At 50.5% G+C, this 138804-nt stretch overlaps 30 protein-coding genes across 30 annotated transcripts; 18 read left to right on the forward strand and 12 right to left on the reverse strand.

Moving 5' to 3' along the window:
* Window positions 1–2533: 2533 nt before the first annotated feature.
* LRP88_00082 (uncharacterized protein) lies at window positions 2534–3565 on the forward strand (the record flags this gene model as incomplete). Its single annotated transcript, XM_083236802.1, has 2 exons — window positions 2534–3069; window positions 3118–3565. 2 exons carry the CDS (start codon window positions 2534–2536, stop codon window positions 3563–3565), a joined length of 984 nt encoding a protein of 327 aa, XP_083107419.1.
* A 6817-nt stretch (window positions 3566–10382) lies between these two features.
* LRP88_00083 (uncharacterized protein) lies at window positions 10383–11111 on the forward strand (the record flags this gene model as incomplete). Its single annotated transcript, XM_083236803.1, has 1 exon — window positions 10383–11111. One exon carries the CDS (start codon window positions 10383–10385, stop codon window positions 11109–11111), a length of 729 nt encoding a protein of 242 aa, XP_083107420.1.
* Window positions 11112–11978: 867 nt separating this feature from the next.
* LRP88_00084 (uncharacterized protein) lies at window positions 11979–14365 on the forward strand (the record flags this gene model as incomplete). The annotated part of the gene is made up of 4 exons (XM_083236804.1): window positions 11979–12089; window positions 12142–13111; window positions 13290–13860; window positions 13942–14365. 4 exons carry the CDS (start codon window positions 11979–11981, stop codon window positions 14363–14365), a joined length of 2076 nt encoding a protein of 691 aa, XP_083107421.1.
* Window positions 14366–14840: 475 nt separating this feature from the next.
* LRP88_00085 (uncharacterized protein) lies at window positions 14841–17330 on the forward strand (the record flags this gene model as incomplete). The annotated part of the gene is made up of 2 exons (XM_083236805.1): window positions 14841–15214; window positions 15536–17330. 2 exons carry the CDS (start codon window positions 14841–14843, stop codon window positions 17328–17330), a joined length of 2169 nt encoding a protein of 722 aa, XP_083107422.1.
* A 1599-nt stretch (window positions 17331–18929) lies between these two features.
* LRP88_00086 (uncharacterized protein) lies at window positions 18930–19363 on the reverse strand (the record flags this gene model as incomplete). The annotated part of the gene is made up of 4 exons (XM_083236806.1): window positions 18930–18978; window positions 19031–19068; window positions 19122–19276; window positions 19330–19363. 4 exons carry the CDS (start codon window positions 19361–19363, stop codon window positions 18930–18932), a joined length of 276 nt encoding a protein of 91 aa, XP_083107423.1.
* A 5863-nt stretch (window positions 19364–25226) lies between these two features.
* Window positions 25227–27247, forward strand: LRP88_00087 (uncharacterized protein; the record flags this gene model as incomplete). Its single annotated transcript, XM_083236807.1, has 2 exons — window positions 25227–26037; window positions 26382–27247. 2 exons carry the CDS (start codon window positions 25227–25229, stop codon window positions 27245–27247), a joined length of 1677 nt encoding a protein of 558 aa, XP_083107424.1.
* Window positions 27248–30798: 3551 nt separating this feature from the next.
* LRP88_00088 (uncharacterized protein) lies at window positions 30799–32184 on the forward strand (the record flags this gene model as incomplete). The annotated part of the gene is made up of 1 exon (XM_083236808.1): window positions 30799–32184. The coding sequence occupies one exon, from the start codon at window positions 30799–30801 to the stop codon at window positions 32182–32184; it is 1386 nt and encodes a 461-aa protein (XP_083107425.1).
* Window positions 32185–34732: 2548 nt separating this feature from the next.
* LRP88_00089 (uncharacterized protein) lies at window positions 34733–35474 on the reverse strand (the record flags this gene model as incomplete). Its single annotated transcript, XM_083236809.1, has 3 exons — window positions 34733–34748; window positions 34810–34891; window positions 34949–35474. 3 exons carry the CDS (start codon window positions 35472–35474, stop codon window positions 34733–34735), a joined length of 624 nt encoding a protein of 207 aa, XP_083107426.1.
* Window positions 35475–39338: 3864 nt separating this feature from the next.
* Window positions 39339–39980, forward strand: LRP88_00090 (uncharacterized protein; the record flags this gene model as incomplete). Its single annotated transcript, XM_083236810.1, has 1 exon — window positions 39339–39980. One exon carries the CDS (start codon window positions 39339–39341, stop codon window positions 39978–39980), a length of 642 nt encoding a protein of 213 aa, XP_083107427.1.
* A 3385-nt stretch (window positions 39981–43365) lies between these two features.
* LRP88_00091 (uncharacterized protein) lies at window positions 43366–46116 on the reverse strand (the record flags this gene model as incomplete). Its single annotated transcript, XM_083236811.1, has 4 exons — window positions 43366–44256; window positions 44520–45574; window positions 45629–45914; window positions 46015–46116. 4 exons carry the CDS (start codon window positions 46114–46116, stop codon window positions 43366–43368), a joined length of 2334 nt encoding a protein of 777 aa, XP_083107428.1.
* Window positions 46117–49668: 3552 nt separating this feature from the next.
* Window positions 49669–50377, reverse strand: LRP88_00092 (uncharacterized protein; the record flags this gene model as incomplete). Its single annotated transcript, XM_083236812.1, has 2 exons — window positions 49669–50141; window positions 50197–50377. 2 exons carry the CDS (start codon window positions 50375–50377, stop codon window positions 49669–49671), a joined length of 654 nt encoding a protein of 217 aa, XP_083107429.1.
* Window positions 50378–55601: 5224 nt separating this feature from the next.
* Window positions 55602–56491, forward strand: LRP88_00093 (uncharacterized protein; the record flags this gene model as incomplete). Its single annotated transcript, XM_083236813.1, has 2 exons — window positions 55602–55686; window positions 55854–56491. 2 exons carry the CDS (start codon window positions 55602–55604, stop codon window positions 56489–56491), a joined length of 723 nt encoding a protein of 240 aa, XP_083107430.1.
* Window positions 56492–61869: 5378 nt separating this feature from the next.
* LRP88_00094 (uncharacterized protein) lies at window positions 61870–62565 on the forward strand (the record flags this gene model as incomplete). Its single annotated transcript, XM_083236814.1, has 2 exons — window positions 61870–62338; window positions 62405–62565. 2 exons carry the CDS (start codon window positions 61870–61872, stop codon window positions 62563–62565), a joined length of 630 nt encoding a protein of 209 aa, XP_083107431.1.
* Window positions 62566–63257: 692 nt separating this feature from the next.
* Window positions 63258–63974, forward strand: LRP88_00095 (uncharacterized protein; the record flags this gene model as incomplete). The annotated part of the gene is made up of 2 exons (XM_083236815.1): window positions 63258–63848; window positions 63900–63974. The coding sequence occupies 2 exons, from the start codon at window positions 63258–63260 to the stop codon at window positions 63972–63974; spliced, it is 666 nt and encodes a 221-aa protein (XP_083107432.1).
* Window positions 63975–64803: 829 nt separating this feature from the next.
* Window positions 64804–66204, reverse strand: LRP88_00096 (uncharacterized protein; the record flags this gene model as incomplete). The annotated part of the gene is made up of 4 exons (XM_083236816.1): window positions 64804–65313; window positions 65367–65726; window positions 65905–66072; window positions 66136–66204. The coding sequence occupies 4 exons, from the start codon at window positions 66202–66204 to the stop codon at window positions 64804–64806; spliced, it is 1107 nt and encodes a 368-aa protein (XP_083107433.1).
* A 2658-nt stretch (window positions 66205–68862) lies between these two features.
* On the reverse strand, window positions 68863–70114 carry LRP88_00097 (uncharacterized protein; the record flags this gene model as incomplete). Its single annotated transcript, XM_083236817.1, has 3 exons — window positions 68863–68981; window positions 69033–69430; window positions 69510–70114. 3 exons carry the CDS (start codon window positions 70112–70114, stop codon window positions 68863–68865), a joined length of 1122 nt encoding a protein of 373 aa, XP_083107434.1.
* Window positions 70115–72901: 2787 nt separating this feature from the next.
* On the forward strand, window positions 72902–77710 carry LRP88_00098 (uncharacterized protein; the record flags this gene model as incomplete). Its single annotated transcript, XM_083236818.1, has 3 exons — window positions 72902–73400; window positions 73622–77602; window positions 77655–77710. 3 exons carry the CDS (start codon window positions 72902–72904, stop codon window positions 77708–77710), a joined length of 4536 nt encoding a protein of 1511 aa, XP_083107435.1.
* Window positions 77711–79247: 1537 nt separating this feature from the next.
* LRP88_00099 (uncharacterized protein) lies at window positions 79248–80694 on the forward strand (the record flags this gene model as incomplete). The annotated part of the gene is made up of 5 exons (XM_083236819.1): window positions 79248–79440; window positions 79500–79744; window positions 79798–80045; window positions 80106–80502; window positions 80554–80694. 5 exons carry the CDS (start codon window positions 79248–79250, stop codon window positions 80692–80694), a joined length of 1224 nt encoding a protein of 407 aa, XP_083107436.1.
* A 4418-nt stretch (window positions 80695–85112) lies between these two features.
* LRP88_00100 (uncharacterized protein) lies at window positions 85113–86421 on the reverse strand (the record flags this gene model as incomplete). The annotated part of the gene is made up of 2 exons (XM_083236820.1): window positions 85113–85889; window positions 85942–86421. The coding sequence occupies 2 exons, from the start codon at window positions 86419–86421 to the stop codon at window positions 85113–85115; spliced, it is 1257 nt and encodes a 418-aa protein (XP_083107437.1).
* Window positions 86422–90822: 4401 nt separating this feature from the next.
* On the forward strand, window positions 90823–93078 carry LRP88_00101 (uncharacterized protein; the record flags this gene model as incomplete). The annotated part of the gene is made up of 3 exons (XM_083236821.1): window positions 90823–90897; window positions 90980–92911; window positions 93067–93078. 3 exons carry the CDS (start codon window positions 90823–90825, stop codon window positions 93076–93078), a joined length of 2019 nt encoding a protein of 672 aa, XP_083107438.1.
* Window positions 93079–98697: 5619 nt separating this feature from the next.
* Window positions 98698–99283, reverse strand: LRP88_00102 (uncharacterized protein; the record flags this gene model as incomplete). Its single annotated transcript, XM_083236822.1, has 2 exons — window positions 98698–98993; window positions 99046–99283. 2 exons carry the CDS (start codon window positions 99281–99283, stop codon window positions 98698–98700), a joined length of 534 nt encoding a protein of 177 aa, XP_083107439.1.
* A 4753-nt stretch (window positions 99284–104036) lies between these two features.
* Window positions 104037–105050, reverse strand: LRP88_00103 (FAD-binding oxidoreductase; the record flags this gene model as incomplete). The annotated part of the gene is made up of 1 exon (XM_083236823.1): window positions 104037–105050. One exon carries the CDS (start codon window positions 105048–105050, stop codon window positions 104037–104039), a length of 1014 nt encoding a protein of 337 aa, XP_083107440.1.
* A 4430-nt stretch (window positions 105051–109480) lies between these two features.
* Window positions 109481–111057, reverse strand: LRP88_00104 (S-adenosyl-L-methionine-dependent methyltransferase; the record flags this gene model as incomplete). The annotated part of the gene is made up of 9 exons (XM_083236824.1): window positions 109481–109514; window positions 109571–109742; window positions 109803–110065; window positions 110123–110260; window positions 110314–110374; window positions 110427–110549; window positions 110602–110620; window positions 110904–110948; window positions 111004–111057. The coding sequence occupies 9 exons, from the start codon at window positions 111055–111057 to the stop codon at window positions 109481–109483; spliced, it is 909 nt and encodes a 302-aa protein (XP_083107441.1).
* Window positions 111058–111614: 557 nt separating this feature from the next.
* LRP88_00105 (S-adenosyl-L-methionine-dependent methyltransferase) lies at window positions 111615–112376 on the reverse strand (the record flags this gene model as incomplete). Its single annotated transcript, XM_083236825.1, has 1 exon — window positions 111615–112376. The coding sequence occupies one exon, from the start codon at window positions 112374–112376 to the stop codon at window positions 111615–111617; it is 762 nt and encodes a 253-aa protein (XP_083107442.1).
* Window positions 112377–114825: 2449 nt separating this feature from the next.
* Window positions 114826–117094, forward strand: LRP88_00106 (GAG-pre-integrase domain-containing protein; the record flags this gene model as incomplete). Its single annotated transcript, XM_083236826.1, has 3 exons — window positions 114826–115935; window positions 116029–117013; window positions 117063–117094. 3 exons carry the CDS (start codon window positions 114826–114828, stop codon window positions 117092–117094), a joined length of 2127 nt encoding a protein of 708 aa, XP_083107443.1.
* A 2674-nt stretch (window positions 117095–119768) lies between these two features.
* LRP88_00107 (uncharacterized protein) lies at window positions 119769–120596 on the reverse strand (the record flags this gene model as incomplete). Its single annotated transcript, XM_083236827.1, has 6 exons — window positions 119769–119861; window positions 119924–119999; window positions 120056–120193; window positions 120246–120431; window positions 120485–120535; window positions 120586–120596. 6 exons carry the CDS (start codon window positions 120594–120596, stop codon window positions 119769–119771), a joined length of 555 nt encoding a protein of 184 aa, XP_083107444.1.
* Window positions 120597–125386: 4790 nt separating this feature from the next.
* On the forward strand, window positions 125387–126283 carry LRP88_00108 (uncharacterized protein; the record flags this gene model as incomplete). The annotated part of the gene is made up of 1 exon (XM_083236828.1): window positions 125387–126283. One exon carries the CDS (start codon window positions 125387–125389, stop codon window positions 126281–126283), a length of 897 nt encoding a protein of 298 aa, XP_083107445.1.
* A 108-nt stretch (window positions 126284–126391) lies between these two features.
* LRP88_00109 (uncharacterized protein) lies at window positions 126392–129039 on the forward strand (the record flags this gene model as incomplete). The annotated part of the gene is made up of 2 exons (XM_083236829.1): window positions 126392–128969; window positions 129035–129039. 2 exons carry the CDS (start codon window positions 126392–126394, stop codon window positions 129037–129039), a joined length of 2583 nt encoding a protein of 860 aa, XP_083107446.1.
* Window positions 129040–132139: 3100 nt separating this feature from the next.
* Window positions 132140–134116, forward strand: LRP88_00110 (uncharacterized protein; the record flags this gene model as incomplete). The annotated part of the gene is made up of 1 exon (XM_083236830.1): window positions 132140–134116. The coding sequence occupies one exon, from the start codon at window positions 132140–132142 to the stop codon at window positions 134114–134116; it is 1977 nt and encodes a 658-aa protein (XP_083107447.1).
* Window positions 134117–134524: 408 nt separating this feature from the next.
* LRP88_00111 (uncharacterized protein) lies at window positions 134525–137762 on the forward strand (the record flags this gene model as incomplete). Its single annotated transcript, XM_083236831.1, has 2 exons — window positions 134525–137512; window positions 137724–137762. The coding sequence occupies 2 exons, from the start codon at window positions 134525–134527 to the stop codon at window positions 137760–137762; spliced, it is 3027 nt and encodes a 1008-aa protein (XP_083107448.1).
* Window positions 137763–138804: the final 1042 nt, after the last annotated feature.

The raw sequence follows: 138804 nt of genomic DNA on the forward strand, positions 1-138804 counted from the left end.
GTTCGTGTTTACCGCTTCCATATATCGCACCTCACTAACCAGCTAGGGCTTAGTGCTATGATCTTTGAGTTAGAAACCCGAGGTTGACGGCGACGACATTTGGGGAATGCCCATGTCAATCTTGGGAGGTACGACGTCGAGTCACTCCCAACGCCGCGCTCGATGGGACTCGACACGGGGGTGCCTCTTCGCGGACCAAGTGGGCCAGGTCTCGTAGCTGCCATGGGGTTCCCTCTTGTATGGCCACCATAGTTCCTGTGCGGAACCCAAAAGTGCTCGCCTGGATAGCTTCTCAGTGTAATTACACCCTGGGGCCCCCAGTACAACCCCTCCCCCCCTCTTCTCCGTTCTCGAGACCCTGCCAAAGACCGGTCCATTCGGAAAAAATGTACGCGAGGAGCTACGATCTCAAGATTGCCCTGTCCTCCTGCCCGAGGCGGTTCGAATCATCCAAGAGAACGGCTTCTGGCTGAAACTCGAGGCTGCGATCGCGGTACTAAAGCCCGTGAATGAATTTCAACACGCTTCCGAGGTTGATGGGGCGGGGATCGCACACGTTATAAATCGCTGGCTGCAAATCAAAAGTAAATGGGCTGAGATGAGAGAGGCTGACCAGTTCCCTGATATTCCGTGGGTCGATGTTGACGCCATATTCAAAGCCCGGCTTGATAAGCAAACGTACGACATCCATTGGATCGCCGATCCCCTCCGGCCAGACACAACCAGCCCAAATTCGAAGCTGCCGCCTAGCGTCTTCGCGCGCGTGCAAGAGTATTTGGAGAAACAGCTGAAGAACGACGACGAATGTCGCCGTGCCCTTTCTGAATTCACACACTTCCAAATACGTACAGGCGGCCTAGGGGACTTGTTTAATAAGCGCAGCGCTATGTACGACGATGGTAATGGCGTGGCAGTGCCTCCTCAACCAGTGTTCGATTCTTGCTAGAGCAGCTATAAAGATAATGAGCACGCTTACGAACTCGGTACCCTCAGAAAGAAGTTTCTCTGCTATTAGTTTCATACGCACGAAGGCTCGGAATCGCCTTACGCCCATGCACGCTGATATGTAGGCCTTCATTTTCATGAACGACCGCGTGTTGGATCGCTTTAAGGATCATAAGTACGCCCATAAAAGGCTCTGGGTGGATCTTGAGGAGAAGGACTGGCTAGAACTCGAAGATTCACACCTGGAGATATTTGTGAATGCGTAGGGCAAGAAGGTCTGGATGGATAGCGCGATGGTGTCTACCAATGAAGATTGTGGGCGGGAAGGTGTATTACAGTTAACGGGTGACGTATTGGGGGTTGGCACTGAGGTGGGAACAGAGGTTTGAGGCTAGAATGGCAGAGGACGAGGACGGCGAGAAGGCTGCTAAGTTACCAGTATTACCAGAAAGGGAAGGGGGAAGTTTGTATGGCACAACTTTGTACGCACAACTTTTCTGTACGTACGTACCGCGGCTAAAATATAGTACGTACGTACGTACGTGTATAGGAAATTGCATCACTAAATACACGATCTAGAAATCCATTTATAAACTGCTGAGATAGTTGTTATACAATCTAACGCTGTTGTTGACACACGACTGAAAGAAATAATCCATGTCATCAGGCCCAGGCTCCCATATTGATTCGAGGTCAATCAACACGATTCTATCCCCCGTGATCAGAAGATTATCAAGTTTGATATCATCGTACATGACTCCCCTGGCGCGCAACGCGTCAAAGGCGACGCTGGCCCGGTCCTGAAAGTCCACAAGTGGCAAAGGGTCTTTCTGGTTGAATGGTTCAACTCCATTCACTTTGGAGAGAATCAAAGCCCGAGTGCCCTCGCAACGGCCTTCGCCGTGGAAAAACGGTATCGTGGATCCTTGTAGGTCCTGTAGCCTCTCATACATGCGCTTCTCGTTGTCGAATTCGTCATCCCAGCCCAGCTTCAGTTTTTTCAGGATCAGGCTTGTTGGTAAGAGCCAGCTGGGGCATAGAGGTCTAACCAGGCTCTGAAGTATTGAAGGGAGTCGCAAGAGAAGCCGACTCGCTGCTCGGATGAATGGGCTGCGCTGGAGAGTGAGGTGAAGCACATGGGGATGTCTATGGTCGTTGTAATGTCCGATGGCTGTCAATTGGCTATGGCCAAAACCGAACTGATCAAGGAAAGATGAGTGATGTGACTCTTGGTAAATCGAGAAACAGCTTACGTTGATTTTACGAGAGCTAGAGTCATATTCGTCCATCACGAGCGACGATGGTGCGGGCAAGGTGGTAACTGAGGGATTGATGCACGTTGGCAATTAGGGGTGGCCAGAGAGTTTTCCCGTGAATCATTGGTGGGATCACATGACAGAGATCGGCATGCAAATTAGTCCGAGATGTTAGCCAGCATCCCCCGCTGCTGCCTAACGAATGCCTAACGAAACGTGCAAACAGGTGAATAAGACCCCTGCAATTAAATCGAAACCATTCAACGCTTTATTATTTTTGTTCCACAGAGCTCTGTAGAGCGCTACGGATTATCGGATTATTTGTTAGAATCATGTCTTCCACAGTCTTTGACCTCCTCAACCAGCATCCAACGAATCCCGTGAAAGTTACGGGCTTCCAATCAACGAGCAACAAGTTGTGGACGAAATCGTACCCTGCCATCACCAAGCTCAACGTCCACACCACTGTCCAGGGACCAGGCCATGTCGTGGCCAGCTACGACGCCGCTTTTCTAGAACCGTATGACGATGATAATGAGCGGCTTCAAACAGGCGCGTATCCCCCCAATTACAGAGAGTGGAGACTCAGCTCGGAGGAAGATGGCATCCAGTGGTTCCATACAGAGGTCTCTAACATCGTCCTCGCGGCATTTGGAGAGTATCCAACCATGCTCCAAGTGTCGCATGAGAAGCCACTCTCCGATATCAAGTTCGACCAAACAGTTGATGTTGCCTACTCAGTCAAGCACAATGGCAAGAGGAAGCATGTGACTATCGGAGAGTTCAAGAGAGGTCTGATTCTGCCCGATCAATGGCAGGATGGCAAGCTTTCTGGAGGCCAGAAGAGCTTTTCTCAAGAACTCAGAGCGTTAGTAACCATTCTCTGCATCTCTGCACTGACTAAGGAGTGGATTAGATACGCATACATCTATTCGTGCCCCCAGATTTTCTGCTTTGACCATGAAACTTTTCTGCTGTTACAGTTCAGGGCAACTTCGAAGTCTGGTATCAAAGACCCAAATTGCGAGGTAGACTGCTGGGTTATTCCTCGAGAGAACCCTGGTGGCTCTACCTTGAGGGAGGCCTTGTATAAGCTCTTGGTGCAGGGCTTTCGGAGATGCCAAGGTGAATTTCCTTTGGGGGCGGACCTTTACGGGTATCAGCCCTCTCTTCGCGAGTTCTACAATGGACGTCCGCTTTGGAAGATCAACCAGATGCTTTATTGGGAGCCTTGGGGCCATCGCCGTGTCGTGGATGCGTCACAGGGCGCATTCTACTGGACGGATGAGAACGGATCTAATGCCGCAACGGACGTAAACGGCAACGCGGTATGGGACACTGAGGCGTTCTGGACTGTGGATTAGCAGGTTGAGCAGCATAACCGAGTCGATGGGGGTCTATACGACCAGCGCAGCCAATGCTGGAGCATAGACAAAGCCGCCGGCCTCGCAACAGGTCACCGCGTCAGCTTTGGCCCAGTCACCTATGAAGTGAGTTCGCAGTAGAGATGCACACAGAGCCAGTCCGCCCGGTTGCAGGGAGATGTTCAGGACGTGGCGAAACTCGACGCCCGGGCGCGGAAAGTCGGGCACCACGCGTACCATATATATAGGACATGCGAATCGGGCTCCCCCCAGGCTTGAGTCCTGGGGGACTGGATGGAATTCGCGCGGGTAGTCGACAGAGGCATTTTATTTTGTCAAAATTCAACCACAACGATGCATCTAGCGATATGTGTATAAAACGATAGAGAAGAAAGCAATTGATTGATCAATATCTATAGAGTCATTTTTTATTTTATCGTTGGCTAACAGACACGCAAAAGAAAGCATCTAACTCGGTGTCGAGACGAAAGCATGGTCTGAGCTCAGAGGCTGCTTACGAAATATCGTTACACCCTGGTCGCTTGGCCTAGACCTCAAACCAATGAAAGGAGGGCTTGGACCGGACGGTATCCTTGTTTGCTCCACAGTGATTTCCTGAAACAGCTAGCTGAACTGAGTATGAACAGGGGCAGTTCGATATACTGATGACTTTAGCTAATGATAGCATGGCTTGGACTGGACGGTATCCTACTACTACTACCAAGTATTCAAGTCGGGAACGCGACCCATTCCCGCTTCTGCGCCAATCACCTATCCCCAACCATCCTTGTCTACTACCACCTCGGGAATGGGGCCCGTTTTCCTTAGCGAGACTAATCTAGCCAATCATCATTCTGTTCAAGTCCAGAGTAGGCATAGGAGCCATCGCGGCAGTTAGGTAGACCCCGCAAGGGAGCAAGGGGTCCTTACCTATGCCCTCCTCCCCTTTTCTCTATCTCCTGAGTGCGTGCGGACCTCCTCCACTGTGGTAACGATGAGGGGGTATGGCCAATTAAAATGTGCGAAATAAAAGGTACAAAATTCCCATGCTAAATTAGGTGGTGATAGAAGTCCCAGCAATATTTGCTTTGACATATCGCAACATCACAGATACGGCATCCGAAGGTGGTCTGACTACGCACCTTGGGCCGCTTCCTCCCCTTTTTTTCCTCATTGCCGCTGACCTCCGTAAGAGGGCTCCATTCCGAGGCGTTTGTTCTCAGCTGCCCCTGCCGACACCCTTGACAGGCTAGGCAGTCTGATTTGGCATGACGGTTGATAAAATTGATCTCCCGGTCCACGTGTTTACGCTGTAATTCGGCATCCTGTAGATCACGCTCGTCTCCTGCTCGGTAAAGCTGCCTTGCCTGACTATCATGGCCGTAGGCGTTGAATAATTCGTTATAAATGCACTCTCGCCACTGCCTGTGATTCGTGTATCTCTTCCACTTTGGCTGCCCGTGAAGTTGAGCAACATAGCTGTTAACAAGGGCCACATCAAGGAGGAAGGTCCAGGCTAGTGCCTGCCACGGGCCCCGGCGGAGGGCATGATCATACTTATAATATGACCTCAGCTGATCACCACGGTCAACATGGTTCATCTCGTCGTTGTAAGCAGCAGCCACTGTCGGTATGTTGATCATTTTGACAGCTTCGTTCCTAAAAAAACGGCGTATCGGCTTGGCCTCTGACTTCTTGGATGACGGCTTCTTCCTCTGTCGGATAACACGCTCATCGTCGGCGCCGGTAAACACGGTAGATAAGAATAACACAAGCTTAGTGTCCTTCCAAGCGATTTGGTTAACCTGTGGTTACAGCACGAAGGCGAATTAGTAGGGGATTCTCAGCCAAAAGTATCTGAAGTCAATACCTGGTTGTCAGGGGTTGGTATCGCCTTGACGGCATTAAATTCGTACATTTTTTTGACCTTGCCGTCATCGTTCTTATCCCTGACTAATTCCTCGTGGATGCCACTATTCGCACGAGCTGTGCCAGTGGCCCCGTAGCCCTGCTTGCGCAGGTTGCGGAAGAGAGGCGGGGACGAGAAGAGGTTATCGACGAAGACGTGATATGTCGATTTTGGCAGTGTTTTTGTAAGGCCAATAACGACGGCTTGGGTCGAATTCACTGCTTCACCATCGTCTTCTATATCAGGGGCTTCCTCTGCGGCCTTGGCTGAGACCTTCCTTCTTTTCCTAGACCGGGCTTGTGAGGGTTGTGAGGGTTGTGAGGGTTGTGAGGGTTGTGATGATAATATCTGCGTTGAAATTTCAACGCCAACGGCGCCATGTTCTGCATCTTTGATATGCCATAGCCAGTGAATAAAGAAGCCCAGCTGGGCTATGACCCAAATCTTGAAGCCCATAGGGTCGGGCTTGCTTTTGATAGTCGTGATAGCGTCGCTTCTGCCCGTATAGCGGATTATGCACTCATCGATAGCTAGGTGGGACCCAGGCCGGAACAGCTGCATGGATACGGCTTGTATATGCTTAGACCACTCTTTAACGCCTTGGAATACTTTCGGAAGTGGTGTAGTCTCGTCAACTTGGGTGTAGTTAAAGGGGCGAAGGTGCCTGTGGATAAGCTGAAAGTTATCGTATGAGATAAACTTAACAAATGAGTGCTTAGCGCGTTGAATACCGGGCTTAGGGCTCTCCTAATAGCTTCGTATCTTCTTTTCCTTATGCACTCCCATATAAATAAGCACTGCAATCATCGTCATCACCTCTGAAGCCGTTAGACCTTCCCATTTGTGGGGTTTTGAAGTTCGCTTCATTTCGGTTTTCTAGCTGTCGATCTAGCCGTTCAATTTCAGCCACGAGACCCAGCTTCTCGTATAGACGACCCATTTTTCAATAAGGGATATAGGGAGGAAAAGTTAGAATAGCTTTAGAGGCGTTGGAGGCAGGGTGTTGATATGAAATTTACGTGTTTCCACTTAGAAGGGCTCGAAGCTCGTGCCTTGGTCCTCTTCGGCCGGAAAAACCGCGGCCCGGGTTGAATCATTGGGCCAAATGCGATGGCTATGCCGTTCATCGAGAAAGCTCGTGTCATCATAGGGGGTGATGACCTGTATCTCGTCTAGAATTAGAGGGGAGCTCATTGATGAGATCAAAATAATTTAATAGTGTTTAGGGTGTGAAATGGCATTAATTTCTTGTTGCATTAAACTTTTCGTACCCCTCACGTACTTCCGAGGTGACCGAGATAAGTGGGGCAAGTGACTTTGCGGAGGTCCGCACGCACTCAGGAGATACGTACATATGCAACTATGATGGATGACTAATATTCCTCCTCAACCCGGCCATTTTCCAACTACAACTGATCAATTGAATTCAACTTCAATCGGGTCGCAATGCCGCAATTATGGTTTTTTGTCGCTGGAAATTAATGCCTGACCTATCCTCTATCTAATGAATCGGTGCATGTAGTTGAAATGCATTTTACGGGATAAAACTTATGGGTGCGGCGATTCCGTTTGGGTTAAATGGAATCGCTTCATCTGTTCATTAGCGCCGTTTTTTTTAGTATGGGAATTTAAATGGAATCGCTAGCGATTCCGCCGCGCAGCTAGGATAGGATAGGCATAGTAGCGACTGATGCTCGCCGACGAGCGCAGCAATACACCTATAGAGGCATAGTAGCGACTTGTAAGAAAAGTGTGGCCCGGGTTGGACCGCCCAGCTTTGCCTTGAGATTGGTCCTAAGTTGGGCCAAGTTTCTGCTGGATAAAGTCATTTGTTCCGACAGACAAAGCATGTTGAGGCTTAAGAGAGTTAGCGGGTGATAAGTGATGGGGTTGATTCAAGGCCTCCAATTGTGATTCCGCTATGGAGAAGGAAAAAATTGCGAAGAGGTGGGCGGCAAGAGTCAATATGCAGCAGGGATGAGCGTCGATCTAGGGCTGTGAGAGGGGACGCAACATCGCGACCTTTTGCCTTTTTGGGTACAATGCAGGGAGGGCAGCTGTTCGAAAGAGGAAGTTGGCAATGAGTCCCTCGGACAATGTGCCTTGAATTGATCCTTCCAGCGGTCAATTCGATGCAATGATTCGATCAGCGGTCATATCAGGTACAGCCAGGGGGGCAGAATATGTCTCAAAAGGGCAAGCCATTTCTTACCAACTGATGATGACTGCGTCTTACCGGCGCGAGAGGGCAAGTGTCGCAGGCTGAGCATGGTCTCAACGAGCCTCAGGAGCAATAGCCCTCAGTCATCAAGCTGGGTGCTTTAAGTGGAATGTGTGGGATGAATTACCCCACACAGAAGCTAGAATCAATCAACTCACTGCCGCTGCTCATTCGTTATGGCCTGACTTTCAGGCCCTTTAGCACACAAAAGTGCGACAGATGAGCTTGCCCCTGAGTTGACCGCGAAATCCTGATTAGGCTAGTGCGTGACCGCCAAAACCAAATGAAGTTAGTGTGTGACCGCTAAATTCTGGTTGGCTCAAGATTTTAGCACTAAGTCCAGAATAGGCTAGTGTGCTGACCGCGAAACTCAAAACGGCAATTTTGACTGACCGCATCGTTTCGCACACAAGGCACATCGCGAGGTGTAGAATGATCGTCTGCTATGGGGTAGTGATCATTAGTATCAAACGGAGCGAGAGCAAAGTCCGAGGTCAAGGTCGTCGAAGAGGCCGAAGAGCTCGAATTAATTCGTCTCTAGTCGCTTGTTGCCTGTTGTGCGTCGTCACCTTGATGGAAACGAACAGGCAAGGTCGGATCGTTCTGTGGAGAACATGGATTATCCTGGGCAGAACACTGGTTTTCTGAATCAATCCAGTTTGAAAAAAGGGCATTATCCTGGGGTTGGGCAGTCTATGGAATCCTTGACGAATGTTGACGGGCTCGATAGGCTCGGACGCGGAGTCGTGTGAGGTCACGTTCCGACAAGGCTGGGTCTCTTCGTGGACGACCCACTGTTGCTTGCACCTCTTCGTCTGCATCCGAAAGACCCGACACGGCGGTAGCTGCCGTCTCGGATGACCCTTGCATTAACGGTTCTCCCGCGCTTGTTGAATCAGCGACGGCTTCAAACGCACCGCTCGTTCGTCTTATATCTCTCGGAGAACGCGTCACTGGAGGGCCCAATGACGCAGCTGTGGGGGGACATAATCGTGGAGGAGTATAGTTGCTGACAGAGCAATCTCGAAAAGTAGAGGTCTCTGGTAGGAGGTGCCGAATACTGGCCGACGAGGTGGCAGGATGGCCTCGATGGGAGTGCTCATGTGGACGATCTAACAAGATGCGGGACCGTGAGTTTGATAGCAGGTAGAGGTATCTTGGATTGGTAAGTCCAACTCACGGCTGGTAACCTCGTCCTCCACGTCATGGACCTGGCTCACTAGCCGGATGGTTTCATGGCTATCAACTTCCCGGAGTTGTCGCGCTTGACCCTGCCGACGCAACTGTTGACGCCGTTTTCTACCACGATCCCGTTCTTTCTGCTTCTTGGACTCGACCGAAACCGATGGAGGCGGCATGATCTCAGGGCGCGAAGGATCTCGAGAGGATACGGCAGAACAAATCGCATGCTTCCGGCGGTGTTTTGGTCATCTTCACTTTTGATCTCCCTCTACGTGTCGGTGCGACGCGTATTCTACAATATATCTGGTAAAGGGGCGAGGTTAATTTCGAGACTCAATACATAATTGGATGGGCTGACAGGGTTGAGAAACGATTACTGGCTTCGGAGGGACGGAAGCGCTTGTTGAGAGTTTGCGAGCTGATGGGGAAAAACCAAATAAGAGCTCAACCCGGCACTTGCTATCTCAGCGCCGCCAGGTAAAATATAGCGATCTAGGGTAGGTGCAAAGAATAATCGCGACAAGCGATCGCGGTGGAAAAGTAAACCCGGCGACGAAGGATACATGGTAACCTCTTAATGAACCAAGCGGCCCCTCAAAATCATATGTATTGCATCTTGAATTCATGCTATGTAGGGTGATAAAGTCTAGGTTGTGCGCAATACAATGATGTCTGCTACTATCCGGTCGTTCAGTCTCGACAGTGCTTGCTTGACTACTCGCTCGGCCAGTTCTATGGGCAAAACGAAACTTACCCTTGTTTAAGACATCGTTGTGGAGCCTACCAGGATACCATCCGGTCCAAGCCATGCTATCATTGGCTAAAGTCATCAGTATATCGAACTGCCCCTGTTCATACTCAGTTCAGCTAGCTGTTTCAGGAAATCACTGTGGAGCAAACAAGGATACCGTCCGGTCCAAGCCCTCCTTTCATTGGTTTGAGGTCTAGGCCAAGCGACCAGGGTGTAACGATATTTCGTAAGCCGCCTCTGAGCTCAGACCATGCTTTCGTCTCGACACCGAGTTAGATGCTTTCTTTTGCGTGTCTGTTAGCCAATGATAAAATAAAAAATGACTCTATAGAAATTGATCAATCAATTGCTTTCTTCTCTATCGTTTTATACACATATCGCTAGATGCATCGTTGTGGTTGAATTTTGACAAAATAAAACGCCTCTGTCGACTACCCGCGCGAATTCCATCGAGTCCCCCAAGACTCAAGCCTGGGGGGAGCCCGATTCGCATGTCCTATGTCCTATATGTCAAGCACGGCTCGCGTCAGTGGCTGTGCTTCACTGAAATGTGGCGCGAATTTACGATAAGATAACCACGCTGTGGCGCTGAGGAAGCCTCGCGTCATCAACAGGATGCACAAGCTACTCACTCTTTCATCAACACACTCTGGCCCGCGAAGGCACCGCAACACGACGAAATCAATTCAAACCTCGATGACGGGCTTACGACACTAGCCGGCCAAAGCTAGGGGCATCTGGGAATTCCGCCGCGATGAACTCGCCGCCCAGCTCCGCCGAAAAAGCCCCCCTTCACCACGATCTTTCTGACCAACACTTTGTCACATATCTGACCCGAGGCCTGGAAGAAGTGGTCAAAGAACGAGACGAAGCGACTCCGGAGCCGAAATTCGGCAGCGACGAGTTCGAGGAGAACCATCGATATTCCTGCGAGCAATTACACAAGCATTTCCGTCCCCGACAACTCGAATGGTATCGATCGCGCGTCAACGAGCCTGAGTACTGGGAGCGTGAAGCCAGACACTACAAGGATGCAGTGATTGAGAAGCTCTTGAACAAGGCCCCCGAACAGTCTGCACGAGGCGCTGTCACTCCGACAACAGCAGAGGGCTGGCAGGAGATCGTTGGCTTCTACCAGGACATCCTACGAAATCTCGGCTTATCTACCCAAGACATAATGCGCCTTCGACTCTCCATCGACTCGCAAAACTACTGGAAGACCGAAGAAGAGCTGCTTGAGCCACTGTCGAAGCTACAAGAATACCGGTTGATGGAACAATGGAGGAAGGAGGCGGAGCGAAAGAACCGTCGATTGAGCAAGAGAGTGCCCGCGCCGCGACCGATCAGGCCCGAGGCTGCACAGTCTACAACATATGATCCAGTTTCGGCTCGAACGAGATCTAAAAGCAGAGGCGCAACGCAGGCCGGCGTGTCGAAGCGCAATTTGCGGAGCAGTATGAGACCCGACGTTAAACCGTCGTGACGGAGAGCGGCGCGCGTCAGCATCAATTCTTATTGGCCATATCCCCGCTCGCTCTTTTGGTCAACTTGAGCGAATTCAAGCTGAGGACTGCAACTGGCGTCACCCTCAGATCGACCATTTCGCCGCGTCTTGCGCCGTTGAGATCCTGTTGTAGCCATGGACAGAACCCAGACTCCCGGCCTCGCAGACGTTGTCTTGTTTCTTGGGCACTTTACTGGCGTCGAGGACATTGTCTCACTGTCAGACAACAAGCGATACCAATTCATCCCGCCTACAACTGGCATACGGTGGAAAGGAGATAAGCCCAGAGAAAAACATACTGGCGCCATACTCTGCCTGACATTTGGAGAGCATCTTTTCTCCCCGGAAGGCTAGGTAATAGGCCCATCCCCAGACTCTGATGTCTGTGATCTCCAGCTCGCCAAGAATAACCAGACGGGCATCAGTAGACGACACTTTCGCATCGACACAGCCCCAAAGACTCGCCTCCCCAGACTGACCGTTCTATCCGCCACGGGTACTATCCGCCTCCTAGATGGTGGCCGTTCCGTCTCTCTCGTGCCAGGAAAGTCGATAGAAATATCCCGCATGGTTACCATTGATCTTGGGGCTGTCAGCTTCCGAGCATGGCGTCCGGAGTTGACCGCTGCCGAAAAAAGAAGATATAATGAAAAGGGACTGAACTGGAGCAAGGAAGTCGTTGCCGCTGTACCGAGGTACTTGCCTCAGCTAAACAGCCAACCTGAAACCGTCACCTCCAACATCCGTTATGGGAAAAACAATGCCGTATATGTGAACGAGGGGGGTGTCGAAGCCAGAGGTATGACTGCTTCTGTGATGTGTGTTAGAGAACGGAAATCGGGTTCAATGTTTGGCGCCAAAGAGCCATACTTTAAGGCCAGTGATGATTTCGGCAAAGTGAGAAGCCGCTGGGAGGACCTGAGGAGGGAGTTTGACAACGTTGTCAAGTTAGACCATGTGAGTAAGCTGACCAAGTTGAGTAACTCGAGTCTGATCCTATTATCCCCAGCCACACATCGTCAAAGCTATTGAGCTGGTGATGGCTGAAGATGAAAAGAATCCCCCATGGCTCATTATGGAATATATTCCCCAGAGCTTATCACCCAAAGATCTTGACCAAAAGGCCATTCCTATCATCTTGACCCACGTCAGTAGTGCATTGGCATACATGCACGCCAACCGTATCACACATCGTGATGTTAAACCAGACAACATTCTACTCCAGGACTCTGAACCGTTAGTTGCCAAGCTAGCTGACTTTGGCACCGCGAGACACAACATACGTGAATACATGGACACCTTCGCCGGGACTCGAATCTATATGGCGCCTGAATTTTTCGAGCGGCCATTGCAGTATACCAACAAAGTCGATCTATTCTCTCTTGGTCTAGTTGCTTTGCAGTGTCTAACGAAGTGGGATCCCCAATCAGACGAAGCATGGGCTTCTGGATCGTTGGATCGCCGTGGACATGAGCAGTGGATGCGCGATGTGATTATTCCATGCGTTGCTGATGCGCCGTCCGTGTTCCAAGCATGGCTGACTGGGATGTTGCGCAAACGACCTAAACAACGATGGCCGGCTGACAAGGCTTTGAGTTACTTGTGGCAAACTCGAGATGGCCTTGAACAACACGGGCCTCGCCTCGAGGATGACGTCATAGAACGTGGCCCCTCAGAAGAAACCCATGCTCAAAAACGTGAACGGATCGCGCCTAACAGCAAGAAGCGGCCGGCCTCAACGTTGAGTGAAAACAGCTCTGGTCTTCGGCGTGGTCGAGACCGGCCAACTCGACTCTCCCCAGCCGATTTGCAGGGTAAATCTGCCAGCCCTCAGCCTGGAGGTTCATCGTTCGTAATGCCGTCGTCACCCTACTCGGCCCCCACGCCACATGATCAGAAAGAGGGTTCTGATGAACCTGATGAACCTGATGAGTCCGCGTATGAAGATGATGCGGATCTGGAGGATGATTGGGGAGAAAGTCACGATGAAGCTGAGGATTTTGCTTGAAGGTCTCGGATGTCGACTGAATCATCGCTTCCAAGAGGAAGCGGATCTTTCATTCTTCTCTTATGATCGCTATCATGTATGCTTGTAGTATAAATGCAATGGATCTCTGCCAGGATCTCTGCCACAAGGATCATGTGTCGTATGGCCAGGACGACGACTAGTCCTCAGAGATCAGGATGACCCAGAGCTCGACAACGTCTTCATATTAGCCACTAAGTCCTTAGACCTCCTTTTCATTATTCTACCAGATACCATCCCCCTCTACAACAGGATCAAACACTGCGGTGACATTAAGTACGGAATCCAAACTATCTGTGCCGTTGGCCATAAAATTGCCAAGGAGAGGGGCCAGGACCAGTACTTCGCCAATATCGCCCTGAAGTTCAACCTGAAACTAGGCGGAAACAACCAACTACTCGATAAACAACGCTTTGGTATAATCAACGAGGACAAGACCACGGTTGTCGGCATTGACGTCACACACCCGTCTCCTGGGTCTAGTTCTCGCGCGCCAAGCATCGCCGGGATGGTTGCCAGCGTGGATAGGTGGCTAGGCCAGTGGCCAGCAGTTCTCCGGGTCCAGGCCGGCACTCGCCAGGAAATGGTCACGGACCTATCAGACATGCTTAAATCACGCCTCCAGCTGTGGAAAACCAAAGGATGCCACCAGTCCCTGCCTGAGAATATCCTGGTATACCGTGACGGGGTCTCCGAGGGTCAGTATGACAAAGTCGTCAACGAAGAACTTCCGCGGCTGCGCAAGGCATGTACGGAGGTGTATCCGGCCTCTGACTAGAAAAGGGGCCTCCCACATTTCACCATCGTCATTGTCGGTAAGCGTCACCACACGCGATTTTACCCGATAAAGGAAACCGACGCCGACCGGTCCGGCAACCCGAAGCCCGGCACCATCGTCGACCGGGGTGTCACGGAGGCGTGTAGCTGGGACTTCTTCCTCCAAGAGCATGTGGCCATCCAGGGCATCGCGCGTCCGGGGCACTACGTTGTCGTGCTCGATGAGATCTTCCGTGCTCGCTATGCCAAGACGCTGCCGCCGGGGTTCAACAACGTGGCGGATGTGCTTGAGGACCTGACGCAGAGCTTGTGCTATGTGTATGGGCGTACGACCAAGGCAGCCAGTCTGTGTACGCCTGCTTACTATGCTGATATTGTCTGTGAGAGGGCTAGGTGCTATCTGAGTGGTATGTTTGACACGCCGACATAATCCGCGGAGCCGTCGTCGGCTGGAAGTCAGACGGGGGGTTTTCAAGTTGGGAATAAAGATGTGAGGATTCATGAGAAGTTAAAGGATACCATGTTTTACATTTGATATCTTGAATGTGCTGGGATTTTGAAGTTCCCAGAACTTGAGGAGTAGTTGTCCTGGGTATCATCGTCGTCGTCGGATGGCGGAGCGGCGGCCCAAGCGTCGTGACTGGAGACCCCCCACAACCCTTGAAAACGTTTCTCCCCTTTTTTTTTATCCTGAACAGCCTGTATTCGACACCCTCTTTTCAAACAAAGGTTTAAATTTAGTGCATTGCAGGGGTGTCAGTTTCATGCCCCAGTGATCCCTGGTCCCATTGGTGCCCGCTTTGATGCCTATCCTTATCGCGCAAATTCTCCCTCGTTAGAAGAAACAAACCGAACCAAAATTCCTTCTTACTTCTACTGCCACTTAGGCAACCGATCGTAAAGCAATGAACCCCTTCACTCTCTACCGGGATGACAGATCATCCGACCCCGAGTACAGAGCGACCATCGAGAGCGTCGAAGCGTCCATTGCTCGGCCGCCATGCGAGTGCGTCGACTGCCAGAACGGATTCTACACTGTCAAGGAACAATGTAGCCCAGGCTTGTCCTACCGCCGCAGGCTTTCTGATAAAGAAGCGGAGCGCAGTGTGCTCTCGGCCGTGGAGGATATCCATCGTCGGCGAACCTCACTTACAGAACGTATCGATGTCTTTGGCGATGTCTTGCTGAGCAGGTGGAAAAAGCGAAGCAAAGCAAAGCGGGAGGCCCTGTTAAAGGAAGCAGCTCCGGAGCTCGAGGAGGACCAGTGGCTTCTTCCGCGGTATAGTTACCTGCGCGAAAGGCTTTATACACACGCGAGAAGCCCAACTCGGAGACATCAACTCCTGTTGCCATGGCTGAACGTGCAAGTCATGAAGACCAACCCTGCAGTCCTTTTTGCTCTGCTTCACTATAGGACCGCCTATTCTCCCCAGGACTGGGCGGCGTTCGACAGTAGGCAGCTCACTCTCGGCTGAGCAGCTGGATTCTTTGACGTCGACTTCTCGGCCAAATGTGTTATCATGTATGGACATCAATATGGATCACTAGTCGACTGGGAAGAAAAGGCCGCCCATCGAGCTGATACTCTTGGATTTCCCAGGGCCATGCTGGTTCTTGAAGCGCAGGCGTACCTTATGGAGGTTCTCTGCAGTATGGTGGAAAGGATCCTCGACGGTGTAGACCCCTCACAACCCCCTCGAGTTGAGAAGTGGCGAGACCTTGTCAGCCACGAAGCTTTTCGAGAGACAGGTGTGGTAGAGTTCTGGTCTCCCTACACGAACCAGGCCTTCTCACAACCGCCAGAACTCGACAGCAACTACCTGCTCACGCTCGCCAAGACTCGACTGGATGAAACGGGAGATCATCTCTGGTACCTGCAGTGCGATGCTGCATACATGAGGAGACATCTGAAGACCATGTTCGCAACTGAGATCTTCAAGAAGGCCTCGGAACCCCAAAAAGCTGTGCTGCTTGCCCAGCGCATTCGCACTGAAATCCTGAATCACCATTGGTGGCGATGGATTGAAATGGAGTGCAGGCATGTGGACGCGGTGCACAAGAGATTCCGCGACAACATATATCCCGGCACACCTTTGCCGATCCGTTATGACAAAGCTCTCGGTGCCCTTGAGCTTCTCCTTGTCAACCAGGTCATATACAGGGCAAGTCGCCTGAAGGAACTACTACCATTTGTTCCGGGCCTTCAGAAACACTGGAATCTCGAGCCTGAAGCGAACTTGCCCAATACAATTGGCTTCCTGAAACGAGAGGCGTCTGCAAACACACAGGAGGCGCTCACCGAGGACCCCCTTGACTGGTGTCTAGTTCAGTTGCAAGCAAAGCCTGACAACCAAAGGGCCTTTGATCATGCGATGCTCTTCGCAATGCTGCAGGATCATCTGTTCAGCAACCCGTCTGAGAGGAAAAGGCTTGACGAAGTCATCTACCAGACACTCTCGGACCTCTCAACCTGCCATGAAATGCTTCTGGCCGTCCGTTTCCACAGGCCACAGAATGCAGCGAGAACAGTGCAGGAAGTGAGAGCCACAGAAGACAGGGAGTCTTGGAAGCCGCGACATTCCGAAAGTTACAAAGAGGACCTTGGCCTTCTCGAACGCATCGGGACGTCGCTTATTAGGGATTTCTACCTTGCAAAGCCACCAACAGGTCCGAAAAATGCTGATTGGCTTGCGCGGTCTCGGGTGCTCCGCACTGCCCTCGAGAAGTTCTGGGAATCGATAAGAGGAACCGTCAGAGAGGAATTTGGCGGTTCTGCTTTCAGTCTACCAGAGGTCGACAGTCTTCTTGAAGTCGTTTCAGCGAATCTAAGTGCAGAGTATCTGCAGCAGGAACAACGGGCGGAGGCTGAGATCCTCGCCGCTATCCGCAGAGTAGATGAGCCACAGGCCGTTGCCGGTTTCTTCTACGAGGCTGAACCCAGACCAGTGTCGTCAACGATTGTTACGCGCCGAGAAAAGGCTAAAACACGGGGAGGGCAAGGGACCTCTGCCAGTGATGCCATAGAGCTACGAGACAATGCCCCAAGTGCTCACAGAGAACCCACCGAGTTGACCAAAGGTACCGCCATTGAAGTAACGAGGCAATCGTTGGGGGTCTTTCAGCTCATGTTCCCCGACAAGAATGACGTTGTTAAGGACGTGTTGTGGGATCGATTTGTTAACGCCATGATTGATGCGGGATTTACTGCGAGGAACAACAGCGGCTCGGCAGTGGCGTTTAAGCAGTTGTCCGGGGAGGGAGGCAGGATCGTCTTCCACAAGCCACACCCTGTTGACAAGATCGATCCAGTTCTGTTACGGATCATGGGCAAGAGAATGGCAAGGCGGTTTGGGTGGAGGCGGGAGCTTTTTGTTTTGTGCGACGAGACCACCTGAGCTACATCTATCGATCTTGGGGAGTCTCAGAATCGATCATCCTCTGGCCTTCGTAGTACCTGCAAGACCCCCTAAGTATCGAGGCACCGCATTGACAACGAGGTTCAGCCCGGACCCCTCAGCTTGGTCTTTGTAAAGACACTCAGCAGTGGACAGATTGGAAGATGATTAAGGTCCGGGAAAATTATTCAGACATTGCGTCTCTGCTTGCAAGGGGTGCTAATGCTTCAGTTGTCAATCACAGAGCCGTGTCCGCCATCGACGTCGCGGTCCTTAGCTAGCTTCGCCGGTCTCATCAGGCCAGTTGTCAACAGCAGCGCCGATTTCACAGCCCAGACAGAATCCGGAGTGACAGCATTACACTACGCCGTTCTAGGCGAGATCCTCGAAAGGGTTACGGCAATCCTGGACAACGGCGCTGACTAACACGGCGATGGTATGGTGCGACTGGCAGATCTTCTGCGCATAGTAGTTACCAGTGGGTCTTCTACCAAAGATTATCAAAATACTGCTCGGGTCTAGGAGCGGACGCTTCTTTGGGGAATATTCTTTGGGGAATGATGATGGAGACTGTGTCACATTTTACGAGGGATTTTGACTGTGTGTTGAAGCTCTTAATTTCTAACTGAATGAGTGACCAAAGTTGGTCTGTTTTATCCTTCCTTGGTTAGGGTCGTATTTGTCAGTTGTGATGTAGTGTTCCCGACGATCTGATTCATCCAAGTCTGATACCATAGGCCACACAGCCCGTGTGTCAGAGCGGCCATAATGATATGATGTGACAGCATGTGTGCGATTCCTCCACATGTCAATGAAAATTTCGATTGTCTACTATCTACTCACTTTGTATAGGTAATGAAGTCCCAATACTGATACCACCTACATATACCAAGCGACTGCCCATACAGATTGTAGCCGTGTACATCGCTAGAGAATTCTATCCGCCCACAATTCCTAAGCTTCAGGCTTCCTCCCATAAACTGAACGACTAATAGAATATCAATACGCTGAGAACAAAAACAAGGTGATAGAGAATACATTGATCAATAGGCATGGATACTAAGATTATTCAAATCTTTCCTAACATCAACCAAGAAAACACCAACCTCCTCAAGAGCCCAACCAAGGTGTCTTGTGAACAAAGCCATTGAAAGCCCCTCAAGAGAGTCCTATGTGTTCACATTGCTCCAAGCTCCAAGCTCCTTAAATCTTTTATCCTTAGGCCAATAGTTTGTCGACCATTTGAATGGCGTCTCCTCAATATCAACGAACCCAACATCAACCATAATGTGTCGGAGTTGACAAGTCTCTATGAAAGGACGTCCACGCTTCTAGGATGCTTTGACCAAATGATCACCCCATTTCCAAAGAGCATGATCTTGCGTACGAGTGTTGTCGTCTGATTACAAATTTACATCGATGTCCTAGAGCTCAACGTAACCACCCAGAGTAAGATTCCTCATCAAGTCAAGACTAACCAACTCATTCATCAAACGATGAAACAACTCACTTGAACATCTTATGTAAATACTCGGGCCAAGTCTTGACTGAGGCGTTCATCATTCTGCTGTGAATATAGTTAAAAGGCAGAGAGTAAGTCTAGTCCTCGTCAACATCGTCGATCTCGAACTTCAGATTCGGGGGCACGCTGCTTGAGTTTGAGCTATCATCCGTCTTTCATGTTGGAACTCATTTCTTACGATTCCGGTTGGGTAGGAGACAGATCGACCCCTATCATCTATGCAGATTGTTAGCCTTGGTCGCTCTTTGCTCTGAGATACTTCCTTTCACCCCAGTCTCGGGATGCTCGTCAGCAAAGTCGATCGCCCAAATGCCTGTACCGGTACCCAGGTCGAGAACCCGGCCGGTCTTGAATTTGGGAAGCTTCGGCGGGGAGAGACCAAGCTTGTCATCAAAAGTCAGGAGGAACAGATTATGCTGCAAGTCTGAAAAGATCAAGTGTAAGAATCTCGGACAGTGGAGGAGCTTTCTATCTTACCTAGTCTGTTGTTTTCTGTTTCGTCATTGGGCATGTAGTATTCTACAGCAGGCAAGAAAGGCAGTGAGCTCCAAAATCTTATAAGGGACAAAAAACACGCAACCTACTTCCGTCCTTGTACGCGTGGTATGTTCTCCCGTTTTCGAGTCGATAATTGAGAATGGAGCTGGCCACGCTAGCAGTTGATGACGCGTTGTCCTGTGTCGTGGTTTGTATCAGCTATTGTGTTTCTCCCCCCAGCACAGTAGGGTAGGTAAGATGCCATCCATATATCATCTCCAACCGTCGAGTCCACTTCTTCGTCAACCTTGATTGAGGGTTAGTTCTGTTCGTATCGTTCAGATTCCTGGAGGAGAGGGTGTACATCAATATGTATGATAGGCTCTGCACCGGTTATCGCCATTTCGCCAAGTCTGAAACAGCTTCAGTTGTGCGCGATGAGGTCTGACGATTTCCTCCCGCAAACAGCGCTTTACTGTAAGTAAACGAGCATTGGGTTTGGAAAATACAAATTCCAAGCGACACCACGCCGTCTTTCGTTCTCTCTGAGGTTGCCTGATTGAGATGAGATAAGAAGCTTAAACTTGGCTCCCCACCACTGTTAGGCCAAAGCATCACGGCCATCATCTAGCACCGCACGATAAGCCCTTGGATTCTTCAGTGGCTGACTGGGTCGCCTTATTGCGAGAAGAAATGTTGCAGTGGAGCCGGGACGTGCTTCCGGGCTCTATGACGGGGGTTTGGCCGGGAGGGGAAGGGGCGGGATGGCAAGCCAATTAAGCTGCGCTAAATGGGGGGACACATCTTTCTCACCTAAATTATGCGGGGTACTTCGTACTTTGTCACCGACCAAAAGCTTATATGCCACAAAAGAGCAGCGCGGCTAAACTTCGCTAATTTTGCGCGCCAACCATATTAAGAAATATAACGCTCAGCTCAAAAGTTGCACTATTCCATAACAGGAAATGAAACGCTCGACCGATTGTCAACGCGACGCGGTAGCAATAGTTCTAAAAAAATAATAGAAGTGTTTTTCTATATTCTTTAGACAGACAATCATACATTAAGACTACATTTCAGCCTAAGAATTGGTTGTGGTCTTGGAACCCTAAGTGCTGATTCCCCCCTGTACTCCCAGTCCCTCAGCCACTCAGCCACCCAGCCACTTACTGACCCATGTTTGCTCAATCTTCTTTGCTGTTTTCAAAACACTCCCCTGATAAACATCTAGCCCTCGTAGGTGGTCTCTCTGGGATCACCAGCGGCGCTTGTGACGGCCTGTCATATTGAGTAAAGCATGCGTGCTATGCGTTGAATGCTGCCCACTTGTCACCACGCTCTCTAGCCCTGCTCTTGGGTCAGACTGGGCCTATCCACCATCACGGCTCACAATTCTGGGGCGCGCCTTTCCCGCCCAGGTCTATCACTGTTCGCCTCATGTGAATGAAAATTCAGTTGAATATGTAAGTGATGGGTGCTCAGTTCCCTTGGTATTGCTAACAGCCACTGGAGGCCAAGCCAAATATCGCTCCGCCCGCGTGGGCCAGATAAAAGAGCCCTCACCTCTCGACGAGCCGTCGCCAAGGACCGCGTCATCGAATCCCCCTCCACCGACCAGGACAGCCCCGCCATCGCAGACCCTCCCAATGGTCAGGAGAGTCTCGTTATCGATCCATACTCCTCTGGCGATGCGAGCCCTAGCGTCGGATCGTTTCCGATTTCCCGTCTTCCAGAGGAGATCAAGCGCATGATTATAGAGGAGGCTAGCCCCGAAAGCGTGGTCAGCCTGGCACTTTCATCGCGTGGTTGGCATGATCTTATCATTGATTTTATTCACATGAAACGACCTCCATCCCTTCTAAAGCTGCAAACTTTGTATCGTATACGCGTGGATGATGACGCTATCATCGAGCTTCTATCAGACGCCTTTTGGGAGGACTTGACGACGATAAGCGTGTGCCGTTTGACTTGGACACCCGACAAGAAGTTTTCCTACGTCCAGCTTTCCCCATTTCATCTGGCTGCAGCCAAAGGCAACAAGAAAATGGTTGCCTTCTTCATCGATAAGCATTGTGATATCGGCTCTTGGCATTACCCTTGTAGTGTTCCTGAATACGTCGTCAGAGCGGGGAACCTTGAAATGTTAGACTTTCTCATCGAGAAGGGCCTTCCTGAAGCACGCTCTGATTATCTGGTCTCAGTCGCCGCGGCTGCTGGGCATGACAAGATTGTGGATCGACTCCTTGAACTCAACCCTGGTCTGCTTGCCAAATGGGGTGGATGGAACGTGGAAACACAAATAACTCCTTTGATGGCGGCCATGAGCTCAACCGACGCCGTTCGGAGAAAAATGGTGCCTCATCTACTATCGAAGGGGGCTGTCTTTACGGGGTGGGATATCCAGTGGGCATGCCGGCATGGTTTTGAAGATCGTCTAATCGCCGCTCAGTGGGGAAATTTCAACTGCGACCGCCGTACTGAAGACGCGAAAGGGGCCATTATGCAGCGATTCACGTCTCTTTGCCAGACGGAAGGTGACCAGGGGCCCATCATAGAATTCATCGACTCTATCTGTCACCCGAACGCAGAGTGTGACCCGATACAAGCGGCCGAATGCCTTGACGCTGCTGCAGCTTTCCTGGGGAAGGAGGGGGCCTTTCCATGGCGCGCATACAAAAACATGCAGGAAACCACGTTCAATATGGTCGCGCGCCGTTGTCAACCTGGCGATGTTGACCGCATGTTCGAGTGTATGCCCCATATACTGAGCATAGTACATGTCTTGCTCGAACGATACCCAGAAAAGTTCGAGCCAGATGTATTTCCATCCATGATCCTGGAACTCATTCAGAATATCGTGGCCAGAGATTTGTCATTGGATCTGGATGGTTGTCAGACGCTGCTGCAGAACACCCCGATGAAGAATAACTGGAACGAGAAATCTAGGCATGAGAACTCCTTCCGGTAAGCTACGAAGGGTTTTCTATTTGCATCATCCGGGAGGAATATCTCCTACTTTCCCAATACGGGGAGCACAAGGCTCTAGTTGATCTTCATCTTTGTTTCGTTGTTACTTGAGAACATTGTCGAGATAGGTTTTAATGACAGATTCTGCCTTGGATTCGCGATTAAACAGAAAACGTAAACAGAGCCTGCCTTGATTTCACTTGCCACTTTGTCTTGACAGCTCTTAGGCTTGTAGTGACCCAAAAGAAATGCAAGCTCTGTCGCCAGTGGACCCAAAGTTTGAGGATTCATCATCGTTGACTTGGGCAATATTAATCCAGGGACAGGCTGTGCCAGAGAGGTAGTCACCTCGCCGAGAGTTAATTTTAATCATCTTGGCTTTGGTGCCATGACATACCGCGGGCGGAGAGACCCGGCAGAACGATGATTAAGGCAGGACCCTCCGATCTGCTGATGGCTGGGATGTGGATACTAAGTGAGGAGCTGTGCTCCTCTCAGATATATGTAACTCAGACCTTTTAAGAACACATCATCTTCCACTCCTGCAATATTGTCTCATCAAGCACCACGGCGTACAGTAGTAGTAGGGCACCAAGCCGCATAGGACGGTCAGTCCTGCAGTCGGGTAATTCCGCGAGTGAGACAAGAATATCGCGACGAGCATCTTTGAGGATCGTTTCCCAGCCTGTGCGCCGCATCCAGTTGGTCTGGAGGGCAGAAGAGGTCGGTACCTCACCCATAGGCAGTCTCTGATGGCCGCTCTGCTGATTCTCCAGACGGGCATATTCTTCTGCAAACAGTTTTTGGGCAAGTTGTTTGACAGGGTCAGAACTGGCCTGCAGAAGGACGCTGCTAGGTACAAATCCGCCGCCAAAGTGGCTATCAGCGCTAACGAGCCATGGCCTTTTGGTGTTATTAAACGTCCAGCTCTGGAACAAAACACCTTGCTGGATATGACCTCGCAGCCGGTGCTGCCGGGTTTGCTTTCCGGTTGCGAGCTCTAACTTGTCGTGGTGTTTGGTCCTGAGATATTCGCCCAGAACCTTCTCGCTAGCGGAGCGAAGACCACACTGTTTACAGGAGGAGGCCACATGCACCGTAAGGTAAGGGTGAGGCCGTGATCCATCGGACCTAGGGGCTAAGGCGTCTGGATCTGGGAGATTCAACGATAGGAGGGGCTTGAGACCATGCCGCGCAGACCTAGCAATGCCGTGCTTCTTGCCTGGATGCTCAGATGCACGTTTGGGACTGAGAGCAGAGCCCCACTTGGTAGATACGATGGCTGCTTCCGGCAGGTTTTAATAAAGACTGAGCCTCTCGAGCTTCTGCAGCTTTGCCAGGGGTAGAGTGGGATAGCTATGTTGCTCTTGTTGGACATTCCCATTCTCGTCGTTAGAGAAGCGGGCCATTTCGACTAGACGTATATGGCAGATGGAGCAAATAAGTGGAAGCTAAAGAGACATTATATGTGGAGAGGATAGGTATGTGAATATAGTAGATGATAATGAATGTTGCTGTTTAGTTCTTGACCAGCGAAGGCAATAAATTCAACAGGGTTCAGACGACGGAAACGCGACGCGTTTCGCGTTTTGGGTTTTCTACTTTTATTGGCGCTCTATGAGAAACGCAGTGCGTTTCTAGAGGGGGAAATACGGGGCGGAAATTCTAGACGGTGGTTGGTCAGAAACGGGAAACGCAATGCGTTTCTGGCGTGCATTCTTGAGTATGGTGAGAGCTCCCTGGGGGATTATATCCCATGCGATTCCATCTAGGACTTTGTGATGTGACCCTGAAGTGAGGGGGAAGTTTCCAATTATTCCAACACTATCTAGTGTCTCAGTTGAAGATCTCGGCTTAGTCGACGCGACTTCGGAGCCGTTTGCTTCGTCGTAGCTGGAAATCTCGCGGTTGTGTTTTTGCACGTCTTTTCCTTTTACACGTCTGTTTCCCATTCAAATCGGGGCTCTCAAGGTCGGTCAAGTCATGCTGTGAAATTTCTATCACCGCGGATGCAGTTGTCGCGTCATCATTAATCGCGGGTCGTTTGTCTGCTTTGCCTATAGCATATGTGAGATACTGGTCTAGACAGCCAACGGGAGACATACGGATGTAGGGCTCTTTGGGGCACGATTCGTAGCCCATTGAAGGTATTAAAATACCAAGCAATTCATTCCATGAGCAGGATTCTTCCATGAAAGATTCGATGACATTGACTATTGCTGGCGAGATGTCATCGTCGTTCGCAAGGCAGCGTTTGAAGTCTAGCCATTGCGACAGAAGCGCTTTTTTCGTCTCTTCCACATTTTCCACAGCTTTTCTCTCAAAGTCGGAAATGTCCACGACATCTTGCATTGCTTGCGTAACACATCTGGATAATGTGCCGTTGTCTAGAAACTGGTGCATCGAGCGGTTCACTGTTGCTTTCAGCTTTGTTTCGATCTCTTCTTTGCACTCCTGAGCTTCGTGTTGTTTTAGTCCAAGCCGTTGGGCATCCAGCTTGGTTGAGGTATCATGGTAGTTCATTTTCGGCTGTCGAGCAGGTTAATGTTTGAACGAAATCATATCCTGGGCAATCGCCTGACGATATCGATATCTCTAGATGTCTCGGATCAACGATGATCCCGCTGGGCCCCACTGTTCCTTTTCGCCTCTGCATTTTCGTTATAAGCGCGCGCCTAGACAAAATTAAGCAATCCTCCACGAAGAGTACTCAGTTGTGCTATGATTGGGCGTGAGCTCATTCTTAGCGGCGGCAGCTCAAACATGGCGCTTCTTAGTGTTTCGAATTGAGGACTCAGACAAGGCCCGGCCAGCATGAAGCTACCATCCCGTCCTTATAAAGAGCCACAAATCACAATTCGGCATTGGAGATAGTCGCAGATTAAACATCGCCACCCACCGAAGGAAAACAGGACAGAAAAAACTATATCATGCTCTTCTCTACCTCTACCACCCCTCCGCCTTTCGAAATTCATGAAGATGGATCGGCTCAGTCCCCTGAACAGCTCGATACGGCCGGGCTTACCCTAAACCAGACCGCTCCCGGCGATACACTTTCGACGTTGGTGCAGTCCAATAACGATGGCGATCTACTACGGCTTGCGTCAAAGTTGAACAAGCTCTCTCTGGATTCTTCGTCTAAGATGCATCGTTGTCGTACCGCCATTTTTGTCATGGGCACCGTGTCCGGCACTACCCCCCCCTTTCACGGCGATGGCTCCAACGCCGATGAAGCACACTGGCTCCGATTCATTCATCAAACATCAGAGAAGCCTAGCTTCCGCTGGCGGTGTGGTTTATCATCGATCGAAGGCGTCTATCATCCTAATGCTGACGGCATCCAATTTCACAACGCGGGACACCGAGCGTTGGAGTTCACTCTGATTCCAGGTGGGAGGGGGTTCAAATCTGGTCCGCAAGCGATTGACCCCGAAGGATACGCTGACCTGCATTGCGGATTCTGGAAGCTATCAGTACCGGATCAGCCAGACCAGCCCGAGATCGGTGTGTGCATCTTCCCCCGGCGCGGCCCACCGAATTGGAACGAGAGAGGGAGGAAAAGGAGAAACTTCTACCACGAGCTCGACTTGGTACGCGCTTCGAAGCGTCTGCGCCGTTCCGCACGCAACGGTGGGACCCTGCCTTCTCGTGCTTTGGACTTTTCGGCAGCCAGTGCAAAGATCGGTGCAGTAACTACTGCCGTGGAACCGTCTTCTGGTCTTGCTACGGAGTTCACTTTTCGTAAGGGAGTGTGGCCGATCGCGTCCACCAGTCCTGCGCATCGGTCGACTACGGATGATATTTTCGCACTGAGTGGAACTGGACCAGTTCGCATACACTCCCGACCCCACGATCTCGTTGCTGTTAGGATCCTGGACCCCACCCCACGGATGCGGACAAAAAGCTCAACCTTGCCATGTAAGCCACAACTAAATCTGATGCACTTCGCCAGGCAGTGGGAGAGGGAAACCACGTTCTCACGAAAGACAGACACAGGCCATGTAGGTGCTTATAAGCCTTTTGTTGCGCTCTTGAACTGATGCGAATTGTTGTGTAGCCTTTCATAACCCGCATTCTGGGTTCAGATGCCCATTATTGGCTCTTCTACATGGACGGCCAGCCAACCCTCCTTTCTGAAAGAGACCGAGACGATTATTTCACTGGCAGCTATGACAGCGGAGTTCACCTTTTGTTCGATATAGCTTCCGCTCTTACGTATCTGCATGCCAACTTCCGTAAACCACACTTTGGCGTGTCGTCGAGCAACATATTCCGCAATCGCCACAATCGCTATACTCTTGCCGGTTTTCAGATTGAGCCACCTCAGGATTTAATCGCGCAGTGGGCTAGACCTGGTATGTATCGATACTGCCCCCCTGAATATCGAGAGGAAGGATCGGGCCCCAAAGGGGATGTGTATGGCCTGGCCATCGTCGCATGCTACTGTGCCAGGATGATCCCGTTACCGGAATCCTGCAAAGGACGAGGCGTATCTGATGACGCTGATGGCCTTTCATATACCGACGTAATTGAGTCGTTTAGAGAAGTCAACGAAGCGCTGCGAAAGAAATATGACGAGTTGCTGGGAAGTAAGAAAGCGCTGATGGTTGAGAAGCTGCGGATAGAGAATAGACTACTGAGAGGGAAGGAACCGCTGGTGAGGGAGAAGCTTAGAGAGAAGCTCCGGAAGCAAAAGGACCTGATAAAGCTCCTGAAGGGACAGGACCTGGTAAAGCTTCTGATGCAAAAGAACCTGATACAGCTCCTGATGCAAAAGTATCTGATAGACATGGACCTGTCGCTAATCGAGGGCAAGATACGGCCTGTTGAGCTCCTGAGAAGAGCTCTGACGAATGTTCCCGAAAAGCGGCCCTCGTCTGGAGAAGTTTTGGCCCTTGCCGCCGAGGCGTTTCCGGAGCATGCCGCTGAGCGTCTTACGTACCCCTTGTAACATACATCTTTCTTGGTGAACATATACTGCATGTAACATACCTGGAGCGGAACGACCTTGGGGGCTTGAACCATTGTATCGCTTACCCGTTATTCTGAGACATGGCTAGAATGTCATCGTGAGACCTGCTAGTGACTGTGGTGACCTGACGGCAACCCTCACAGTGCTCGTCAAAGACAGTACCTTGTTGTTTGTATTGCGCAGGCATTCTGAGTGAGCACAGTGGCTAAACCTGATTCTAAAGTCTGAGACGGGGATTCTTTTCGTGTTTCTGTCTCTAAATGACTTTATCTAGGCCTTGCCCTCTAATCTTAGGGCTTACCATCCACAACCGCCCTTTCGCCAGCCCCACCCTCTCGCCACGCAAAGAAAAAAAAACATCACCAAAACTCGTCAACTTCACTTAACGTACACGATAAGCGAACCGGACAAACAAGCGAACCGGACAAAAATCCCTCATTCTACATGAACACTATCTAATCAATTGATTCTCAACCAAATTATATACCTCAATCTCATAAAGAGGCTCAAATGCTTCTTGCTCTTCGGGCCTGCTAGGAAGACCCAAAATTAAGTTTTCGACGAGCTGCAAAGATCTATCCCTTGAGCTGTGGAAAACAATCGTTACATCACACTGCTCACATCCCCAAATTGACTGGCACCTTCTTTTGTTGTAGCTCACCGGCACCAAAGGCTTCCTTGCACTTCTTGACCTTGGCTGCCCTAATTGAAGCCCTTTGCAAGCAAGGCAGTCTGATTTTTTACCTCTTCAGAATTGCTTATGTTGTGCCACGGGCGTAAATTCGTCTCCGGCTTGAAAAGTCCGCCTTGACTGGCTCTGTGGATGGAAGGCCTTGAAGACCGCGTTATAGAGGCATTCCCTCCACTTCTTCTGGCTTGTATAACGCTCCCAAGCCGGCTCCCCGTGCAGCTGTAAGAGGAAGCTATTCACTAGGACAATATCCAGTAAGAAGGTCCAGGCAATGGCCTGCCAAGCGCCCCGGCGGATAGGATGATCATAGCCTAGATATGACCTCCTTTGGTCGCCTCGGTCAACATGATTCATTTCGTCGTTATAGGAAGCGGCAATAGTAGGGATCGATATAAGCTTGGCCGGCTCACCACTAAAAAAGCGCTATATTGGCCGTGCCATTGGTGTATTCGTTAAGGGTCTCTTCTTCCAACGATCACACCTCTCATCGCTAGTAAAGACGGTTGAAAGGAGCAATACGAGAGCATTATCCTTCCAAGCGATCTGGTTGACCTATAGAAGAGGAAGATAAGTTATTGGCCGAATTGTTAGGAAGAGTGTCGAATCTTCCTACCTGATTATCGGTCGTTGGGATACCACAATTAGGCCGGGCTGTGCCGGTTGCACCGTGGCCGTGGTGACGAAGGGAGCGGAAGAGGTCTGGCGACGAGAAGAGGTTATCCACAAAGACGTGATATGTCGACTGCGGCAATAGGTTAGTAAGGGCAACAACGATGCTTTGGGTCGATTTCAACGCCATGATCTTATCCACAGCTTCTGTGATGACGTGGATAACTTCCTTGACCTCGTCAACCTCACCAGGGGCCCCCCGTTGGATACCTCTTCCCTTGCCTTTCCTCTTCCCTCGTTGTAATGGTGGTTTCTTCCTCTCAACGCCAACTGAGCCTTATTTGGCGCCAGGTTGGTGCCAAACCCACCTCAAGAAGAGGCCCAGCCGGGCAGCTATCCAGACTTTGAAGCCTGTGTCGATAGGCTTATTGGGGACGTATGTAACTTGCTTATTCCTTCCGGTATATCGGATCATGCCCTCGTCTACGGCAAGATGTGAGCCCGGATCACAAAGCTCTATTGTCGCGAGTTGAATATGTTGAGACCACCGCTCAACGCACTGGAAGACGAAAGGAAAATCGTGATCGTCAGTGAATTTTGTGTGATCAAAGAGCCGGAGATGATGATGAAGGAGCTGAAATCGGTCATAAGTCATGAACTTAATGATCGAGTGTTCAGGCCGCTGATCCCCTAGCTGAGAGGTCTTCCAATGGTCTTCGACTGATATTTCGCCGTGGACTCCTATGTAAGTAAGGATCCAAAGCCATATATATAGCTCTGCAGCCATAGTTGGCTTCCATGCGCGGAGGCGGGACTTTTCTGTTGTTTCGTGCTCTTGGCTATCAACAACGCCGCTCTGGAGTAGGCGATTGACCCGGTCATTAGTGTATTTGACCCCGCTATTGACTAGAGAAATAGGTATAAAGTGTTGGAAAAGGGACAGCGGGTTCTGGGGCAGCTGCTTGATAATAAGCTCTCGTCATGGCACTTGAAAGGGTTAGAAATCGAAGCCTCGGTGTTCGGCAGGCAGAAAAGCCGGTCGGCGGGTGCTATCACCCGCATGCTCTTGAAGGCTATTATCTTCATTGATAAAGCTGCTGTCCTCATACGCGTTGAGAGCCTCCGCCGAGATCTCTATAGGTACCGATTGGGAAGTCATTGATCAATCCGGATAAATTTCTATGAGGATGTAGTTGGAATCAATCGATGACGCATCATAAGGTTGCCCTCATGTACCTCTTAGAAGTTGGGGCGTATGTGGGGCTCGGTACGGCCGGGAGGTTTTCCAGGAACAGATGCTTATCGATACACCTGTGTGTGTGGGAGGAATGAATCGCCGGATTAGAACACACAAGTTTGATGGCGCGTGTTTGATGGCGCGTGATAGTTGGCAGCCTCCTCCGCCTATGGTAATCCCATGGTGATCGGCGGTCTGCAGCCCCAGACTCACCGACTTGACCATGACACACTTGACAGGCGCTTCCATGACTCGGCAAATACTGCAGGAGAGCGAGTCAGAGAGAATGTTAGTAGCATTTGTCGATTTACCGAGGCGATAAGATCGGTAGAAGTCCGTTGTTAGATGATTGGTCGATGGCGGCGGCTGGGGAGCCAATGAGTGCGTGAGTGTGTCCAGTGTGGGCCGTGTGGTTGGGCTTCAACTAGCCCATGATACTGACTCGCTAATGAGGCAGGACCAAACGTACCGTACAGTATCGGCTCAACACATTGAGTAGCGTCGATGGGGTAAAAGACCCTTGCTAGCCTCTTTTCTCCAAGCCTTTATTGGCCGTCCTGGAACTATATCCAACGAAAGAGCTTCAAACGTATCCACTGACGCTACTCGATGTATTGAGTCGATACGATACAGGCGGTTATGTGTCACGTAGCGCCTAGCCCTCTGATTGGCCGAGCACAGCCCCCTTTGTGGACCAATTGGTCGTAGAAAAAGGCCGACTACCTTTACAGAAAAAGAAGGCTCTTTATTATTGTCGTAGACATCGTTGCTCCTGCTGCAATCGATGCCCTTTCCACTCAGCGTACTGTACGATGTGAAATTCTTGTATCTTTTTCGTTCAATGTCGGCTTTGAACCTCAAGATGCCCACAAAACGTTGCAGCACCCGGGCCAAACCTTCGAAAGGCCGGAAGATAGGTCTGAGCGCGGAATTGCTGCTTAAATTGCCTGACGGTCAGTGTCTGTCAGACTCTATCGCGGAGGCGATGCTGCCATGCCTCGTACTGTCGCTCACGCCTTCCCAGATATCAAGTATTGCATAGTCAACTTTCTCAATGGAACCGCGAAACCCAGAACCGTTGCTATCTACCAGCCCGATAAGGTCTGGGACTGCTGCCAGGCTTGCAGAGACCGGGACAAAAGGCGGCGGAACACGAACAAGGCGGAGAGGTGGTCGCCCTGGACCCTTACGCAAGTGTCGAAGGAGTTTAACAGGCACTGGCGGCCTTTCTACTGCAGTCGTACGGCACACGACATTTGCGCGCCGCAGCTGAAGGATTACTTGACCACATTTTTCCATGGGCGAGGAAGGCACATGGTGCCTGTCGAGCGTCGGGGTTCCCCGGTGAACTATGCACGTGTTTATCTTACTGCCGAGACTCTTGCCCGGATCTCGATGCATGAGTTACACGAGGCCGGAAGAGCATTTAGCCGGTGCAAGTCGAAGCTCGGTTCCCGTGTCGGGAAAGATGGATGGGGCGAACGAAAAGAGGGCAGGAAGGAGAGAAGTCTCTGGAATTCTGTCTACAGACGGCTGAACACTCTCTTCCTCAATGGCTCGCTGAAGGTGCTGTGTCCCGACGCCGGCAAGATCGAAGGTTTATTCATGGATCGGCACAGGAACATTCGTCTGCACCCGACGCCCCAGTACCTGTCATTGTGCCCGGACCTGGACCCAGATATCCGCAATGCGCTCTATGACCTGTGGAGCTCTGTGTCCGTTGGATCCATTCAGTTACTGGTTGTCCCCCCGCGTGACGGTGGGGAGGGCATTCAACAATACGAAAACGAGGACCACTGTAAACTGACACACCCGTTTTGGAAAAAAGATCCACATAGAAGTCATATCCGTTCTGTGTGCTACGCCAAGCCGAACTATCAGGGTGGCCTTTCATTCGTCGTGAAACCCCATGAATATGTCTTGCCTGAGGGATATAGCTTGAAGGAAATTGGCATCAACGAACAAAACATACTCAAGGCGGGGGGTGCAGCCGTATATGTGGAGCTAGTTTCTGCCGAAGACGATGAGTTTAATATCCGATGTGAGGGCCCGCTCGACTTCTTTTACGACCAGGCAGACGAGGACTTTACAATGCTCGATGCCGACACCGACACTGCTATGACTGATGCACCGGAAGCTAGTCGGGCTGCCGATAGCGTCGACAACGGTGACGACATGGAAATGAGTGACAACGACGAAGAGGACGATAGCGAAAGCGGTGACGACTGCGGCGCTGCGCTGGGCACGCCGTTGGACCACGAAGAACAGGACGGCACGGCTTTGATTCTTCTGCTGGCAGAGGACATGGAGACTCCACTAGCGGAGCTGATGAAAAGAGTGTATGGCGTAACGATGGAGAAGCCTTTGGAAACTCCTTGAGCTCACTGCTTGCGCTCTCTTATGTACTAAATAAAATGTCTTATCTTCTGCATATTGTCCTCCGTACTAACCCTCCAACCTACCACGTGCATGGGCCGGCTATGACTAAATCTATCAGACTGTCATGCAAGCGATGCAGATGCCGAGATCCCACAGATCTGGCCTTCCTCTCCACCAAGGGCGAGCCGCTCTCGCGAGGGATAGGCGGCAGCGGGCCAGGGTGGCGCGTCCTTCGGAACCTAGCGAATGGCAGGCGCGTCACATCGCCCTTAGCAGAGGATCCTTGTCCCGGCTTGTTTTTCCCTAACCTTGAACACTACCAATCTATTCAGTGTAAAAGATTCCAAGGTTGGAAAGGGGAGGGGGATGAGAGAACAACAGCGCTGAGTCAGGATCTTGAACTACCATGTGGCACAATCTACAACTTTGACTACTCGTAGTCTGTGTTGTTGGTAGGATTCAGCGTTAGCCGGAGCCTGTCTTGCTTGGTAGTTCCCGCACCTGACCTCCAGCCCGAACGAATTCGAGGATTTCCTCAAGCTGACGCGGTTGTACGAGGACATCTGCCCCCGGAAGCCGAACTGGTCCTACACTCTCTATCTCCTAAAGTTGCCTATCAAACAGTATAAAACACTTATAGACCTAATAATAAACTAGTAGAGGTAATAGTTGTAGATAACCTTACTTATAAAAAGCAGAGTTAGTTTAAAGATAAGTATTAAAGCTAGCTTTTTATTTAAAATACATATTAGTATTAGCTATTTAAAGAGGTAAGAGCTATTTAAAAAAGCACTTAGCTTATTATTTAAATACTATATTACCTTACGCGTTTATAGCCTTATTATATTATATATATTTCTTTTTTCCATTCTCTGAGATATAAAAGGGTAACTTATATGAACTAAGAGTTTAATAATATTAATAACGTGTTTGATAAGCGAGTGCAACAAACAAGCGAGTGCAACAGCATACTGTGCACCTAAAAATAGCTAATTTTAAATTTCTAAAAACCGGTATAAAATAGCTATAAACTTAAAAAGACTACTTTTATAAACCTAACTAAATATAAAATATAAAAATGATTTTTTTAGAGTTTTAAAAAATTCCCTATATAGAGAAATAGCTATTTATACAGTGCGAATATACCTTTTTTTAAAACCATCTTATAAAGAAATTTTTTAAAATTCTATAAAAATTATATTATATATATAATATTTTAATAAAATAGACTTTTAAATTTTAACTTACTAAGATTTAAATAGAATTTTTAAGAACTTTTTAGAATTATTTTAATATTAGGTATAAATTTCACTATAGGGTAATTTGTTGCACTCGTTTGTTTGTTGCACTCGCTATACATATACGTTAACTTAAAGATATTAGGCTTAAATTTTATTATTATAACTTAAATGGCAGGCTATCTGTGCTGGTTAACCCAGCAACTGGCGTCGTGTTTTTTCTTTCTTTATCCGTTGTTTAGGGTAACTTATTCACCCGTCTTGTGATCATTGCCCTCCGCAAAGTGGGGCAGAAAATCACTTCTACCATAATTGATATTGTCATTGACTACTGGACTCAGCAGCTCTCAACCTCCCAGAGTCAACGGCGCGAAACATCGTGATCTGCCTAGACAGCCTAGCAGCTGCCATCTGCCTCCGTGGCACCCCATCCGACTCCACCTCAAGGCGACCACAGGCTGACTCCCCCACCGACTGCATCAACCTCGCAATAGGCGAGACCATCAGAATTCGTTGACCCTGACGTCTTCGCAAGGTATCTCGGTGTAGCAGAGTAGGTATTTGAGTCGTGTTGCTTGCTTTTGGTGGTCCTCTGCTGCAAAGTCCGCTTCGCGTCATTGCGCACCTTTTCAGCGATGTTCTTCAAGAGCTTCCTGTGAGCTTCTCGAGCTTCCGCATCGCCCTCGTTAGAGATTTCCGGTAAACGCCAATTTGGGTACAGATTCAGATGTGAAGGCCGAACTTGAATCTGGCTCTGTGAGTGCGAGCCGAAGTAATAGTGGCATAAGCGACAGGTTGGCTTGCTGGCGCCGATGTATTGCCATTGCCGCCAAAATCTATCTGGCCTTGTAATTCCGTTCTTGGTGAGGTAGTGATGAATGAGAACTTCTGCGTGTACGATTGGCCTGAAAGTTCTCTTCAAGAGTTGAATTTGGATAGTCTTATCCAGACCCATCCTGCGGAGATCCTCGGCATCCTGCATAAGCTCTGGCATCTTTACTTTCTCGAAAGCCTCCATGTGTTGAACAATGGCGACAGCTGTCAGGTCCGACTGTACAATGGGCTTGGATATACGAGTACTAGATGGTAGTGAGGTGATCGTAAAGTCCTGGAATAGTAGCGGCCAGGCTGTTGCTGCACAAACAATGAAGCTCGCAGCTTGACGGTAGGAATGCCAACGGCCGAGATAATGTTTTAGCTCGCACCACGGCTCAGACTTGAGGAACTCGCTGCCCCTGGCTTTCGTCCTGATGGCCTTCTTGATCCCTGTCATTGCTAGCTGGGCATTATGGATCAGGTTGATCAGCCTTTCACAGTCTCTCAGTGCTAGGGTAAAATTAGTCTTGGTATGTATAAAGTATGTCGATAGGAGGGGGGAGACTTGCACTTTATTTCCTCCTGCTCGCGTATGTTGTTGACCGAGAAGTTGCATTTCTCTCTGAGCTTTTGGAGTTCACTCTTCAAGGTCTCTGTTCATCGTTGGAGTCAGTGTCATGTAGTGGGCGTTGCTATATACTATGTCATACCATCTTCGGACTGTCGCCGTTCGTGGTCTTCCAGACAAAGGCCTAAAGCCTTATCGAGTCCGTCCTTGTATTCGGTTATTCGGGACATGTTGAAAGCTAATATCATCCAGAGTACTCTCTTCTCGAGGGCATCGGAGCTAAGATTTTGGGGGTTCTGCCCAGCCAACTGTAGTAAGTTCGTTACGAATCTCGTGGTAGCCCTAGTCTCCTCTTCGTCCTTCCTGTTCGCTGCAAACACGAATTCGGGTCCACTCGTCCCTTCGAGAATCGTCATGGCGGTGACTGAATTCCCACCTCGTTCATTGTCACAGACCTGGGCGAGCTTATTTATAAGCACGCGAAAGGCTTCGGAGTCGGACTGCAGATTGTCAAAGTCGACTATAGCATGGCTTTCTGGTTCTTCTCGGGTCAGGTTGCAGCTTTGAATCATTGCATACTCGAGAACGATTGGCTCGTAGAGAAGTCTACGCTCGAAGGGATCGAGACCAGCATAGTATTGGAACTCCGAAGTCTGGACTACCGCCATTCTTGATGATGCGTGATGATGCTGTCATGGGAGAACTTCTGCCTGGTAGCTTGATGTAGCATTAGCCGAGCTATAGTGATGAAATGCCTGGAGTGAAGATAGTTAAGCAGATTGCTACCAGGGTTCCTAAGGCAATTTAATACTTCGTACTAGGCCGGCATCATCATCGGTGATGCTTTATGACACAATCGTGAGTAATATGGCTGGGGAACTAAGACCCGAAAAAGACTTTTGCCACCGCATCGGTATTCCTCGTCCGATTAACCAGGAGCTATTAAAGCCCACCAGAAAGCCCCGACTTGCTAACATCAGCTTCGGATACCAGGCTAGTATGAGCTTCCATATCCACTCGAGTAGTAAACGTCGAGCGTATTTACCACAAGAAGTTGACAAGATACAGCAATCATTGAGGAAGACTCTTGACAACAGATGCTCACTAAAAAGCTAATTCGGGAAGCTAAGCCGCGCCGCCGGAACACAGTTGCGTCATTCGAGTCGTGGTTTACATACCCTTCCCCCCACGCCAATGACACCTTGACCCTGGAAGTATAACTATCTTCATATGCCCCCGCACTGCTGGTCCGGATTACTTTTAACCAAGAAGTCCAAAGGGCGCGTCTTGCGCTTTTGAAGTTCGCCGCTTGCGCTCAAGCACTGAGCTTACAGCCAGGTACACACGACAACCATCAAAGGTGGAGAAAGCATCGCTTTTTGCTGCTTTGAAACAAATACATTAGCTGATGAGTCCCAGAAACACACTCAATCATGGAGCCAGTACCGGAAACAGCTTTTAGGCCGCATGCCTTGAACCCAACTCTCCTGAATAACGCTGGAGGGATTGTAACCGAGACACCTGGGATGCCACGACATGGGGACCTTATCACTGCCAACTCCCTCTCCCTAGACCATACAGTCAACCCGGCTCTCCTACACGCTACGACTTCCACCGACACTGTCACTGCCAACCATTCTAGTTGCTTGAAGGCATAGTCTTCTCGTAGCTCGCATGCTAGCAGTCAGGAAAACGATAACTGGAGGATGCTTACGAAGGGTTGCGAAAATGTCACTGCTGAAGTTAAAGCGAAGAGTCCCGGAGATGTTATCAACGCGCTTGAACCATCTAGGCGTGACATAGAGTCTACTCAAGCTCTGGGACAGCATTTGCTGACCCACGCAGTCACTCCGCGAAAACGTATAAGACATGCCAGGGGGCCCAATGGGGAGTATTGTTGTTCCTGGCTGGCGTGCTCTCGGACCTTTCTAACAAGCAAAAAGCTGAGGTAAGCGCCCATCTCTCGATTACCGACAGTCGAACTATGGGTTAGTTAGTTAATGGGTTCCGCAACATTCACATCCGCACAATACATAAGCCCCGGACGCTTTGTATAGCAGGATGTGGACAGATATTTGGGGACAAGAAGCCCATGCTCCGGCACGTCAGGGTCCACCATCGGCAGTTCCTGCCCACCCTAGACGCGTTCAAATGCTCCATCTCGGAGTGCAAGAGAGAGTTCACCCGCCCTGATAACCTTAAGCGTCACATTGAGGAAGTGCATACCAAGCAAAGACGGAGGAGGAGATGATCATAGGTGGACAAGGCTCTCCCAGCGTTGCAGAAGATGGGAGAGACTGAGACGTTACATATCGACCTCTGGGAACGAAATTTTTGCAGTCATCAGGATCATGTGACTAACTAATTTATACTATGCGACTCTTATCAGGTCCTCTGTTGTAGACCTTAGAGCTGCTATTTATTACCAATACCAACGCGGCTCGTCGTCGGTCTGTAAGCCCAAACATCCGCCAGTGCCTCTGGTCGTAGACAGTACACCAATTGATGTTCCCGTGCCATCGGATGCACACGTTGAGAAAGTGGCTCACTCCACGAGTGGTAGAATTACAACGACTGTGGTCATAGCTCGATGGATAATGCTGGACATGGGCCGTGCTGTAGCATTGGTATATCGTAGCGAGGAGAATGCCATCCATCCATAGCCGAAAGCCTTCATCCCCGAGTTTACTACATTCCTGCTCTTCTCGATACAGGTTGGGAAACAGAAGATATAAGGATATGTCTTCAAACCCAACAACGCGGCCGAAGGTATAGTGAGGAATTTGGTGCACGGGCCGGTGGACTTGATGTTGCTTTCCATTCGCATCGAGATATGTGACTGGGATTGGCCGGAGGTGAAGATCAGACTGAAGATCAGATACGGTCATCCGAGTAGGAGACCAGCGAATACCTCGCCTAGTGACAGCAAGGTTACTTGGGAAGGCCACGATACTATCCACATCGAAGGTAACCCCGGCATCGTTCGAAGCCCTCTCATCTTCATCTAAGCAAATGTGGGGTATCTCGGCTCTAGAGTCGAGACCACAAAAGGCCTGTCTTCTGGATCCAGGGCTCATTTTTCCGGCCAGGTCATCTTTCTGGTGTGCGATAGCCTCCTTGCTAAGGATGTCAGGACCTAATTCGGGTGTGAACTCCAGGTACGGCGAGGCTGATCTGTTCGTTGGGATCTGAAGTGTAGGCCAAGCTTCTCTAACCACCGAAGCCCCTTGCGTGATAAGTCCATCATAGGGCAGGCAAGTAGGTAGAAACGCTATTTCTAGGAGAAGAGAGTGTGATGAGAGCTTTTAGTGACCTTTGTTGGTAGTCAAATGATAATGGTGGGAGTTACGCGTCTGGCATCTTGCTAGCCTTTTGGAAAGGGGGCGCGTTTCTGCTAGTGCGAGAAACGGGGCCCGTTTCCAGGGGCAAAAGGGAAGAACGAAGCTGCTAAACATGATTGGCTCAGAAGTGGAGACGGCCCCGTTTACACTCTACATTTTTGAGTAGGTTTCCCAGCTTTCAATAGATATATATATTTCTTAGTCAGGGCGGCATTTGCGTGGTGAAGCGCGGCGGTGTTATTGATACTGTATTTGCCTGGGGAGGGGTTCGCCCGAGTTGTCGGTGGCGTAGATGCTCCGGATAGATACGTATGCGCCGCGCGCGCCGCAGCAGCGCTTTCTTTGGCTGAAAATCGAGGCATAGTTAATTCCAATTGAAAATAAAGTCTATCTTTAATTTGAAGCCATTCGGACTTCAATTCGTGGAGAAATGAGGCAATTACAGTGCGCAAGGCAGTTACAGCAGTGACGCAGTTACAGGTTGTGATGCCCCGTCTGTGATGAACAGAGGGGCGGCCCCCCTGGGTACCCTGCCGGGGGATGCAGCCTCTAAGGCTGAGAGTGGAAATCGTGGCCCCATGCAAGAAGAAAGCCCCGCCAAGCTGAACCCAACGAGCGTGCACGGACAAAAATGATGTAATTTCATGAAGATAAAATGGACTGGGGGTTCTGCGCACGGACGAAAAGTGTGTAATTTAGTAAAATACCAAGCAATCCTTTGTACAGTAGGGCCAATACCATCTGGTCTGGAACATAACCGACAATTTCGCCTGTTCGATCAACCTGAGCCCCCCGGCCGAGACTCTGAGTATACGCCACACCAAACTTCGAGTATGCAACGAGTGCGGTCTCAAGGGCCTCTTGGGGGTCGAGGGTTGCCTGGTTGAGTGGGTCGACAGGTCTGTGCCGTCTCCGGCGGAAGAGGGCTCTGAGAACACAGCGACGACCTCAAGGCTGAAGAGGAAGAAAACCGGTGATGGCCAGGATGATGGAAAGAGGAGGAAACCGCTCCCTGGGCGCAGAAACGAAGCCGCCGCCGCCAAGTCCACCGTTCCAGCGCGTCAGAGCTCACGCCTACATGCCGCACGACAGCGAGACAGTTTGCCTGGGGGGTCTGGGGATTAGAAACTAGTAGTGACACCGGGGAGCGCTGACGCAGACAGCGACTTAGCCAAGCTCGCCGCGACCGTAATGAGCGTATACGCGATCAAGCATTTCGTCACCGAGGTGAAATCGCACAACGCAGCCATCCAGAACGAGGGCCACGACCCCGCCGCTCGTGACGAGAAGGTGACCAAGGTGCTTCAGGGTTACCAGAGGCTCGTGAAGGTCAAGGGCAGTAGGGTCCAGACACGCTACCAGCAGGTGCTTTTCAACAAGGCCTATGATGGCTTGAAAGGCCATTCTGGGCGCATAGTCTCCGAGACTCGCGCAGAACTCACCAAGATATATGGCGTTACAATCTTTAAAATCGACAACGATAGGAGGGCGGGCAAGGCGTGGGAAAAGGTATGTGGGAAGCTGGGACCTGGCCTTCTGCCCTTCATCCCGACCTGCCCATCTGCCAGCGCGCCGTTCCATATGGCCACGAAGGAGTATCTCGAGCTTGGTGGGAGCAAGGGCGACCCAAAGCGTCGTCGGAATTTGCAGCAGCTGCTTGATAACGACTACATGGAGGAGATCTGTGCTGCTGGACATGCATTCTTGGAGGCGACGAATGATGGGAAGAAGATCACGTTTGCCTTTGTAAGCGAGGAAGACGATCTAGACTGGGGCGCGATGAGTAAGAATGATATCCTAGCACAGCTTCGTGTGGTCGAGGATGAGCTTTGACGATGGGTAGATGACTGATACTTATAAGATCCTTGGCGAGCGAGGGTGCCTGTCTGGGAAATAGATGACGTCGATTACCTGCAAAGCGAAGATGTGGCTCTGGCGAGCCTTTTATTGATTGTTGTCCTCTGGTGCACGCGGATCCACGATCGGCCAATCGGCTCTCATCGGCTTAGTCAAGCCGTTGTCCTGAGACTCATACCTACCTAGGCAGGCCCCTTCTGAGCCTCGCAGCAGCATGAGCTCGGAGCGAGAGAGCATTCACGGTGGGATGGCATGGATGTCAGGAGGCTCCTGGCCTATGGTCGTGGCACCTCGTGAAAAGTAAGAGATCCATTTAAACTAGACCCCCCATTCGACAGCGAGCTCCTTGACATCCAGTCAAAGCACCAGCAGCGAATGCCAAAAATCTTGGTGTGCGGCTGCCAGGTTCGTCTGGACGTGGTTCTCGTGCAGGTTGGACCAGGCCTGACGCATCGGCGTGACGGGGGAGTTGGCCATATTGTCGACAAGCTCAGCAAATATGCGCGCTTCCCTGGTTGGTCGCAACTCGTGCACGACGCGCAAGACCGAGGAAAGGTTCCTCATTGGGGCGTCGGGCTCGGCCGAGGTTAGACCAAAGCCAGTCCAGGGCTCTCTGGGGCCGGTGACTAGGCTATTGGAAGGGATGCTTTCGAGATGGCGCAGAATTTTACGAATGAGGCCTGGTATGAGCTCGGGAAGTTCTCGGCCTTGCCCCGCATGAAGTGTACTATGGAGGCAAAGCGGCTAGAGCGATAATAAGAGACACAAAAGCCAGCATGCCACCGCAAGGAGTGAGATACTTAAGTACGGAGATGGCCTGACCTCCCTCACTAGATCCGCGAATACCGCCTGTATTAGGGTCAGCCCAGTCCCGCTCCATATGGCTTTCGTCCTCAAAGACATCAGGCCCACGTCTCCTCGGAGGCTATTCCGTATCGTTCGGCATACCGAGGTGGGATAGGCTGATTGGCGCAAGCACTTGAACAAACGAGTTAGATGCGAGCGTAGTTAACTAATAAAATAAGATGCAAGGGAAGAAATAAGATTTAACTAGACAAGGGGGGACGCAGTAGTCAAAAGAGCCATTACGAACAAAGAACTACCCGATATACCCCGCAACGCTATAGTAGTTAAAATAATCCCAAATATAGTATAATCAAGGACCTAATATAGAAGTGAGTTCAAAAGACTAGCGCCAATGCAGCGGCTGGCACATACCAGGCGGGGTTGGCAAAAACGACATCTCTGTTGTACTGGTTAGCTGCCCATCCACCCTTCATCGCCGCCGCCACACGCAACCACCACTGCTCTTAACTGCGCAGATTCCCCTCGTTGTTCTCCGACTCCAGCCAAATCGTTCCAATTAATATCCTCCCCCGCCTTATCCGCCTCTCGAACGACACGCCCTACGCGCTCAATGTCGCGTCTTCGCACCTCTTCATCTCGGGCATCATCCTCGCGCCGATCCCGCTCCGACGCAGTCCAGGGGCCAACTGGGACGCCTGCCAGCGCCAAGTCCAGGCTTGACGAAGCCCTGCTACTTCCGGGCTCCCGGGTGATGGCGTTGAGGACCTCGGGCATGCTTCCTTCTGCCGACGACGCCGAGCCAACTCTATCGCCCTGTGGTGGAACACCAATGACGTTGGCTATCCCTGCCGAGGAGCCAGATCGAGGTGATGCCGACACGTTCAACGGCGCGAAGCGAGGGCCGAGCGTGGCGGGCTCAGCATCGGCTCTATGGGCGAAGTTTGGATGGGGAGACGAGACTTGTAGCCGCCACTTGCGTGATGCTGGAAACTGGCTTGGTGTCACCGGGAGTGTGGCAGCATGGGAAAGACCTCGTGGCCCTCGGTTAAGGTCGGGGAGCTGAGCTTGACGTCCTCGGCGGCCAGGCTGAAAGCCCAAGTCAGTCACTGGAGAGGAAAAGAATGACGACGGAGCTAGCGCAGGACCATGATGCTGATGGCAAAGCGATGCCCGGCCCTGGGGAAGAGACTCGGGGCGATGAAGAGTCAAGCCACGGTCCCGGCGAGTGTATATATCCTGCTCGCCTCTGGAGCTGTTCGGCTGCCGTGGAGGGGTCTCTGGTGTCGGGGGGAATTGGACATTTGGAAATGGCGGCGCCCCCGTCGTTCTACCGACCGTGCTCACAGCAACAGATGATGCCCCAGCCCTGGTAACTGCCCCCTCCTGTCTGCGGGAGGTCATTGAGTCTGACCTGTTCAGAAAGGGCATCCCTTTCTGCCTCGATCGCTGTCCTCTCAGTGTGTGCCCTTGTCAGCTCTTCTTCCAGATTTTGGATCCGTCCTTGAGCTACCTGAAGGGATCCCTGTAGGGGACTTGCGCCACTTGCCCAGGTGGACTTTGACAACTCCACCGAAGCCTTCTTCCACACGTTTTACAGACACCACCTGTTCTGGAACAACCGCCCCCCTTCCATGGTAGAGATCCAAAGTGCCATCGACTACGACTGGGACAGCTCGATGGAAACGATCGCCCTCGAGGTTCGCCTCGAGCGTCCCGTCCAAGAATAACGATGTGCTATAGAGACCCTTATTAGTCCCTTTTCAAACAGTGTAGAATATGTATCGAAATCAAACGGCACTCGTTCCTTAATCATCGCTTTCACGCAGTATTACTCTAGTATTAAAAAATTACACTCAAGATTTAGCGGAATTTAAGTCTCATGGCAGGAGATGACTAGGATGGTGATGCCGAAGTGTTAGAGCCCGCTATATTTCATCTGGATTCGTGAATAGAGTTACGGCACTGATAGAAGTGAAAGGCTTTCTGTCTCTAATACCTACGTGACTCCTGGATATCCGAATGTCATACCTGTAAGTTTTATTTGACGTTTATTTTAAATATGTTCAGGCGCTGATACCATACTTATTATTATATTCCCTATGGATATAACCACGGAACCAACTTTATTCCAGTGGCCTTTATATTAGCTATAGGTAGTCGTCATTATTCTTATTATCTGTTATCTCTAAAAGTCATAAGCCACAATAGCGAAGTATATAACTATAGTTATGCATGATGGCATGAAAACCTAATCCCGAAAAACACCCCAGCCTAGAGCTATAAGCCTCATTCGTGGCTATCCTTGAAGAAACTTAATGAATAGAGCTATGGCGACTTATTGGTTGAACATGGGTGTTATTCTGCTGTATTTTTAATGATAGGGTCGCTAGAATAAGCATAGACAGCGGGCTAATCAATGCTAAATATACGGCTAACATGGAACTACTTAAAGGGTTTACGATTCAAGTCAACTGATTCTATGTGGAAGTTCAAGGCTCCCGAGTAGCGTGGCTGAGGAAGAGCACAATGATGAGCAGCGGCGGTCAATCTTCCGTCAAGGCTTCATCCCACCGGGAAACCAGCTGCCGTCCTGTGCCGCCAGCTTGAACTGCTCATGCTTCTTCATGACCTCATCCAGCATCGTACCAAGCCTCAACCGTTCTTCGTAATTCTTCTTCGCTTCCAAGGTCCCCTCATACTTGGAGATGTCAGCCGCAGCGGCTCGAGCCCCCTCCTGTGCCGAGGCCAGCTGATCTTGGGCAACGCGAAGGCGCTGTGGCAGATCGGACCCGAATCCATTGACGGACAGGCAGAAGCAGTGCGCGCCTTCAATAAGTATTCTGTTGCGCTGGGACCGCGATTCCTCCATCGCTCTCCGTTCGCGTTGCTCTAGGAAATGTCCCACGTCGCCGTCCTCATCCACGTGCGCGGTGCGGTCGTCGCCGATGGCGCGTTGCGGCAGCCTGTTCTTCAGTGCCTCCATTGACTCGTCGGCTAACACTCGAAAGTTGGCTGCCAACTGTTCTTGTGCCTGGGCTATGCGGATGCTCGTCCTGGCTTCCGCCTCTGCTTGGTTTGCCTGGCGCAGTCGGCCCTTAGCCTCCACTAGGCATTGCTGCAGCTGGTCATAGCTGAGGTCGGTAAGTCGCTGTTCGAAGGTTGCACTGGCGACAAGGTGAGACAAGGCGCTCTTAGGTCGGCCGCTAGGTCTCTTCCTGTTGCTACAACTCTGGATGTTCTCTGTCAAGCTGCCCAAAACAGCTCTGCTGGTTTCATCAAAGTCAGAGCGATCCACGCTCATGAGCAATGACAGGACTTCTTCCTTCTTCGCCATCGGGGTAACATCGTGCGCGCAGCTTGTGCAAGACTTGCCCTGCATGGTACGTTGCAGGCAGGCCAAGACCCAAACTCCACAGCTCCAGTTGTCCTTCTGACGCGGACATTCCTGTCCCGGGTGATCAGCATATGGCGTCAAAAATAGGAGACAGAGTGAACCTCTCGGCTGACCGTCACATCTCCTTCGTGGCCGTACTGGGCTAACTAGTCCTGAATACGTCGGACGACTAACTCGTTGCGCTTGGTCAAAGGGGAAGAGTCGTGGTGCTGAAAAAGGAATCCCCCTTCGCTTCGTTTGAGCACGCCAAGGCTCCAATGGCCGCCATAATGAATTGGAAAGCAAACGGCCTCTGCGCACCGGAGTCGTCGTACCTCGGAAGGGAGGGTGTCGGAATGCGCGTCATCGAAGAACCATAGGGGGTGTAGGAGGAGCATCGACCGAGACTTGTCGTATCGGGACTGGATCGCACGGCAACATAGGTCAAGGACGTCGTCGTCGAGGCGTTCTTCGGTTGTAAGCTGCCAAAGAATCGTTCGTGAGGCTTGGGCACTATCCAGGTAAGCTAACTTTGCTCTCCAGTCGCTCAAAGACTCTCCATCTGGGTCAATTAGGTCCTCAGATTCGGTATTACGCTTCCGTTTGACCCTGGGGGATAGTGAAGACATGGCTCGCCAGGGTGAGTTCACTGGGTCGGCGGGACTCATCGTGGCGTGCTGGATAGAAACTCCAGACTGATCGGGCAGAAGGCCCATTGCGTTCTTAAGGGTTCTTGGTGCTTCGGCTGATGATAGCGGGCATGTGCCTGTGTTCGACGGACCCGAGCGAGAGAAGTGACTCATGCTCAACAGTTGATGGTCACTGGCCTCCTGCTCTGTGATGTCTGGTGCTATCACAATGCCGTGCTCCATCGTAAGCCTCTTTGGTGACGCCATGTCAATAATCTCGGTATTCGATGGGAGTTGCAGTGATGTGGTAACCTCGGGCTGGATTTCGGAGCGGGAAATGATTGGAGGGGGGCAATCAGTGATAGTGTCAGACAATCTATCGGAAGCCAAGTGACTGAGGTCACCTCGCCCGAGCTCGAGAGTGACCTCCTCGGTGGCGTCGGCGGTGAGGTTTGTCGCATCTCCAGTGCCGTAGTCGGCGGAAGGGGGGAAAGTGACTTGGTTCTCAAGACGCTGATGATGTGCGCCTTCTCCGTCGACTCCCTCGGTGCTTCTTCTGCTGGACTCGCCCCAGGTCTGCTTGACCCGCTCGAGTGCTTCGGTAGCTCGATCGCCGCTGAAGTAAGGAGCTCTCCTCCCAGCCTGGACCATCTCTCGGAGAAGACCACCGGGACCCCAGAGAGAGTGCAAAAACCGCCGGCCCTTAGGTTCAAGGATGGTAGTGATCCTGGACATTTGTTTGATGACCATCTGGGGAACATCTCCGGTTGGTCCCACCGAGCCATACGCATCTCGAACGTCCTGGGGCAACTAACCCTGTCCGCCCCAAGCCGTATCAAGACGTTCCATGGATATCCTAGAAAGCTCGTCCGTGCGTCGCCTCTTTGCCAGGTTTGTTGTCTGGGTCTTCTCTTCCTCGGGAAGCAAGGCTTTGGCCTCGCGGCAGCCGGCGTTGACCTTCGGGGTTTCGATCACAATGCCTCTGAGGACCAACGGCCGGTCCTCAGATGGAAATGACTGGATGATGTGCTGGGCGAACGAACCAGAAACATGCTCTGGCGTGTCGTAGTTTCTGATGATGGTGGCGTAAGCGGCGGTCGTCTATCAGAAGAAGGGTTAGCAAGTCATAGCCCTCTTGATCGTATATGAAACAGGGACATGAGCCAGCCGGAAACACGGAGCGAGGATGGATGCCACCAACCAATTCTTGACGTCGCTCAACGTCTGGAGGTAGTAAAGTTCCGCGTGGCTGCGTTGCTGATCTCGCCTTGTCTTGCCCTGGCGCGGCATCGGCAGGGGCCATGGGTAATGTGAGCAACGCTAAAGGGGAGCGGGAATACCAGACGATAAGGTAGACGTATGCCGTCAAGTCCGAGTGGTGTCGTCGCGTCAAGAGGTAGGCGCGTGCTCACGTGCACGCGTGCTCACGTGCTCCACAGCCAGCATTACCAGCACCTTCCAGGGCACCCAGGCCTCAAAGAACTTACATAATCAGCGTCTCTGTGAAACGGGCCTATCAGGAGAGCGCGCCCTCAAAAAAAAGATGGCCCGGGGCTGTCATTGGTCCACAAAAGAACCGAGCCATTATGAATATAATAGATCTTGAGATCCTGGGAACTGAAGATCGAAAGTGTCGCAGGTGGTGGCGGTCGGAAAACCCCCAGAGCGTGCGCAAGAGATTAGAAATTGGTCTTAAAATCGGATCCCGACTGAACACATGTATGTAGTCCATAATCGTGCAAGGGGATGCACTCGTTCTCTGGGTGTTGGCAAGTCGTAAACCGCCGTGACTGCCCTTTAGTCCGGTAATAACAGGCTCAGAAGATGAGGCCCAACTGCGAAAGTGCGGATAAAACAGCCCACTATCCTTTGTCGTCAACACTACACTCAGGCGTGCTGCTCTCGATATTAAGTTTGATGCTGTCGGAGGTCAGAGAAGCACGTCAATGTCTCAACCGGCTCCGAAACACCGTGGCCGCCCCACCAGAAAACCGCCGCAAACCAAAGAGGAACGACTTGCATCACAACGTGCACGCTCACAGCGATACTATCAATGACAGCATACGCAAGCCGTCATTCCTATCGCGCGCCGACCGAATCGCAACAGGCGGAGTTTATACATCATTACCAGCCTCACCCGCCCGCTATACCATCAACGACGAATCCGGCTGTTGGCCTCCACCTAGAGCCGCATCTCCGGATCCCCACACCGTTGGAAGTTCCACTTCCGGCCGGGTCCACTTGCAATTGCGACTACGACGAACCAAGCAAGACCGAAGCGGGTCCGGCAGCAGCACCATGCGACCCGCCAGTTTGGAACCACGACGAGAACTCACGGACCAACCGTATAAATCCGGCCGCTCAGGATGAAGAACTGCAAGCCCTGCTCGACACAGTCCAGCAATTGCTCATCACCCCGGATCGGGAGACAACAAGAAGCAAGAAGGATCCAGCGAGGGTCTTATGTTCCACCATTAGAACGATTCACGCACTAACCCAGTTTACCAGACGCGATCAAATCCTTAAGCACGACGGGATTACCGGAAGATCCAGCGGGATGGAGCCCTCAATCTGCCGCTTCTGCTGGCGCCCCTCACACCTCTGATAGGCCGCAGACCAAAACGCCGCACCAGCCATGCCAGTCAAGAAATCGATCAACCCCAGGGAGCAAAAGAACACCCTGCATACCTGGCTGCGGCTTTCCCCTCACACGCCAGATAGCTCACCCGGGTTGACGAGGGCCAATGGCCACGGCCAAGACGGGTTTCTCCTATCATCGGCTACTGGCGTCAGGACGTTCATACAGGAGCATCAGGACTTTGTCGACCGTCCTCGTCAAGCACCGAGAGACTTTGGAGTCGAATGGAGTTACCAAGGGCTTTACACCCGGAATCTCCGTCGCCGGCTTGAACGGCAGGACTAACTCTGCGACATTCGGCTTGTCATGGAGCTAAGTGGCTGCCAGGACGTCGCCACGCTCCACCTGATCAGCTCCTGGGTCGAGGAATGGATTTACCGCCTTACCATCTTGGCCGCTGGTGGCCATGCGTGAGACGCTCTCGTGGGTTGGGCAGCCCTTCTACTTTGGCTTCTTCGCCGTCCTAGTATCCCAGCAGCCCGAACGCTGGGAGTGTGGCATACTTGGCGTCTTCTGCCCATTCATCCACCTCAAGCCTCATCGATAACTTCTCTGTTGAACGGACAGCAATGGCCGCAGAACAAAGGCGCCAGAAGCACACTCCAGAGGAGTGGGAAGGGACCAGGGAGATCTTTACCGCACTCTGGGTAGACGACGACTTATCCTTACAGGAAGTTGCTGATGCCATTGCCACCAGTCACAACTTCCGGGCGAGGTGAGTAACTTGTCATTACCAGGATCGGACACGGCTTCAGGACACGTGTCATGTTCAATTGATGCTGATGTTTCCTAGAATTTCCGCAGTGAGCGTCAGTACAAATATAGAAGAAGTGGGGTGTACATAAGTCCCAAGGAGTGAGTTTTCTTCACAGCTATATAGTGAAAAATGATCACCTGACTGAATTGAGATCCAAGCGACAGTCAGCCGGAACATTCACCGCCAAATCCGCCACCATTGCGTGTTGGGAAGAGTCAACGCATGGCATCTCTATCATGAATTGAGCCCGTTGGCTCAAGTGAATTAATGTGTTACTCCTCCTAACTCTACTCCTGCATTCGCACTGTAGGGTAGCATCTTTCACACTGCTCGCCGTTTAATTGCTGAACAGGTGTCCATCCAACCAATCCCAACTAATACCATTCATATCGCATTGGCCGCCTTTTCCACCAAAACGGGACATTCCCAAATCATCGGCAGGTGCTTCTCGCATAGCCGGCGTCATCCCCGGCCATCGTGGTCAATACCCACTCTCCCAAACCGACACGAAGAGGAATATAAAGCTTCTCAATCTGGCTCAACATCATGGAAATGGCCCTCTAGAACCCGACCTTCCTATCAGGATATAATTGTCTGCTATGGCGCTATCGCCTAGGATGGCCGGGTCCTCCATCGTCATGATCCTCGGCGGTGGAACATAATCTATCCGACTCTCCCCGCCCTCTGAAATGCCCCTCTGCGCGATGCTCTCGTCGACCAAGCTCCCCCGAAGTGTCGGCATACTGAGCCCTCAGCACATCCGCATGACTGCCGAGTGAATTTCTATCTTCTTGAGTAACGGTAGGTACCGATGACGCTGGGGAGCCGAACGAAAATGAAATCTCGACGATCCTATCACCCCAATTGCAACCAGATAGAGGCTCTAATTGCAATCATAGTTGTCGTCACCCCTATGACACTGCTGAAATCGCCGTGTCATGGAGGCCAATTGGTTATTACTACGAGATGAGTGGTTATAACTTGAACCCACTTAGTTATGGCTATGATCAAGATAGCTGTAACTCTAAGCTGGTGGCTCTAAGCCAGCTGATCAGGAGGTTTATAGTTGCATTCATCCGGGCCTTAAAGCAGCCAAAAGGCGCTATTTGGTGCAAGTTCATGAAGGGATGTGTGCCGTAGCCAGGTAAATTGAGGCAGTCAGGCATGGAAATCCACAACATGCATGAATATACCGGTCATGAAATCACCATGAGCGATTTGTCTCACTTCTGGAGATAGCCAAAACACGGGAATTCTCTCATTTGCGCTTCGTAGATGATTTGCAACTGTAACAAGGACCACGCACAGATGCCAAGCGAACATGGTGCCAACCAGATATCAAGAAGTCAGAGGAGTAGAGTGGACTCATGAATGAACTACCATGACGAGGGCTCGTGCTAGAGAAAGTGTTTTGATCGTTGGATAGACTCAGGCCGAATCAACTGGGAGAAAAGGTTGAGTTACTCGACTGTCTCTAACGCATCCTCATGAGAACCCCCAATGGGGATCAGAAGGGCAGTCTGATACTGGTTCAGACTAGTGGTGATAACCGCCTGGATCGACTTCACGACCATTTGGGTCTGGGGCTCCAAGTCGACAAAATAGTTGTCCCAGTCAAACGTGCTCCAAGCTTCATCCGCACTACCAGATAGCCAGTGTGCCACAGCCTCGTTGTGTGCGCGAACCAGGTTGCGTAGGCCGTTCTTAACTTGTTCCTCCAATTGTTTGTCGATGTCATGAGCCTGGGGGGCCATGTACTTGGTGAAACCGTCAGGGATATTCTTAAGGGTCTTGGTTCGGTTGATAGGAAGAGGGACTGGGGTCGGCGGCTCAATCGTGGTCATAAAACGGCCGTTTTTCATCTCGAAACCAGCCAGGAAGCCTGCGACACAGCCCTCTCCGTTGCATTCACAAATGAGACCCAGGCGCCAGCCTAGAACACTCGAGGTCAGAAACAACAACCGCAGCCTTAAAGTAGCTGTGCTTACACATGCATCCACAGCAGATATTGATGCGAGGAAGCGAGTGGAAATGCTCAGGAGGTACGTCAGAAATGTCAGCCGGCGGCCTAAGGTCAGCGGCGCTCAAGGTGCTCTCGGGAGAATGCTTCTTGAGAGCATCGATGATCTTTTGCGGGGTTGGACGCCTCCGGAAGGCTTTGGAGGGCATTTTGGGATTCTATACTATGACTGGATGTGTAAAAAGATGGTCTGGTGGGAGAGCTTTAGGCACAAGATGAAGCGGTGTTTGGTTATCAACGGGAGGACGGGACTCGAGTTATATAGTTTACGAAAGACAGGCTTTTCCGACCGACATCACTGGTGAGCCTTACTCGTCCTTTACTTTCGGCGCTGTCAGCGACGAGATAGCTAACGTATCTACGGGAATTCGTCAAACAGCGAATCCGTTTAATCCCCATGCCTATATGCCTGCATCTGCATTGGTACACGACGACCAAAGCGGCTCTCATGGCCATCAAAGCGCACAGTATCCATTTGGGGTTCCCATGTTGCCTCCAGTAAGGCTTCAGTTACCACAACGCCTAACATCTACCAGGAGCCCTGACCACATGCAAATTCTAGAGAGGCACAGGCGTCTGCAAGTCGCCTCGGGGCTGAAAATTCAGCTCTGTGATTGAAGGCTCTACAGCCTGTTCTGAAACAAGACATGTACCACAGCTTGGTAGTCTGCCATATACCCTGTTCTTACCTACCGTCGCTTGGATGGCTGCAGAATAAGACTCGGATCTCGATGCCAGACTGCATGGTGAGACGTCAGAATGTAGGTCGCACACTACGGTCACCCAACCCATAGCTGGACATGTTACACAGGCGTTGTGCGATGGGTGAAACGCGCATATGCCTCTATCTGTTGGTGCTTCGTCTCACCATCATGCACAGTGTCACACCGAGGCGCCTCCAACCCCCTGGGCCAATTGTGTGGCTGTTAATGCGGCTCTACCGATGACGACAGCCTCGACGCTCGACTGAGCGATCTGCGCATACCTTGGCGATCTCTTGAAGACTGATGGAGGAAGGGATGGGCGCATTTGTTGAGGGCGGATTTCCCTTGCTTGTTGGTATCTATTTGCTTGCGCAGCCTCATCTGCCAGTCCAGTCCAGCTCGTCGCTGGACCTGTGGCTTCATACAGGAGCTCTACCCTTGTGTGATTTTGCTCAGGAGATGTCAAGGCGACGTACATTGACTTGATCGTGGGGCTCTGCGGTAAGCTGATCAGTGGGTCGTACGGACCCCATGATAAGAAACATGAAGTTGTCTGACGAAAATAACGGCGACTGGCGGGTAAGTCCTCCGGCAGCAATTGGGCATACCTAAACATGGGTACTTGGTAGCTTTTCTCTTTTTCCTCTGCCCTTGATGTCATATCCTCCAGGTCCGTTCCGTTGTTACACAAGAGGACGCTCTCTCTCTCCAAAGGCACTGTGTGTGTCCTTTGTTTGTTGGTGGCTGTAGTTGTGGCTTGCTCACAGCCCTGCCAAGGCCCTAAAGTCCAGTCTTCTGTTGGCCACAGTACCTATCCATTATTAGTCGTAGTCACTGTGTACATGATAAGAAAATCACAATCTTTCCAGACGTCGGTGCATCATCTGCCATGTGTGTACGGCACTGTTTTATCCACCAGAGTGCACCTTGTCAAACCTCTCCCTCCCATTTGTTACACCTTTGCGCCTTAGCTCCCGTGAACGAGTTTCAGCTGGCCCTTGGCGAAATCCCATCTTCACATGCTCAATTCTGGGCGCTTAATGTGACTCTTGGCATGGCCGTTAGCCGCTGCCTAACGGGAGACACGAATCACAACAGCCTTAAGAGGCTAACAGCACTCGCCATGCTTCACAGCATTGTAGCAAAAGACGGGGACGCTGAAATTGGAATTACTATTCAGACTTGAGAAGGTGTAATGGGCCGCACCAGCCTCGTTTCCCCTCGACGGGCATCTCACGTTGTGCAAGCCCGTGAAATGCGGATATGGCAAAAGGTCGCACTGTAGGGTATGGTGACAGCAACATTCACCACGTGTTTACTTACTACATGCGAGGTCAGAAGTAGGACCATTACCATTTGGCTGTTAGTTGATGCTCACAGATGAGAAACCTGCGTACCATCACATACGTATCCCCCGCCTACTGGAAAGGCCGGCCTAAAAAAACCCGTGTTTTCCGTCCATGAGAAAGGCATTAATGGCGTATTTTCCGTTCAATTTACCGTCCGTCATAATTCCGTATTCTCCACTCGCATTTTACCGCTGCCTATTCTATTTCCTCTACATTCCGTTTTCTTCCGCGAAAATTTTCGGCCCTCCCTGGGATGCCTTGTCTGTCTCTTTCTGTTGAGGTGGAAATTGCACTGGAAGTATGGGAATTTCCGGCAGAAACGCAGGGATAGAGCGGACGTGTAATGCTTGGACCAGGTATTGGTCCACACATGTTGTTCGCCTCTGGTTTGGGGAGAGACCCTTTCTCGTCGTTCAAAGGTCGGTGTAACGATGATGATGCACGTCTTGTCCGCCAAGGGTAATGATTCTAGGCACAGCATATGAAACACAATCAATTCTCTGCATCCGGGTTTGTTCACGGGTTTCTCAGAGGCAACTCTGGCTACACAGCACATATACCGTGCGCACAAAGCCTCGTGACAAAGGTGTCGCATAAAGGCTGTGTCAAGGTCCTCGATGCCGATCCCTGCCTTGTGCCATTTACCACCTAAGTACATCCATCTGCCGCTTGCCAGGGGCCTTCTCATCTGGGAATAGCTTCCTCAGCCGCGGGAGCCAGCAGAGGGACGAAGCGCAGCAAAGAGCAGGCTTCAATATTTGTTGCAGGCTGACCTTCCAGGGTGCAGTGAATGGCCAAGGGTGACTGTAGCTAAAATTTGGGGTTTTTTCGCATGCCCCCTTTCTTTTCACTTGGAATTTCGCCTAATCTCATCCGTGAAACTTTTGAGAGGGCATAGGGTAGGCCCCCCTTTGGACAGTGGCCAGTAACCGCGAACAAAACGTCATTGTCTATTTTGTGTGTGCCTAGACTTCACTACCAGCAGCTGCGTTTAGCTTTTGATAAATGTGAGCAGAGAGGCAGGTAAATAGAACTCCGATATGGCCAAGGCACACTAACATCTCGGTGCCTGAGTCATGTCTTGAAGTTGAAGCGACGTCGAAATAACTCTAAATCTAAGCTTATGTGCGCCGATCACTGTCACTGTTAGACGACACGGCCAAAACAGGTCATTTGTCCGGCCCCAACAATCCCCATGATGATTCTGAACAGTCGGAGATAAGGATACCTTGCTTGGCTAAAGGGCCACCGAGCGATGCATTTGAAAGACCCCTTTGCTGCAAGATTCTGTCAATCTGCATCTGCGGGACAAAGGAGAGTCATTGAACGCGTTTTGGGCCTGGCTCAAAGGGTGCTCTCCATGGAGTGGATATATCGCACAAAGAAAGGACGCTCCAGGCTGCGACCTGTCAAACTGCACAAAGGGCAGTTGCTATGCCTATCATTCAGGAGGTCAATTCAAAGCATCACTTGACAAGCATCCGTTATCTAGTTGCCAAGGTCGTCCCAACCATTGCTTGCTGATTCCCATTCCCCAGAGACAAAGAATATCATCGTCGCCGTCAGGCAGAATTTGGAAAGCCTGTGAATCTGCCGAGGGATTCACTGAATATGGTTTCTTTACTTCGATTTTCTCTTACTCTGCTAGACTCTCACCATTTCTCCCTCAACCTCCCTCACCGACACAAAAACGCAGAACAACGCCTTTTGCCAACACCATCTGAAGGACCATACATTTTGCTGGACCGCCGAGGTGGCCCGCCCCCCCTATACTCTCAATCCCCCATCACTCCAAGAACCCCCTCAACGAAGAACTCGCCATCTTACCCAAGCGTACTCAGCCACCGAGAGGCTACGCAGCCACAGACTACTTCAAGATGACACTCAAAATGGACATTTTCTTCCTGATCCTGGCTGGCACATCTGTCAAATGTGTCGCGATCGGCATCATCAGCCCAATTGGACTTTTGTCTATCGGCCTCCAACTCGCTATTGTTGCATGGATCCTCATGCTTCTGGTGAAATACCTCCAACTCTGCCTTGATATCGCAGCCGGGATTGTCCAGTTGGCCGACTACACCCACAAAATCGTGTTGACCGCGACCGCGATTGTGGCCAGCGAGATGGAGATTGGAAGGCAGACCTAGAAGGGTGGCCACCATTGACGGAAGCAGTATCATGTGTTTTGGAGGGTACCAACTTGTGATTTTAGACCTGCAATTTGACCATCACAGATGACCTATCATACCTGTATTGTGAGATTAACTTCTGCGCATCCAAAAGCACCTGACCTCCCTGATCAACTTCAGAGCGACCCCATTCCTACGACTGTTGCCTCATGCCCTCATTGGTGGCAATGCTGTTGTGTCACTTGCGCTAGAGTTGCTGCTCTCCTGGTTGGCCAGGCTAAGCGAGTGTTGTCAGGGCTTTCTACCTGAGACACCTGAGACTTAAGAATATGAACAATTAATGGATACTGCGAAGAAGTATAGTATCATTGAAATTTATTTTATATTCGTGGAAAGTCGTGGTGAGTCACGAAAAGCGTTTGGGTGCAGGGATGCCGCTCCCACTTTAGGCCTTGTGGGACTGTGGCCGTATTGAGCGCCCTTGACGCCTAAATCAGAAACACAGACGTCTTGCAGCACCTACGATAATGTGCCCTTGTGTCCCTCGAGTAGCCATACGTACCTGAATCAAAGAGTGCACTGGGGAAAGGCCTGCATGCGTTTGCAGCACGGGGAAGGTAAATTCCCGATGTCGTACCCCCCAACATCAAGCTGCTTCTTGCGCCCAGCGGAAAGGTTCTGGCCCTTGTAGTCATGCTATTTCGCCAACATCTATCGCTAAATCGGGCTTCCGCATCCTGGAAGCTGTCTGTTTCCGGTAGAGTCACCACCTCCTCCCCTGCCATGACATGACTCATAGCCAGAATGGGAATAGTTGCCACCCAGTACATGGCTTTGGCGATCGGAAAGAGCCGTGATATCTCCCGACGGAAGGGAATGTTCGGGGTACGGCTCCGGTAAAGCCAACAGATGGCTGAATGATGAAACTTCCGCGGATGCTATGCGTGTCTGAGATTCTTCTCATTACATGGTTCCCGAGGCGACTGTCTAAAAGTGCATCGTACGAAGCCCTGATCGAAAAATGAGTGCACTTCTTTCAAGTCCAACCAAAGGTTCACATCATTATTTAAACCCAGAACTTTCCCCAGAGTTATTGAGTTTCCAACAGAGCCTTTACCCTGCCACAGTTGGACAACTTTGCACCTCACTCATCTCTTATCTTGCTCCTTCCATCACAACCATATCTTCGATATGCCGCCAAAGAAGGGAAAGCGCACGGCCGATGCGCAGAATCTGGCTTATAGCCAAACCGATCGCAGCGTCACTGACGCTAATAGTATGCACATCCCTTTCTTCGTGTAATCTGAATTGTGATCTGACATGACAAAGAGTTATTGGATGCCCACTGGCATATAGTTGGGCATAAAGTTGTCAATATTGTTGACAAAGGTGAGCTCGTCTTTCCAGCCTTTTTTTTGAGACTAACAATCCCTCTCTTCTTAGACGGTGAGCCCAAGAAGCTCATCGTTAAACGTGCCGACGATATCGCCGGCATCCATTGCCGACTTAAGATCATGTGGACCTACGACGAAGATCTTGATCTATTGTCGACCGACGAATCGAACCAAGGGGATTTCATCGAGCGCGATGTTCAGCGAGTCGATGAAGAGAAAGTGTTAGGCTATTGGGGAAAACTAGGTGGCCGTCACCCTGCTTGTGGCATCGACCCTGACTGGGTCCATGTCCTCACTATTCATGAGGACCGAGAGGTTGTGATGGCGGCCGGCAAGGGCAAGGGCAAGGGCAAGGGCAAGGGCAAGGGTAAGGGGAAGGGGAAGGGAGGTGGGAAACAGGTGGGAAAGAAGGTGACGGAGTACCTCGTGCAATTCGTCGGTTATCCGGCGACTGCAAGGAACGAGATGGCCTGGTGGACTGAGGACCAGGTCAAGTTCAACTATCCCGAACTTCTTGAAAAGTATAAGAAGGGCAAGGAGGAAGAGGAGGAGGAGGAAGAGGAGGAAGAGGAAGAGGAAGAGGAAGAAGAAGAGGAAGAAGAAGAAGAAGAAGAAGAAGAAGAAGAAGAAGAAGAAGAAGAAGAAGAAGAAGAAGAAGAAGAAGAAGAAGAAGAAGATGAGGAGTGAGGAGGACCGGCTCGTTGATTCTGTTCAACGGAACAGGGCAACCGACATCTTATCTGGCCAAGACTCACCACACGTCCTCAGGTAGCAATCAGGATGTGTCCAGTTGACCTCCAGTGCATGTCAGTGACGTACGCCCTTATTGTTCAATACCCCGTCATTCAACACGAGATGTAATTCTATCCCCATGAGGACCTAGCCGAGCGTGTTATGAGAGTCATATTTTCCCATTTTCTATTTTTAAAACTTATTTTGCCGTAGATACCTGTAGATGAACCACCCTGTAACTACAGTTTTGAGCCCTATATTCAGTCATTGTCCTAGCCGGTTTTTAGGGCAACGGGTCAGGACGGCACGGAGTTCCGGACCGATGGGTGGGGCTCCAGAGCCGGCGCCGGATGTTGGAGGGGACCCGGGTTTGTCCGCAATGAATGACTATATTGTGCTCTGAAAAGACAGTGGGTGGTTTCTGCCAAGTCTTGGAGGTGTTCACCGACTGAAAACACTAGCTTTTGATAGCTTCTGTATTTTTTTCCACGCCTCTACCGCGTTGTGGGATGCTGGTATCTCCGTCACGGTCCGAGAGGATAATTTGTGGATGATTGCGGGCCTAGACTCATATATGGCATACCTATGCTACGTGAGGGGATTTGAGATGGCTTTGATGAACCTAAAACATTGAATACACATTATTATAATATTCAGGTCATATGGCCATGAACGATTGTGAATTGTGCGTTGCAGAATGCTGTGTAACCTGACAAGCGAGCCATACCTGGCGCACAGTTTTTCCCTCATGGTGACACCAGCTGGAGTTTTTTTCTTTTTTGCACACAAAAGTTCTTTTCAGATTCAACTCAAAAACATTGCAATCCGAGCCTTGCATCTGGTGAAGAGTTACAGATCTCGGTCATCGGCCTCTATGGCAAGTCAGACTCTTTCCCAAGACAGAAGAACCAGTAACTAACGGCGACCAGGTCAACATGCAGTTGCGGTCACGATCTGATCGTCGCACCGTCTCTAAGAATAGACAACTTGTGTCTCCAGAGAATAAAGACACACTTCGCCTGGTTGACCTGAAACCGTCTAGAACCGGAACATGTAACATGAAACTCCGACCACAAGTTTCCCGCGCAGTCTCCGAAAAAACCGAGCGCGCTTCTACGCACAAAGACGCCGCTCATACTCCAAAGAACCCGAAATGCCTGGCCAAAGCTTTTATACCTTTTCTGGAGCAATTAGCCCACCGCCCTGGTGCACCATACGTGCACCCCAAGGCTATTTCATTTCGTGACGAGAACCATCGTTGGAGTTGGCTCGACGACATTCCCGATGCACGGGACCGCGCAACGATTAGCGAGTTTTACTGTCACGGCCACTACAAGAAGAAGTCCTAGGTGGGCCTTTTTAGCATTGAGACTGAGAATTACATCGGCTCTCGCAACAAGGGGTGGGATGATGCCTCATGGCATTGTTTCGCGGCCAATGTCGTTCAAGACCCCAAGGGGGGTAAGGTTCTGGTCATTTGCGATGTTGATCCATCGCGCAAGGCTGTGGCAGGGGCGAGGGCAACCGACGTGCTGTTTGGTGTGCAAACGGCCCTATACAGGTTCGTCCGGAAGAAGTCCCACGGTTTGAAGCTGTGGTATTCTATCGACGCCACTGACTCTGGAAAAGACAAGTGCATGAAGTACGCACTTGCAAAGGTTGAGGAGTGGGCGGGACTGGGAGATCTTGCCTAGCAGGGAGATCAGGACCCGCGCGCTCAAGGTTGCCTTTTGATTGACAAGGTTTAGAGAAAGCATGGATAATTCACGGACCTGAAAGTTTTTAGAGCCATAGAGCCCAGCATTTATTCAAATAGAGAGCTACATACTGACAACAATGATAAGCTTTATTAAAATAATGACCCGGGTAGGTTATGGTTGTTAAAGCGGCTAAGATGTTTTTTATGATAAATTATTACAATTTAGAGGTGGTTAGTATTACAATCTATAATATATAATAGCTCTTAAAATACCTTAAGCTATATATAATATAAATTGACTCTAATACTTGTTATTCTTTATCTATGAGCATGGTTAATTTGGCAGTGAGTAGATGAAAGGTACCAACTTAAACTCCAGATATATCTTTTCGGGTACTTAGGAAAATTCTGAAAAAAATTCATATTATTGCTAGAATCATTAAATGTCTTATTTCAATTTTTTGTGGGATTGTAAGCGCCGTGTTGGCGCTACCTTTTGCTAATATGTGTCCCTCTATCTCTTTAAACACCACCAAAAAAACCTCACGATACTGGACCCACTGTCACATCCCCTCACATCAAAACTGCAACTAGCCTCATCTTTTACTCGACCGATAATAAATTGCCATTCATTTATCCTAAAATTTTCTTCTTTTCGTGATTTCATCTTTTTATCTTTTTCTATAGCTCTTTCTTATGTCCCCAAATGTCCGCTCCCTATAACGACAGATTGCGAGCAAATTTACCTGGTGGGTAAAACACAATTTTGGTAATTCTAGCCTTGGGCTTCAACGTACTGCCAAGAGTGTAGGGGTACCATACCATGACTTATCCATCTATTTAGGCGAGTTCACATCTTGAAGTCAAGCATCCTTATGCACAAAAACCTTCCCTTGGCGGCATGAATAGTGCTGGGATCCTTAGCCGTTACCGTTTTTGCGTCACGTGTGAAAGAAAAATGGCCAACGCCCTGTTGGTGGCTCGGATGGAGGGATACATATGACAAATGAGGCTGCCACTATAGAGAATAAATTCAACCGGAACGAGAAATTGGAACTGTTAGCTCCCAAGTGTTTGGGTTGTGTCGAAAACTCGAAAAGGGATTCTTAACACTTTCTCTGTGGAATAGTATGCCAATGGGATTAGAGACGCAATCAATGCATTTGCGGCAGTTAAGAATATTAGTGTAGTGAATGTAAGGCTAGACCAAGCGGCCAAGATGTAGTAATTCTCACCACTTCTAGAGCGAAACTATTGTCATCCAAGTCTGTTACGCAGCTAATTCTCAAAAATCTGCACCAAGACGGTCATGGAGCCGGTATTTATCATAGCCGTGGGGGAATAATCTGGGACTACGCCAACTCATGTGCGAGCAAAATCATTTCAAGAAAACGACCTATATCAAGTCATAACTTCAACCACCTTTGCGCTCCTGCCACGTCTATCTCATCAGATCTTAACACCAGGACATGCTGTTTATCTCTGAAGTCTAAGCAAGAACGGCAAACTCTCTTCCATGGAAGCCTCCTGGAGGCCTTGACAGTTCATCACAAGGCTTTTGGTGTCTGTTGTCAATATCCAATTCCCTTTGGCTGACACCAGAGGGGAGAAAAGCATGATGGAGAACAATAACCGAACCAGCGTCGAGTTCAAGGTTGTCTGACTGCATGTGTGGCCAAGTACAACAGAATACATGATTCATTGAAAGAGGAGAACCCATTGTGTACAGTTATTCAGCCTTAGTTCCCATCTCACAACTTTCAAGGACAAGACCGAGGGGGAGAACGGTGGGTAAGGGTACCAACCTACTGTACCAATGTTGATCTAAATCGCGCCGTATTAAAATTAGGGTCCAAAAGAATCTGAACAGCCCACCCTACAGGATTAGAATTCTTTCATAGTGTCAACTTCACATATATATATTTCCATCAAATAAATATTTAAAAATATGATTTATGTATCAAAATGAACCCCTGATTTTCCTCTTTAATATTTGGTATACCATCCTTGCGCCCGGATGCATGCATCAAGTCGGCGAGGGAGTGAGTCAATCAGTGCATTAATCTGGTCAACAGTAATTGCTGCCCACGCCAACTTGATGCATTTGATCAACTTTGCCGTATCGACTTCGTTATTTTTCAGGAGGTCTAAATGAGGGAACATCTTCCTGATGTGAAGTTTTAATTGCTTCCAGATATGCTCAATTGGATTGAGATCTGGGCAATGTGCCGGCCAGTCAATCCACTCAATTGAGTGGGAAAGTAACCAGTCGGTCGATGACTGAGATGTATGAATTCTCGCATTATCCTGCTGGAATCTTCTTGTGCCGTTATATATAGGAAGTAAACCTTTAGATAAAGCTTCTTGATAACTCAAAGAAGTATATCCTTTCCTCTTTGCGGTTTGATCGCGGATCATAACGATGATATCAGATTTCCCTCCTCTCCAAATTGCTCCCCAAACCATGATCGATAACTTGGACTTCCCATGAACTGTGATATTGACGAATTCTTTCATGAACTTCTCATGAGGCTTCCGGAAGATCTATCCGCGTTTATAATTCGGTTGGGATTGAACTGTTGATTCATTAGAGAAAATGGTCTAAAGATGGTATTAGTTAAGTGAAAGCTTCCCGAGTAAATTTGACACCTAGCTTCTAAACCGCCATACCTCAATCAATTCTTCGATATCTTCCTTCCAAGCTTAACACCATGATAGTCGCTGACGAGCTGTTTCTTTTGATAATGGTATCCTCTGCATTGCTCTCCATTTGCGACCGTAGTGGTAGCGGATAACTCGGCGTATCGTTGTCCGAGAGATGATACCACCTAGATAATTAATAAGCGATTCGTATGTGATCCTGCGGTCGCGTTTAAGTGAAACTAATACGTACCGAATCTGCTGAACCGTGAGTTTCTTAGGACGCCCAGATTTTGGCTTTTTATCTAGAGTTCGTTGAGTTTTCCGGCGTTGATAAATATTGAAGATGGTGGCTGGTGAACACTTTGCCTCGGCGGCGACATCACGGTAGGTCCTTCCTGTCTCTACCTCGCGAACGATAAGGGCTCGGGCCACCTCATTGAAATCCTGATTTGGCGCGCGATTTGCGCAAATAATTGAGAAAATTCCATCGTTATTGGACATCATTTGCTGTTGTTGTGGATGGTCAAAGATGGAGAGGGTGTCGAGGGATAATGTGGTGGATTACACGTTGGCGGGGCAGCGTTCAGATTCTTTTGGACACTAATTTTATCTAATTTTCGTCCGTGCCAACCCGGACCACCATAAAATTCCCCGGGGGTTTCCCGAAAAACCGCACTTAGATTCTACGCTTTCTGTCCGTGCATATTGATACAGTAACAATGTTCGATAGAAACAACCTGTTATTTATCTATTTTCTATCCGTGCACTTGTTCCTTTCACTACTCCACCACTTCCACTTTATAGCTGGCCGCTTACTACCCCTTGGGTCTGTTCCTTTACTAGGCGCTGCCAGCCCAACAAGTCTATGGTACTAAGTTGCGCGAGTCTGGTCGTCCTCTTGAGTATCGGTTCAATGGTATGTCTGATTCCTTTGAATAACATAGTTTGCAAGTCACAACTCACATAACATCACAGCTTTCTCTTCTATCAACTGGCCGCTTGTGCCGTCAGTACCATCATCTATGGCGCCGAGTTTCCCGTCTGGGCCTTCATCACCAACAACTACCTCCAGCTCCTTAACGCAAATATTATCCTATCCTTTATCATCTCCATCTATGTCTACGTCGACAGTTTCAACGTCAAGAAGGGCAACCCTCAGATGCGTGAGCTCGCCAAAAGCGGACATGCCGGCAACCTCATCTACGACTTCTTTATCGGTCGCGAGCTTAACCCCCGCATCACCTTCCCTTTCTTTGGAGAGGTCGATCTGAATGCATGGCTTGGGATGCGACCTGGCCTTACCGGGTGGGCTTTGCTTGATCTTGCCTACATTGCCAAGCAGTACCGCACCAACCCTGATCATCCGGCCTTTGCCAACGTGACATACAGCCAGACCAAGAGAGATACCAGGTTGCTCACTGGTGGTTGGTGGGGCATGGCTCGTCACATCAACTACTTTGGTGATTGGTTGTAGTCTCTACCCTTCTCCTTACTCACCGGAATCGCTAGGTACGTTATTCTCCTAGCTGGCAACGCTGTTACGAGTGTTGGCATCACCAAGATTCTTGATGGCAGAGTGGTGACCCAGGAAGGCGTGGCGGGATGGGGAATACTCTTCACTTACTTCTACTCTGCTTGGTTCGCCTTCTTTTACCCCATGACAATAACAAAGTTCATGGCCAACTAAGTAGTTGACAAGTCTAGTACACTCCAGGCAGAATCCTCCACTTGACAGTCTTCTTGTACTGGACCCAGTCATCCCCATACTTCTCGGCGAAGGCGGCATCATCTCTGCCCTCGCGATGGATGAGTATGAAGGCGAGATGAAGTCAGTTGAGTCGCTGCGGCGGATTAGATTTCCGTTTGACTTAGAAGCTGCACTAAGCAATGACTGAACGCCAATGATCACTCGCGAGGGACTTTTGATCAAGAATACGTGAAAATCCTGCTATCGCAAATGCACGGCGTCCAGCATCGCCCTTCTCGTCTGACTGCCAATACTAAAAAAAGGACCACAAGATGGAGGAATTGGACCCACGCTTTACGCCGCATGATCCATCTTAAGATGAAGGCAACGAAACCTTGCTATTGAAAGCGTAGATCCCTGTATCCCATCGTGAACAGACCTCAGCCACGGCCAGTGTCACATTCGTGCAGATCGAAAATGGGCTGGGGAGCAGTAAGACGGTTGATTAGCCAGCAGATTGATGAATGCCGCGATATCTAGCCTAAATGGTCAAAGGATCACAACCGTATGCATGATGATGCTGACTCAGGGGACCAACACATTCGGTATTTATACTTTCCATGGAAGTAAGCAACTCAAAGGGGACGTTTCAGTCGTCCAGCTTGAGCGACTTCGATTGACAGCGGTTCATCATGCGACTCTTCTACAGAGCGTCGTGGCTCACACTCTTCTCCGTACTCGTTGGCGGCGATAAGGATTCGTGTGCAGTCATTTGCCAACATCTTACTGACCTTCCACACGGAAATTTCTTCTTTTCAGACTGCAATATCGATGCTGTTTTTGACTATCACATGAAGGCAACCGAAGCTTTCGAGAAAGACCCATCTATCAAGAACCTAATCCAGCTCAAAGACAATGAGGGTACGGGACGGTGGAGAGACTCCCCATCCGGTCTGGGGAATGCTCGAATCCCCTTTGATGTGAACTGCGTGCTGGTGCCAGCAGCACTATACGCCATCTCGGAGTTGGCACGCATGCCAGATGTTTATCCCAATAACGCCGAAACCGAGGCATGGAAAGCTGCTGCTGCCAAGCGGGCCAAGGTGTGGGAGGACAAGACGCCGCCACTGTTCCAGTACAACATCACGAGTGAGAAAGCCACATCTCTCTTGGAAGATTATACGAGAAAGGATAATTTCTATAATGGTCCGACTCACGCTGATTCCCTTCATAAATACTCGTCCGCTAGGAAGGTCGTTAATTATGCCATCGCCATTAAAACTGTCGCCTCCCTAGACAAAATTGCTATTACCCATATAGACACAGCATTCTAGCTCTTCCTACTTGACTCTGAAGATGACGAGCAGCTGACAACCTTTATCAACGCAACTGCCAACGCCATTCTATGACTATTCCCCGCTGGTCTGAGCACTCCGGTGGGAGCAGTTGTTGCGAACCCAGCTCTATCCGGCGACAACGACTTGATTGGCATTTTCACCAACTCGGCGTACCATGGGACCGTCATCTAGGGTTGGCAACTAGCACTGATGGCAAAAGGTTTAGAGAGACAGCTACAAAGGTGCCTTGCATGCCATGCGAAGCGAGCACCTTGTCTCATCCGTCACGTTCCCTCATTCTGCCGGGGCGAGGGAGTTTACAATGCTTTGAGGAGTGCATACAATTACCTTTGGGATCTCATTGAAGGCAACTTAGACTAGTTATAGTCTGAAGTGTGGAGCTGGACGTATAGCAACGGAGGTTACAAGTTCTCGCCCTTGGGTGCCCTGACCTCGGGGACGGAGAGCAATATCCGACAACTGTGGAGTTTGAGTTTCATTGCTGTAAAGAGGCATAGTTCTTTGGCGGAATGAAGGTGGATGGAGGTAGAACTGTAGATTACCCGCCATGTCGTTTCATAGCACATGAGCACGTGACTGAATGTCCGTTTGAGACTATCCATCGAGGTCATTATGCTATCACGCCCGGAAATAACAACCCTTCTAGCAGAAGTAACATGAACCAAGCTGAAATTAGCTATATGGGTATAAAGTATTTCCCATTCCGCAGCAGAAAGCTTAGCAGACCGAGCAACATAGAAATGGCCCAGGACAATAACTAGAAGTGAAGTAGATACAAGGAAAGAAGAAGATGCGCACTACCCCATTTGTCTAACTTGCGTGATAATTCATCGAATCGTTACAAGACGGGTTTCCAAAAAAAAAAAAAAAATTTCATTTCCTAGCCAGTATTGTCCGAGGCGTTCTCCTTTTCCAGTGAGTCCAGCAGAGCGACAACCTCGTCCGCTTCAAACTTGATCGGCGCCTCTAGATCGTACATCTTGATGCCCGAGTCACTCCTCCTGAAGATGAGCGCGCCCTTTTGGTCTTCAACTTGAACATAGCCCTGTTTTGCGTCGCCGAACCCGGGCTTGAGGGCATATAGGAATGCTGTCAGGTCTGACATGGGGGCTTTTCTGTCTGCGTAGTTCTTGTCCAGTGATACTTGGTTTCTCGCCATCTTGAGGGGCTCCTCGCCGCAGTTGAAGCCAAGGCATCTTCTTTCCATTGTTAGACCGCCTTCTTTCTTGAGTCCGACGAGAGAGTACTGGGCGTTCTGTGCACTATGCGATGGGACCGCCACAAAGTCGGCGAAGTCGCGAAAGTGCTCGAAGACGAATTCAGCGGCTTTGGGGTTCAGGGCAATGTTGAACTGGTTGGGGAATAGATTAAGAGCAAGATCGCATGTTCCCTGAATACACTGATTAGAAGGTGTTCGGGAGAAATGACTCTCGGGGTACTCACAATTTGCAGATGGCATTTGACCTTATCAGCGACACCTTTGTTAATGAACCGCAGAAGAATTCCGAGCGACGCGCCACCGAGGAATAGCACGCTCTCTGCAGATTTGATGGTTTCACAGAGTGAGTCAAGCTCGAGTTCCTTAACTGAGTTTCCAATGCCTCCAATTTCCTTCTCCGCTGTCTTTGTGCAGGTCTTATACCACTCTCTGAGGCTGTCCAGTCGCTGCGGTAGCGGCTTATCCATGTGGTTTCCATAGCTAAGAAGTTCTTTTTCGCTGCGAGCGACTAGCTCTTCTTGTCGGTGGAAGAAGAGATTCACTGGGTTGTGGACTTCTTTAAAGCCGTCGAGATCAATGAAAACCTCGACAGGAGCGTGAAGCCATTCATTTAGCGCCGCTGCGTGATCCCAAGCGACAAGTTCTCTGTATAAGAATGCATCTTCTTTGGCCCGTAATCAGGCTTAATGGCTAAGCGAAGCTATGGTTGAAAAATTCATGTCAGCCTCAATATTTGCGCCATACAAGAAGCTCCTCACTCACAGTTTCTTTGTCCTCCTCGCTCAGCCCTGGGACGCTTTGCACATCCTTTTCAGTCAAAAGACCACCGAGAAGCACCTTGAAGGGCTTTCCATGATCTGGGAAATGCTTGATGATGAGCTTTAGACAACCGCTCTGCTGCTCAGCCGACTTGTTCAAGCCCAGGGATACCTAACGAGGCTCAAAAATCCAGATGATGCGCGTATTGGACTCCCTGGACGTGGCTCTAATGACAGCTCTCTGGGCAGCCCAGTTATCAGAGTCGATCGAGTCATTGTAGAGAATGATGATACGTTCCCCCATGGCTACTACAGCGTCTTATTTTTTCCTTGCGATGGGCACTGGGGACCGGGTTGAAAGAGTTGAGATGCTTTATCTATCTGACAGGGACAAGGCGAGACATCCACCACGCGCGGAGCAATGCACAGCCCAGCCACAGCTGCCTGCTGCCCACCCCTATAACCAACCCCACTGTGCCCCGCGCTTAACAACCCCCAGCTATTAAGAAGCCGTGATTCATAAACTGCCGGTTTTTACAATTATCTCCGGAAAAGCATAGCATAAGCTCACTATCTCGTCCCTCACAGTGACTCCTCGCCTATGGTGCGGTGTCACGCCCTTTTCTCTTAGCGCGAGGCTGTTGTTGCCTCTGTTGCCGAGACAAGGTTCTGGCTAGAAGGATACAAAATGGCGCCCGAGATTGTGCCTTGCGCCCTTGCCCAGTCAATCGGGCTTCAGCCTTGCGGCTAGGTATCCATTGGGTATCATCTTTCAATGGACGTCTGTATCAGCCACAGAATACACCTTGCACCAGCTCTACCGACTGGCGCGTGCTAGAATACTGAACTACTAGACTCCAAGCCTCCAAGACTCTCAGGCAGCTGGTGAGACTTTGACTACTAAATGCCGTATCTCGAATGATTTGGCGAGGCATGACCCTAGAACTGTATTTGAACTAACAGGGTTATAGTTGCGTAGGGCGTCATCAACTTTTGAGACTGGGCCGTCGGCACTTGGTAGCAAGATTCACGGGAGAGCATCAAGTCGTTCACGGTGCCTACTGTACGCAGTCGTGCCGGTAATTCGTTCAATTACACAGAAACTGGCCCTGCACGCGTCGCGTCTATTATTGATCAAGCACAGGGGTCCCTAGCAATAGTTACCTCTGTTTCTACGAGGCTGAGATAGCCAGCGGCCATGAAGATCAGGATACCGGTGCCGCCGATGGCTCCCCTCTAGGACGTGTCCCCAAACGGCTGCGTCAATCTTGCTCGCCAAGTTCATCCTTTCGACTTGATCCTTCGCCCTCCCCAGAGACTGGCCGAGGCGGATGCCGGCTCATTCCGAGAGAGAAGGCTGCTGCGCTTGGGGATGCAAGCAGCCTGGTTGGCAGCGCCATCGATGACCATGTCGAGGACGCCTCCTGGCTGACGGGCCATGGTGAGTACTTCTTATCTATCTCCCAACGGGCTCACTGCTCTACCCGCCTGACTGTCTAACGAACCTCGTTTCTCACTAGACGTCCCTACCCTCGATTTGGGCGAAACAGACCAAGTAAATGACGACTTTCCTGCCTCGACCTCGACCTCGACCTCGACTCTGATTCCGGCTCTAGGCACCATTACGACTCCCTATGGGACTCGGCCCGAGAGACTCGCGTTGAGGCCCTTCTTCGGCGCCTTTTCCATCAGGCCTTGCCTGCCTCTCAGTTCCGCTTTTCTTCTGGGGTACGTTGGCTGGCGGCTCGCGTGACGTTGGTTCAAATCACTAACACATCCGTCCCTTTAGTCATGCCCACAGCGGTCTGACAGTGTGAATTGTGGAGTGTTCGTCCTTGCCATGCTCTCGTGCCTTCTCAACAATGAGGCCGTTCCGCGCTCCATCAACGTCGTGGACGTGAGAAGGAGATTGGTCAGTCTTGTGCCAAAAGCTGCGACTTCTCCTGGCTCGCAACCCCGTCCAGCTGTAGCCACTCACGATGGAGTAGAGATATCCCATTCCTACAACCGCATGCCAATTCCCTCTACTACGACACTTCCCCCAGACTCAGGTTCTTGCTCGATGGTACAAGATGCGGCCGCTCTGAGTGCAACTGTTTCAAGCTGGATTGCGCTCAATTCTCGACCAGACCTCAAGGACCGGGGTTAGACACTCCGCGCCGAGTTGGAGAAGCTGACAGCGCTTTCAGGGGCCTTCCAAACGAGAAGAGTGCTCTTCAACACCTTGTCCTCGGCCCTTGATCACACACGCGAGGTAGAACGTGCGGGCGACGCGGCCATCTGGTCATCAAGGGCGGAACAACTGGAATGGAAAGCACACATCGACTACCTACAGGCTCTTATTGACTTGTCCAACCGCTGTTTCAACCCAGGGGCGATTGGGGACAGCTCTGCAGACGAGGTAGAGCACCGCTTACGAGCAATCGAAGAAGAGCTGCGACAGGTTGAGTGCGAGGCAAATCGAGCTGATGCAGTGGATTCCCTGAGAGATACAATGACCAAAGTAGAACAGGCGTTTGGATTAAGAAAGGATTAGGGCAGGCAAGGGTCTTGATCTATGGGCACGAGGTCAGAGTGGTGGGGCCAGCGGTGCCGCCAAGTCAATCAAGTCAAGGTAGCTCCCCCAACTTGACTACCAGAACCCTTGGTGGCCGGGAATAAACGCTGGCTTGCTGGCCTTGGTTCGGGAGTGGCACACCAAAGGTCTCGCACGATAGAATCGTCCAAGTTTCTGAACAGCGACAACAGAGTAGAGAGCAACAAGCATTGCATAAGTGCAAGCCACGACTCAGACCGCGGAGACTGCCTAGGCCTGTCAGAAAGCCAATCAAACACAGTGGGGATTCCAACACGTGAGAAATGGGCGGCACGAGGTTGAAGTTGAACATGCAGATTCATCGCCTGGCCAGGCCATTCGATTCTCTTTTTGTTGCCTTGTTAAGCTATATGAAGCACATACTGCTTATACCACGGCCAAAATACCGCTGTCGACCATCTCCTCAGCCGACTCAGCCCCGCCATGATCTGCAGCACACCAAGCGACGTCATAGTCGAGCCAAACGAAACGCTTGCCCAAAGCTCCTATCCCAGCATCAGTATACATCATGAACAACGGCCGTCACAGTGAGCCACTTACTGTCTCCTCATTCGTTCGCGTCGTCGCAACAAACTTCCACTCGTGTCCCTGCACAATAATGCCTGGAAGGAAGGGCAACCTGCTAATGGCACTGCCCGCTTGGCCCGCCAGCATGGTCCACTGCGCAGCTTGCCAAGAGCACAGCTGCAGGTCAGCCTTCTTAAGGTCTCCGCCGTACTTCTTAGTTTCCACGCTAAGGCATATAGGAAAGCTGCGCAGGGGGTCGAACGCCGTGTGGTTAATAGAGTTTTCTACAACGCTGTCCTGGAGCTGTTGGACGGCTGCATCGGCGCCTGTGTCGAGGTCTAGAGCGGGATTGATGTGCAAGACATAGTCCACCTTTGTCGAAGGAAGCGGGAACTTGTGGAAGCGTGCTATGACGGATGCATTCATGCTGAGCAGGGTTAGCAGTAGAAGCCATGAGGAAAAGAGAAACGTACCAAGGAGAGTACTCTATCAGCGAACCACCTGACCACCAACTCTTGTTGAAAACGGCGTCAAGGAGAGGGGTATGCACCAGATGGTTCCACCCCGTCTCGTCAAATCCCAACGTCTGGCATCGTCCTGCTTGGTCTACTATTCTTTCGGCAGCGGATAAGAGACTCGATGCTGATGCCGGGTCCTGAGGCTCTAGACTAGAGTCATCCGGTGGAATGTATGCAAATGGACGAAGCCGCTGTAATGATCTATCACTGTGTGATCGCTTCTCAACTTCTGGCTGGATGAACCACTTAGCATTTGATAGGCCATGGTACGTAGAGGTACCACCCACCTGTAGATAAGCTGGGATAAAACCATAGCACATTCCGATGTTCTCAATCTCCTCCAGCAAGGCCAACAACGCCGGCGGCATATCACGCTGGTTCGGATTTAGCGTCCGAGACGTCAGACTATGAGTTCCGATGCCCTGGATGGGAAAGTTCTTGACGGGCGACGAGCGGCCAGACCGCTGGCTGCTCTGTGAGGACAGATCTAGGATGGAGCCGGCGTTGGAGGCGATCTTAGTTGGCCGGGGGGTGTCGTCGTCGACGGTTGCTAAATCGCCGGCTTTGCGCTTTTCTGGGGTCTCTGGTGTCATTCTTCCGGTCACCGATGCTCGAATGAACGGTTTTGTATTGTCTGCAGAGCTGGCAGTCGACCTATCAGGAGACGGGAGGTGATTGCTTCCGTGATGGATCTTTCGCTTCTTGGCTGGCGGCTGGGCCTCGTCGATGAGAGATTGATCGTTTGGCTGAGGAAGACCCTCTAGCCACCGGTTGATTACTGGAAATAATTCAGAAGCCATTCGCGGCGTGCCCCTTGCGATGCCTGATTCGCTAGTGATGCCGATTTATTTGGCAATGTTGATGATGTGTTGTTGGTTGGGAACGGTTGGTTGGCCGAGAAACTCGGGGAGGGACCACGGTCTATTGTTATTGCGTGCCCGGCACTAATTGACAGTGAGCGGATCTGTGCCTCCGCGAGTTGAGCCAATGTGTCACGTGGTGGGCTTCTTATCACCCTTCGCTTATCTGAGGACCAGCTGGGAAATAACCGGGTCCGACTTTGCTGCTGAGGTAATAGCCACGTGACGGCTGAGTGCGGTTCTGCTCCGTTCTCTAATTTCACACTGTGGAGCCCGCTTCAATTGGCAGAGTTCTGACTGTGTGGATGATAGTCACTAACAGGACAGGCTCAGGGGCCACTTTGGGCTAGGATGAAGCTATTCGCAACTCGCTTTATTCTACCCACAATTACGCTCCATGCGATAGTCTACTCAGGTATTAAAGACCGAAACGGGGCCTGTTTCTAGTCTACATGTTTGAGTAGGAGCTTGAGCGTAATAATCAGTAGGTTTTAGTACCTTGCGATTAGGTTTTACTGCCGGCGCGTGCGGATGATCGTGTTCTCTACTCCTTTATCACGCCATGATACATACTCAATAACAATAATAAAGAATTTCTCAAGCGCCCTACTAGATTCATTACTCCCGTTTGATGGCCTACAGAATACTGTACCTCTTATGAATTCTCCAAGTCTTTCTCCAGCAGAGCAACGACCCCCGAGTACACCTCTTGGCAAAAGTCCTCATTCCCTGAGCCGTGATTATTGTTGTGCAACTCTCCTCCCGGGCAACGTGTGACGGCAGTTCGATAGTTGGAGCTAGCCATCCGAATCTCGCCCAAGAGCCGGTGCGCGGTGGAGTAGTCGATAAGAGGGCCGGACTCCTCTTGGGTCCTGAATGAGGCAAGAGTTCGTCCTAGAATGAGCCCAATCAAGAGAACCCCTAAAGACCACAGAGCCGGGTTGCAGAATGGTGGTGAAGTTTCTTTTCCCTTTCTAGCAGCTGTACTATTGCTCCTCATAAGAAAGGGTCTGCAATAGATGGGGTAGTCCTGCTTCTTCAGGAAGAAGATATCACCGCTGGTGAGGGTATCTGGTAACCATGAATTGCCATGCAGCTGCAGAATACTCGACGAGGCCACCACAGCTAGGTGCAGACGGTCTCGATAAGGCAGGTGAATCGAGTTGTCCTTCTGTTCGAGTTCCCAGCCTGCAAAACCTCATCTCGCCGTGCCGTGGAAACAATCGCAAATCCTTCCATGACATGGTCAATTCTGCTTAGGAGTCGACGCAGGCTTTGAGGCTTGTCGGTAAAGTGCGCAAGGTCTCCGTAGTCAATCCCACCTGGCTGGAGTCTCCAAAAGTGGAATTGTTTGAAGGGAGAGCCGTCCGGACCCAGGGGGCGAGAATTCAGAAGGCTGATCGAGCTGGATCTCGGAGTGAATGCCTCCAGAGCGTTGTGAGCGGGAATTGTCACTTCCAGTGGGCTCCTTTCGCGTGTATTGAGCATGTTCGGTGAAGCCTTGCTACCAGATGTAATAGAAGTTTCGGGTGTCAGCAGATTGAGGCGTCGTCGCTTGATGGTCCGAGAACCTGCAACCACGCAATGGCGACTGACTCTGATATTCTCTAGCCAGGCATGAATGTCCATGTCCAAACGCGCGATGGGCAGTTTGCGATGGATGAGAATGTTTGTTTCCGCAATCTCGGTATCTTACCCTGCAGTTGGTGGGGTAATTCTGCGTTGCTCTACGGCAGAGCGTGGCGGCTGGCCCGAGCGCTACTGTCGCCAAACTCGTCAGTGTTGGAATTAAATGAAATACGGATACAGGAAGACGCGACGCGTGCACGGTCGACTGTGTACAGTAGGATCGCAAGTTAGGTGATTAGACGGTGTATTACCGAGAGTTCAAATCTGCACTGTCCCATTCTACTCCCTATATAGTAGTCGTCTGTGCTCTCCAACGTCTATGTCATCTTTTGCCAAGAGGTGGGCAAGACTTCACGTCTAGCCATTGGCTTCAATGCCCTTCCCTAACAACCTCCCAGGTCTTCGGCATCGCTTGGCTCGAAAGACATACCATCATTTCTTTCCCAGTCCACGATAGCTTGACTCATCATGAATTTCTCCAAAAGCAGATTACCATTGCCTGTGTCTTGAAACAGCAGATTTTGTCACACCTTCTTCACCGTCCTAGGTCTCCTCTTAATGATCCCAATACTCTTGTGTAGTAAATCGGACTGAGAGGGTGTTGACCGCGTCGTCTGTTCGAAGGTGGAAAAGTTCTTGAAGAGACACTCGAAGACGCGGCTGTCGTTGTGCTTCTCAATGCCTAAGCTCATGCGTTGGAAGAGCCCATTGCCACCATGGGTAGACACAATTAACACGATAAGGCTGTCACAGCCTGGCAAAAGCGCCAAACACTACCCTGCATGGTCACACTGACAGGCTCTGTACGGTCGTGCATGAGTGGCTGAGTGAGAGATTTAACACGAGGCACCCCTCATCAACTCAAACCTGTCACCTCAACGACACATCGCCATGGAGACTGCCGGCCTCGTTATTGGGGTCGCCGGGCTTGCTGGGCTCTTCAACTCCTGCCTGGAGGCAGTCGACAAAGTACAATCTTACCAGACATTCAGCACTGACTCGCACGTTTTAGACACTCGGTTCAAGGTTGCCAGGGCCCGCTTTGAGCGATGGGGCCCAGGTGTGGGGATCGGGCAAGGCAAGCTGCTGCCCGATCATCACTCTGCCCTGGACGACAAAGACACGTCTACGGTGGTGACGGATGTGTTACATATCATCATCAAGACCATTTGCGATGCGAGCAACGCACCTCCACGCCGGACTCGGGCCACGGGGCCGGGCGATGACGACTCGTCGGGCTTGCACTGGCCCTACGCTGTGACGTCCGAGTCGAGAAGACGGAAGATGGCCTGGGCGTTCTGGGGCAAGGGAGGACGCACGGAGCAAGTCGAGCTATTTGAAAAGCTGGTGCAGGAACTACATAACCTGGTGCCCCCGAATACAGGGGAGAGTACGCGGCGGGCACACAAACCGGACACAGGGCGCACCGACACACTCGCACTGGGTATGGATCTAAATATTGGCACGACACTGCCGTCTAACCAAGAGCAGGGACTACCCCGGGTCACGCGTGGCCTGTCGAGATACGGCAGATCTTGGCTCGGATCGAGGGGGAGATTAGAGGTAAAGTGCAACACCCAGCCTTCCTAGCCCCGAGCTAACGTCGCGGAGCCGAGACGCGACGGGAACTCCACTCCTGGCTCGGCCGCTGCTCTCCAAACGAACGCTACCACGACTCCCTCCGGGAGAGGGTAAACGGCACGTGCGACTGGATACTCGACCGGCCTGCTTTTCGGCATTGGCTCGCGATAGAGGTTTCCGCGGGACCAAAGCTGCTTTGGGTCAACGGACCTGCAGGGTTCGGAAAGACGATTCTCTGCGCCCACATCGTGGAACACCTCTCGTCTATCCTCGACGTGCCCGTCGCGCATTTCTTCTTTACCTCCAACCTTGAGAGCCGCGAAGATCCCTACTTGGCGCTACGATCATGGATCTCCCAGATTGTGTCGTGTCATGAGGGTGCATTCGAGCACGTCCGCCAGAAATGGGAGTCTGACTCGGATCCCGTCGCAACGCGGGCAGCCGTCATCACGCTCTTCACGCAGCTCCTCCATGCGATTCCTGGCTGCACATTAGTTGCCGACGGTCTGGACGAATGTACCTATTTAGACAACAGCAGCACCTCGGTTGCTAAGTTTCTCCATGATGTTACAGGTGCGGTGGCCGGGACGAATGCCAGAGTCCTTTTTGTCAGCCGTGACGAGCCCGAGATCCGACACGCCCTCATAGACGACGCGCGCGAGAGCTTTGCCGAGTACAAGATCATGCCCGAAGACGTCCGATCCGACACTGCCGCCTACTCCCGGTCCATCGTCAACAGGAAACTCCCCAACAAAAGCGATGATGTCCGGTCGTCCCTCTCCGAGGCAATGACCGATCGATGCCACGGCCAGTTCCTCTGGCTTAAGATGCAAGAGGAATCCCTTAGGAGAGGGATGAACAAGAAACAACTTCAGAGTGCTATTGCAAACACTCCAACTGGGCTTGACCATCTCTACGACCATAATTGGACTAGAGTCACCCGGTTAGGAGAATGGGAGAGGCACCGAGCCTTCGCCCTGCTGCGATGGACCGCATTTGCACTACGACCCCTGACTGTCTGCGAGATCACCGAAGCCGCCCTTATTCTCGAATCCGAGGACCTGCCATTGGAAGATCTTCCCGATGCTGTGGATGATGACTACGTCAACAGCGAAATAGTTGGTCTTTGCGGCCCTCTCTTGGAGGTCAGGAATGATCCCGCCGATCCTTCTCCAGGCCGACGGACAGTGCATTTACCACACTTTTCCGTCCGACAATATCTTCTTCGTCAGCTCCCTACGCCAGGCTGGATTCGGCAGAACGATCGCTTGCAAATCTCTCACGAGAAGCTCCAAAACACCGTGCTTGCCAAAGCCTGCCTTCAATATGTCAGCTTACGCCAAGTTTGGGATGGCGTTCTCTATGATTCTCCGCCTCCTCTTGGCGTATCGTTTCGAAGGTATGCGGCAACGACCTGGCATCAACATGTCAACTCGGGCCTACCCAATAACGCGGAAACAGCCAGGCTGTCCATTGAATTTCTCAGCAGGGATAATGCTGCTTGGGATGCTTGGAGAGCATTGATCGAGTCAGAGGATGCAGAACGACAGGGCAAAGAGGCCGAGACTATCCCCCCTGGCCCTCTATACTACGCAGTAAAGCTGCACTTGACGGATACAGCAATTTCCCTGATCACTAAACTGAATGTGAATGAGACCAGCAGTCTGGGAAGATCAGCTCTTGGCATCGCCTGCGCCAACGGGACTATAGACGTTGTTAGTGTACTTCTCAAGAAGGGGGCCGATGTCACGGTCGCGAACAAGAATGGATGGACACCACTGCATGCAGCGTCAAGCAAGGGCCACGTCGAGGTGGTCAAGCTACTTCTCGAGAAGGGGGCTGATGTCGCGGTTGCGAACAATGATGGATGGACGCCACTGAACACAGCATCAGACAACGGCCACGTTGAGGTGGTCAAGCTACTTCTCGAGAAGGGGGCTGATGTCGCGGTCGCGGAGAAGATTGGGTGGACACCACTGAACATAGCATCAGACAGCGGCCACGTCGAGGTGGCTAAGCTACTTCTCGCGAAGGGGGCCGATGTCGCGGCCGCGAACAATGATGGATGGACACCACTGCATGCAGCGTCAAGTAAGGGCCATATCGAAGTAGTCAAGCTACTTCTCGAGAAGGGGGCCGATGTCGCGGCCGCGAACAAGAATGGATGGACACCACTGAACACGGCATCCGATAGCGGCCACGTCGAGGTGGTCAAGCTACTTCTCGGGAAGGGGGCTGGTATCACGGTCGCGAACAAGAATGGATGGACGCCACTGAACACAGCATCAGACAACGGCCACGTTGAGGTGGTCAAGCTACTTCTCGAGAAGGGGGCTGATGTCGCGGTCGCGGAGAAGATTGGGTGGACACCACTGAACATAGCATCAAGTAAGGGCCATATCGGAGTGGTCAAGCTACTTCTCGCGAAGGGGGCTGATGTCACGGTCGCGAACAAGAATGGATGGACACCACTGCATGCAGCGTCAAGCAAGGGCCATATCGAAGTGGTCAAGCTACTTCTCGAGAAGGGGGCTGATGTCGCGGTCGCGGAGAAGATTGGGTGGACACCACTGAACATAGCATCAGACAGCGGCCACGTTGAGGTGGTCAAGCTACTTCTCGAGAAGGGGGCCGATGTCGCGGTCGCGGAGAAGATTGGGTGGACACCACTGAACATAGCATCAAGTAAGGGCCATATCGGAGTGGTCAAGCTACTTCTCGCGAAGGGGGCCGATGTCGCGGCCGCGAACAATGATGGATGGACACCACTGCATGCAGCGTCAAGTAAGGGCCATATCGAAGTAGTCAAGCTACTTCTCGAGAAGGGGGCCGATGTCGCGGCCGCGAACAAGAATGGATGGACACCACTGAACACGGCATCCGATAGCGGCCACGTCGAGGTGGTTAAGCTACTTCTCGCGAAGGGGGCTGATGTCACGGTCGCGAGCAAGAATGGGTGGACACCACTGAACATAGCATCTGACAGCGGCCACGTCGAGGTGGCTAAGCTACTTCTCGCGAAGGGGGCCGATGTCGCGGTTGCGAACAAGAATGGGTGGACACCACTGCATGCAGCGTCAAGCAAGGGCCATATTGAAGTGGTCAAGCTACTTCTCGAGAAGGGGGCCGATGTCGCGGTCGCGGAGAAGATTGGGTGGACACCACTGCATGCAGCGTCAAGTAAGGGCCATATCGAAGTAGTCAAGCTACTTCTCGAGAAGGGGGCCGATGTCGCGGCCGCGAACAAGAATGGATGGACACCACTGAACACAGCATCAGACAGCGGCCACGTCGAGGTGGCTAAGCTACTTCTCGCGAAGGGGGCCGATGTCGCGGCCGCGAACAAGAATGGATGGACACCACTGAACACAGCATCAGACAGCGGCCACGTCGAGGTGGCTAAGCTACTTCTCGCGAAGGGGGCCGATGTCGCGGTTGCGAACAAGAATGGGTGGACACCACTGCATGCAGCGTCAAGCAAGGGCCATATTGAAGTGGTCAAGCTACTTCTCGAGAAGGGGGCCGATGTCGCGGTCGCGGAGAAGATTGGGTGGACACCACTGCATGCAGCGTCAAGAAACGGCCATGTCGAGGTGGTCAAGCTATTAGCAGAAATTCCTAGTGTTGATACCAGCAAAACAGACCTCCTTGGCCGCACAGCGCTCTTCCTAGCTTCCAGGTACGGACAACACCAAGTGGTACAAGTTCTGCTTTCAGACGGGCGGATCAACCTAGGCACAAGGGACTGGTACGGTTCGACATCACTGTTTGCTGCGGTAGCGAACGGTCACTTCAAAGTGGTGGACCTTCTCATCGCTGGAGGCGCTATCATCGAGAAGCAAGACGGTGTCGGCCGGGGTCTGGTATGGTGGGCACGGCGCACTGGCAATCCTCGGGTGCTCCAGCTCTTGATGCAGGCTGAAAGGGCTGGTGGTCGTATCCCTGACGACCCTACTCCCGATGATGCCATCTCTACTCCGTTTGATCCCCAAGGCGCTTGGTGCGACGCCTGTACGCTGAGCATCCGGGAAGGTTGCGGCTACTATTGCAGCGTGTGTGACAGTGGGTGTTTCTGCTTGTGTGCGGAGTGCTTTGAAGGAGGGATCCGCTTTGGCGTAGGTATCCGATGTTGCGAGGACTCTCACGTTCTAGTGCTTCGGTGAGCGCCCAAGATATCAATACCGGCCATACCGGACCTACCGGTGGCATGCGCTAAGAAAGAACTGTGACACTTCTATGTTCAAGCTACATATAAACGTCAAACATGTACTCTCTTCCTCAGCCTTAGGACCTTCTCGAATGCTCGAGGAACTCTTCGGTCCTCGCAAGCGTCCGAGGTACTCTTTTGTCTGGTATTGACGGTTTGGTGCTTTGCGGAGGTTACGGTGAGGTTATTGCAATGCCTGTTCACCGTTCACGAAGTGCCTAGATTCTTGGTGGTTTTGACCTTTAGCAAGTCTGTTATTCATTATTCACCGACGTCTACGGAATTTAGACTGAATCACAAGAGGTTTGCAACTACTGGTATTATACATCGACAGTTCTCAACAGACCGCTGGTTCGGCCGCCGATCTCCGTTGCCAGATCGGGCCAATCTTTGAGCTTGGCCAAGTACCGAACTTGGATGGTGCCTTTGGATCGATGCGGAAGGGCTCTATATCTCGACCCAGGAGCAGCTATCTCGTCTCATGCTACGTACTATATCATCTTCTAGCGTCCACTTACCACTAGGTATGACCTTGATGTAAAAGGTAGTGTTGAAAGTGTGTGAAATTGGCCTTTTTTCCCCTTCCTGCAGGATTCAAGGGGACCTAGACTCATATGGAGAAATGGGGGTTAGGGATGACGGTGAGTTCCGAAAACAAAATCTTATCAGAACAGAGAAAAGATGATATGAATAATAGAGCAAGAAAAATGCAATAGAATGAGACTACTCCCATATTTTTCACTATCTTATGGAATAAGTTATCGTGGTTTAGAATATTAAATGGATTGAAGTGTTACAGTTGCGACTTCTTAGGTCACACAAAGCTAGGTAGGCAAAATGGTTGTATTATACTGAAGCTTGCTAGAAGGAAGATGATGGTAGCCGTGGCGAAAGACAAAGGATTCCTTTGGGATGCCCCGAAAGACCCGGGGCACGTGAGCCCGTTGATGCGCGGGCTTGAACAAAGCCGCGTAACATGAAGTTTGATAAGTTGGTCGCTGACATAAGAAAGTCTTGGCTCACGTTTAATTCAATTCGGTATAGCGCGGCGGCTTAGCTAAGCAGGTCTCCCCTTTCAGACGGGTCGGAGCCTGAGCCACGGAAATTCAAGAGTATCTATGCAGCGCGCTAACAGCGCGTGCCAAGAAAAAGTTTTTACAGGAGAGAGTTCAGAAAGCAGAACTAAGTGGAGTGCCTTTCGGTCTAGGGTAGCCGTTTCCAAAGACGGTCCGCGATTCAATTGGCTCCCCAGCTTATGTCAGCCAGAGTTGCCCCACCAACCGGGCTGCCCCTCAAACAACAAACAGTGCCCAACACCCAACAATGCGACAGCATTGCTCTACGAGACTGCTGGCCACAGATACCAACCCGTCCCTCCTCGGCCACACGCGCTGTATATACTAGCTCACCAACCATTACCCAGAATCTTCAACCACACACTATCAGCTCATGTGGTATCTCGACGGCGGTTCCCTGCCTGACCCAACGTCCACATTCATCAAGGCATGGATCAGACAGACCGAGGACTCAAGGCATTTGTATGACCACGAAATTGAAAACATGACGTCGCCTCGCACTCCAAGCCCGAGCAAGAAGGTCAAAACCGTGCCCATCGATGTCGACGCTACCCCTACCCAAAATGGTTTGTGATTTGGACATGCCTCTCCTACAGAGTGTTGCTGACGATGCTCCCAACAACAGCACCGGCTTTTTCGGAGCTTTCAAATGCAAGTTTAGGATATGTCCCCTCTGAGAGCGGGTCGAGCATGTCCATGTCGTCAGCAGCCTCTGGTTCATCAAGTCCTCGGAAGCGAGAACTCGTGTTGCGTAGCGCAAAAGAGTATCCTCTTCAACGCAGGGAAGTCAAGGACATTGACAAGATTACTGCTCTTATGCGGGACTTGGCAGACCTCAATAACGGCCAGGTTATTCCGCACGCGATGAAGGTATGTTGTTCACTCTCAAACGTACCCTTTTGGATACTAACTTGCCTGACAAGGCCCGTATCACGGAACAAGAAGGTTTTCCGAACCCACCCCAAGATAGCTGGTTTTTGCCTGTGACTTCGGACGAGACTGTCATGATGAACGACGAGTACATTTACCGTCGAATATGTTCGATCCGCCGTCGGACCGTCAAGTGTAAGACGCGCATATCTCATGAATCGAGCTGGAACGACAGTGTTCACTCTCCGTTGCTGGAGATTGCACTGGACGAGGGTGACGAAGATGTCACATATGAGAACATGTATGTTTCGAGAACATGGTTTATGTATTATGTCCCTCTGGAACGCTGACAGCTAAGCAGAACACAATGTCGAATATACCCAGAACTACGTGACCCAGATCCGTTTCTGAAAGATGCAAAGGTTGACTATGGCATGTTTATTGAGCCACACGAGGGCTCTCGTCTTTACTCGTTAATCCAGCGTTTCAAATTTCTCAACCAAAATAACCGAGTCGCCCACGTCAAGCTCAGCGATGAGCGCAACACACCTATAGCCATCAGTATTGAGACTAAGAATCCCAAATCCAATGGCGAGCTCAGTGGCCCAGCCCAGCTTGGAACATGGGTTCGGGCTCATTTTCGACATCTTGAGAGCCTACCTCGCGTGTCTAGAGAAGGATTACCTATCCTTCCCATCGTTTTTATCAATGGCGCTAACTGGCGTGTTGACTTTGCTGAGCGCAGGCACGACAGAATGGTATGTTGTCACTTAGATCCCAGTTGCACTTTGCTGACAATGGTTTCCTAGATCATCTGGGAGAGCATCAAGATTGGATCCTCTGATTCGTCCCATGGCTGTTATGTCATCACTGCTGCTCTTCGTAGACTAGCGAAATGGTGTCGAGATGAGTATGTGCCTTGGTGGGAGAGGGCTTTGGCTGGTCTGTGAGAAGGCATACATGACAGCCTTTGGGAAGCAGATAAAGGGGCACAAAGTCTTAATATAACCGGAATCAATACATCGCACGTGGGCTACGTGGAGGAAAATCGACACAGTGGCAAATTATACCCAGCATCCAAACGAGCAAGAGACGCAATAAAACTTAGCCAGAAGTGTTGTCAAGTAGGGAAAGAGCGTTGAGAGCTGACTACAACGACCGAATACTGCGGGCGTCCACTGTGGAGAATCAGGGGCCCTCATGAGTGGGTGCAAGCTATGAGTGGCGCTGTGATGTGGTGGAAACAATCAGCACAGCACTTGTCAGGCGTGGTTAAAGTCGGCCGATGAGGTTCGCTGCTAGTTGACTTAAATTTGCGGTTGGAAAATATCGAGTGGATTAATTGCTCGAGCAGGTTGTATTGGCAGAAACAACTTCATCACACTTGGTTGGGATCATCCAAAGGACAGTCAACCTCGGGTTCAACGGGAACCTCCACTGGGCTTGGCCTCAAACCCGCCGTCACCCAAACAGAGAGGATGGCATCAAGTTGAAATGTGGTCTCTTTCCGGGCGTCGAAATGTGTATCTTCGTAGGAATGAGACAGCCCTCAAGTATCCCTTATTGGCATCCTTGGCGTACATAAGGTGGGATAAGACAAGCTGAGACGCGAAGACTTACTGGCGACTTTAGCGTATGCCTGCGAGGTCTTTTAGTATATGAGCAGAGGGAAAGGTTTTTGCAGGCCCCCAGCTCACAGTATCTGCGAGTCGCATGGTCTCCCATTAATCGAATGAGCGTCATGACAGCGCGCCTAGACAGCGGCGTTAGTCTACCCGCAAGAGCTGCAGTCTTTAAGGAGGAATTACTAGAGTTATAATAGAATAATGGCTTTTCGTTTATTTCATTTCTAACCCCTACTATATCTTAATTCTAGTAAGCAGTACTAATAACTACTTATTATTATTTATTATTACACCTATTACTATACTTGTTATAACTTGTTAACGTACATAATAAGCGAGTTGGCCAGGCAAGCGAGTTGGCCACTTTTCTTAACCTTCTAGTTAGAAATCGCAATAAAAATACAACAAACCATTTAATCAATTAAAACTACTCGCTATACTCTTCCCCAGATATCTCAATTACTACCTGACATATTCTTGCATTATGACCGGGCTTGCCGCAGACACCACAATGCCGAACCCCCGGTCGCGCCAACCTTCCTTAACCACCACTTCTCGATAATTCCGCCACTACCTACGCATCAACATCCATTTGATCAATTACCTGCCTTCCTTCCTCTACCGTCATAACCCCTCTTTTCTATAGCCAGGTTCTTTTTGCCCTCCGGCGCCGACTTAGTATCTCATTCGCCTGTTCAAGGTCTTTGACCCTAGCCTTTAATAAGGCAACCTCATGCATAACTATCTTTATTCCCTTAGAAGAAGACCATATAGCTTCTAGAATTAACTCTGGGGAGCTACTTTTATGCCTTATAACTCGTCTCTCGAGGTATTCAGACTGAGATTAAGCCTCAAGTATAGTCTTTAGGGTCTTTAAAACCCAAGGGGTCGACGGTTTAGCTACCTCCTCAGCCAGTGTTGGAGTCTATAGCTACACATTAAGCTTCGAGACCATACTTTCCGGGTCAAGAGGAACAAGGCCAGCCCCTCTGAAGGCTAACTTAATATTCTTTTCTGTTATGGTGGCCTAAAATGCGGCGTAGAAGGCCGGGAAGAACTCAGTCTTCGAAACATAGGTTATAGAGCATCTAATCAGAAGCTCTATTTCTCGGCCATAAGCGTTCTTAAGCACGCTAAAGCATCCGACGTCAAGGGGCTAAAGTAGATAAGATAAATGAGGTGGCATACAAAGCCTGATGATCTTCTTCTCCTCATAATATCTCTCGAATTCGATTGAGTGGTGACTTTCGTGGCCATCAAGGATTAGAAGACGATAGCGACTATTTGATCGCTTGGCTGTGCACCGATCAAAGTGCTTAAGCCACTCAAGGCCGGTCTCATTATCGGTCCAGCCATTTTAGGTCATTGTAATAGCCCAATCGCCCGGGAGGTTGCTATCCCAGTACCAGTTGGCGAGGTGATATTGGCCCGCACCGATGATAAACAGCGGGATCGCTTGGCCATCCGCGTTAATCGCCTAAATAACCGTAATCCATTCTCGGTTTCTAGGCTGCACCGATTTTGGCTTTCCACGCCTTTCTATGCCTATGACAACCATTCCGCTCTAAATCATGCCCATCATAAAGCTAGTCTCGTCAATATTATAAATATCATCTAGTCGGATACTATACTTCGTGATTATATTCGCCATAAGCATAAACCAGTTATAGATAATGATTAGATCTTCGCATTTGGCTCTTTGGTAGTCGTATTTACGAAAAAAACGTGTCTTAATCTCTGGGTGTCGCTTAACGAAGTTTGAAGCCCAACGCGTGCCAACTGGCGGCGCGTCGCGGTCGGCAAGTAATTGATCAGCTATTTCTTTAACACCACGAAGCCGAGGGGGAAATCCTCGTGAATCTAGGTCGAGAATGAACTGAATAATGATCTGTTCCTCTAGATCAGATAGTCGACGCGATTTATTGATAGTATCGCGTCGAGATTGGATCCCTTTATGGCGATTAATGAGAGTATTGCGATTAACCTTATAGATCTTTGCAGCCTATCGGAAGCTAAGTTTTGGTTGATTTTGATAAGCCTGAAGGGCAAGAAGCATTCTAGCCTCATAATTAGTAGATGACATGCTAGGTGGTTGAGAATCAATTGATCAAATCGAGAAGATGTTAGGTGAGGGATTTTTGGCCAACTCGCTTGCCTGGCCAACTCGCTTATCATGTACGTTATTTATCTATTATACTTACATATTGTTATTTTACACACCTAAGAATTGAATTATGTAATATAAACCTTTGGAAATTACTTAAAAGAGCTTAATAATTAGATTTGAAATATGTTAATTAAAGTAAAGACCTCAATTCGCATTCTCCTACTCGATCCCTCATGGTCTCCACCGTCCCTCATTTGAAGCGGTCATCTCATTGTGGAGAGCTGAGCACCTTCTCTAAATCCGGCCAGTGCTGAGCCAAGTGGCCCCCAAAAGAGGCCACACTGACCCAGCCTTTCGGCCCCTTCCTCTTCCCACTGCAGAGAGGGCACTTGTACTTGCCAGAATCGTCTTTCAATCCATTCATGCCAGGTGGAAGATGGCGCCCTCGTAGATAATCCTCTAGATAAACAATGAGGGGCACAGGAAGTCCGTATGGCCAGGCGGCCGAGGCGGGTGCTATTCTCACCGCGTGCGACGCAGGTGTTTCCGGGGCGGTGAAGGCTAGTTGCCGGGAATTCGTCAATACTGACGTCCTTGGGGTGTCAAGGTAGTTATCTCCACGTGAAGCACTATTCGCGCTACTGAGGTTCCTGTATTGTAGGATAGGTGGTGTTTGGAACGCTGGATCATACTCCATTACGGAGGAAATTGGCGGTAGGGACAAGGGAAGCGTCAAGGCCCCGAAACTTGATGACAGTGCCGTGAAGTTTGAAGATGGGAGCCGCACAGCCGGTAGACTGGGGTGTGGCTGAGGCAGCGTGAGATTCGGCACCGAGCGTTGTCTTGAGTCGAGGTCAAGGGCTGCTTGCATGGCGGACAGGGCGGCATCGACAGAGTCTGGTGGTCTCGCCTCTGGCACGCTAGGTTGGTTAAGAGCTTCATGCATTGCAGCTATGGCATGATCCACTCCTGGTCTTGGAGAGTGAGGTACTTTCCCTAGACTGGCCCATGGCTGGGAGGTGCGCTACTTGTTCGGCGTGAGGGTATCGAAAGGCGTCGGAACTAATGTCTTGGATCCGGAAGGGCTGTGAAGGATCTGACCTGGCCATCAACGACGACACTACGACGTCGATGTGATGCTGCCTAAAGATAGGAGATCCCTGGCTCCAGTTGCTCGCTGTGGAAGGCCTCTCCAGCGTTGAGTCTGCTGGACATGGAGATCTGACCCCGGTTAGTGCAGCTTGCGCCAGCATAGATGCTTCAGAGGGCCTCAACGAAGTACCCTGTGGTTGGTGCTCGATGTTTCCTATTCCTGTATGACTCGCTTGGTTTGTTGGGTTTGGCTGATGCTGGGGTTCAAGTCTGACTTGGCTTGGCAGCCTCGGTATCTCAGGCTCGACAGGATTCAAGGCCTCGGTCGGTTGCTCATCCGGCTCAGAACTCGGGATAGATATTACTTCTATGTTGGGCTCAGGCTTTGGTTGAGGTTGTGTTTGAGGCAGAGTATTTGGCACAGCTGCTGGAAGACGAGGACTGGAATGCCTCGTTGATGTTTCTACTGCCGTTACCTGCTCAACCCGCTCTTCACCCCGGGAGTTTTCCGGAGATAGTTCTCGGTGAGCGTCTGGTGATGGTTCTAGATGAATTTCTGGTGGCCGTGTTTGGTGAGTTTGTGGCGATGGTGCTGCAAGAGGTTCATCTTCAGCATCTGATGATGAAAGTTAACAAACGAACATGTCAGCCGGATTCCCTTAGACATACCATCTTGAACACTCTCATCTGGCTCATTTGATTCCTCCTCCTCCGGTCTCCTCTCCGCAACACGGGTCTTCAGAAACTTGCGAACTGACCGAACGTGCGGAACAAGCTTGTTCGAATTCTTGACGTCGAAAACGCGCAGGTCCTTGGCGGCAACCCAGCCCACTGCGCTCTTGGCCGGAAAGTCTTGGCCGTCAAAGTACATGACAGGAAATTCGCGCTCTGTGACCAACTCTTGTCCCTCATTGTACCCTTCCCGCCAGACATGGCGTTTTGTCGGTTTGTCGTATTCGTAACAGAGTGGCATAATCTCAGCTAGTCGGAGCGTCTCAAGAGTACCGCTCACTCCGATCTCTTCGAGATCTTGCATCGGGAGGACGAGCACGGCCAGCCACTCCTTTGACTTTCCCCAGAAGGCGAGGTACACTTCGCCCGGGTCTGGATCAGTGATGCCCTCAAAGTCTTGCTCTTGAGTTGGTTTGTCGTCACCATGGCGCCTGTGGCTACGTCGGGTTTGTCCACGAGGTGGTGGGCTCTTGGGGGCATTCTTTTCGTGAGGCATTTGGCTGGCTAGCTGCTCGGATCGTCTGGGCCTGCCGACTCTCCGGCGCTTTGGAGGCTCTAAAACATCCGGTTGGTCGATTTTCCGCTTGTTCTATAGCCATTAGTCGTGGTCAGGTTAGGTTGGATAACCTCGGAAGACTCACCACCTGACCGTTCGTGTCTTTGTTTGTACTACCCGTCCCAAAAGAAGATGGATGCAGCTGGGCAGAATCAGTTGTCATACCAATGTCTTGTTGAGAAGCCTCGCGATTTGAAAGTCCCCGCAACGTCGATTCTACCCGATGAGGCTCCATGACGCTAATGAGATCCCGGTAGAGGACACCCATGGTGTCCTGGAGCCGCTCTTGGTATTTCTCTTCTTCAGCCTCAAGTCCTGCTTTGTGGTCGATCTCCAGCTCTTTCAACTGACCGCCGAGTCTGACAATCTCATCCTGAAGGATAGAAACACTTGACGCTGGGGCCGAAGCTAGCTGGGTCCATGCCTGGCTGATGCGAGATTGAATAGAAGATGCTCTCTCGTCGTAAACTGTCTGAGGTGATTTAATCTTCTTAAACTGCTGATCGTACTCTGTGAGCTTTATCCTGATATCCTGGAACTTGGCGAGAATCTCTTGAGCCGACATTGTACGACTTGGCCAAGGTCGTGTTTGGTGGGGGCGCGACGTGACAGTGTGCGGCGTAGGGCTCCGACGATCTGCCTCAGCGGGGACGGCCACTATTTCCAAACGCTAACAAACCTGATGGAATGGATACCAGTTAGTTAGGGTTTCGGGTAATGCTAGACGCGTGTACGAGAGTAAAACGAGTTGTAAGCTTCAAGGCAGAATCGGTCGACACGAAAAATGCCCAACCCCCCTTTCTGGTGGCAACTGTTGGTTTCACTGCATCTCAAGGGCCCAATAACAGTCCATCGAGACTCCTAAGTCACATGACCCAGCCAACCAACCAATTAACAGGGTCTGCCCAGACAAAAAGCAATATCACGGCCTGAGGCTGCTCCAGAGCTGTGGCAGTTAGACTGAGACAATTCCACCTGGGGTTGTAAAGCCGCCTGTGACACACGCTGCATCAAGATTCCATTATCCTTGCGGCTCCTATGGGTTCGATAGTGATACATGATGATTCTCAATTCTTAACAATACAAGCCGTCGTTTTCGTTATCAAGGAAACATCGGCTTGTATTACCCTGACTTGACTAGCGGACGACCAAACCATGTGCACCAGCTGATCTTCTTGATATACAAGTTTTTAGGGAAGTACAGGCAAAATCGAAAAGCTAGTCTTAGCCATGACGCTATGTAATATGACCACTTTGGGTCCTGGAGCCACGGCGTCGTCACGTTGTCTTCGGCGCACGATGACTCCTCACCGCCTCGCCATATCCGCTCTGCTTTAGCATGTAGACGATGGTCCCCAGACACCTCCTGCGCGAGCAGGATGTGCTCTTCTTTGTGGATAATGACCAAGTGAGAATGAGCCAAGCACTAAGACCCTGGTTTCCACTCAATCAAATGTCCCAGGCTGCGGCCCAAAAATCTCTCCTTCAGCCAACTTCAGCCGTGTATAGTTATTTGCCTCGCACCCACTGTCCGCGTTATTGCCTATCCAGTTAAGATCTAACTGGCGATTATTGCTGAGCGAAAACTGCCCGTATTTGGCAGGGTTAGGCCTAGAAATTATGCCTCTTTCGAGTTCTCTTCCACCTCCAAACCTGGGGGTAGGTGTCCGTGCACCCTCCTCACTCTAAATCCCTTAAAATCCCCCTTCAATCCTGGGGGTAAGTGTCCGTGCTCACTTATCACTCCTCAAAACTCTCAAAATATCAATCATCTCACCCTCGGGTTTGACTGTCCGTGCCCACCCACTCTTAATTCTTATTCGCCAACCCTCATCATACCATCCGAGTGCTCTTCTTACACTCCTACCAACATCCAATCCATTGCAATCCAGTAGTCCAGTAGTCCCTACTGTACCAACTCCCACTGGTATTGGGCACCTAATACCACTTTTTCTGGGTCCGGCTACAAGAAAGCTTGGCCCATGCATTTCTTCAGTCTCCGGCTTCCATGCCCCCTACCCTGATTCCCTGTCGCCGTAAATAGGAAAACAGCTTGTTCAGCTCAATTTTAAAATGAAAGAGAAAATACCAGATGATGTCTTAGTTTGGAGGTAATTGTCCTCACATTCCTTGAATACCCCGACAGCAAACTCTGAACTAGTAAGTTGACTTAAAACTTGAGAACCTCAACTAATACTGTATTGAAGAATAGGTCTAAGGTTATCGCACGGCAAATACTGGATATGTTCGATACATGGGGTTGTTAGTTTGATCGATGGTGTAGATATTGGTCGGCCTCTTAATGCGCTGACCTTGGAGATGGACCTCCATCAAGACTTTGGCAACTTCGAGTTTTTCTTCGAGCCAAGACCTAGGCCTCATACTTACTGGACTGACTCAACACTCGACCAAGCGTTGGCACACCCTGTTTTCCCTGTAACGCAGTAATTATTCCTGACTCCTGAGCGAACGATTGACCCTCCGCACCCCCGGCTTCTTACCGTTTATCGCGCAATTTGTCTTATCTTACAGCTCAGCGCTGCTGGGAATTATATCGGCCGCATACTTGACGGCATGGACGATGGGGCTGTAGAAGCCGATGGCTCAGCTCATCTGGCTAGCCTGGTGCGTCTGAAGCTGGATGGCTGGTGGGATGGCACTGTGATCGGATAGTTGGATGCAGCAATCTGCTAAGCATCATAACATTCTCTTGGGACGAAGAATCGCAAATCACCTAGGGTATTTGTGTATAGGGTCGAATATAGGTATTACTACTCGAGTATCGTAGTTGACCCTTGATATCTGTTAATTGCGTCGGTCCCTCATCCTCCTGTACCAAGATAAACCTTCAATTTAACGGACTACACAGGTTTCGTCTGTGTATTAACATCCTGCCACCATGAAACCACCTTCAATAGAGAGTTATCGCGAGACGGTTTGCGCGTCGTCTGCGCCCAAGAATCCATGGGCATCTTTAGACGTCCGCAGGCGCCCAATCATAGCCAAGAAAGCCTTGACTGCTGCGCCAGTCTCAAAACCACATTCTCCCTGAAACTATACCAAGGAGTGATGCACAAATTCTATGAGCAACCTCTCATTTTCGGGTAAATCGTCGTCGCTGTTCGGAAGGTTAGCAGGCAAGAAGAGGTGGCAAAGATATTCCGCGTCCGTCTTGGTAATGGTGTCTAAAAGTCTATTTGGAGTAAGGCATCTTGTAAAACGAGTGGAAAGAGGAATCAGGAATAGGGTGAGGTTGTTCTTAAAGAGTGATTGGACTCCGTGTTCTGGTGAACTGTAGCTTAATTTACAATTAGCATATAGCTTGATAGGGATTCTGCCAATGCAAGGGCTGGCCGCGAGAAGTAGCTTATTATTCTCGAGGTAATGCGCTTATAGGATTCATATGGAAGATTCCTCACGAGCTTCATAAGATATCAAAGCATGATGTGGTACGTCATGGACCACATAGGGTTGGTTGGCCTCGCAACATGCTCACGTCACAAAGACAACCCAAACTTTTGAAGGTCGACCTAGATTCAACAAACCGATATAACCTCCTCGTCACCGAAACTTCCAGTAACAGAGTTGCAAAAACTCTGATCGGATTTAGGTCACCGGAGGATCTGGGTGCAGAACCTTATCTTTCGTATCAACTACGCTAACAAATGCTCACATTGATTACTAAGTAGGAAAGTTTAGGTCGCTTAAAGTTTAATGCGCAACTCGCCTGCCAATGCGTAAATACAGTTCTCTCAATTACATGTGATTATCGTCTCGGGAGACTCACGCTCTAGACTTTTGCGGGATGACAGCCCACTCTTTACCTTGGGCCTATTGGTTGGCAAAACACATTTGTTAACACTGATTTAATAGCAAATATGTTAAAGCTTAAATGTTGACATAAACTATTTAGTTGACCTTGAGTGACAATACCTGTACCTTGACGGCACGGTATGGCATGGCATGGACGGTGGTTGAGCATGTGCTCAACCGCACCTCAAGGACAGCGCAACAGTGAGGGCGCCTGCGTAATCTCGATCTAGGAGGAAGGGTGTGAGTAATTTTTCAGATAAAGCTTTCACTGAACGAATAAAAAAGAAGGTGGAGGGGCAGAGCCAAATCTCCTTGCTTGCGGTAAGACTGCCAACGGGTATTCGCCCCGCTGCTAAGGCACTATCTAAGTGTCTTATAAATATGGCAGACAGCTGATATTATCATATTGCTATCAGAGTGAGCTGAGAGAGCTACTAACCGTAATTGGTTTAGATCCTTGCACAGTACGCGTTGGCAGTCTTACCGCAAGCAAGGAGATACCTAGATCGAGATTATGCAGGCTAGATTTAACCTTGGAATGAACAGAAGCTTCACGTTGCATCATATTAACGTCACTTGAGAAGCCCCGTCGTCTTTGACAATGTAACTAAAATGTTTACAAGCTTTGCCAAAAGAGCCGTGTGCTATGAATGAAATCCAATAAACATGTTAGAACCTGGAAGCAGCTTGAGGCGGTCGGAATACCAAGGGCCGCCTGCGTCGAAGGCTAGAGGGAAGGGGCACGATTCATTCTACTACGACGTTGGCCGTAATGCGGGGATGCGCTGAAAGAGGGCCATAGTTCTTCGTGCGTCTTAGTGGCGGTGATAACCGCGCGTTATCTATGAGGACGGCGATGGAGATGTTTGAGAGGGAGGTGTGGTTGGAGACTCGCACCGCAAATTGTGGTTCGGAGGTTGGGCACTGTATGTACAAGTTGTGCCAGTCGGAGGAACCAGTCGGGACTTCGCTTCACAAGGGGGTTTTCAATTGCGTGGCAGTGGGCCTCAACAAGCCTTGGTGTTTCAAATGCACACTTGTCCAGTTGAGCCTTGAAATTTTATATCAGGGTACGCAGATTCCCATACCGCTATCTCCATGCCTACCATCGTGATCAGTACCCCTCCATTGGATTTGCGGATTGGAGTCCAAGATGCTTGGCCAGTCATTCTTGAAATGGCGCTCAGTCGCCCGTGCATGGCCAATCTCATACACTGTCAATCGTCTGGTAAGTGATGGAAAACATCTGCGCCGTCAACGATGACACTGGTGATATAAAAGATCTATAGCACTGACAAGACTAGTTCCAGGTCTCTTACTTTTCCGGCTCCCTCCGCTCCTTCACAAAAACGCACAACTTGCTTAAACGGCGAAAAAAGAAACATTCATTTACCCCATCCAAGGAGCAACAAGAGATTGCAGACCTCTGCGGCACCAAGAATGTTGTCGTGTCGGCCCGGCCGGGCTCGGGGAAAACGGCTACGGCTGAAGCTATTGTAGCCGCCTACCCACGCAAGCGAGTAGCTGTGCTCACCTACTCAAAGAGGCTTCAGCTGGAGACCTATCGACGGCTTCGCACCTACTCTAATTGCGAAGTCTTCACTTTTCACGCCATGGCCGGCTTACTTTTTAAGACCCTTGTCCGCGACGACGCTATCTTAGCAGAGCAGAGAAAAGGAGTTTTTGATCGCAACAAACCTCCCCGGTGGAGTTCCGCGCCCTTTGACATCATTGTACTGGACGAGTTTCAGGACTGTACCGAACTCCTCTTCTGGCTAACCAACTGCTTCATCCTCGCCAACGACCAGAAGGCAGGTGGCCAATCTGCCCGCCTCGTCGTCCTTGGTGATGAGCGACAATCCATTTACAGATTCCGTGGTGCCGATGACCGCTACCTTACTTCAGCTCCTGAGTTGCTGGGTCCTATCAGCCCCTATCCCTTTGTCAAGGCTCAATTGAGCCAAAGTTTTCGACTATCAGAGCAGTTAGTTCGATTTATCGGCGACACTTTTCTCAATGGAGAATCATACATCACCAGCTCCAAGCTCGGTCCTAAACCCATTGTCTTGAGATGCTACCTTTGGAACAGCTACGCGCTGGCCGAGCAGTTGTCGACCTTGATCAAACGCTACGGAGCTAGGAATACGGCGATTATAGCACCGGCTGTGCGTAAACGTGGTCCATTACAGGACGTGGTCAACCTCTTGTCAAAGCAGCACAACGTGCCTATCGCAGTATCAATCGACGACGAGGTTCCTCTAGATGACAGGGTAATCGAGGGCAAGATGTGTGTTTCCACCATTCACCAATTCAAAGGTAGCGAGCGTGATTTGGTAATCCTCTTTGGCGTCGACTCATCGTTTTTTAAGTATTTCGGCCGCGATCTTCCCAATGACAGATGTCCCAACGAGGTTTTTGTTGCTCTGACGCGTGCCGCGGAACAACTTGTCCTGGTCCATAACGAGGAGGAGAAGCTCATGCCTTTTACATCGGTCAAGGCTCTGTACGAAACAGCCGAGATTATCAACATGACAAGAAACCGGGACAGGATTGAGCCGCCTGATGCTCCGGGCCGACCCTTAGAGCGTGGACTAACCCTGCCGCGCTCAATCGCGGTCCGAGACATAGCCCGGCACATAAAAGATGAACATCTCGACGTCATTGTTGATAGGCAGTTATCTATCCGGGCGCTCCCGTCTCTAACCGAGGGTGAGCACATCGGACTCCCAGATGTCGTGATTTCGGACAAAGGAAAGAGGTTCCACGAAGCTGTGAGCGATTTGAATGGCCTTGTCATTGTCGCAGCGTTTGAGCATGATATTGCTGGAACGCTGGATACTCTTAATCTCGACCAAAGCGATGCTGCCACAATTCCTCCAGTCTGTTCGCAGCAAGGTGTCTCCTGGCTTTGTCGAAAGGTCTGTGAATACGAGGCTGAGGTCTCGGGCTATATCCCGCGTAGCATTCAGATGGAAAACCATGCCTTTGATTGGATAGAGCCTGATGACCTCGCCCTAGCCCGGAGTCGACTCCGGGGGGAGCTCGGCGAGTCTGCTGCAAATCTCAGGTTTGAGGTTGAAACTAAGAAGCGGCTTAGCATTGATGGTCAGAAATCCCAACTTCTTGGTCGAGCCGATATCGTCGCGACTTCATCTGGTTCCGACGGCAATGATGGTGATGGCGTCGAGTCTGTATGGGAGATCAAGTTTGTCTCGCAGCTTTCCAACCAGCACGTAATACAGGTATGCACGTATGCCTACTTGTTGAAACTCCCATGTGCTACTCTTTACAACGTATGGGACGGGGAGAAATGGGAGATCACAGCCCGTGATGGGAAAGAGGGGTTTCATGGCTTGATTGAAAACGTTCTAAGGCTCAAGTATACAACTAAAGGAAGGATGAGCGATGAGGAATTTGCCGAGATGTGTGCAATGGTAACGCGAGAGGTCTTGGAATTAAATCCAGGTAGTTTACAGCAGTGAGGAGGAGCCTGCTTTTCCCTCAAGTATCCATCCGTGTTCCTTTGACGGTCAAATGCCTCATCGTGATTTGAATGTATTTAAATATAACTCCAGTGGTTATAGAGCTCACCTAGCGAGTTCGAGCACTTTGTTTGGATACACCTAGACAACTTTGGACAAGTATATGGTGGCTGCTGATGATGACATGTTTCTACATTGAGAGATTCGCCAATCGCAGCCATCCAGTGGCACCCCTCCATGATCAGCGTTCAGCAGCCAGATCCAAGATGTCATGTAATTACATAGATAAGAGACTACCCTGTCCTATGGGGGCGTTAAATAGGCCTCGTAGCGGGGGAATGCGAGCTTTTATTGGATGGGTTTGTTGACGTCGCTTGGGGGTAGGCATGTTATGCTTCCTTCGGAGATACTCATTGACCTGAATCGGACTGAGAGAGATGGCAAAGCAGTATATGCCACGGCAGAATAGTAGCACTCAGACATGACGATCGAGAGAGATTTGAAGTCGGGAAATGGATGCGAAAAGCCGACAATCTTTAAATTCAGGGTTGGTTAGCTCCCAAAACGGTGAGAAATTCTCAAAGTGAGTCGATCATTCATAAGCATTATAGACTCCATCGGCCACGACTTCCTATGTAACATTGTTATGACTGGGAAGTAATAAACCATGAAAGTGTAGAGTATTCTCATGAAGCCCTATAAGCAGAACAGGTCCTGTCTCCCCAAGCGTGTTCAAACCGCATTGCGATACTCCCATGGACATACCAGAACCCCGGGATATTTGAGGGTCAGGCTACTGCTAGTGCTCTTTGTACACCCTCCGAGGCGTAGATTCTACTATTCTGATGGCCCTTGGATCTCTCGAGCTCACTGCTCACGGCCTACCCTTGGAAACTGGATAACTCATAATGCCGTCTGTCCTGGAGAATTCTCCAATCAACCAACACAATTTCGCTGTCTTTTCTTGAAAACTAGATGCTGTAACCGTAAATAAAAGGTTAATTGCAAACCTTTAGTCAGATTATTGGAGAAGAACCTGACTTAGTAATAAATTCAGTCATCCAAGGAGGCAATTAAGTCGGGGAGAAGATCTTCGTGATGTGGAACGATTCAAACGGCTGGATAAGAAACCGGCTTGTGCAAAGCATCTAACTAACTGAAAACTAGTAACATCATTTCTCAAAAAGTCTGATATTGGCCAGGACTGCGTTGTTAGTATTGATGCCTGCATTTTTTCGAAGCATGTAAAGCTTAAAAGTGCAAACTCTAGATCCCAGTATACTCCGACCAAGCTTTCACCAAATTTGCAATGCAGTTGAGAGATGTTCATATGGATATCATACCTAAGCCTTTGTAGAGGATAAAACACCCCGGTCTCCATGACGATTATGGATGAGTTGATAAAACGTGAAGATCCGAGCCAGCTGGTCTAGATCTAGCTTCAAGTGCCACCAAAGAACCTAGCAATCTTCTTGTTTTGTCCTGGGGTAAGGGAACCACAAGTTCACTCTATACATTGCAGTGGAGAATCATATAGCTCATGTGTCGTGCGGTTTTGCTTACTTAAGAAGACTTTTGCCCTGCTTTTCAACCACTCTAGCTGTCGAGGTTCTTGATAACATCATTCCATCCTTTCCCACATCCTTACCACCGCCGCCCCAACGCTCTTATTTCGGAGAGCCCTGATATTGTTTCCTCTTTTTTTCAATTCTCCAAATAGCCCACTGTCTCCGCCCTATTTTCCTTCTTTCTTTTCTTGTTCCTTTTCTTGCTTGCTAGCCGAATACCCACTGCTATGCATTGTTTCCCAACAGCCTTGTCATTGGTTGAGCATTTCAAGATGTTTCCACCCCCCTTCCTGCTTTTGATAACCTTGATCTTCTTTTTCTTCTTCTTTTTCCTCCTCTTAGCTGATTTCAGTTCACTTTGCTGCGTGTTTAAAACGGGTGATTTGGCCGCTGAACCCACGCTTGGTTCTTCTGACGGCTGCTGTTCATCAATCAGGTCATGCTCTGTCATTGTCAGCGATTTACCTTGAAATAATTACTGACTTGCCGCTTTTTCTCTTCCTTGACCACTCTCCAGCGTGTAAAAACTTCCTGTATCCCAAAGTTCTTGGTCCACAGGGACGACTTGTCGTTGGGCCATATTTCATACTTGAAGTTCTCGGCCTTTCCTCCCACAGATGGGTGAACGACTGTGATGTTTTGGACAGGCCTGTTACCCATCTCGCCCTTGATGATAGGCTCTTCTACTGTTTGATAGAATGTCCGCCCGGAGGGATGGAACCGTTGTGGTGGAGGCTGCGACAGGACCGTTACCGAGTCTCCCTGAGAAATATACCAGGCAAATAAGACTGAAGCACCGTGAATGTATTTACTCCACCCGGCAGATGGTTTCGGATGACGGGGGCAATGGGGATGAGAAGGATTCAGGAGGGTTCCCAATGCTGTTGTTAACGTCTGAAGCCGGTGTTTTTCTGCCCATTGTTGCGCCTTTTCACGGACCATTCCGCTCCACAGGACCTGGCGGTTTCTGACGCAGGATTTCTGGAACTGTTGATAGATATCCTTAGCTTCCTGGATGGTCAGCCAGGAGCGAACCAAGGCCTTGATTGCATACGATGGTTCCTCTGGGCCGAAGATACCGGGAGGAAAGTAGGATGAGCTTGCTTTTTGCTGTTGTGATTTAGCCATCAGGTGTAATTTGTGTTGCTTGCAGGGGTTGCTTGGCATGAGACCGGCTTGGGTTATTTAGCCATACTAAATACCAGCTGCGTAAGAACTACGTCAGAGGAGTGGGAGGCCGGCGGTTGATGAAGGGGCAGATGAATCTCCTGATTGTGGCAATATCTCAATACCAACTGTGAATCTCTCCAAACAGATGCATTTAGGTTTAGGCCCAGATCAGGCTGGGGTAGCTGACAGATAACTAGGTTGGACTTTCTAGTATTACTCCCAGCAGGCGAATTGAGGGGAATTGTCATAAAAGGACACTTGCACATAATGACAAGCTCCCTTCTCGCCACAATCTTCCGTACATTGCTGGGTGGCTCTGTGAGGTCAGCGTGATGAAGATCATACCGATTTTTGTGACTCGGACTGATCCTGGAGAGAGGGTGTGAAACAGGCTGATTCACGCAACGGGGTTTTGGTACAAGATGCTGGCTACGCTAATTTTATGCGCTGACTTGTCTCTTCTTGCAACGGGGATCAGTCAGAACCCGGTTCCTGATCTGGGTCTAAGGCTCATTTCATGCACAGTGGTCTGATTGATTCTCACATCGCATTTGGACCTCAATTTCGACGCCTTTGGGCGCGATTTTAAGGGAAAAGAGCGCCGGTCCTACAATGCCCATAAAAAATAGACCTAAATCTAAGATATATGGGTACATGACAGGTTGAAGAATAAGCTGAGGAACCTGGAGGAATTCTGGCGTGCTTTTCGTCATGCCACTGACCTTTCGGACATGCAGTATGAGGAGGATACCAGGCGGCTTCTTATTCGTCAGCCCAAGTGTCTGGTTGGTCCATTTTAGGGGCGGACCAACGTGAGCGACCGGTGCCCATAGGCCCAACGAAGAAGATCACAGATAGGAGCCCTCAAGACGGGAGAAAAATCGTGACAGTGGGCCTTCTCGCTAGTCCTTGTATCACTTTTGATTCGTGGCATGAGATTTTCGCAGACGACCCGCCTGCAGGTCGTCTCATCACCGCAGCAATGGACGAGAGCGTGAGGAGGGCACAATGAGAGGCGGCGTCTCTCTTTGAGTCGCTCCATTTCTGCGACGACGGTCTCCGCCTGAGCAGCGAGGTGTCGGTATAGGGTTCTCTCTCTCGGGAGCGTGGCGTTTCTGACTCACTCTTTCAGGTGGTTGGAAACAGTGGGACCTCCTAACGCAGGTAGGCCATGGAAAATGCAGCAGTCTAATAGGGAAGTAATGGCCCAGCGAGAGGGGAGATAGTAATGGGGCAAGTCTAAGTCACCAAACAGGCAATCGCAAAATCTTCTAGATATGCATTCACTATAACAGAGGACACCAGGGACGAGGTTGTTCCACAATTCGACAGGTGGAGCTGTGTAGATATAAAAGAGTGAGCCAAACTGAAGCTAGGCGCTATTCCCAAGGTAGTAGCTCATATGACTCGACAAGTGCTACTTAGTCAATCTTCAGGTGAGTAAAAATCTGCCATCCTCTTATTCTCTCTCGTAGTATCCCTTCAATTGTCGAGGAGCTCCGGTCGGGTCACAGCAGGGGTTGGCAGCCAATAAAAATGCATCGGATTGAGGGTACCTAGCCCCTCACCTATTTTAGCCTATAGGAGAAGTACCAGCAATCTCTCGAGCTACAAATCGCTACATCACACTGCTCACATCCCCAAACTGTCTGGCGCCTCCTTTTATTACGACTGACCGGCGCCAACGCCCTCCTTGAGTTTCTTGACCTTGGCTACCCTAATTGAAGCCCCTGGATTGACTGCCTCTGTAGGTAGTGATGAAGGTATCGATTGAGAAGTCATCGTTGAATTGAGAATGGTTTGTATGAGGATTTAGATGGTGATGATTAATGACGCATCGTGTGGTTCCCCCTATGTACCTCCTCCTTGACAGGGGTGGTGTGGGGCGGGGTACTTGCCGGAGCTCCTCGACAATTGAAGGGATAATATAGAAGAAATAAATTGACAGAAATGCGCAATTGTTCGATACTTTCCCCACTCAGCTTGGCTGCCCATGCCACATACACAGCCCCTGGCATACCATGAGTTGTATCGTTGCCTCCACTACCACACCCTCAAGTTGATACTGGGAAAATCATGTCATAGGGCCGCCACAACCTGAACAATAAACTGCGGCTAAGAACGTAGACGAGAGCCCTTCCTTTTCCGAGTTTTTCACCTTCAACATGATCGGTCCCTCATCTAACTTCAGCTCGGCCTCAAACGGATGCGGTAGGGCACTGTAAGGATTGAGGTCCCACTCTGCTGTTTCGGTCTGCTGGTCCTCGCACCGGGGCTCCAGCAACTGCGCTAATGATCGGGATATGCTGGATTCTAGGATATCCATATCCTCTGACATCATGGCATGCGTCTCCCGGTCCTCCGTTTCCCAATCGGAGCAAAGTAGACCGCCCTGGCACTCACTTCCGTTGACTCTCGTCCATTTCCCGGGGGTAGTGCCCTCGCAGTCTTGCCTTCTATCTCGAAGACGTTCAAGAGTGTCCCAAAGGAGACACCATTCATGAAACCACATGCCGCATGCTGAGCATCCAATTGTGCGCCGGTGTGGATTAGCAGGACGCTCACATCTACAAATTGGTTCGGCAGACTATGTGGATTAGCGGTGAGGTGATATGGCTCGATTTAGAAGACACACCGTAAGTCGTTTCTGGTGGCAATCAAACCTCTGTCGCCAAATGAATTCAGAATTGAGATCATCATCCAAGGATTCCATCCATTGCTTCACCGAGGCAGGCCCCTCGACGCACAGTACATCGATGACATCCACTGGGCTGTGTCACTAACTCATATTGGGACACTTATGTTGTATCACTCACTGTGGTTGGATGCTATAAGCTCGTTGCGACCGTGGTATGGCTGGCGTCCTTGGATGGATTGCTTGCCGTTGAGCGTACCTGGTGGCAGTTCATCTGGCCAATACATCCAGTAAACCCGAGCAAACACCCTATTCTCATCAATAGCTCTGATTTCTAGGATGTAGGCGATCCAAAAGCGGCTCGGTTCGCCAGTCATCTGCTTCGAGTCTCGGGCATTATTCGTTCCCTCTAGAGTCGTTTCGTTGGCAACCAGAACGAAGTCTCCGCACTGGAACTTCTTGTTCTTGACTACAACAAATTGTCAGTGCCTTGATAAAGGAAATGATCTGCATGGTCGTACGGATAAAGCTCTTATATCGGCCCATCTTGTCCCATTGTTGGCAGGGCTCAACTGTGTAATAGTCGATCAACTTGTCCTGCTCTCGAGTTCCCGGGAGTGAAAAGGGGATTTGCTGTGCCTTGGCCTTCAGTGTTTCAGCAGGGGAGTGCTTGCGCTTGCGCTGGCAGGAAGCATTTTGAGATGCCGATCCCGCCAAGCCATTGGCGACGTGCCACTTTCCCTCAACACCAGCCTCCATAACACCAGCCTGAGTTGAACAATGATGAAGAACGGATATGCAACCGCGCAGACGCGTGGGGACAAAAATGTATGAGAAGGTTGGTCCGTGCCCGATATGCTACTCAGTCAGCAGAATAGACCTTCGTCAGTACCATTGTTATTAGTAGAACCCAGTGAGGCGATGCACGGCGTGGAATTTTGTAATGACCGGAATCGCGTTGATTCTACGTGGCCATTCTACATTGTGGTGATTTTGGTCGCGGCTCGTGACGCGACACGCGTCTAAGATTCTAGCCCCACTAAGCATGCACTGTTAGCGAGGTCCAGCGAACAGTGCCTCGGATTAACACTAATCCGTGGCACCCCTATCTGCTGACAAACCTCCACTCCATATCTCACCCCACATAACCCATCTGATAACGAGAGTACGAGCGGAGTTTGATCTATTGACCAAACCTCCTCCAAAGCACTATTAACAATGAGTGCTTAATTGATCCTACAAGAAGCAAATGGGACCAATATGTATGGACAATGATAACTTCATTAAAGAAGAGCACAGTCATACGCTGTGGCTAGATAACCCGAGTCACAGCGCACCTTAGCCGTCATGCTACAGGGAGAAAAACCGGGCTATAACTTCGACTGTGGCAATCACACAGCTGCTTATCTCCCGAGTGTATGCAAACCTCCAATTAACACAAGCTCTCAAGCCAACCAACCAAATACATTTATTGTTACGCAATAATGCGGGACTGTGAACTCCTTCGCTTAGAGTTTGTTCACTGGTAGATACTTTTAGGGCCGTCCAATGATAGGCCTTTTTTAGGGCGTGGGGTGAATGGAAGGCGTAAATATGACGATAGTGCTCGTAACAGTTATGAAGGTTTCGAGAAAGGCAACACAGCCGCGGGCGTATGTCCTGCTACAATTGCCTGCTTACCTACTGATTTAGCTGTTGGCTTATCCAGTTGCTTGAACGCATCTAGGCCCTTGGTCTTGAACCTTGGGACCACGGTGGGGCATCATTTCCTCAGTCACTACAGCCTCGATTCTGACAGCGTGTGCCTTGTACGCCCCATTATCCTCATGCTCAGGTCGCTCTTGAAGAACCTTGCTACAGTCTCCAGGTTGAGTCTTGCAGTATTTACAAAAATGTCACTCCTGCTGGCGGCCCGCGGCGCTCGATTTGGGAACAATGGGGGGATTTTGCTGCTTTCTTCATTTCAACATCGGAGAGGGCTGAATCGTCGCTGGAAGTCAAGCACGATCGGACCTCACCACCCGTGTCGATACGAATCACAAGTCTCCTACCTTTTGGACCGAGTATCCCACGAACTCCAATGCCGGAATGATCCCCGTATGCTCCATGAGATCCCAATCAGCCAGTTCAGAGAATTGTATCAAGGGGCCATGGCCACTTTCACGAACGACGAGAAAGCCCCAATAATGTGCACGCCCCGTTTTTATGACACGCGGGTGTCAACCTGGAGAGCTTTGAACAACAAAACCAATACACTCAGACGGGAAGATTCACTAAAAATTGCGTCCTGGAAACTTTTCTTTACTTCTCGCGGGCCTGCGACTCGAGCCTCGGCCGCTCTTGACCACCTCAGGACATTGTTTGGGCAAGAGCCTCACAACCTCGTGGTGATGTTCCAAGAAGTCTGCCAAGAATCACTACAAGCGATACTTGAGAACCGGTGGACGCAAGACAACTTCTCTGTCACCGACGTCAAGCCGCCACCCTTTTATTATCGTGAGGAGTGGAACGATATCCGCGAAGAGGACGCTGGCAGCATGCCTACCCGTCACTTTACACTCATGATGATCCCACAGAACCTTAGGATATCGAATTGCTTTCGCGTCCCTTTCGTCTCAGAATCAGAAAGAGATGCCCTTGTGGTTCACCTTCCCGTATCAGAGGACGATGGCCCTAATGAACCAAAAGGGCTGCTTCGGCTGTGCACAGCGCACCTTGAATCCCTTGATCTCGGATACGAGTACCGTTTTCGCCAGCTCGCTACAATATCGGCGCTACTGAAAAGCGAGTTGATTCAAGGGCGGAAAGTCTACGGCGGGCTGGTCGGGGGCGATATGAATTCGATTTTTGCGTCTGAACATGATGACCATCGTGACCCTGAGATTAGCCTCAAGGACGTCTAGGAGGATGAGTCGGCCCCGGCCCCACCAGACCTTCGGCTTTTTTACAAAGATTCCACGTACGGTCAGGCCATTGGAAATACATGGGGCTACCAGTCTAAGGGAAGACCGTATCAAGACTACGGAAGTCGACTGGACAAATTTCTCTATACGGGCCCCATCGAGACATATCCCGTGAGTGAAGCTCAAGATACTACTGGAAGATTGGGTCGCTTTGGAATAGGACTCAAGACTAAGGTCGGACTGAATGATGTCTGGGTTAGTGATCACTTCGGTATCACCGTTGGTATCAAGATTATTTGATGCCCACAGAGAAGTCGATGACGGTGTTGAACATCCTTCTGAAATAAACTATATATGAATGAGCATTACTGTCTAATCACGAGATGATTCCGCAACACCTCTAATCATTGTGAGTTTCTAGCCAATGCTATACCGCAAACTTGAAGCCCATATCCACAATCTAGGGTACCCAATGTACTGCAGACTCTATAATCAAATAAATAGGTAGGATTTGGCGTACCTGCTAGCATGTCCTGGTCTTTGTCCTGGAACGCGCAGATAGCGGTTAAAAGTTATGGTATGCCCTGCTCCATCTACTCGCCGCTCCGTGTTACGAGAGATATTCTTAACTCTCATCCCTATCTAGATTCATGCAACCGTCAGTATATCATTGAAACCCTTTTGTTACTGATATAGTGCTGCTAAAGCTCCCCACTAGGTAGAAGTAGACTATGAAGAAATAGCTAAGATGCCACTATATTCAAGTCTCCATCTAGCCGGATGAGAGAACCTTTACAATATCTCGTTCTCAACCTCCACAACGCACTCCACAAACCACTCTTACGTCCTCAAATTTTCCTCAGACATATATCTTCTATTCCCTATTTATCCTCATCAGATCCTCCTATTCTACACACGACATAATAAGCGCTCCTCTTATACAACTCGATCTCGGAATTTGGTTCATCTGGCACCTCCGTGACCACCTTCAACATTCGTTTTGTCACTCTTACCCACCAGCACGGTGATATTAAGGGCGTCGCCTATGAATCGAATAGAATTGAATCATTTAAAGCGCAGCAATAGACGTGTCCTTCTGTGTAGAAGACATTTCAATCATACCTAAATCGCACATATCGCAAGACATTCCCATCAGACATCCAAGCTTCCAAGATCCTCTCCTTGTCTAGGCACCGCCAAAGACCAAAAGACTTTGAACATTGACCCCGCCAAAGCCATTCTGGCGTAGCAGTTCCCGGCCACGGTGCGCAGGGAATTCGGCCACAACTATGATGCCGACATCCTCAGCACCGATGCCAGTTTTGCATAATAGCTGTAGCACCGCACAAAGCGTCTTCCCCGTGGCAAGCACGTCATCTACCACGACCACGGATGCGCCTCTGGAAATCAAATCCCGGCTCATCTCAATCGGCTTCTCTATTGAACCGTTGGATGCTGAAGACGCAACATGCGACGGCGACTTGATGACAGAAACAGTGGGTGGAGGGAGCTTGCCGGCTTCGCGAATCAGTGCCAAGCGTACATCGATCCGTGCAGCTAACGCTGATGCGTAGATAAAACCGCCGGCTTCGCAACAAACCACTGCGTCGGTTTTGGCCCAGTCACCCGCAAAGTGAGTCTGCAGTAGAGAAGTGCATAAGGCCAACCCACCCGGCTGTTGCGAGATGCCAAGCACGTGGCGGAAGTTGATGCCAAGGGACGGAAAGTCGGGTATCGGCCGTACCATACTGGCCAGACGGTCCAAGTCCTCATGAAACAAGGGAAGTAGGTAGTTTTCGGCAAATCTTTCTGCTGCATCGTTTCCGGTTGTGTTATTGTTGAAGACGAGACTAGGGCAGTGGCCTGAGACAGCCAAGTGCAACTCGCCATTGTTCTTGTTGCCAGCATTGTCATCACAATTGTCAACGCTGCTGTAGCATCCTCAGCGAACCCGTCGCGCTTCTTTAGTAGCTTTAACATGTGCCTCGAGCAATCTGCTGTCTTGCACCAAATGCGACAGTGTCGCGACCGGCGCCTCGTCTCTCATCCCGGTGATGAGCAGCACATCCATGTCCACTGCACCGTGCAAGACACTCAAAAAATGCTCCTCTGGCAACTGAGGCCGCTGTCGTACCTGGTCTTGGAAAAACGATGTCAAAGCCGGCCGGTGCTGCTCCTTGTAGGCACGATCCCAAAGCAAGCGGCTCAAGTCGGCGTCAGTAGCCGTCGCGTACTCTTGCTTGATCGTATCGCTGATGCTGACGTTTCAGAAACAAACATCGCTTGAACGAGGAAGTTTTGCCGCCACCGTGCCCGCCGTGCATCCCAGATATATACATTTCGGTCTCGAATAGATCGACTCCGTCGACGGTCTTGGAATTATCCTCCTGGCCTAGAACTGTGCGAACGGGCGTGGGCATTTCAGAAGGGAGCTGGGTCGCAGCAGATCCGAACATGGTTAGGCCAAGATGTAATTGTTCGTTGTCCCAGAATAGATACGCGTCTATCGAACAGTTTCGAGCGAGTTTTTTGGCAAGTTGAGCAATATCGCCGAGCTTATGTTGCGCCTCAAGGTCATCGCGCAGCGGGATAGTCCAGTTTCGAACCAATTAGGTCGGTGCCGCAAAAGCCTTAAGAGTAACGCTGACCACAATGCCAAAGTTGGTCCCGGCGCCTTTGATCGCCCACAATAGATCGGCTTCGTTGTCTGGGCGCACGGCACTAACCGGACAGTGTTGGCTTGGTGCACGGCCGACGCAGAGAACCTGGCCAGAGTCAACGCTGACCACAACGGCACCAACAATAGCGTCGCAGGTAAGCCCATGCAGCCTGGCCAGGTGCCCAATGCCGCCCTGTAGCCACAAACCCGCACCGACGCTTGGCCGGGCTCCCAGTGGCACTGTCAGGCCCGCCGTCAAGGTCTTGCGGACGACATCTCCTGTCTTGCAGCCGGCCTCGGTGACGACTAAAGGCCCAGCATCAGAACCCGATTCATCATGTTCTCTCCCACCCGCAAGAATGTGTATCTGATCAAAGGCGCCCATGTCGATTGAGACAACGTTAGGCCAGAGACAGTGGCCGCTGTGACCTCCGCCGACGACGGTCAGCCCAACTCTATGCCTCAGAGCCCACTCGACACACTGTTGGATGTGCCGGACCTCCAAGGGGCCTGAGAGTCGAGGCCGGATGATGGAGACTGGCCTGCTGGTTTTTACCATCTTGTCCCCATCCACGAACGGCACCTGCGCCGTCAGCTCTTGCAGTGTGGTAGCATGTCGGGTAAAGGCCACCATGACGTTGGGCGAGCTGAAAAAGAGATGACCTGGGCTGGCTTCCTCGCAACGACCCAAGGCGCGGCATATCTTACGCCACTCGACTCGGATAGCCCTGTTCAGGTCCGCATCCTTCATAAGGAAGCCTGCGATGAAAGGGGAAAGACAGTCCAGGACCTCGTCGTCATTTGCCGCGCGAATGACTCCGGTAGGGAAGGAGGCCGTTTGATAGCACACCAAGCCGTCGAGGTGCAAGGACCCTGCGCGATGGAAAACCACCACCATTCCGTCCTCCGGCTCTTTAACGAGCATTTCCAGCGCCTGTTCGATGAACCTGCGTTTGGGCTTCATTCCATACATGCTGTGGCAAAAGAGGATGATGTCAAATTTACCGACACCATCGCTTGTACCCATACCGCCCCTTGCGTTGCTGTTTATAACGAATGGGCTTCGATGAATGTCTGGCCGGCTTTCTAGGCAGGGCAACGATGACTCCGTGTCCCAGGTAGACAAAAGCGATTCTTCTAGCCTCGCCGCGAACAAATCGTTGGGCTCAAACGCGGTATATCTGCTGACCTTCCGTCCCAGGTAGCTAGGCAGATATGCAAGTACACTTCTCGGCCCGGGTCCGATTTCTAGCACCGAGGCAAGGGTACGTGAGTTGAAGAGAGGGGCTAGCAGCAGAGATAGTTGAGGGATGATGAAGTCTCTGTACGTGGCCCATTCTAAATCCCGGGAGATTTTATGGTGGTCCGGGTTAGCACGGACGAAAATTAGATAATGCGGCGTGATTTGGATTAACATTGCTACAGTAGCAGTGCGATACCAGCACGATGCCATGATCAAGCTGTTTGTGGATGCTAATCGAAATTTGGAAAATGAAGAGTTTAATCAACCCTAAACCGTGCTCTTAGGTCAATGCTGAGGAAAGCTATCGCACAAGTCTCATTCTGACACTCACGAGCCTTTGCTCGATGTTATCATTCAAACCATCCTACTGGAATTGACTCGTTTTTTTTTTTTTTTGCCGGTCGACTTGATATGCTGGTAATCTTTGAAACAGCCGGGACTGTACTTTGACATTACATTCGGCTCAAAGAGCAGTTTCCTCCATCATATTGACTAAGTCATCAATGGTGTTCCGCTCCTCGCTCTCATCATCGGTATCATAGTAGCCGTGCAAATCAGAAACCCAACGTTCGCAAGGGTCAGGTTGGCGCACGACACCCTGCTCATCTATTTGTATTTGTTAGTCAAAGGGAAAGAGCACGGCTATTCAAGGCACTTTGCTCACCCTGGGCTTGCAGGTCTTCATGGGCTTCTACACTGGTTATGGATCGAGCCGGGATGCGGTGAAGGATTAGAAGCTCATGAGCTGGGAAGCAAGGAGTGATTCCCAGTTCTGCCATGAGGGAAATTACATTGAATAGATAGGTTTCTGGTGGTAGCCGACAAACCTCTATCTCATGAATGACAACAGAGGTGTGGGTTCTGGCGCGCTGCTTTGCCCAATTCTGGGCATGTCTCTTGTCGCTAAAGACCGATAAGAAACAACTGCAGTGCCGGCTACTCCAGTTTATGTGGTCCGCAATGGCTTGCTTGAATCCCGCCTTATTGTGGAATGTACGGGTGTGGTCCATAGCGACGAGATCGCCAGTGCTCGCATCTCTTCGTGACTGGGAACCTGAGTGGGTAACCCTCCAAAGATATCGTGGTGGCTGGTTACGCCTGTAGAGGTCAAGGTCAAATTCGGTAGTCATTTTGGTGAGTTGAGCCACGACCGACGTGCCTCGCGTTTTGGGAGAAGACTTAGGGAAGCCCAGGGCACCAGAAATTGGACCCCATCCACAGCTCAGTGTCTGAGTATAATATTTGGATCTCGCCCTAAGATGAGGAGTTTGGTGGCTGGCTGACGGTCCACGTCACATTGACGTCAAGTGAGACGAACGAAACTGCCACCAAAAGCAACAGGCTAAACTGACGGCTGCGCAAAAAATGTTTATGCACTTGAGATCGCAAAGGTAAAGGTTGAGCAACGTGTGCTCTTGACACTCCTGGGCTCGTTGGACAGACAAACGCGCAGCCACAGACGAACATAGCCAAAGCCCGAACAAAGTCCAATCCGCATAAGATTTCCAAAGTCTAGTCCGGGTCCGGAAGAGCACCAGGAATCTGCGGGATATCTCGCCAACTATGCCCTCGGAATGTTGTTGGCCACGATCCTGCTTGAGCGGAGCGATCCCCAGGACTTGCGAACTTGCCGTCTCTTTGAAGACCTCCAGGCTTGTCTTGCGTCCATGACATCAACAAGTCTTGAGGAAAGCCATCCATATTGCTCACCACGTGCTAGCCTATTGGAAGCGACGTTGTCTTATCTCATGAGTGCCCACAAGCCTGCACCGAGGTATTTGCAGGGGGGTGGGGCCAATTAGAATGCGCCAAAGAAGAGATACATTAGCTTCCACCTATTTCTCTATGGTGATAAATGTACCAACACTTCTGATTGTTACAAAGTGCGACTTTGCACACACTACACCAAAATCTCGTCTGTGACCTCGTGATGTTGCTGTTGACCGTCCCGAGAGGCTTCCTTTTGCCCTTTGACCTTATTTCGCCTTGCCGATATCCTTGACAAGCGAGGCAATCTGAATTTGTCTTCCGGCGGATAAGATTATGTTCTTTTTGCTGTATTTCAGGGTCAGATTCGTCGCCAGCTCGATACCTCTTCCTTGACTGACTTTCTTCATGATATGTGTTGAATAAGGCGTTGTAAATGCACTCTCACCACTCCCTTTGGGTCGTATATCTCTTCCAATTTGGCTGCGGCCCGCATAGTTGAGCAATATAGCTATTGATAAGGGCCACATCAAGAAGGAAGGTCCAACAGAGAGCCTGCCAAGGGCCGCGGCGGAGGGGATGATCATACGCATAATATGACCTCAACTGGTCACCTCGATCAACATGATTCATTTCGTCGTTGTAAGTAGCAGCAACTGTCGGGATTTTTATCACCTTGATAGCTTCGCCACCAAAAAAAAGCTGTATCGGCTTGGCTTCTAACTTCTTTAAAGATGGCCTCTTCCTCTTTCGATCGGCTCGCTCCTCGCCCGTGAACACAGTAGTCAGGAATAACACAAGGCGGTTGTCTTTCCAAGCCATTTGGTTGACCTAGAGGTACAGCACATAGACAAATTAGTAGGGATTTCAAATATAAAAAGTGTCTGAAGCTAGTACCTGATTATCAGGGGTTGGGATCGCCTTGACTTCGTTAAACTCGTAGCTGGTTTTGGCCCCCCCATCAGCCTTCTTATCCTGTTGAAGTTCCTTGTGTATGCCACAGTTAGGCCGGGCTGTGCCTGTGGCCCCGTGGCCATGTGTGCGGAGGCCGCGGAAGAGATCTGACGACGAGAGGAGGTTATCCACAAAGACGTGATATGTCGCTTTTGGCAGCATATTTGCTAGGGCAATAACGACGCTCTGGGTCGAGTTCAAGGCAATAGTCTTGTCTTCTGTGGCAGGCTTCTTCCCTGCGGCCTTGGTTGCACCCCTGCCTAGACCGCCTTTTCGCCCTCCCCGGCCTTGTGTAGATGACTTCGGTGGGGGAAGTTCAACGCCAACGGCGCCGTATTTTGCTTCCTTGATATGCCATAGCCACCGGATAAAGAAGCCCTGTTGAGCGATAACCCAGATCTTAAACCCTAGGGGGTCTGGCTTGCCCTTGACAACCGTTGTCTCCATCACCATCGCGCTTCCAACAGTTCGACCACCTCCGGGGCATCAAGATGGGCTGCGAAATTGATCTTGAGCCCGTCAGCTCTTAAAACGAGACCGACTCTCAGAAGCGCATATTGGAGGCCATCAAGGCCGGTCTTGACAGGCCAGGCGATGCGTCAACAAAGGCTGCCGCGCTGGCTGATGACCTTCGAACACTGGGCGCCGCGCGAAAGTCTAGAGGCGAAGCTGCAGAGTTCATTGATGATCTGTGTGATAGTGGTGGATATTGCCTATCTTACTCCCCCGGATTACCCGTGGCAGGATACTTTAGTTCAGGTGGTGCAGAGCCTGCAGTAGACGGATGGGAATGTTAGGGAACTTGAGGGGGTTGGTATAGTATTTAGTTTACTGCCATGTCACAACTAATATATCTCAAGGTCCAAGACTTAGATTGGAAAGGCTTGCCTCAGTTGGCCATCTATATGCGCGATAAGTGGTTCGGTACGTTATTTAGTCTGCTTTTAGGATATCCCTATAAGTGCCTTAAGACTCATAGTTATGGATCCGACTGATCTCGATGACTATATATCTGAAGAAGTATCTCACTGGAAGAATCTTAACTCCTTCGCCGCCCGGCTCACCACCGACACCTTTGCACCCTGGCTCGCATTCCCCATCTGGCAGCTTAGAAGTGCTTTAGAAGAGAAGCTTGATAAGGGACTAGTTCTTAAGTGCAGAGTTTGGGTGGCAACCGGGTGGATTCTGCGCTGTGGGGAGATTGTATCTAAGGATATGGTGTCTAAGGAGGAGTTGGATAAGGATACCGCTAGAGCCTTAAAGACGGGATCCCTTTGCTCGGAGGTAGCACCTCTGAGTTTAGAGAGATTGGTGTTTTGGGAGAAGCGTCTTGTCGAGATGTTAGGTGAAAAGGAGGCTCTAGGACTCTCTGATGAGTTGCCTGAGAGGGTAGCCGAGGCGGCAGAGAAGATAAGTGAATTTAAGCGTAGATATTTACCATAAATATCTATTACTTCCGTAGCATTGGCTAGCCACTATGGGTCATGCTACTATGACTCTGGTTTCGTAGCGTATACTGACCAGCTGAGAATAGTTAGCTCGCCCCTAGACGCCTTCTCTATCTAGAATGAAGGACTTACATTGGCCAGTACGAGTGGATATTCAAGTTCCTTATATCCTTACGGACGGCAGGCAGGAACACTTCCAGTTCCTCGTTGCTCCAGCCGAGGCCGCCCCCACCTTTAGGGCGCGTAAACACAGCCAGGCTCAACGCCGACAGGGCATCCATGGTGTTCTGATGCGCCCACATTCCTGGAAAACAAGCGCTGCGTGAGCGTCATCACTACCATGACCCGCTCAAGGAGGACTTACCGATTTGTTTGTGTTTCTTGTCCTTGGCCCAACGATTCAGCGGCCACTTGCGCTTCACCACGTGGACATCGACAAAGCCAGCATCTTTGAGCTGTTCCTCGTACTTCAGCGCGCTGTCCATAGGAGAGCCGTTGGCAGTGAAGGCGCTCAACAGCAAGATTGACCACTTGTACAGCGCCGAGTCGTCAGCGAGCGTGCCGTCATCGGACGTAAGGGGGTAGATGATGTCGATCAGTTCAATTGTGCCACCCGGGTTCAGATTTCTGAGATTCCATAATCAGCGGCATTCGTTGTGTAGGTGGAGAGAGGCCATGGCATACTCGAATGATTGCCTGAAAAACTTGGACCAGTCACGAATCGATCCGGTTAGAAAGCGAGCAAAGACAAAGTCAAACTTGGTCGAGTAGCGCCAAGGTTCCTCTAAATCATCTATGTAAAAAGCAACGTTGGGAGGGATACTCGCTAGAGCGTCAGCATAGCGTTAGGGATATTGCGATTGTCCATGACATACGCTGTAGGTTGGATCGGGCTCAGATCAACGCCAGTAACTTCGCATTCGGGATGCTCGTCCGCTACAGTTATTAGAAGATTCATTTCTCTTGGTGATGGATAGAGGGAATTTACCGAACTCGATGGCCCAGATCCCTGTGCCACATCCGGCATCAAACGCGCGGCGGAGGTTCTTGGGCAAGGGGGCTGTATGAAGCCTTCCATCGAAAGTAAGAAGGAATAAGTGGTGCTGAAGGTCTGTGTTTGGTCAGACAACCTGCAAAGCAACTTACGAGCAGGCCTGGTATACCTAGTCGCTCGTTCTCGGCCTGGGCAACGCGTGAAGTCAGTAACTGGAGCCGGGCGTGGGAGCAGTGAAGGAGAAGAGTACCTCGTCATTGGGTAGGGCATACGCTGTATCAGTCAGTCAGATATTTCGGCGTCGCTGAAAAGACGAGAGCAGTTCTTACTGCCATCCTTGTACGCATGATATGTCCTGCCATTTTCCTCGCGATACTTTAAGATGCTAGATCTCAAAGACGTAGTATCACTCCCGGCATCCTTGGTGACCTATTAGACAGCGGCGATCCCCGACGATGGGGCCATACTCACGTCTCCAAGGGCCGAGTCGCCATCATCGAACGCGTCGTCGACGGCCTGTCACGTTTATTAGCAGGTTCATGAGACGCCAAAACCCGCGATACGTCCTCACATTATCATCAGCCACGAGCGGGGGCGTCTCAGGACCGTGTTGCTCTTCGGCCATTATGAGATGGTTATTTGACAGTGGCAGGATGTGGGCGATCGGGCGAGGAGCCTAAATTAGCCCGGGGAATGCGCTATTTAACTCAGAGCTGACAACGCCACTGTTAACCCCTCTGACGAAGGTCGGAAGCAATTCCGCCTAGCGCTACGGACCATAATACTGGCACCCGGTTGGCCCATTTTTATTGCCCAGCAATGAAATGCTTCTAGCGGAACAAGTGAATTAACCGCTGATGCCGTCTTCTGCAGCTGCTTTCGGACTGTCATCTATATTGATGCAACACTATATTCATCACCCATCAAAGACAGTGGTTTCTGCATATGTACTTTGTTGTAACTATCCTTATGTTCGAACGCGATATCTGCTTGCGATACTGCTTGAGGCATTTCTTTTAGTAATCAAGACCTGTATGAACTTAATTGCTGTAGCTGGTTTCTCGAAAAGGCGTCTCGCATTCCAAGACCATCCAGAACGCATGAAGATTGCAAGATATCAAACCAGATTGTGAATAACGCTTGAAACATTCTCATTGTAGGCGCTAAGCCTACTGCCTCACTCTATGCCCTTGCCATTACAACAACAAAGTTAGGGTCCTTGGTATAATCACCCCAAAACTCCAAATCACTCTTGACAATTTCCGTGTCCTCTGGGCGGCAAACCTGAAAGTCGACTAGCCCAAGTTCGCGAGCAATATCGTCGGAAAGCGAATAGCTCGACTCCATCGACGTCGCCTCAAAGGAAAAGGGCGGCTGGGTCACGCATCCAACCTTGTACTTCAGGCCATTTGGAATCTCCTTAATCTCCGTGAACGTGACGCCGTATTTCCCGTAGCTCATGTATTCAGCACGCACACTCTTCGCCCTCACTCCAATGAACCTTCCACCAGGCTTCAAGCCCGCGGCCACATTTTCCCACATGTTCCTCAGATCCGACGTTGAAGTGGCATGGTCAAATACCCAGTTTGCCATGACTATATCGTACCCATGTTGCGGCAAGTCGAGCTGCTCACCCAACGGCCGCGTCACATCGGCCTCGAGCCAGCGGATGCGTCCCTGCCGGCCTAGCTGCGTCTCGACGTCCTGCCCCGCGCGCATCATCTCGGGCGAGATGTCGACGACATCAACGATGGCGGCACCGGCATCTACTGCGCGCCGGGCGTGGAGCCCGCTGCCTCCGCCGAGGTCAAGGACTTTGAGGTCGCTGCAGTTGCCGAGGGCGTTGCGGACTAGTTCGGCCTCGAGCTTTGAACAGGGGAGCTCCTCGACCGAGGCATATTTCGGAGCGAAGGAATCGTACTGTGTTTTTTCGGCGGTGATCATTGTAAGAAGATGTGGAGGAACGCCGTTGGTCGTGTTGGTGTGTCTGCGTGTTGCGTTGCGTGCTTTTCCCGACCGTGGGAAACCCCGCTCTTTCGAGGACGATGGATCAAAATCCCAATAAGCGAGCCAATCACACCACTTCTTATCAGGCTTTAGAGAAAGGCGGAGTCGCGGGTCAGAAACTACGAACAGATGCAGAGGGCCGCCCTATTATATATAAAAACTATTAATTAAGCTAACGTACATGATAAGCGAGTTGGCCAGGCAAGCGAGTTGGCCAAAAATCCCTCACCTAACATCTTCTCGATTTGATCAATTGATTCTCAACCACCTAGCATGTCATCTACTAATTATGAGGCTAGAATGCTTCTTGCCCTTCAGGCTTATCAAAATCAACCAAAACTTAGCTTCCGACAGGCTGCAAAGATCTATAAGGTTAATCGCAATACTCTCATTAATCGCCATAAAGGGATCCAATCTCGACGCGATACTATCAATAAATCGCGTCGACTATCTGATCTAGAGGAACAGATCATTATTCAGTTCATTCTCGACCTAGATTCACGAGGATTTCCCCCTCGGCTTCGTGGTGTTAAAGAAATAGCTGATCAATTACTTGCCGACCGCGACGCGCCGCCAGTTGGCACGCGTTGGGCTTCAAACTTTGTTAAGCGACACCCAGAGATCAAGACACGTTTTTTTCGTAAATACGACTACCAGAGAGCCAAGTGCGAAGATCCAGTCATTATCCATAACTGGTTTATGCTTGTGGCGAACACAATCACGAAGTATGGTATCCGACTAGATGATATTTATAATGTTGACGAGACTGGCTTTATGATGGGCATGATTCAGAGCGGAATGGTTGTCACAGGCACAGAAAGGCGTGGAAAGCCAAAATCGGTGCAGCCTGGAAACCGAGAATGGATTACGGTTATTCAGGCGATTAACGCGGATGGCCAAGCGATCCCGCCGTTTATCATCGGTGCGGGCCAATATCACCTCGCCAACTGGTACCGGGATAGCAACCTCCCGGGCGATTGGGCTATTACAACGACCCAAAATGGCTGGACCGATAATGAGACCGGCCTCGAGTGGCTTAAGCACTTTGATCGGTGCACAGCCAAGCGATCAAATAGTCGCTATCGTCTTCTAATCCTTGATGGCCACGAAAGTCACCACTCAATCGAATTCGAGAGATATTATGAGGAGAAGAAGATCATCAGGCTTTGTATGCCACCTCATTCATCTCATCTACTTCAGCCCCTTGACGTCGGATGCTTTAGCGTGCTCAAGAACGCTTATGGCCGAGAAATAGAGCTTCTGATCAGATGCTCTATAACCCATGTTTCGAAGACTGAGTTCTTCCCGGCCTTCTACGCCGCATTTCAGGCCACCATGACGGAAAAGAATATCAAGTCAGCCTTCAGAGGGGCTGGCCTTGTTCCTCTTGACGCGGAAAGTGTGGTCTCGAAGCTTGATGTGCGGCTACGGACTCCAACACCGGCTGAGGAGGTGGCTAAACCGTCGACCCCTTGGGTTTCAAAGACCCCAAAGACCGTGCTTGAGGCTCAATCTCAGTCAGATTACCTCGAGAGACGAGTTATAAGGCACAAAAGTAGCTCCCCAGAGTCAATTCTAGAAGCTATACGGTCTTCTTCTAAGGGAACAAAGATAGTTATGCATAAGGTTGCCTTACTTGAGGCTAGGGTTAAAGAACTTGAACAGGCGAATGAGATACTAAGTCGGCGCCGGAGGGCAAAAAGAACCCGGCTACAGAAAAGAGGGGTTATGACGGTAGAGGAAGGAAGGCAGGCAATTGATCAAATGGATGTTGATGCGCAGGTAATGGCGGAATCATCGAGAAGTGGTGGTCAAGGAAGGTCGGCGCGACCGGGGGTTCGGCATTGTGGTGTCTGCGGCAAGCCCGGTCATAATGCAAGAACATGTCAGGTAGTAATTGAGATATCTGGGGAAGAGTATAGCGAGTAGTTTTAATTGATTAAATGGTTTGTTGTATTTTTATTGCGATTTCTAACTAGAAGGTTAAGAAAAGTGGCCAACTCGCTTGCCTGGCCAACTCGCTTATCATGTACGTTAAGGCAAAGTAATTTATAGGTATTTTATAGTCGCGTTATGTTGAACCGAAGCGGTCCTGTTCATACGAGAATGTGCAGGGCATTCCGCAATGCGTTTTGACCAGACGAGCCTCGGAACCAGTTGAAGCAAAGTCACGTGACAAGACACATCTCAAATAGGAATAGCGCATAGCTTCAGCCCAAAAGAGGGGCAAGAGTCAGTCAGAATGAATCAATCAAGCAATTCACTCAACATCGGGTTCAACAATTAAGAGTCTCAGAGCTGTACTTCTTCAAGGCAGCTGTAACTACCAAAACGAACGTCAAATCGATAAAACCAACCTCGATACCAACATCCGAATCGCGAAAACATGTCTTCTATCGCGAACACGAAGCCCTACCTCCTGAACGGACCGAACGACTGGGACTCCTTCGAACAATCCTACATCATGAAGATAACGGCGGAACGAGTATATAAGCTAGGTCGACTTGATGACCTAAGCCAATTCAACATTCTTCGTGAGAAGGAACCAAGGAGACCGGAAATAGGCGACTACCGAGCGAAAGTAGCCACCGAAGAAGGGACACACGATCCGAGACCCGTTCGAGGCGAACGCGCTGCGACCTCATTCGTCGAAATGGTTCCAGAGGACCAAGAGGCGTATAAGGCAGAGCTGGCTATCTACCGGAGCGATCTCGAGCGATACAATAAACAAGCGGATAGTATCCGTAATGTGCTCAACTGGATGATCGAGAAGGTTAATCCACATTATGTCGAGACATGCTCCCCGGCTATGAATGAGTCAGCCGAGTATGACAATATTGCGAGCTTCTTTCTCAACCTGAAAGTAGCGTGTGGCATTGACGACAGCCTGAGAAGGAAACAAGCTCGAAAAGGGTATTTCGAGGTGCTAAAGGCAGCCTCGAACAGCAAAACGAACTGGGAAGAGTGGATCACCAACTGGGAAAAGTCAATACGAGTTGCAAAGCTCAGACAAGTAGCTGAAGCACAACACCCCAACACCTGGTTCGATGACCTGAAAGAAGCTCTGGAATATCGGTTTAAGATCTTCCTCCGGATTGAGCAAGGTCAAAATAAAGAGAAGATCGAGAATGGAACCTACTTGCCGTTGACCTTCTCTGCACAATTCCGGCAAGAGATTCAAGATGGGAAAAGGAGAGGCGACAGGGCTATGACTGATCGAGTGGCAAAAGGGAGCTTCGGACCGACATTTCGAGCCTCGCCCTCTCAGGACATAAAGCGAAGCCGCTCCTCTACTCGTGAGTCAAGAGAAGACTCTGCAAAGCGTCCTCGTCAGTCTCTGGAAACACCAGAGCAATGCATACTATGTGAGAAACGACACAAGTACCCAAACTCCTCGTCATGCTGGGTAGCATTCCCAGAGAAAGCCCCAAAGAAGTACCACGTGTCACAGAGACAGCTAGACCTTTGGGAGCAACGTCTTGAGCAGAATAAGGAGGTTCGAGAACTCTATGAGAGGCTCCAAAATGAGAGTAAGGACTCATCAGAGAAGTCGAACTGACTATCCGGCCTGAGACGCTATATCTCGAAGGAAGCAGCTGCCTTCTTGGCATCGAGCGGCGAATACCCATTACGCAACTCGTCAATCCTGGACTCAGGGACGACTATCCACATCTTCAACGAAGCCAAGAAATTTACTTCATTGAAGAGCGCCCAATACGGAGACGGCGTATTTGCCGGATCGAAGTGGCTGCCGATCTATGGATATGGAAATGTGGACATTCAAGTGCAGAACTTGCAGAACGAGCCGCGAATCCTCAATTTGCAGCGCGTTGCGTACTGTCCAGAAATGGGAACAAATCTTGTATCCCTACGTCAACTACGCCAGCTTGGATACTGGTGGGACCAACGGAACAACGAGGATATCATTAGACACCTCAATGGTCAGGCCCTATGCAAGCTACAGCAGGAACACGACCAGTATATACTGGAATATATCCCCGAAACGGCAAAACGCGCCGCGTTTCCTTCAAGGCACCTGCGTTATGACTCGTGGACCGCAAGGAAGCCTAACCGAGCTCGAGCAATGGTTTGGCATCGCCGCCTAGGACATCCAGGACCAAGAAGCCTAGAGCACCTGATGAACCATACGTTTGGAGTCAAGATCAAGGGACCGGTCACTGTCGAATGCGACGTCTGCGGACTAGCAAAAATGAAACGTCAAGAGCACCGCGAACCAAGGGAACGAGCCTCGAAACCTGGTGAAAGAGTCTCGCTAGACTTCCACGACTATCCAGAAGGGATAAATGACTACACGTCTTGCGGAATTCTCACAGACCGAGAGTCAGGTCTCTGCTGGGACTACTACTTCGTCAACCGTCAAGAAGAGAGCCTACTTGCGATGCTGAAGCACTTCACGCAAATGCTCGACACGATGTATGACATCAAACTCCGAGTCATTGAAACGGACAACGAGCTGCAAAAGGCCAATTCGATCCGCGGATGGCTTACCGAAAAGGGAATCAGGGTAGATGAGAGTGCACCTCGCACCCAGCAGCAGAACGGCTCTGGAGAGCGTTCTGGGGGGTTGGTGAAAGAGAAAGTGAGACTGCTAATTATCGATAGTAACCTCCCAGCAGAACTTTGGCCAGAGATGATGAGAACGGCCGTGTACCTACTCAACCGAACTCCAAAACAAGGTCTACACTGGAGAACGCCATATGAGAGCTTCTTTTCAGGCATTCCACGTGCGCAAGAGCAAAACCAGCCTCGGATTGGACACATAAGAACAATTGGCTCCAAAGCCTTTGCTCTTACAGATTCAGCACAGCGAAAAGACAAGAGGCTTCTTTCAAGAACGAATCCAAAGGCTTGGATAGGTTTCCTAGTTGGATATAACTCCCAGAACATCTTTCGAGTGTGGAATCCAGTGACCAACAAGATCTACATCACGAGAGATGTTATATTTAACGAACAAGAGTTCTTCAACGCTAATGAAGTGCAGATGAGAGATACCATTGGGGAACAGACCTTAGAAGAGATTCAGCAGCGACTGCAGGCTCTTCTAAGTACCCAACAGGTCGATCAGGTCATGGACCCTGTGCAAAGCCCTGACGAGCAGGAAATGCCAGATTCGAGCCTCGAAAGTCTTATTGAAGACTTGCCAAATGCTGAGACAGAGTCAACAGAAGACACACAAGTCGATGACTCAAAGTACACTCAAGCAAGATTTGAGATCCTCCCAACGCCACCAGAAAGCCCTTTCTCAAGCTTTCTTGCACAGATAGGATCACAGACAAGCCAAAGTCAGGATGAAGTAAGAAGATCAAAGGAAGATCTACTTATCCTGAACCAAGCATTTTATGCAGGGACAATGGCAGTGCCTATAGCAAGAAAGGAGAATGAGCTGGTTTCAAAGGCAACGAGGAGTAGATGCATCAGAGGCAAGCTCAAGCCCAAGTGTGAGACGCAAATGACTCAAACGCACCTCAAACCCGATAGACAAGCATACCATAGGAAGAATCTGCCTCCGGCTCCAAGTTCCCATGGTAGTCTAATCGGACACAGGTTTGAGGCAGAGTTCAAACAAGCGCAGAGAGATCACTTGGAGAGCCACCGCCAGATGTCATCCTGGACAGAGATTGCGAGGTGCGATCCACGGATACGCAACTCGCAAATACTGGACTGTATGTGGGTATTCACCTACAAGTTCGACAAGCATGGGTACCTGCAGAAGTGCAAGGCGAGACTCGTTGTTCGGGGAGACCAGCAACAGAAGTCAAGCGCTGAGGACACTTACGCTGCAACCCTCGCTGGAAAGTCATTCCGAACAATGCTGGCGATTGCAGCGAGATTCGATCTCGAATTGCTACAGTATGACGCCGTGAACGCATTTGTGAATGCAAAACTGCAGAGCAATGTGTTTATGAAACAGCCTCCTGGGTTTAGGGGAGGCCACAAGGAAGAGCGAGTGTTGCTTTTGCACAAAGCACTGTATGGACTACGAGTCGCACCGCTTTTATGGCAAACGGAACTCGGAAGCACCCTTCGAAGCTCGGGTTGCAGAGAGGTACCAGACGAGCCATGCTGCTATCAGAAGGACGGAGTCTTCATATTCTTCTACGTGGACGATATAGTCGTCGCGTTTAAGAAAGGAGATAGGGATACTGCATCCCAAATCATTGAGTCTCTAAAGAAGAAGTACAAATTGACTGGAGGACACGAGCTGCAATGGTTCCTTGGAATGGAGATCATCCGGGATCGCACCTCAAGACGGATCTGGGTTACGCAAATCATGTATCTGGAGAAGATATATGAGCTACGAACTGCGGATGCCCCAAATGGCTCTCCAATGATGAAGGAGGAGCTCGTTCCAAACGAAGGAGAAGCGACAAGACGCACAATCAATTGGTACAAAAGAGTTATCGGCTCGATACTCTACGCAAGCGTTATCAGCAGACCGGACGTCGCTTTTGCTATTTCCCGACTAGCCCGATTCATGAACAATCCAGGGGAAAAGCATGTCCAAGCAGCCAACCGAGTCTTATGTTATCTTTACGCAACGCGTTTCTACGCTCTGCAGTTCGGACCTGGAGAAGGCTTTGTGATCCACAGCGACGCATCGTTCGCAGATAACACAATTGACCGGAAGAGCTCACAAGGTTTCGCAATGATGCTCTTTGGAAGCCTAATCGGATGGCGAGCCAATAAGCAAGACACGGTCACGACCTCCACAACAGAGGCAGAACTACTTGGACTATCTCAAGCAGCAAAAGAAGGGCTATTTCAACAAAGGCTACTTCGAAGCCTAGGACTCGAGCTGCAAAACACTGATTTGCACCTCGTTTCTGACAATGAGCAAACGATTCGACTATTAAAAAGTCCTCTCGGAAGGCTAAAGACGAAATTGAAGCATGTGGACGTACACAACCATTGGTTACGAGAGCACATTCAGAACAAAGCAATCTTCCTTAGCTACAAAGAAAGCGCAAAGTTAATTGCAGATGGTCTAACAAAGGCCTTGCAAGGCGGCAGACAAAGGGAGAGCTGCAAGCAGTATGGACTCATTGATATCCGAGAACGCATTACGAAACGTCGCAACAAGATGCTCAAGGAGCGAACGTTTGAGGAAATCATGGACGAGCTGCAATTGTGATGAACGAGGCTCGTATCAACATTTTGAAGCTCGAAGGTCACAAAGTCATAGCAAGATAAGAAGACAGAAAGGCGGCGGCAAGCACAATTATAATTCACCATGTGCCCGAAGGCCTACCGACAATGACTCAAAGCACAACAACCGAACGAGACTCAAAACAGGGAAACCATCCTCATCTAAGCCAGACGAGGGTCACCAGACAACGGAAAGCATCCATCTGACACACCCTTCAACACCACCTTGACCGCAATGCGGCGCTTGCTCTTCTCCTGCAAAATGAAAGTTAGCAATGAGGCTCAAACGATCGAAACGAACTTTGGATTGCACTCACGGTCGCGTTGACTCGGGAAGGATCCTGTTGGACATAGTCCAAGAAAAACAACGCCACAGGGAGAGCAGCAGTAGGACTATGAGATTCAAATCAGCAAAACGAGCTGCGAGATCGATATGAGAGCGGACTTACATCTGACGGCATGAGCCGCCGGGGTCACAACGCTCACAACGGCGAACGCCAGGCTTAGCCCAACACTCACCGGTGCTCTGACCAGCGAGGGCACTGTTGAGGCAGGGCAGGCAAGGGACAAGGCGCTTCTCATCTTGACTATGCAAAGGTCAGAACGAGCGTCAAAACACAAGAACAAAGTGCTACTCACAGAACTGAAGCGGAGAGGGTCGCAATCTCAACCTGCAGGGCACGCTCAGCGCGCCGAGCACTAGCTACACCAGCCTGCGTTTGGCGACGAGCACGAGCCCGCGTCAGGCGAAGGCGAGGGGTGGCCTGTCGCGAAGGCGGACGAGGGGGACTGGGCTCCCGAGACGGAGAACGAGGAGTATCGTTGCTACGATCAAATTAGCACTGCGTTCCACGAATTCGAAGCTCGAAATGACTAACGGAGTCTCCGGGAGCGGGGGAGAGAGTGAAGAAGAAAAAGTATCATCATCTCTGCTCTTTCAGTCAGCTAACCCACAACCTCAAGGGGTGAAACAACTTACGCCTCGGACATCTGGACGGCAGCGGCGGAGCGCGAGAAGTCAAGAGAAGTTTGTCTGTATGCAACGATCAGCAAAGGCAACTCGAAAAGGCCAAAAGCAAGCTCGAAGAAGAGAGGCACAAGGCGATCGAAAACCACGTACCGAATGATCGTGATGGTGTTGAAAGGGAAGAAAAGAAAGAAAGGAAGCTCAAGGCGAGAGGCAATTTATATCTACGAGCCTCAAATGTGAATCACAAACGGCAAAACAGTGAATCACCTATTGTTCACGATTCATAATCGCCAAAAGAGGAAAAACAGCTTCTATTCGTCCGAACAAATCTTCCTCTTTCTATTCACAACTGCAAACAATACAACACGGCACACTGGGTGCAAATGCCCTACGATCCAAAAGGGGAAATTTACAAAGAAAAGGACTCAAATGATGCAGAATATGTTGCAAAGGATGAGAACTATTGTTCAGAGTGTCAAAAGCTTTCCACTCTGGGGGGGTGTGTTGAACCGAAGCGGTCCTGTTCATACGAGAATGTGCAGGGCATTCCGCAATGCGTTTTGACCAGACGAGCCTCGGAACCAGTTGAAGCAAAGTCACGTGACAAGACACATCTCAAATAGGAATAGCGCATAGCTTCAGCCCAAAAGAGGGGCAAGAGTCAGTCAGAATGAATCAATCAAGCAATTCACTCAACATCGGGTTCAACACGTTAGGTTAAGATAAGAAGTATAGTTATTAAGATAGTTAAAAGAGTAAATAGAAGTAAAAAGGAAAAGAGTATATAAATAGAGTTAAAAGGTATTAGGAAAGGTAAGAGGAGATATTTATATATTTAATAAGATATAAGAATAAAATAAGAGAGTAGGTATATTAGGAAAGGTTTAAATTAAAAAAGGAGTTAAAAGAGATAAAAGAAGAAAAAGAATATAAAAAGAAGGTTAATAAATAGTAAAAGGGTAAGTAGTAATTAATATAAGGAGAATAAGGTTTAAAAAGAATATAAAAGTAAATAAGTATAAAAGGTAAGAGTAATAAAGAGTAAAAATAAAATAAAATAAAAGGGTAAGAGGATAAGTATTAAAGAAAGAAATAATAAAGAAAGGTTATAAAGAGGTTAATAAAATTAAAGAGTTTAAAATAATATAAAAAGTATAAAGAGAGTTAAAAAGAATTAAGATAATAATTTAAAGTATAATATTAAAAATAGGAAGAAAAGTAAAATATAAGGTAAGAAAAGTAATAAAGAGGTAAATAGGTAAAAGGCATAGATATAAGGGCGGGGTTAGGGTTAAAGAATTAAAAAAAGGTATAAAAAAGAGGTAATAATTAAATATTAGGTATTATATTTAAAGTAATTTTTTAAGGTAAGGAATATAAAGGTTTAAAATTAAATAAAGAAAAAAAGATAAAAAGAAAAAATAATAATTATAAGTAATATTAGAGAGGAGGGTAAATAATAAAGGTAAAGCAATTAGGTTAAGCATTAAGGTAAGAAGTATATAAGGGTAGTAAAATAAAAGGTTAAGTTAAGAGTTAGGGATAATTATAAAGGTTATAGTAATAAAAGGATAAGAAATTAAGTAAGGTAAGTTTTATATAGAATTAGTTTTTATATTATTAATTAATTATATATATATTTAAAAAATATAAAAAAAGTAAAAGTAAATAAATTTAGGGTTAATTTATTAAGAGAGTAAAGATATAAGTAAGAGTTAGAGAGGGTAAAGAGTATATATAGGGTAAGGGGGTAAAGTAAAATAAGGGATTAGTTTTATAAGTAAAAGTATAATTAAGTATAATTAGAATAAGTTTTATAAATAAGATAAGAAGAGTAAAAAGTAGTTAGGGCATAAAAGAAAATAGTAAAAGGGGTTAGAAAAGGGTTAATAGTTATAGAAAGGAGTTAAAGAAGTTTAATAAGGAAAAAAAAAAATTAAGTAATAAAATAGAGAGTAAAGAAGGAAAGTAGTAAGGAGAAAGCAGGGAAGAAAAGGAGAGTAGTAAGTATAAAGGTTAGGAGTAGTTATAAGTATAAAGGAAAAGTAAGGTTAAGTTAAGATAAGGGTAGGAGAGGGTAGAGAAGGGGAAAGGGTTAGTAGAGTTATTAAAGAGGTAAGGGTTTTAGGTAATATAAGAGGGAGAGAGTTTAAAGGAGTAAGGGGAGGGAAGAAAGAAGGTTAAGGTAGGTATTTAATAAGGGAGGAATAATAAAAGAGAAAAGAGTTTAATAAAGTTTAAAGTAAAGAAAAAGAGGGAAAAGTATATTAGAGTATAGTTAGGTTAGTATTAAGGGTTAGGTTTAAGTAGTTATTATTAAAGGTAGGGTAGTAGTTAAGTTAAGGGTTAGGGTTAAGTAGTTATGGTAAAGGTTAGGGTTAATTATGTATTGATATAGGCCTTAGGGTTAGGGAACTGACGGCTGTGTTCGGGGTACACTTTTCCCAAAATACAACACCAGTTCAGGCTCAGCATTTAAAGTGAATTATTTAATGACGATGAGATGTTTCCCGGGTTAGCTAGCTATTTTATAGAATTAGTTATGGAATTTTAAAGAAAACGGAGAGGAAAATAGGTTGGATGGGAGGATGGCCCACATTCAAGTCTTGGCTCACATTTAATTCAAAGCGGTTTAGCGCGGGACGTACCGAAAGTCTTGGCTCACATTTAATTCAATCGGGTATAGCGCGACAGCTACCCTAGAGCGAAGGCAGCGTGTGGGAAAAACAGTGAGTCTATACGCAGCTAATCGCTCAGTAGAAGATCACTTCCGTTGATCATTTTCTTTACGTCTTCGCTTTGAGTCTTGCTCACTATCTTATATCTTTGTCGCTGACAGGCGAGCGAGGGGGGCAACGGTGCAGGATGTGGATGGGTTCAGCTCAAGTATAGACGAAAAGTTTTGACGCGTGTGACATAACTGTGTGATCTTAGGCATTGTATCCTCGAAAGAAAAGAAAATCAAAATTAGAGCCAGAAAACTACATACAATAGATAGGAGAGCTTTAGTATGCAAGGATATCACCATCGTTATGTATGTTATGGCGCAATGATGATGCCCCATCTAGTTAATGTGAGGTGCTCTGTCAAGTCGTGATCTTATTAACCGTGGCTGTCAAAAAAGCAACGTTTTTTTTAAAGGTTATGTAAGCCATAACTCGGTCCTCCGACGCGTAGCAAGGGAAATACGGGTGTCTCGCGTGGCTAACGCTGGGGGAACGAGCCAAAACATTGCTGTGCAGGTTTCCTTGGAAGACAATGTCTCAACCGACTCCGAAACGTCGTGGCCGCCCGGCCAGAAAAGCGCCGCAAACCGAAGAGGAACGACTTGCATCACAACGTGCACGCTCACAGCGATACTATCAACGACAACACAAGCAAGCCGTCGTTTCCTATCGCGCGCCGACCGAATCGCAACAGGCAGAGTTTATATATCATTACCAACCTCACCCGCCCGCTATACCGTCGACGACGGACCCGGTTGTTGGCCTCCACTTGGAGCCGCATCTCCAGATCCCCACACCGTTCGAAGTTCCACGCCCGGCCGAGTCCACTTACAATCGCGACTACGACGAACCAAGCGAGACCGAAGCGGGCCCGGCAGCAGCACCATGCAACCCGCCAGTTTGGAACCACGACGAGAACTCACGGACCAATCATACAAGTCCGGTCGGTGCGCAAGATCACCACCCACTTTTCGAAAACTCTCAGGCTCAGCTCGAGCTTATATCACAAGGATGCGACGCAGCCGACGCGGCGTTTATCCAAGACCAACCCAGCCCGTTACAGCTTGAAGCTCGGGATGAAGAACTGCAAGCCCTGGTCGACACAGTCCAGCAATTGCTCATCACCCCGGATCGGGAGACAACAAGAGGCAAGAAGGATCTAGCGGGGATCTTACAGTTCACTATCGGAACGATTTACTCACTAACCCGGTTTACCAGAGGCGATCAACCCACCACGATCCTTAAGCACGGCGCGATTACCGGACGATCCAGCGGGGTGGAGCCCTCAATCTGTCGCTTCTGCTGGCGCCTGTCACACCTCTGATGGACCGCAGACCGAAACGCCGCCACGGCCATGCCAGCCAAGGAGTCGATCAACCCCCCAGGAGCAAAAGAATACACTGCATACCTGGCTGCGGCCTTCCCCTCACACGCCAGACAGCTCGCCCGGGTCAACAAGGGCCAATGCCCAAGACCAAGACGGGTTTCTCTTATCATCGGCTGCTGGCGTCAAGACGTTCATACAGGAGCATCAGGACTTTATCGACCGTCCTCGTCAAGCGCCGAGAAACTTTGGAGTCGAATGGAGTTATCACGGGCTTTACAGCTGGAATCTCCGTCGCCGGCTTGAACGATAGGACTACCTCGTTACTGAGGACGTCCTCTGCGGTATTCGGCTTGTCATTGAGCTGAGTGGCCGCCAGGACGTCATCACACTCGTGCGGACCATCCAGCTAGGCGAACATCATGCTATACAGCTGAGCCCAGCCGAGATCGAAGACATGCGCCGGCATGATAATACGATTATACCCATCTTTCATCCGGGCGTCGACAATACGATCGGTCACTGGTCTCTCGCCATCTACCAGCGAGCCCGATCGTCTTTCATCGTCTTCGATTCCCTCCATCCGGACGACTCCTGCCGTTCGGCTCTCCGAGAGGTCCATGATGCTGTAGTGGATCATCAAGGCTCTGCACCGGCGTCGGTCTACGATGTGCCGACGACTCGGCAAGTATATGGGTGGACCTGCGGCCTCATAGTGATAGAGTGTGCCCGGTGTTTCTTGGCTATAGGTGATCTAGCCATGGGCCGGGGCGAGGACGAGGCCTTGCCGTTCGAACAGCTTGACTGGACGCAGCAGGAGCCGTACCTGTCTGGGATACATGACCCAGATCTGCGAGAGGTCAGTGCCATATCGTACTGGATCGAGGTCATTTCACAATACCTTGGCGTGCCATCACCATCCAACGCCGCGGCCGATGGGCAGGCTGACGTAGCGCCGCAACGCGGAGAGCTCGAGACTCCCGTTGATGGCAGTGCTGATGGAACCGTGGAACCAGCCGACCCCGCCGTGCTGTTATTCCAAGAGTGGAATGGCGCAATAGGATGCACTTCCCAGCAGCATGAAGACGACCATCATGTTCAGGTGGAAAAGGCAGCCGAGGAACGAGGGGCTACACCGACCTGCTCCTCACTCCTTGACGTCGCAAAGCGGCTAGAGGGCAGGACCCCACCGGATGGCGACACGAGCGAGACTCGTCTCCCATCAGTCCTTGATCCAGCACAAGATCTACTACGCCCCGGACCTCGGGCAATTTGTTCGGAAAACGGCCCTACCCGGTACAGCAGCGCCTGCAAGGTAGCGATGGAAGGCCTGACGGCAGATGAGTCAAGCCCGCCTTACCTGTGTATGCACTCCCATCATCACCAATCACAAGGACCAGAGCGCAACTCGATCTCATCGTCATACGATATCGATAGTCTCTGCAGCTTCCCAACGTCCCTCGGCGTCGCTAGGCTAGGGTTCCAATGGTATACTCAACCGCACGTCACTCTCAATCACGTCGATAATGTCCATCTCAGCATGGAAATCCCTTCTCCTGGTGGTCCAGACGGTGATGCCGCCATAACACAGCCTCTCCATAATATCCCAAATTACTGCCTCGGGCGCGTCATCGGTCTAGCGGACACTTATATCTAGGTCTTCTTCCCTACCCTGTTCCGCAGCCAGCTCTCCGACCCCTACACGCAGACTTGCATCCCGAGGGAAAGATTCATGCACTAGTATGAGGAAGTGACGCTGCCCGCCATGCAAGCCGTCATTGATGACAACAACATACTCCAGTACATCCCCAAAACCCACGCCATCGCCTCGTCAGACTCGAGCGCACCCCGGGAAGCGCTAGCAGCCAAAGCGGTGGTCGAGGAAGAGGAGGCGGATATGGAGGAGGAACTAGGGGGATTCATGGGCACGAAGAGGCGAGAGGCACCGGGTAACCCGTCAGGACCGCACCGTAAGCACTTTTACGTTACACTGCAGTCCCGATACCTTGCCGCTCTCTGGGAAGAAGTCCAGGCAAGGGCTGCTCCCTTCCCCGAGTACGCCGGCCTGCGGCTCTACATGGCTGCTAAGAACACTAAGCTGACGTGGATGCGGCCTACGCTCGAGTCAACGCTTGAAGAGTGGCATTGTCACTGGGACTCCGCAGTCGACGAGACCTACGTTGATCCACAGGCGACGTACATCGACATCGGGCGCCAGCTGACACCCGCCGAGATGGGACCGCGTGGGCGTGTATTACTATGGCGCCGATGCTGTCTAGACAGACTCTGGCGTCGTCGGCTACAGTGGAGTCAGCTTCAGAATCGCCTCAATGGGCGGGAAGAGGGCGCCGATCGGGGTGAGTCAGGTAAGCGCCGTAGCCCGCCCATTCGCCGGACCACCTACCCATTCGTAACCCTCCGCGATGCCAGAGATATGACGATCACTCCCGGGCCAGGAAGCTGGGAGCTTCAAAAAGGCCTCGTCTACAGCCAGTTCTATAACCTCATCAAGGTCCCATTCGATGCCACTAAGCAATACCCTTTCCAGAACCGCCATACCGAGAGCATGGCCCTGGACCCGTCGTATCTCCTCGACCAGCGCAACTCGACGCGGGGAGCGCATGCGCACCAGTCCCGGGTGCAATGTGCATACAGGCTCAGCAAGCTCCGCATCCACCGTAACCTTCCGGCGGTCGAACAGGATGAAACGGATGACGATGCGGTGCGGTCGGCGCTCGAACTGACACAGCACCAATTTACATATGGCATCCGGGCGGAGGACCGAGTGTCGCTAGCCCTCCTACGGCGTATCACGGATCTATTCTCATCAGCTCCAGCTCCAGCTCCAGCTCCAGCTCAGCCAAGAGAGGCGTCAGAGGATGACACAGGAGACTACCCTTTCTTTGCCATTCCTTCTCAGACGATGGCTAGATTCCTCCGTGCCAGCATCAATCGATACTGCTTCCTGTTTGAGTACATCAAGGCACAGACTGGCCTGAAGTACTCGCTGCCTGAGACCATCGTCATGGCAACGGCACTCCGCGGACTTCGATTTAGCTACGACTCATCCCTCATCACGAGGGAGCCAGTGCTCTGGGGGGATAGATGGACGTCAACACAGCGTACGCGGCCCCGAGAGGGGGAACCGCAGGCGGTCGAAGTACAACGAGAAGGACTAGGCCTGGGTAAGACGTCCAAGGTATACGGGTTTGGCTGGTGGCTTCCAGGGAAGTTCGACTGGAACACCTGGCGGTTTGCTTCCGAAGTTGGCGATCGACTGGCGGTTGGTAATGACCTCCTACGCCAGGACTATAAGCGGCAATGGCGAGTACTCAAGGATATTCGCGACGTTCATGTCCGGATGTGGCAAGCCCAGAGCTGGGCAGGACGGTACCAAGTCCATGAGAACGTAGTGGCAAGGAGGCTGTGGCTTGAATACCTCCACTCCACAGCCATCGAACTCTTCCAGCGGGACGTTTGGCGCGCGGCTCTGAAGAGCACCAAGTGGAAGACAGGCTCCGACGTTACGGGCGAGGCGATGATCAGACACCCGGAGTCTAGTCCTCCGGCCTTCTGCTACGACGGGCTGTCAGACTTGTTCCACGATCGCCAGCGTGACATTGACCACACCCGACCTCATCTTGTTACCGGAAACAAGTTGCGGTCAACTAATGTGATAGATCTGTTTGACGATCTGTTCTCACCCGGCTCTGCAGACACATCCATGAAGCGTCGAAGAGGCTGGTCTTCTCTCCCTTTTCGCATTGCAACGCGCCGCAGCATTGAGCTCGTCGAGATGACGCTTGGGTCGACCAAGGCGACGCAATGGTACGCGCAGCTTAGGCGGATCGTCTTATTAACTCACTGGATCCTTCCGTGGCCGTCGGATACCGAGCTCCTTACCACGACGAAGGAGAGCCGGGCGGCGAATCTCAAACGCCGCCTGACTTGGGCTTCTGTCATTCACGTCGGCCCTTCGGCCGAGTCGACGGGGTTTTCTGAGCCGTCTGTGCCGACGCGGAAGGTCGACGACACAGATCTTCGCATCTCGACGCAGGACGACCTTTCGCAAGCGCTCTCCGAGGTTTGTAGATACCGCTTTGGAGATAGAGGCTGGACGGATAGCGCCGATAATATAAGCTGCCGCTACCATTGGTCCACCCGAGACTTGGTCAGGAGCACGCGCGATCGCATCAGCCTCGATGCTCTCCAGCTTGGCCGCGCCGTGGAGCCATTCAAGAAGGGATGGATCTTTCCTGTCGCAGAGGCTGGTCGACCACCTCAGCTTCGCATGGTTGGACGCATTCGGGATAGGACTCTAGATGAGCTGGATCGAATTTTTTGTGAGCTACTACAGGCTAGCAGCAATGACCCTCCGGATCAGAGTCTTACCCCTGACTCCAGGCAGGGTGACATATCGGAAACCAGTCAGATGGTTTCAGGATCCCTAGTTGCAGCGCATCGTGCAAAAGGATATCGCCATTTCCCGTGGCTGAGGGTCGGGATGCGGACGGTAGAGGAGCGAGAAAGTCTTCGGAAACACTTCAGACAATATGGTCGCGAACGAGTGAGGAGAATTGCCGATACTGCCTCGAATTCTTCGGAAGAGACGAACTGGACCGCACAGACAAATGAGACTGATGAGTCGTGGAGACCACAGAAGCGTTTGAGGAGGGCCGTAAGAGAGCGGCTAATAACCCTACCGACATAGTCATTATTATATCATCGACGCCCAAGAGTAGCATATAAGAATCAGTAGGCCGTCTAAACTATAGAGGAGAGAGTTGAAGAGTATGGGCGTGATAATGATGATGATGAATCCAAGGCGTCAGGCGGGCTATATGTGACAGATAGTGTTGTGCGCCGAGTCGAGCTTTCAATATCGAAGATAATGCCTGTTTGTTGATCCGAATTGGAGTCGAGATTAGAAATGTCGCGCGAGCACTTGGTGAAAGTGGGATTCATTGGGGCCGAAGTATACATTTCGAATCGAGAAACACCAATATGAGTAGAAGTACTTTAATGTATAACCCTACCAACAATTCAGCGACGACCCAGAGGGGCAGAGTCGTTGAAAACGCCATATAAATGAAAACGGCGCTAAAAATTCCCAGGGGGCAAGGTCGTAGAGAAACCAAGAGGGCAAAGTCAAAGACATTTCAGGCAGCAAAATGGCCCATTATGATATATATTAAAAGATAATGATTAGGGGGGATAATACCATAAGTTTCAATTGATTCCAATATCAATTGCGCCGTTGCGCCCCGGTTGAAGTTTGGTTGTGTTTTTCGATGTGGTTGAAAGAGAGCAGTCATGCGTGATATGATTGGGTCGTATAGGTGGACCGTGCATCAGACAGTTCGATCCGACGACCATGCCCAAGGCCAGGTTTTGGGGTTAGGGTTATCACGGGCATCAGATCAAGTGGCATAACCGCCATTGTGATATTAATATTGCAGGGCCAGCGCGCCGGCAAGGTGAGAGCCATAGAAGTAGCCCATTAAGGCAGGCCCATGGGCAGGAGCCCGGCCGTTGCAGGTGACCGTTGATAACCCGTCGAAAACGGGACCCCGTCAATGCAGGGATAGTATCAGGGTCCGAAGTGGAAGCCCGTCAACCCGTAGGGAGGGGAAGCCCATCAACCAGAGCCCGTAAGGTTATTTATATAGTATATACAGTATCAGGGGTGGGGTAGGCAACCGAGCCGCGTTTGAACGAGGGCCCGTACATCGGTAGGGAAAAGAAGCCCGTCGGATAATAAGATAAGCCCGGTAACCATCAGAAGCGGGAGTCCATATACCCATCAAATAGTAGACGCCCGCGCCGTTTTATTATAGTCGTCATACAGGCCAAAGTGGTGATAGATAAGGGCCGCGGCGATTCAGAGTACCAGGCCGTCATCATACATTGCGGGAACCCGCGACGCGTTTTGGCATAAAAGAGGCAAGATGGCATTTCAGAGAAGATAGGCGCGATAGCGAGTATAGAGTTATATTTGGTAGTTAGGCCACGGCCACAGTAGTAGCGGCCGACGAGTTGTATCCAATAGGCATGGTGGAGGAGGAGGGCGATGTTGAAGGACCCGAGGGCAGGCGTAAAACCGACGTAGACGTAGATAAAGTCGTGGAAGGTAGGGAAGGCAACAGCCAGGCGCAAGGAGAGAATGCCATTGCCGAAGGTGGCGACCAGCGTGAGGGGGCCGATGGGAAGCAGCAGAGGCATAGCAGCCAACAGTTCCAGGGATAGTTAGCGCGAGTGGCCGAGTGGGATATCAAAAGAAATACCCGGTTAGCGATTCGAGGGTTAAGAGGAGGAGAGGTAATAGTTGCAATGCAGAGTATAGATGACGGATGTGGTCGATTACGGTTAGGCCAAGTAGTTATAGGCGAGAGAATGATAGAGGGGAGAAGAAAAAGAAAGGAAGATAAGAGAGGGGTAGAGGGTTTTTACAGACGATATGCCACCAAGGGGGTATACAACCAAGAGATATCATATAAAGCGGCATTCGACCGAGAGATATGCGAAAGAGGGATATGACCGAGAGATATACGATAGAGAGCCATTTAGCCAGGAGCCAGTACGAAAAAATAAGCAATCAACCAAGATATAATCCATAATACGTAATTAGTTAGGTCACATATAGCCATAGAGCAGATAACAGAGAGCAGAGCATCATATAGAGTTTAGTGCCATAGCAACCAGCAAAAGCAAGTTCAATATTAATAATAAACATATTCACACCAAATAAATAATAATTCATTCATCCATAACCAAGGACCAATATATTCGCACCCTAGGTATTATTCTCCGGCGATTTAAGTAAAATCGCCCATACAAATCGTGTTTTGCCGTCTGTGCTTTGGAGTAATATCGCTTGGAGTTGGATCGAGTCGCTGATTGGTCCAAAATTTCCCAACACCAGGGTTGGGGTTAGCTAGCAGCCAGTTGGGGTTAGGGTTACAGAGGAAAGGGGTTCATAGTCAAAAAGGACTCCATGACGGTATTTTTAACTCGTTCCATTAAAAGCTTTAGTTATTAGCTAAAGCTAACACAGTAGAGCATGGACGACATTGCCCAACTCAATGAGGAGCACCGGATGCTTATCTGCTGTGATTGCAGAGCAGCAGTTCGGCCCGGTGCTGGTATCGAGTCGCATTTCCGGCACGAGCATCAAATAACAGGACAGACGCTAAAGGACATCAAGGACTACTACAGTACTATGGATTTGGCCGATCCAAAGCTCAGTCAACTGCCGGCTGACGGTAGTGCGGCAATTGAACCGCTTGACGTGCTACATGGTTATAGCTGCGCCGCATGCAGGTATCTCACAACGGCACGCGATAATATCACCCGTCACTGGAGGGAGACAGGGCATGAGGCCGCAGAGAATCGATGGACTGAAGTTCGATTGCAAACTTGGATGCGTAGAAAGCATGCGCGGTACTGGATCGTTCGAGACCATAACGATATTGATAATGCGTCAGATGGTACCGGCATAACGAGAGACAGCGCCATGGAAAAGATCATTGCCGATAGCCAGGCCGAGCTAAAAGCAGAAGATGCTATGCGGCTCCGAAAGGGCGACTTAGAAGAGGACATGGACCGGGATTCGGCATGGGTGAAGAGACTGGGCTGGGTGAGGCACTTTGACTCCCGGGATTTGCTTGATGTTTCTGAAGCAGCCGAGTGGATAAGGGCGAAGGCGGTGATAGCTGGGCGAGTCCGGCCAGAAGACGAGCAAGCGGTCCGGGAACGACAACTACTACAGCGGCTCGGGCAAAGCTTCGATCGCGAGGTCGACCGCTGCTGCTGGCGACTTGATAGCGTGCCGATAGAGACGCTTCAATGGCTCGCTAGCATAACGGCAACAAGTCCGAGTGGAATGCCGTTTGGACGAAAAGGCAAAGAGGCATCGATGAGCAAGTATCGGTCCGTTGGTCATCGGTACTTGAGCTTTTGCTGGCGAGCATATCGCATCGGACGTGAAGAGGCGTTTAAGCGGTGGGCTATTCGCTTTACGGACGACCAGTGGAGCTTGCTATGTGATATAGTAGACGAGCTCGAGGGCGATGGATTTCCCAGCAGTCATGATAGCGGCTTCTGCAGTGGTAGAGACAGGGAGGATGAGAGTGATGACGACGACGACGACGACGACGACGAGGCAACGGATGACGAGGGCATAACTGCTCAGCAGCATGGAGCGCTCGACAGGGCTGTTTATTTATTTATTGTTGCTTCGATCAAAGCTCATGTCGGAGGCAATGCATATACGAACCCGCTGCTATGCTTTTGTGCAGCACTGGGCATCCGACCACGCCCGCTTGGTTACACAGAGCCGCACTTATACACCGGCATGCTGGCAGCCGTGCTGTGGTGGGCTCGGCTGTTTTTTTTAGAGGCGATGTTTGAGAACCAGCCCCGGGATCAAGATGAGCTCGGGGCAGAGGCAGTGCTTGCATTTCGGGATCAGCATGCTACATGGATGTGTGTTGGCACTCACACCGTCGTCAGCACGATCATTGGGTGGATGGCATATGGGAAAGGCTGGCGCAAGAAAATGGGCGGGCAGCCGTCGATACGCTGGGCCGAGAACGGAGAGGCGTTGTTCCATAACGGCGAGCGGATCATGGTCGACGATTTCACTCGTACGCTCCGTGGTCAGGTCATTGAAGCGCAGAAGTTACTGGATCGACTATTTGGAGGGACGTGGGAGAAGGTCAGCCAAAAGATCAATATGGACAGGATTGCTGACAGCATGGTACGGCTAGGGGCAGGCCAGTCGTTCGCGACAAACCCGAAGAATGATTGGCTAGAACCCGGGCCGGCTAAGGCGATGAGGCTGATGGAACCGTCGATTTGGGACTCAGCACGAAACCGTTGGAAGCGACGTGGAGTCAAGAAGTGGCTTCGAGACTTACGACTACTTCGTGAGGTGCTTATAGTGCTCGTGCACACATGGGGCGGACTCCCGGGTCGGGGTCCAGAGGTGACAACGCTGCGGCACTGCGACTCGTGGCAGCTCATACGGAACATCTTCGTGACAGACGGGCAGGTCATGATTGTCACAGACCGAGACAAGATGAAGGCGATCCGCGACAACGCCCGCAAGGTGGCACGGTTCGTCCCCGAGCTGATTGGGCGTATGATAGTTGGATATATAACGTGGTTAATACCGGCTGAACGGGTGCTACGGCGGAAGTGTAAGCTAGCCGAGCCGCGCGGAGAGCAGCTGGAATTCATGTGGAGAGATGGCAGCTCGCGGGTGTGGGATACCGACCGGCTCAGCAGACAGCTGGCGCGAGTGATGCAGGCAGGCACGGGGGCGAGAATCGGGGTGGGACGATACCGGCCGATCGCGATCGAGATGGGACGACGAATCCGAGGGCTAGTCGCGAAGCAGCTTGAGAGCCGAATAGAGGATGAGGACGAGGATAACAACGTCGATATCGATCCGACGACAGGCGAGCCGGTTGACTGTGGAGGAAGCTAGAATATTGTTTGGGATTTGCAGTCAACGCATGGGACACGGATCGCGAGGCAGCATTATGCCGTACATATTGGCTTCCCCGGGAAGCTGCAGCCGGAAATGATTGCAACGTTCAAGGAGATCAGCAAGCTATGGCATCAGTTTCTAGGTATTATTCTCCGGCGATTTAAGTAAAATCGCCCATACAAATCGTGTTTTGCCGTCTGTGCTTTGGAGTAATATCGCTTGGAGTTGGATCGAGTCGCTGATTGGTCCAAAATTTCCCAACACCAGGGTTGGGGTTAGCTAGCAGCCAGTTGGGGTTAGGGTTACAGAGGAAAGGGGTTCATAGTCAAAAAGGACTCCATGACGGTATTTTCAACTCGTTCCATTAAAAGCTTTAGTTATTAGCTAAAGCCAACACAGTAGAGCATGGACGACATTGCCCAACTCAATGAGGAGCACCGGATGCTTATCTGCTGTGATTGCAGAGCAGCAGTTCGGCCCGGTGCTGGTATCGAGTCGCATTTCCGGCACGAGCATCAAATAACAGGACAGACGCTAAAGGACATCAAGGACTACTACAGTACTATGGATTTGGCCGATCCAAAGCTCAGTCAACTGCCGGCTGACGGTAGTGCGGCAATTGAACCGCTTGACGTGCTACATGGTTATAGCTGCGCCGCATGCAGGTATCTCACAACGGCACGCGATAACATCACCCGTCACTGGAGGGAGACAGGGCATGAGGCCGCAGAGAATCGATGGACTGAAGTTCGATTGCAAACTTGGATGCGTAGAAAGCATGCGCGGTACTGGATCGTTCGAGACCATAACGATATTGATAATGCGTCAGATGGTACCGGCATAACGAGAGACAGCGCCATGGAAAAGATCATTGCCGATAGCCAGGCCGAGCTAAAAGCAGAAGATGCTATGCGGCTCCGAAAGGGCGACTTAGAAGAGGACATGGACCGGGATTCGGCATGGGTGAAGAGACTGGGCTGGGTGAGGCACTTTGACTCCCGGGATTTGCTTGATGTTTCTGAAGCAGCCGAGTGGATAAGGGCGAAGGCGGTGACAGCTGGGCGAGTCCGGCCAGAAGACGAGCAAGCGGTCCGGGAACGACAACTACTGCAGCGGCTCGGGCAAAGCTTCGATCGCGAGGTCGACCGCTGCTGCTGGCGACTTGATAGCGTGCCGACAGAGACGCTTCAATGGCTCGCCAGCATAACGGCAACAAGTCCGAGTGGAATGCCGTTTGGACGAAAAGGCAAAGAGGCATCGATGAGCAAGTATCGGTCCGTTGGTCATCGGTACTTGAGCTTTTGCTGGCGAGCATATCGCATCGGACGTGAAGAGGCGTTTAAGCGGTGGGCTATTCGCTTTACGGACGACCAGTGGAGCTTGCTATGTGATATAGTAGATGAGCTCGAGGGCGATGGATTTCCCAGCAGTCATGATAGCGGCTTCTGCAGTGGTAGAGACAGGGAGGATGAGAGTGATGACGACGACGAGGACGACGACGAGGCAACGGATGACGAGGGCATAACTGCTCAGCAGCATGGAGCGCTCGACAGGGCTGTTTATTTATTTATTGTTGCTTCGATCAAAGCTCATGTCGGAGGCAATGCATATACGAACCCGCTGCTATGCTTTTGTGCAGCACTGGGCATCCGACCACGCCCGCTTGGTTACACAGAGCCGCACTTATACACCGGCATGCTGGCAGCCGTGCTGTGGTGGGCTCGGCTGTTTTTTTTAGAGGCGATGTTTGAGAACCAGCCCCGGGATCAAGATGAGCTCGGGGCAGAGGCAGTGCTTGCATTTCGGGATCAGCATGCTACATGGATGTGTGTTGGCACTCACACCGTCGTCAGCACGATCATTGGGTGGATGGCATATGGGAAAGGCTGGCGCAAGAAAATGGGCGGGCAGCCGTCGATACGCTGGGCCGAGAACGGAGAGGCGTTGTTCCATAACGGCGAGCGGATCATGGTCGACGATTTCACTCGTACGCTCCGTGGTCAGGTCGTTGAAGCGCAGAAGTTGCTGGATCGACTGTTTGGAGGGACGTGGGAGAAGGTCAGCCAAAAGATCAATATGGATAGGATTGCTGACAGCATGGTACGGCTAGGGGCAGGCCAGTCGTTCGCGACAAACCCGAAGAATGATTGGCTAGAACCCGGGCCGGCTAAGGCGATGAGGCTGATGGAACCGTCGATTTGGGACTCAGCACGAAACCGTTGGAAGCGACGTGGAGTCAAGAAGTGGCTTCGAGACTTACGACTACTTCGTGAGGTGCTTATAGTGCTCGTGCACACATGGGGCGGACTTCCGGGTCGGGGTCCAGAGGTGACAACGCTGCGGCACTGCGACTCGTGGCAGCTCATACGGAACATCTTCGTGACAGACGGGCAGGTCATGATTGTCACAGACCGAGACAAGATGAAGGCGATCCGCGACAACGCCCGCAAGGTGGCACGGTTCGTCCCCGAGCTGATTGGGCGTATGATAGTTGGATATATAACGTGGTTAATACCGGCTGAACGGGTGCTACGGCGGAAGTGTAAGCTAGCCGAGCCGCGCGGAGAGCAGCTGGAATTCATGTGGAGAGATGGCAGCTCGCGGGTGTGGGATACCGACCGGCTCAGCAGACAGCTGGCGCGAGTGATGCAGGCAGGCACGGGGGCGAGAATCGGGGTGGGACGATACCGGCCGATCGCGATCGAGATGGGACGACGAATCCGAGGGCTAGTCGCGAAGCAGCTTGAGAGCCGAATAGAGGATGAGGACGAGGATGACAACGTCGATATCGATCCGACGACAGGCGAGCCGGTTGACTGTGGAGGAAGCTGGAATATTGTTTGGGATTTGCAGTCAACGCATGGGACACGGATCGCGAGGCAGCATTATGCCGTACATATTGGCTTCCCCGGGAAGCTGCAGCCGGAAATGATTGCAACGTTCAAGGAGATCAGCAAGCTATGGCATCAGTTTCTAGAGGGGGAGAGTGCAGAAGAGAAGGGGCCGAAGCGCAAGGGCAAGGGCAAGGGCAAGGGCAAGGGCAAGCATCAAGCGGAGGGGCAACAGGGTACTGACGGCTCGGCTCAGACGACTAGGCGTAAGCGGGCAAAGACTGGCAAAGCGGGACGAGACGTGGAGGAGGACATGGCCGATGGGTTGCGAACGCTACTGGGACCGGAGGCGACTTGGCGGTCTGATAAGCAAGCCGAGAGCATGCAATTGATCATGTCGTTGAAGACGGGTCAGACAGCGATCAACGTGCTACCGACGGGGGCTGGAAAGAGCATATTGTTCATGCTGCCGGCAGTGATGCGGGAGACAGGGACGAGCATCGTGGTGGTGCCGTTCGTGGCGCTCATGGATGACTTGGTCACGCGAGCAACGGCCATGGGCGTCGATTGTACCCGGTTCAGGTCGTCACTGCATGCCGGGCGAGAGGGCGTACCGCGGGCAGCACGGCTGGTGGTCGTCAGCGCAGACGTCGTTTCCAGTGCTGAATTTTCAGGATATGCAGACGGGTTACTATGTGCAGGCTTGCTGCAGCGAATATTCGTCGATGAGTGTCATACAGTCATCATGGATATCGGGTATCGCGCCAAGCTAGGTGAGCTACAAAGCTTACACCGGTACGGCTGCCCGATAGTATTGCTAACTGCAACGCTTCCGGTCGTGCTCGAGGAGTGGTTCCGCAGGGAGATGCTGGCTCAATCCGCAGTGATAGTACGGGATCGGACGACGAAGTTGAACTGTCGGTATCGGGTTGATCAAGTCAAGCCCGGGCGCGGGGCCATTGAAAGGCATACCATTGATATTATACAGGAGCTCGACGAACATATGACTGGCAGTCAGAAGGGGGTGATATACTGCCGGTCAAAGGGGCAATGCGAAGCTATGGCTGAGGAGATTGGCTGTGGGTTTCATCATAGCGGTATGGATGAAAAGGACCGCTATGAGGCGCGGACGGCGTGGATCGAGGGTCGGATAAGCCGGTGGATTGTGGCAACGACTGGTTTGGGGACAGGGATTGATATCGAAGGGATTATTGCAGTGGTCCACATGGAACAGCCGTACGGCTTGGTGGACTTTGTGCAGCAGACGGGTCGAGGAGGGCGGCGGGCAGGGGAAGTGGTCAAGTCGATCATTGTGCATGATGGACGGCCGCAGCGGGAGGATCGACATCGCAGCTTCGTGGATGACATTAATCATGGACAGATGGAGGCGTTTACATCGACTCCAGGATGCCGAAGGGCCGTCATCGCGGCGTTCATGGATGGGGTTGCGGGCGAAAGGTGCAAGGATATAGTCGGGGCGGAGCTTTGCGATCAATGTGAAGCGTCAAGACTGACCAGTGACGGCGAGGGTGAGAGTCAGAGCGAGGGCGAGGCAGAAGAGGATGCGGAGAGTAGCCACAAGGACGACGGGGGTAAGGGGCGAGAGGTTTGGAAGGCATTCGGCACCGAGGAGGGCATGCGGATCAGGACGCTGCTCCGGTGGCTAGACGAAGTCGCGGGCGAGTGTCCAGTGTGTCATATCCGGCGTTATTATAAGGCATCGGAGCTAGGGATCATGCCAGACGAACAGCGGCACGGGCGAGACGGTGACTGGTGTGATAGAGTAGCGGGCGAGGAGTATGATGCTGTGCGGAGGAGGATCCGGTTCAAGGAGCTATCGTGCTGCTTTACGTG

This window comes from Fusarium phalaenopsidis (genome assembly GCF_050370095.1).
Source record: "Fusarium phalaenopsidis strain FUZ10S chromosome Unknown contig_32272, whole genome shotgun sequence".
Lineage (NCBI taxonomy): Eukaryota > Fungi > Ascomycota > Sordariomycetes > Hypocreales > Nectriaceae > Fusarium > Fusarium phalaenopsidis.